The following is a 143,324-nucleotide window of genomic DNA, read 5'->3' on the forward strand; positions in this document are numbered from 1 at the left end:
AGGCAGCACCTTCCAGCTCCATTCTGGAGCCATCCTGGAGAAGATGAGGAGGAGGCAGTGATGTGAACAGCACATCACCATAGCCCAAGATGAGCTCTGAGGAGCTGCTGGGTCTGCTTCTGCCTCAGCCTCTGCCCCAGCTCTTGGTCCCTTGTGTGTCCCTGAGCTCTGGTAGCAGTTGTGGGAAAAGTGTCACACTGCTGTCCCTGCACTGCACGGAGAGGAGATGGCAGGGCTCAGCATGGCAGCTGGATGTCAGATGTCTGCTCACATCTTTGTCCTTCTCTGCCTCATGCAGTGTTAGCTGGGCTTTTCCATTACCCAGGTTATCCTGTGCACTCCGGGAAATGGAGTGCTGATTGCACTTCAGCAGCTAAACATTCAAGGCCTGAATTATTTATCTGCGAGCATGCAGAAACGAGCCAAATCCCCGAGTGATGTTGAACAGCTCTTGGAAGAAATGCAAAAGGGGATGCAAAGGCTGCACGGGTGGGCATGAGGAGCTGCATGGTCTGAGCCTCACATGTGCACATCACATCTGCTGGGACTCTTCCTGCCCAGTTTATGTACTGCAGGGTGTGGAGTGCTCAGGTGTGGGTTCTGATCCAGAGACTCTTCTGTGAAACTGCTCAAGAGCCACCTCTGTGCCTCAAACCAACCACTGTGACAGCAATTCCCAAAAAGCAAAGCAGAACGCCCAAACAAAGGTGTTAACGCAAATGCAGGGGATTTGGGGTGTCCCACAGCTTTCCTGCTTAACTCCCTCAAGTCTGGAGGGATTGTGCATCCTCTGCAATCACTAACTCAGCCGTGCCCAGCCGGACAGTGCCTGGCACGGTATCGAACCATGCAGATAGTGCCACGATAGCCGTGTTTGTGTCCCGGGTTCAATAATGTCCTGGCACCTGCTCCTGCACTTTCGCTTTATGCCAGCTCAGCCCTAGCAATAGCTGGAGGAAAGACCAAAATCCTGTCGCTGTTCTCTGCCGCCACAGCAGTGTTTTCCCCTCGCTCTGGAGCAGGGATGTATCCCAGAATTTCTCCATGAGCCTGCCGGGGGTGCAGCGAGGCTGAGATACCCTGGTCGAGGGTGGGCAGCCCGATCCTGGGGGCTGCGAGGCTGCAGGTGCACAGGGGCTCGGGAAATAGGGAGGGTTTGATGTTATAAACCCTAAACCCTTACCCCATCCCTATCCCTGCTCTCTCCTCACCCCATTCTTCTCCCTCCCCCATCCCTCTCCTCCTCCTCCTCCTCCTCCTCCTCTTCCTCCTCCTCCTCCTCTTCCCCTCGCTCCCTTCTTTTCCTCTCCTGTTCCCCAGCTCCCATCCCCGTCCCTCTCCCCGCATCCCTCCCGTCCCTCCCTCTCGCTCGCATCCTCTGCCTTTCCCCCGCTTTCGCTTCAGCCTCAGTTCCCCCCCATTGGCCCGAACAGCCGCGGCGTCCCCGGCGGATTGGAGGAGGTTCCCGTCCGTCAGAGCCGTGCCCGGAGCCCGGCCCCGTTCCGCGCCGGAGCGCCGAGCGGAGGCGGCGGAGCGCGGGCAGCGGCGGCCGCAGGTACCGGGCACCGGGCACCGCAGCGGGCACTGCAGCGGGCAGGGGATGCGGGGAGGGATGCGAGAGCGGGGAATGGCCGGGAGAGCCTCCCCAGGCTCGGCAGGACCCGGCGGGCGGTGCCCACGCGGAGCGGGGATGGATGGGCGCGGGGGATGCGGAGCTCACCGCGGGCTCAGCCCCGCTCTGCGGGGTTTTGGTGGCCACAGCGCGGGGTCCGTGCTGGGAACAGCCCGTGGACATCACGGGGGGACGCTCAGCGAAGTGGCCCAAGGCGCTGAGGTTTTCCGCTTTGCGATGGACTGCGAGGATGCTGCAAGGCTGCGTTGCTGCCTGAAACTGTGTTCGAACTGAATCACTGCGGTTTGGGGTTTCCCTTGCAGCGTGTCTTGCTGAGAAAAATTTAAATGATGCTGAGAAAAGATAGGAGGGAGGGAAAGGTAGTAAAGTGGCATGGCAGGATCCTTACAGCAAGAAAAAAATGTTACTGATAAAAATGTTAATGATAAATTAGTTTCTGCTTCACAGAAGCAGAACTGAAGTTAGTAGCAGGCAGGATGCTGGGTGGAATCGGAGAGCTTTAGTCACTTGCTCTGTATTACTTTTATGGCCCATTTGTTCAGATGATACAAATCAAAAGTTGCTGTAATAAAACCATGTTTTTCAGCTCTGCGAAGCTAAAAAGCACAAGTGGACCTTAATCACATGATTTTGTTGCATTAACATTTTATTACCATTTTATTGGCTGTTTGATTTTACCAGGCAACACACTACGAACTTAAAGTTATCCCTGCCTGGCACCTCTTTCTTTCTTTCTTTCTTTCTTTCTTTGCTCCTACTTTCTGTAGTGCCACTTGGTTGTAAAAATACACATTAAACTAGCATTTGAGGCAGAAACGAACACAAAGGAGAAAAGTGTGTCAGAGCGCTTGTGAACGTGGGAAGGGATGAAACTGCGGGGGGAGCGGGTTACTCAAATAATGAAAAGGAAAAAAAATGTAGCTATTTATATGTAAAGAGGTCTGTCTTGCAAACTGCCAGAGGTGATCGGAAACTGAAGCAGCAGCTCTGTGCGCTGGGCGGGCTGGGGGGGACAGATCAGAGCCACCTGCCCCGCCAGGATCCATCCGAGCCCTGCGGTGAGCGGTGAGCGTGGGCAGGTGTCGCAAGTGCCACCTGAAGCCCTGGGAAGTGGCAACTCCACTGATATTCCCTTAAATTCTCCTGCCCATGGGGCAAACCCGCTCGGTGGCAGTGGCAGAAACATGAATTGTGACCCTGGGATGAGAGATGAGACTGGGAAGCAGCGATTCCTGCGAGGGTTGGATATTCTTGGCCGGTGGAACCAGGAACTACCTGAGCAAGTACTCGCTCCAAGTCTTTACAGAGATTAGAGATTCGGAGGGGGAAGATGGGATCAGCCACGAACAAAAGAAATGCCCACCGGCTTAGGGAGATCAGCATCCAGCTGCTCGGTGCCTCATGACTGCAAACTCCTCCAGGCAGTTTTAATCTTTTTTTTTGTGCATGTCTTTGCAGCACGGAGCATGCTGGGGAGGATCCTGCCTTCCCATTTGGAACTTTACACCCTGCAGTAGCAGGGAATCATGGATCTGTTTAATCTGATCATTTTGCTCCGTCCACCCCAAAAAGCATCACTGAGCACTTGTTTTGCTTTTCTGTATTTTAATTGTGTGTACCATGCCCAGAACCCTGTCTTTGCAACCCGTATGCAGGATGCCAAACATTCTGCTTTACCATTTGGGTTTTTTGTCTTCCTCACATGGTTCCATGAGGTGCTGTCTGCAAGTTGATTATTCAGAGCCTGGGACATTTGTATCTTGCATAATCACGATGAATGGTGGAAAAGTTTTGCAAGACTCTGTACCCATGGAACACAGTTGGCAACTTTTTGCTGGTGGGTTAGTGAGATGCTGGGTATGATTTCAGGGAAAAGGTTCCCCCGTTGGATTTTGTGCTTAATGAGTTGAGGCTGCTGTGTTAAGGCACCATGTAAGAGTTATGAACCACACACAGGCTGAGTGTGAGCAGCTCTGAAATGCGTCGGCCTGGGTTTCTCTGGCTGCCCTGAAGGGTGCTGTGCTTCCCCAGCACAGTTAAAAACTGCATTGTCTTGGTCTGGTGAGGGGCTTATCCTTGTGCAGAGAAGCAGAATTTGGGAGCTATATCAGCCCAGAGCACGCCACAGGCAGGATCAGGGGCTTTGTCCCCAGGGCTGGTGGCAGCGTGGCTCTCCCTGCACCTGTCCCCAGCTACCCCAGCCCTCTAGCTCTGGGATCTCCTCTCCTGCAGCCACTCTCCTTTCCCTTTTCAAAACTGATTTATTGCTAGACCTCCCCACCACAGAATTAGTTTTGTTCCATCTTGGCCTTGAGTGACCTCGTGGCGTGCGAGCGCGGGCGCTGAGCGGCGGGGCTGGAGAACAAAGAGTTCTGCACGCACAGTCCGGGCAAAACGCTCCAGAGAGGTCAGAGACTTGGTCTGCTCCATGAATCCCAGACTAAAACATCCATCCCACTCCAGCAGATGGGATAAGTGATTGTAGACAAGCACTCAGAGAGGGGCACTAACTTCATTTTATGTCAGAGCTCTCTCCAGTACAGAGAGATGCATGTGAAGTGTTTAATATTAGCAGAGCAGTGTTGTTCTAACCTCAGATCTCTCTTCAGGTTCTACAGTGTTGCTGCTGACAAAAATCCTGTTATTCCACCTCTAGATTGTAAACGAGCAGTGGGCATATGTTAGCACTGGGAAATACTCTGTTTATTCTGGTTCATCTCCTTCAGCAAAGTGCTGAGCCTTTCCAGCAGCTTTTGAAATTCCTGGAGCAGTGAAGTCTCCTTTCTTCCCCTGTGCTATTTCACTGACATCTAACTGAATTTAATTGCTGTTGTTAATGGCATATTGCTGTATGACATCAATAATCTTCAGTCACTGGAACTCTCAGAGCTTGGCTTGGTTGCTTCAAGAAAAAAAAATGAAATGCTGAGAAGCTGTGTTTAACTGTGGTGGTTTGAAGGAGTTAGGGAGTCATTTTCATGTGGAGAAAGCAAGATCAACAACTTATTTCCCTAAAAAATACTTTGATTTTGTAATATTCTGGCTGAAAAAAATCCAAGAAAAAGTACTTTTTTTCATTTTTATAGCGTCATATTTTTCAGTTCAAGTCCTTTGGATATCCTCTGTGATAGGAGTTTATTTTTCTAGATGGGGTTAAGAGATAAAAAAATATATATTTAGATTCTAGAGTTTTGATAAATGGTAGCAACCCATGACACAGAAATAAAAAGTCCCCAAAATATCTGAAGGACTTGAGCTCTTTTTTTTCTCTCATAGCCTCTCCTTGAAAAACTGCATCAATCTTTTTAGCTTGCCATATTCCAAATAAATCAGATTTGAAATTTTAATTCAATATTCTTTTGCTTTAAAAGCCCCGTAGGAAACAGAATCTCAGCCAGTCAGAGCAGTGACAAGGCTGCTCTGCCTTGCCTGGGCTGGAAGGGTTTGCCCAGGGCAGATGCTGTGGAGCTTTATGTTAGCATAAGAATTCCCAGAAAAAAAGGATTTCCTCAAAGTGCTTTCAGAGCTACTTTATGCCCTCCTTGGATTGCTGGAGTGAATTCAGTTGCTGAGGATTTAGATTTTTGAGCCAGATGTGAGTCTTAGTTGTAGCAGAATCAGCCTTTTCTAGAGTCCCCATATAACCCTGAGCAAACTGGGGTCCCTTTAGGTTTGCATATTCTCCTCTTATTTGGCAGTAAACCTTGAAAAGAGTTTAATTCAGAGAAACTGAATTAAAAGGAGTGAAAAGTAGGTAACCAGGCTGTCATACACTGATTACCTGTCCCAAATATTCTTGTTTTTAAATAATTTAAATTTTGAAATGCTGCCTTTTTTCGAGAGACAATAAAAAGAGATTGCTTACTGCCATGAACCAGCCAATTTTTGTTCCCTTCAATTCCCTTTTGCTTTCTTTGAGCGATCTTGAGAGCCCTGCTTGCATGCCTGAACAAACACCACCCTGGCTGAGCAGCAATGGACCATCAGGACCATTATTTCTTAAGGAACACGGGTCAAACTCAGTCCTCAGTGACCCCCTTGAGCCAATGGCCAAGACAAGGTTATTCTGCTGTGTCCATTTCTCCTGGTGTGGGGACTGTGGGACGTGAGCAGGTGCTCACCAAGGAAAGCAGAAAAGTTCCTGAGCCAGAAATGGAAACCACACTACACTGCTGTGTGGAAGTGGGAATCCCTTGATTCCAGATCCAGGCAGTTTCCAGATTTCCAAGTAAATCCATCCTCCAGCAGCTGCTGTCCAAGGCTGTGATCCCTGGTGCATGAGAAAGGCGAGGGCACAAGGCAGAGTGTGTCTCCCCACTGCTCATGGACAGCAAACCCCTCCAAATCCAGCAGGTGCTTGGGGCTGACAGTGAGAATCACATCCCTGTTTATTCCTTTATCTCAGGAAGAAACACCAATTTGGCACCAGTTTTCTCCCTGGCAGTTGGAATGAGTTGCTGACCTGGCTGAGCAGTGTCAGATGAAGGATGTGCCAGCCTGCAGAGCCTGTGGTGCTTGCAGGGAGTGTGCACTCACCTCTGGACACCTCTGTCTCTTAGTGTGGATATTGATGTGTGTGTGTGTGGAATTGCTGTTTCATACTGAGCTGGGGTTCTCAGAGAGGCCTCTTAATGCTGAAGGATATGGCTTAGCATTTTTCCACTTTTCAAAGGCATCAGTGGAGTCTCACTCCTCTGATCAGGGAGGATTTTAATTCATTTATTTAGAGGTGTCCAGCCATGGGAGAAGCCAGCCACAGACAGCACGGCCAGGATGCACCTGCCCATTTACAACTCCTTGTGTTTTGTGGCCATGCTTGAGATTTTCAGTGCTTTCTGCATGAGGTGTTGCTGCACCCTCTGTTAGAACTTGCAGTACAAGGAGTTGACATTGGAATAAATCTGAGGTTTCTGAGGTTTCTAGGGGAAGTACCATGCCAGGTTGGCTTCTTCTGCCACTGTGCTGATCCTGTGCTCTGCCCCTGTTCCTCTTTGGGCCTGAGTTCCTGGTCTTCCTTCACCTCATAGTTGCTCTAATTTTTAGTTATGGTATTGGTCTGGGATTTTGAGTCAGAGAATGAAGAGGAGTCATCCATTTGAAAGTGTTAATCATTTCCTCTTGATGACACAAATAGGGATCTGCCCTCTTCAGAGAAATCCCCCAATATACCACAGCCTGTCAACATCTAGGATGTTGCATGAGCAAATGCAAATTATCTGCAAGCTGACATTCTGTTTATCTAAAAGTATGAAATAAAATGAAGAATGATGCCTGCTTAGCTCATCTTTAGGGGGTGGATGAAGAGTACTTGCTGTCAGGAAACTTAGAGGCTGCAGATGCCATGTCAGAAGTCTTACAGCCATGTGAGCCTGTGCCAGTGCTGGACCAAATTCCCTGTGCCACATCAGATTTGTGCTGAATGGGTTAATTTTGCACCATCTGGCTTTGTGCTAGATCAAATATTGTTTCTGTTGTAGCCAACGTGAGGCCAGAATAAACTCAGAGTAATATCCTCAGCTAATCCAACAGAAATATGATTATGTACCTATTCCTTCTCCAGATCATATCTGCAATAATGGGTGATTTAACAACATAAAACATTCCTTGTGGAGACAGGGGAGAAGACTGAGGGTGGAGCACTTCTGCTGGGAGTACAGGCTCTGACAGCTGGGAGAAAATATGGCTCTGAGGAGACTTTAGAGTCCCTTCCAGTGCCTAAAGGAAGCTGGACAAGGGATTTTTACAGGGGCGTGGAGTGATAAGACCAGTGGGAATAGCTCCAAACTGAAAGAAAGTAGTTTTAGGTTAGATATTTGGAAGGAATTCTTCCCTGTGAGGATGGTGAGGCCCTGGTACAGGTCACCCAGGGAAGCTGTGGCTGCCCCATCCCTGGAAGTGTCCAAGGCCATGTTGGACGAGGCTTGGAGCAGCCTGGAATAGTGGAAAGTGTCCCTACTCATGGGCAGGAGCTGAAGTCTCTGAGGTCACTTCACACCCAAACCATTCTGTGATTCTGTGCCTTGAAGGCTGTGGGTAACCTGAATGTGATGATCTCCTTGCAGTTGGCAACAGGGGCACAAAAGGAATGTCTAATTCAGAGTAGGTACTTAGCTTTAAATAAGTCATTATGGACAAAAAATTGCAGTCCTAGTGCAGAATGGCTTCCTAGGGAGTCACCTGAGACACAGAAATGGAGGTGATTTAACTTTGCATTTTGCACGCCGCAGTGACCTCCAAGGTGCTAATCTGAGGTTAACCAAAGCAGAACAGCTGGAGTTCTACTGCATTTTGAAGTATTGCACATTTCAAGCAGTGAGTTCATTTAAGTGCTGTCTGGGAGGCTCTGCTGCTCCCCTGCTTGGCAGGAATCTCAAGACTAATACCTAAGAGGATTAGGGAGCATCGCTGGATGTTAAACAAGATCCAGGCTAAGTGGTGTGCACCGGTGAGCCCGTGCTCCCAGGGCTGCTTGGGGAAGCTGTTACTTGCTGATGGAGAAAAAATGAGTGGGTTTGTGGAGAAATACCCTTCCCTCAGCTGAATTCTTGGTGTGTGTCTCTCATGCTCTCACCTGGCTCTGTATTTCCATTGCCCATCTCATGTTGTCCTGTGCTCACTGCAGTGCTGAGTGCTGCAGGGGATGCTGATGAACAGCAAGTTTCTTTTTCTGGGATGATTTTAGCTCTTCTAATGTGCTCCACTGAGCTCTGTGTTGTCTGGTTGGACATGAATGAGTTGTCATCCAGCCCTCCAACACGAGGCTGAGCTGGAGAACTTTTCTTAGAAAGCTCAAGCTAAAGTCTGTCCTTGGCTGGTAGAGCACAATGACTTTGTGGTGTGTGATTTTCCCCAGATTTTCCCCATCGTGCAGAGAAGAGAAGTTGGAAGGGAATTGTGTCTCAGAAATAAAGTGAAGTTCTAGGTAGTTTCATGATAACATTCGATCTGGTTTTCCTTTTTGTTTATACCTTCATATTGATCAAACCATAAAGATGAAAAAGTGTTAATTGCCTGTAAACCATGGTAGATGTCAACATTATTCAAATACATCTATTCTGAACACAGCATCCTTCAGTTGTGTAACACAGGATGTTGCATTTTTTTGCATTTTAGTTCTTCTATCTTTAGAAGCACCAGAGAATCACGTCTCACATTCTTTATTTGGGTTTTGCTCATTTTGTTTAATTTCTTACATCATAAAGGATTTGCCTGGGTCTGCATCTTCTCGGAAACAAAGAAGGGACAGCTGTAGGAACTAACTGGCAATCCTTGGGAAGAGCTGACCAGCAGCTCATGCAGTAAGAGGGTGCTGAATATAGAACATCCTTTAATGGATTGTAACAATCCAAATGATGGAAAATAACACCTTACAGAGCTAGGGGTTGGGAAAATGCTGGTGATGTGTCTGGAAACACCCAGCTCCATGGGCAGTGACAGAGATGGAGAGCACAGCGCTGTGCCAGTGTGGAAACCTTCCCAGCATTGGCCAAATGTGTGGGTAGGAAAAAAACATTAAAGCAAGATTGGCATTAGGGAGGGGGAGTTAGGAATTATAGCATAAAAGACCCTTTTGTTTGGTTAATCTGTGCTATGGCAAAAAGCAGTGTCCAGGTTAAATCTGCTCCATACGTTGGCACTGCAAGTTTTTAAAGATGGTCTGAGGCAGCTGCAGCTAATTGTATTTGCACAGATAAGCTGGAACAAGTAAATACACTCAGAAAATCTGGCTAGATTTATCTTCAAAGCATTTTCAAGCAGCTAATTGAAAATTATCCAAGCCACCTTCCTGATTTCCTGCATATTATTGCAATAATTTCCCGGTGAATGGAAAGCACTTGGAAAACATACAAAGGGTTTCTGAGTGCTAAGCTCTACTGTTTGGAATTTATGTAATTATAAATATGTCCTTGCTCATGTGATAATTCAAAGGCAGTTTCTGCTGCTCTCTTCCATTCTTCAGACTCCATTGGGGCTAATCATGTAAAAGCAGGTCTCTGACATGAGAGGTGGGTCAGGATATTCCTATTGCCCCCCATTCCTAGGAGCTTCCTCCCTCATCCTCTGTCTGTCCCTGCAGCACTGATGGTGAGCACAGCATTCTGTACACAACATTCAGCTGGCTGCTCTCTGGGTGTGTTTCTCATTCCTCAGACTTTTCCATGTGTGCAGGACCATGCTGTTCCCACAGGAATTGCCTACCAAAGGCTCCAGTCTGGTCCTGGGGGCAAGCCCACAATAGCAGCATCCTCTATACTGCTGATCCAAAGGGATGCTTTTTAAAAGTGGGCTAAAAATGTAAGGTTTACACTTGGTGTGAGCTGGCTGAAGTTCCTCAGCTGCCAGGAGAGCAGATCAGTGTTAATCAGAACAACTCACTCATCCCATTCTTGCTTTTCTCTCCCTTGCACTGAACCAGTGCCCTAAGGACAAGCTTTGTTCACAGGACTGGGAGGTGGATTTATCTCACTTCTGGGAGGCTTCCCCACTCCTAAAGCAGCCTGTGGATTACACTTGACCCATATGGTGTTTATCAGCCATGACAGAAGGAGTGCTGCTAATCCTCTGAAGCCAAACTCTCCAAGGAAAACTCAGTGTGTGCTACCAAGTGAAGTTAAATGGACAAACCCGGATGGATTTATCCCTTGCTGCAGTAATATGAGCTTGGTACTTGGATGTGGACTTTCCCAGGCTCTAAGTACTTGCTCAGTAAGTCCAGGCTCACTCACACATTGAGGAAAATATAAATAGAGGAGACCCAGAGGAAAATAAAGGAAATCCATCACAGCCACCAAGCATTGCCTGGGGCTACTCCTCTCCTGCTTGCAGTACACTTCCATTTTTAATACCTCACCCCTGTTCATTAGAAAATATCTCCATGTATGCAATAGAATTGCAAAAAATGCTAAATCTGCTCATAAACTGTGCTCAGCTCTGGAATGCAGAAGTTATGTATAGATGTTATTTGCCACAATAATACCATATAAAAGTCAAAAAACCATAATGTGAAAGGGAAGATTAACTATTATTGGGCATGTTTCAGCAAATGGGATTATTTTGCATGTCAGTTATGAGTTAATTTGCAACATTAATCTCATTGCAGTCCTTGGCAGAAATACAGAATGTTTTTAATTGGTCCTGTGACTTTTTAAATGATCACCTGATGAAAAGCTTGTAAGTTTTACTATTGATTTAATGCTAAATATTATGGGGGGGGAAGTCTTTACAAATTTCATCAGGAAATACAAATCATATGCTTTCATTGCCTTGCTACTTTTGCTGTGTTGACTCGATAATGTTGGCACTCTGGAACCAGCTGTACAGTGGGGAAAAAAAGTAGAAATCTTGCAGCAAAATGAGTAAATCTATGGCAGAGAGATAATAGCATTGGTACTGATTCAGTGTAAGCAAGAAATCACCCGCTGAGTCATTAAAAACTGAGATGAATGGGAGGCAATAAATGGATGGCTCGGAAGAATATGAATGATTAGGAAGTGCATGAAGTTGCTTGGGTTTTTTCCCCTGAAGATTATATTTTGTCCTCTAAAGTGGCATATGGCTCCTGTGGAGGCTGATACCCACAGTGAACGTGTCAAAGCCAGTTTATAAATACTTCAAGAGATGCCAACAGCTCGGGGGACAGCACAGAGCAGGTGTGGGCTCCCTGCCCATGGCACCTGGGCACGAGTCATTAGCCCAGGTCCTCTGGGATGTGTACAGGAGGGGGTGTTGGGGCTGAGAAGGCGTCTGGGTGGGGGGAAACATCTGCTGCCTGGAGGAAAGGCTGGCTGCTTCCTTGGAAGTGTTTCACCCTGTTTGCTGTTAACTCACACTAGCAGTGGCAGGAGTTGAAGGGGGATGATGTGGTCACCTGGGTCTGGTGGCCCAGACTGCTGCCACCAAGGAAAAAAAAAACCTTTGATGAAGAGCTGTAATCTCTTTCCTGACTCATGAAATAGCAAAATATCAATATAAATTCATGAGGTATCAAAGGAGAGAGCCCAGTGTTTAAAGGAGTTTCCTCCGGGGTGGAGCTGGGCCAGTTTGGGAGCTCACGACTCCTGCTTGCATATCAGGTAATAACAGAGATGTGCTTTTCCTGTCTGCTGAAATCAGTGAGAGCAAAATCAATCCCCGGCCAAGAAACCTTCTTTACAAGTGCAGTCGAGTGTAACATCAGACATGAGTCTGATACAAGTTTGATAGGAGGAGGGTGCAGCTGCAGTCCTGGCTGCTGTGCAAGGAGGCGTTTGATTTACATGAGTATGAACCAGTCCGCCCCTAAGAGCCTGATTCAGCGCCTAATAATCACTCCTGACTTTAACAGAGTGCTAAAGCAGGCTTATTTATTGCTTCCAATATTGCATCCAAAGATGAGAAACAGATTTAGAGCTGTAAGAGTCATAAGAACACTGGAGAGGCAAAGAAAAAGTGGAAAAAATAGATCCTTGCACCAAGGCATAATTTTTTTGTGCCAGCACATTACAACAGTCTTGTCTCTGCAGCAAAATTTCAACCCCTGCAGTCAGTTTTTGCATGTACATTTTACACATCAAAGGTACCTGGCTGTACTCAGCCAGCTAAGGTAGGAGTTACCTGGAGGAGTCCAGCTCGGAGCTGCAAAGCAGTGCCCTCCTGCCCACCAGGCTCACCTGTCCTGCACTGACAGCAAATCTCTGCTGGAATCTGGACCCTGAAGTAGGAAATAGTCCATGCACTCTGCTCCCCAGAGAGGGTAATTAAGATAAAATTATTTGCAAATTTGGACCTCATTTGTTTAACCCATTTTAAGGACCAGACGTGCTGTAGCATTACTGACACGAATGTTTAAGATTTGGTAGCACACACGGGCTGTCCTCTGCCCTTCTGGGGTGGGAGCATCATCTTGGTGCTGCTCTGACCATCACCTTCTGCCTAAAAAACCTGCTGGTGCAGAGAAGCACATCTATTTAGCAAATGTCAATCATGTTTGTACAAGACCACACAGATAAGTATTAAAGTCTTCACCAAAGACTGCAATATTCCCAGGTTACAGCCATCTGAACATAGTTAATTTTATCAGTGAAAAAAATGCCCTTTTTCCCTCTTCCATGCTGATGAGACTGTCATGTCAGTGGGAAAATTTTTGTGGGAACCTCTCCAACAGATATTGGCAAAATTATTGAGAAATAAAGGATGCTTTGAGGATGCTGTCTAATAATACAGTTCTTGCCTAGCATTTGTTACATATTTAAAACCAGCATTAAAGGGAGAACCTTATTATTTTCATCATTTATAGTTCAGCCAAGGCATTTAAGGAAAAATACTCTTGGTTGCTGGCACGGTCAGGTGCTGCAATGCACAGGAATGGGGTGAAAGAAGGCAGTCTGCATCAGTAATCAGGTTAGAGTCAGCTGCCTCTGCCCTCCAGCCTGCTCTGAAATGGCATGTAGTCTAATTAGTTATAGAAAGGATTTTACTGAATAGTTGTAAACAGATCTGAGGGCTTGGAATAAAATCAATCTGACTGTGGAAACTTTTCAGGATAATTATAAACTGTTATTGGCAGAGTGTGAAAGAGAGACCAAAGGACTTCTAGCAGTGGGAAACTTGTAGCTGTGTGGGCTGTTCTCTGCAGGGGGAAGAAGGGGGATGGAGGTTGTGGGGGTTTCACCAGGTCTTTATCAGAGGAGGGATAAGGGGCTTCAGTCAGTGGGGACACTGCCTTAGAGGTACTTTTCTTTTAAGGCTCTTGAATGTTTTGTTCTTTTCTGTAATGTTAGTGATGCCCTGACACCTGAGGTACCAACACATCCCATGGTGGAAGGCACATGACCAGGTGAACTGCACAGTGAAATGCTTATACTTATTAAAGAAAAAAAAAATACTTCAGGGGTTTGAGCATGTTTTTACATAAAGGCATATAAAAATTCTCTTTGCACAGATCAGAATGGTCTTGGCTCAGACTTTCACCGTCTCCCTGCTGAAGTAAGTGCTGAAAATTCCATCTCCTGGACAGGCTGGTCCTCGCTGCCCCACAAAGCCACCCTGGCCACCATCCCACCTCAGTCTGCCCCTGGACTCTGCATTCCCGTTCATGGCAATGCCCCAGAACTCCACCAGAGAAAATGGCTTTTGCTTCACTCAGCCCCTCGACTTCTCCTGCGCGTCCCCTCGTGCCGGCGAGGCCTGCCGGCCTTTCGGAGCAATGAGTGCCAGCGATGGCTGCGGCACGCCCCTGAGCAATGGCATCACATCCTCGGGGGCTCCCAGCCCCTCTGACTCCTGTGCCCGGCCCCTCTGCACGCCCACCCGTGCCGAGGAGGAGACGCCGTTCGAAGAAGGGATTAAATACGTGTCTGCTGAAGGGGAGGACCTGGCCTGCGGCTGGGGAGGCTTCACCCCCGGCTGCTTGCAGCTCTGCAACACATCCAAAGGGGTCTTGTTCTTCCTCTGCGTGGCCTCCTTCCTGCAGGGCATGACCGTGAACGGCTTCATCAACACCGTCATCACCTCCATCGAGCGCCGCTTCGACCTGCGCAGCTACCAGAGCGGGCTGATCGCCAGCTCCTACGACATCGCGGCCTGCGTCTGCCTCACCTTCGTCAGTTACTTCGGCGGCAATGGCCACAAGCCCCGCTGGCTGGGCTGGGGCGTGCTGCTCATGGGCTTGGGCTCCCTGCTCTTCGCCCTGCCCCACTTCACCACGGGCCAATACGAGGCGCGCTCGGCGGCCCAGGTGGGCGTCTGTGGTGGCAACCAGAGCCTGCCCTGCTCGCAGGCTGCCTCCAGCCTCTCTGGGTACAGGTTTGTCTTCATGCTGGGGCAGTTCCTGCACGGTGTGGGAGCCACGCCGCTCTACACGCTCGGCGTCACCTACCTGGATGAAAACGTCAAGACCAGCTACTCCCCTGTGTACATTGGTGAGTGGGGCTGTGGCGCTGCAGAGGCAGGCGTGATGTACAAAAGGCACACTACGTTTCAAAAGGCTAATGTCACATAATTAATTTTCAGTGTCTTCCCAAGCACTAAAAGCAGGGCTTATCAGTAGTAAAGTCATGCGACGCCCACAATAACGTACCAGGGCGTAGTCGCTGATTTCAGCCTCTTCTTTCCAATTAGGCTTTCCCTGTCGACAGGGCTGAAGGGGCAGCTCCAGCCTTTGAAAGCAGGGTGATGGGAGGGAGAGGTGATGCTCACTCTGCCTTGGCCAGCCCACACTGGGAGCACCTCTCCCCACACTGCTCAGCCTTTTGTTCCTGTTGAGGGGCGAGGTGGAAATCAAGGACGTGGCAGCTGTTGGGGAAGTTTTGATTATTTACCAGAAGGAAAACTGTAATCTCGGTTGGGTGTTTTTCCTCTCACAGGTCGTGCCTTGTAGGTGGGGAGTGCCTCCTGCTCCTGGCATGGGGCCAGCCCATGTGGCATTAGCATCAGTGGCAGACAGCCATGAGGCCATACCCACACCCGTGCAAGGGGGCATAGAACCACAGCATGATTTGGGAGCAAAAGGACCTTTAAAGGTCATCTAGTCCAATGAGAAGGGACACCTTCAACTCGATCAGGTAGCTCAGAGCCCCATCCAACCTGACCTTGAATGTTTCAAGGGATGGAACATCCACTGCCTATTTGAGCAGCCTGTGCCAGTGTTTTATCACCATCATTTATATCTAACCTAAATCTTTAGACTGTCATCCCTTCAGGCCTCAGCACAGCAGGGATGGTCTCTGGGCTGCTCACCTACTGCTGGTGCAAAGCACAGCCAAGAGAAGAGGCTCAGCTCACTCCTTTGTATCACTGGTCACTCAGCAGCTGCCAAACACAGTCCTGGTGGTGAAAGTGCCAAAAGAGTGATCTTTTAGCAATTTCAAAATGTATCAGTCTGCCCATGCTGTATCAGAAGGCTGTGAAGTGTGGGAAGGAGATCACAAGGAGATCATCAGCAAGTTGGTGATCTTTCCATGTGTCATGGTTTAAACAGCAAACTGAAATAAGTGCCAGTGCTGCTGTATTTAGTGTAGACATTTCATGATGTCAGTGGGGAGAGAACCCTACTGCTCGTTGCTGTGGCAGTGGGATCAGCTGCATCCCTGCTAAGTATGGTTATTTCTGAACAAATTTTACCTGCCCCGTACTATAAAACTTCCCAGGTTGGATGCAAAAGCTTCCCTGGAACAGAAGCATGAGAAAAAAAACCTGTTGGAACAATCTGGGTTTGTGTCTTGGTGGTTTAAGGGGAAGGGTATGAGGCAGCCAGAGGCTGAGCATCCTGCATCCAGGAGGGAATTAGGCTGGGGATCCCTGGCTGACACACTGCTGGTTGTCTAACACGACTTGTTTTCCCTTTCAGCTGTTTTCTACACTGCTGCAATCCTTGGGCCTGCAGCGGGTTATCTGGTAGGAGGAATGTTTCTAAATATTTATACTGAAATTGGCAGAGAGTAAGTCGTTAAAAAAAAATCTTGTTCCTTTCCCTTTCTGCTCTGTGTTTCCTTTGGGGTAGAAAAAAATGATAGCAATGATCTGGAGCAATGAGCTGGTGGCTGGGTGGAAGTGTGCCTGGGGTGTTGGGTGGTGTATCTGCAGGCAGGGAGGCTGGAAGGGTGGTTTGCATTAGTGCTGCTGCTGGAGGGAAATTGCTGACAAACCTGTCAGCTTAAATCCTTCCTCATGCTGCACTGCCTGTGCTAATGAGGCTGTGAGCAGCAGGTGAATTTTTTGAATGAGTTCCCTGATGAGGCAGTGCTCCCAGCAGTGCTGCTCACCCCCCAGTCATCCCACCAGGATTCTTAGTCCCTCTTTGCTTTGTAATATTTGTAATTTTTTCTTGTTTCCTTACAGCTCTTTGGTAGGTCATAGAATCACAGAATGGTTTGGGTTGGAAGGGACCTTAATGATCATCTACTTCCATAGTTCCATAGTTCCCATAGGCAGGGACACCATTTATTAGACCAGATGGATGGATTAAAGAGGGAAAATGGGTTTCCGGGGAAAGAAATGGGTTATTTCCACCAGTTTTCTTGCAAAGGGTGTTTTTGGGGTGGAACAAAGATCTTGGCAACCCTCAGAGCACAGATGAAAAGGAGCGAGGTGAATGTGCAAACCTGAGATGAAATGAGAATGAAATGGGTGTGATTTCCTGGGCTCATGGTGTGCTCTGGGGAGGCAGTGCTGCGCTGGGGCAGGAGGGATGGTGGACATGTCGAACCCATCAGATCACTCCGTTTCCTTCACTGTCACCCCCCTGGCCCCTGCCAGCCTCAGGGAGAGACACACAGAGCTGCCCCTCTCTGTCCCCAACCAGCCTCTCTCCTTTGTGTCCCTCTGGCTTCGCTTCTTGCAGGATCGACATCACCCCCGAGAACACGCTGTGGGTTGGGGCGTGGTGGATTGGATTCCTGGGGGCTGGAGCTGCCTCCCTGCTCATCTCCATCCCCATCCTGGGCTACCCCCAGCGCCTCCCAGGTACGGGCTCCTCCATCAGGAGCTGGGGCTGGGACTGTGCCGTGCTCCCGCTGGCCCTGGGGCTTCCATCCTTGTGCACGTGTGTAGCTGGGGGTGTGGGAGCAAAGCAAGAGCTTCCTGTGTTTACATTGTCATTCCTAAATGGATTTCGCCCCTTTGGGTTTCCATCTGTCTCTGTTACTGCTTCTCCCTTGCAGCTGTCAGTGGAGGGAGGATGTCGGGTTGTGTTTTCCCCCTGCAAATCCATGGCTTCAGTAGCATCCACATCCCATGTCTGACACCCTCCTCGTTCCCTTTGCCTCTCCTTTCCAGGATCCCAGCGCTACATCGTTATGAGGGTGTCAGAGGCTCATCAGCTAAAGGATGGCAGCCACCTAAAAGCATCGGATCCGGACTTTGGGAAAACAGTGAAAGACCTGCCTCGGTGAGAAAACCACCCCGTGCAGAAGTTAGGGAGCCCTCCACAGAGGGGAGAGAGCCATGAGCCCCAGCTGAGCTTCCTTTCAGCCCTGCCAGCTCAAAGGTTTTGCCCATCTTCGAGCAATGGCACTTCCTTGCAGAGGAGGTGTCCAAGTGCCTGGTCCTGTCAAGATCTGGGAGCTCTTGGCAGAGAGGCTGAACTAGAACTGGTGCTGGGGATCTCATGGGGGAGCAGGGGACAAGTGGCAGGTTCCATGTGGGTTTTCAGAAGCTTGTGTCCACCTGCAGTCCTGTGCCATACACTGAGTTTCCCTGAGAGTGCCTTGATGCCAAGCTTTAGGTGATGGGAGATGCCCAGGCATTGCCAGCTCCCTCCCCCTCCCCAGCAGCATTATTTCAGCCTGGCCTCACCTGGCCCAATTGCGTGTTTCCAACAGCTCCTCCTCCCCAGCCCCTCAGGGTTTTATTCCTTTCCTCTATTTTAACTTGTATTAGTTCCCTGTTTTGTCATTTTTAATGAGAAACGAGATGAAACAGGCCCTGTGATTCTCACAGCTCCATTCCAAACAAGATATATCACACTGTAACTTTCAGTTCCCTTTCTCTTTTATTCTTTGTTTCCTTTTTTTTCTTTTGCCTTCACATCTTCCAGCCACCTTTTATGTGATACTATTTCTTATCTCTTCAGCAAGGCAATGACACAGCAACTTGCTTAATCCTGAGCTGCTGCTCAGCTCTATAATGGGAACAAAGCAGGGGCCAAAATAAAACGTGATCTTTTGACCACAGATTTTTGTTAAGGATTTTTGCATTTTTTTTTCTTTTTTTTGGTGTTGAGTATTGAAGTGGGGGGCAGGGAGAGAGGTGCTGCTTTATTTATTGCTTTGGGTTAGCTGGCATGGAGGCCCTGGATGGTGCAGAGATAGCTGGGTATTGATTCCTTTTGGAGCTTGCAGTCAATAAGGAGATCTTCTTTTTTTTTTTTTTTTTTTTTTTTTTTTTTTCAGTTATTATTTCTCCCAGGACCATTTTTAGGGAGGAGGTTTTATCTATGTGTGATGGCTGCTCCCTCCAACATCTCTGGGGATGTTGCCAAACCCCAGGCTGCTGCCAACAATCACCTCTGAGCTTTAGTTGTGGTCTTTGTTGTGCTGGCAGAGGAGGATGGAAGCAGGTGCTCAGAACAGGAATTTGCAGCACCAGTCGAGCTGTGTTGTGTCAACACAACAACTCACACCCATCTGAAATTCTTGGAGACTTCATAGGAAGTTTACCAGGGGCTAAGACAGTTTTATGAAGAATATTACATTGAACAGATTTCAATGTTGTTATTAAATGGCATTCTTGACTGGGTGCCATTTTCCGAGGTCATGGCTTGTTCTCCTCACGGAAATTGAATTCAAAACCTGCATTTAAATAACGATAAGGCTGTGACTAAAACCAGCACAAACGGGGCAGCAGAGAGGGATGAAATTCGTTGGTTGATGCTTTTCTTGCTTGTCTGGAACAAAGTTCCCACTGTTTCTGCTGTCTTGACGGCAGGAACAGAGACAATCCTCCTCCAGGAGCATCTTTCACACCTCTTTCCTAAATAACAACTATGCAAAAGTGGAAACTTGTATCAGACAGTTCAGACCAGTTCAGACCTCAGTGTGGTTTGAAAGCAGGAACCCAACAGACTTTTGTGGTCCCTGGTTTTGATTAATAAAAGGGAAGTGCCTTCAAGGCTTTCTGCTCTGGAGCCTTGCATTAAAGAGGAGATCCCATCTGTGCAGGCAGCTCTTGGGGACACGTGGACCAGGCTGGAGGGTGAGGCCAGGGGACACTCACTGTTCCTTTTGTGTTAGTCAGGGATCGTGTGCCACACATTTTCTCACAGTACAGACAGTAACAGTCTCACAAAGATAAGCAGAAACACGATGAAATAAAACACTGTTCCATGCCATCAGGTCCTTTCTGAGTGAGGTTAATGAATTGCTGCATTCACAGTGCTGCCTGAGAGCAGGAGCTTACAGGAATGCAGCCCATGCAGCCTAATCCTCTGCCCTGGAGACACTTCTGTCTTAACTCTTGGGTTGAAAAGCCCTGATAAAACAGCATTTTCCTTTCTCTGCTTCCATATGATTGCTGTCATGGAGTAAGCCCTCCTGTCAGAGCAGAGGGACTCAAGGGGAGGGCATGTAGAGCTGTACCAAGAGGAGGCTTTGTCCCTGCAAGCTGCAGGGTGCAGTTTGTGGGGAGCACTCCCTGGCCTGGCAAGCCCTGATCTTCAGCACAAGGAGCTGTGGTCAATATTTCACTGAGCACTCCTGGATTAGGTGCAGGGTGGGACTTTGTTTCATATCATGGCTTTTCTGCAGCCTCCCCACGTGGCAAAGGGAGGTTGGTTTATGTTCCTGTGGGATGCACTCTGTTCCCTTGGTGCTGGTGACAGCGGATGTCATTTTGTGCTGGAAAAACTCCCATTCACATGCTGTAAAACTGTATAAATATCCATTTATTAGTTACTCATTAGCTTGTGTCTATACTCTGGTACAGTCTGGGAGGTGCTGGGCATGCCAGTGTTTCTCAGAGGAGCAGGATCTGATCATGCAGGTGGTCCCAACCTGCTCAGAGAACCATTATGTGAGAAAGAGTTCCTGTATGTGCCCATATCAGTAAAACCTTGAGGGTCAGCTTTTTTAGGTGGTAGGATTCTTCTCTCTGCAGTGCTGGGCCTCCTGAAATCCCTTTGGCTGCAAGAACTGAGCACTGCCAAGGCTATTCAACAGTTAGGTGATTTCTGGGTATGTTTAAAGTCCTACTGATGTAATAGAAAGGTTTGTATTGTCTTTGGTAAGGTTTTATGTGCCATAGCTCCTCACAATTACATTTTCTGTCTTCAGACAGATTAAATCAAGTGAGTAAATCCTTATTCTTAGTGCTGAAAGGAGTTCCTTTGCATTTTCCTACTTGCAAGTCCAGCCTGTAATTTTTGGGCAGAGGGCACAAAGTCACACTAGTGCCAGGGAACAGCTCTTCTCTGTTAAAAGGTGAAGACACTGTGCTTTTTCTGCCTCAGCCACAAGATCTACAAGCATTTTCTCACTAAAGTATTGGGCTTTATGCTTCTAAATTAAGCACAGTCAAAAAGATCTGGAAAATAAAATAGTACAGTTAAGTAATCCCAAGAGCTAGGCAGTGTAAAGCCCCCTGTAATCAAAGTGCAGGAATGTGTGGTATTTCTGTCTTTCAGCTTCTTTGTTCTTTCGATGTAATGAAATTCTCCCCTTCATGTGAGTAAAGTTGCATAAATCTGACTCTGAGCTTCAGCACGTCTCTCCCTTGTACCAAGGCAGTTTTCTCTGATCTCACATTTCCACCAGAGCAGGTGGTGACTGTGCCTTCCTGCTCAGTGAACATCCCGTGGCATCTCCCTCACAGGATTTGTGCCCATCCCAGAAATGGGATAACCCATGGCACTGGTCTGGGCTTGGCCAGGGGAAAGCCATGGGGCAGAATTTGAATCTCGTTACAAAACATCCCCTGCAAAGCAATGTCAGCCCTCTTAGTCCAATATCCGAGGTAGTGAGAGATAATTGAGACCATTCCCTGTGCCCGAGGGCTTTTCTGCATCTCGGGGATGGAATTGTTGCTGGATCTGCATATAAATGACACATGGAAATTTCTCAGGCATATCTTCAGCTTTCTCCTAAATCCCAGTGGATCGAAGTAAAATGGAGTTACTCAATTTATACATTAAGCTTCAAGTAAAACTGGGCTTAGATTGTGGCAGAAAGATTGCTTTCTGTTTTTCAGGTGTCTTGGAGGTGTTTCCTCCATATAGAAAGGCTTGCTTGGTATTTCCCCTGAGTTACAAAACATCCATGATTATCAGAGGTTGTTATTGTTCTGAGAGTGTTGGTGCACAAGTAACGTGTGTATGTGAGGATGTAGCACAAGTTTGCTCCTGGTTGAGTCAGGAGTCCCAAGATAATCTGACAACAGGCACTAATAAAACCTTGAAATGGTGGAGATTTGGTGAGGAGTAATGTCCTCTCAATATTTAAAAAGGGAAAGTACTCAGCCTGACCCTTAATGGTAGAAAATTACTGCTGAAATCATCCATGTAGAAGTCGTGGGTGCCCTTAGTGTGAGTTATATCACACTCATACACTCTTTGTGTCACTGGCTAGAAAAGCTCTTTCAAACCCCAATTAGCTCCCTTTTGGTGTTTTTCCTTTCAGAGGGTTGCAGGATGATGGGAAGCTGCCTCATCTTACAGGTGATCCTTTTGACTTAGAAGACCTGACATCAAAATGTGCCTGAAATCAGTGATTCAGCTCCAATATATTTGTCCTTCCCAGGTCAGTGCTGCTACTTCTGAAGAACCCCACCTTCATCTTCCTCTGCTTAGCAGGAGCAACTGAAGCGACCCTGATTGCTGGGATGTCCACGTTTGGACCCAAATTCCTGGAGTCTCAGTTTAGTTTAAGTGCCTCTGAAGCTGCCACCTTTTTTGGTAAGGAAACCATATTTTTGCAATGTTTTCCCATTTTGCCAACAAATAGAAGAGCTCTTTTAGCTCGTTTAGAATGGAGACAGATGCTTTGTTGTTTAATTTTGGACTGGTTATCCTCTTCAGCTGTTAGATAGGATCATTTCCTATCAGCACACCTACACCCAGTGCATTTCCAGAGCTGCATCTAATGACATCAGGAGGAAATGTGTCACTTCTGTAGCCATCTGTTACCCTCTAGAGGAAGGCCAAATAATTGTAATTCCTCCTAATGCATCACCAGGAAACACTGGCTAAACATTTCCTCTGAGGAGGGGTATCAGAGCTGGGGGGGATATTTTGTCAGCTTCCAGAAACTGGGAAAATCCTCATGTAAGAGCCATTACATAGACCAAGGAATGGTGTCCAACAAGCATCAGCACTCATGATGTGTTCCTCAAGGAGTCAGTTTTAAGATCTCTGGGTAGGAAAAGCTGCCTTACCGGGCTCCTGCCACATTACCTGAGCTGGTAGAGGGGACCACCCACAACAGCAACATCCACTGAACTCCCACCAAGAAGCCACGCAGGAAACAAGGGGTCATTTATATGCAAAATACACTGCAATTAATATATTCAAACATGCAAACGCCTTGCTGACATTTCTAAACTCACTTGTGGGTTTTTTCCTCTTCTTTTTCAGGTTATCTGGTCGTGCCAGCTGGAGGGGGAGGCACATTCCTGGGAGGATTCCTCGTGAATAAATTCAAACTGCGCTGTTCAGGAATCATCAAGTTGTGCTTGTTTTGCACAGTGTTCAGTCTGCTGGCCATATTTGTGTTTTTTATCCACTGCCCTAACATGCCCATGGCAGGAGTAACTCAGATGTACGATGGAAGGTAACAACCACCACCCTGTCTGTCTGTCTGTCCTGAGGGGCTCTGGTCAGAATAGAAGGATAACTCAAACACACAGTGCTGGTGGCAGTCATGTGTGGATGTGAAAGTTGGTGTCTGCTCAGTCCTACAGGCAGATATCGAGGGTGAGACACAGAAAATAGATAACCCAAGTTTTGCAGTGAGATGGAGTTTTTGGAAGAGACTCCCTAGTTAGGAAGGGAGGGAAGATCAGCAGCACAATCAGAGTGGGAGATACTTCACTCTTCAGCTGCCTTTACATCAGCCCCCATCTCTATCCAGTGGGATAAACTGGACCAAAAGTGGGAATCTCCTCTCTGAATGGAAGTGTCACCCTAAAAGCTGGTCTCTTAAACTCCCTTGGTGGCTGTGAGAGAGACAGCTCCAGGGCATGGTTAAAATTCGGTGGGATGAAAGCCTTCCCTAGCCTGGCTTTATGCTCCCTGGGGATCCATCACAGCTCCCACTGTCCTTTCCTCTCCCCTTGTCCTCCTGTAAAGTGCTGCTCACTGACTGCTCCTGTGTTCCCTCAGTGCTTTGCCAGGTGGGCACCTCAACCTGACAGGAGCCTGCAATGCCCAGTGTGGCTGTTTGCAGGAGACCTACAGCCCTGTCTGTGGCACAGATGACATCATGTACTACTCCCCCTGCCACGCTGGCTGCAAAAGGGTGTCTGAAAATCCCAGGAATGGCAAGAAGGTAGGTCTGAAAGCACTGTGGATAAACAGGGTGGTGGCACATCTCTGGAGTGATTTGGCTGGCTCTGCAAAAGGCTTGAGCTTTGCTGCAAATCAGTGTAAAATCAGCCAGGGCAGGGTGGATGCTCTCAGGTACCACGTGAGATGAAGGCAGAAGGTACCCTGAGGTCACCCTGCGTTGCTTCTCTCGTTGTATCCAATCATCTTTGCCTCATTCTGGGTCAAACTGTGCTGAAATCCATGGAAAATCACCCAGGCAGGCAGGGAGCTTGGTAAGCACCTGATTTCTGTCCTAGTGCTCATTTTGGGTCTTGAATGAACATGATGCACCTCCTTACCCTTCCAGCATGTTGCTCATGGAGTCAGGCAAGGCTTAGGAAGGGTAGAGATGATACTCAGCTGCCTGGCAGAGTTAATTTCCCTTGCTTGATTGACCTGTTTGGAAACAGAGGTGTGTCAAAAATGCAGCTTGATTTCCAATTTCTTCTGGGAGTCTAACCAGCTGCTTTCTGCCCTCCCTGAATGTCTTATTTTTAAAGCTTTGACAGTCACCACGCTCTCCTCAGCAGAGCCCCCACCAGCCTTTCTTTCCCAGGTCTACCATGAGTGTAGCTGTGTTGGCAAAACCCTCCTGTCTGGCTCTGGCAAAGCAGTGGCAGGGAAATGCACCTCCTCCTGTGATAAAAAGCCCTTGCTCCTGTGCTTCATGTTCGCGGTCATCCTCTTCACCTTCCTGAGCAGCATTCCTGCCCTGACTGCCACTCTGAGGTAAGCACAGGATGGCCTCATCCTCTGCCAGCACTGCAAGAAGCCTCAATATCCTCGTCTCTGCTTTATCCTGCTGGATCAAGCATGGGAAAGGTGTGATGGGAACCACTGAGTTAGTGGCAGCCTGGAGACATTGGGACTAGTTCCTGTCCCAGTCTAACTGGGCAAGGAAATTTCAGCATTGGAAGCTTTGTCCTCTGACATGGGATACACACATTTACAGCAGGGATGGAGGGTGACCCTAAATCTCCAGAGGGGATGGAGGTCCCAGCTGGGCTGGAGGTGTCCCAGGTGTGCTGGACTCAAGGACCTGGAGTTGTGAGGCAGGGAGGTGCAGCCTGGCAGCATTTTTAAACAAACCCCTTTTTTTACCCAGGTGTGTCTCCGACAGACAAAGGTCCTTTGCACTCGGGATCCAGTGGATTGTGGTACGAACCCTAGGTATGGAGCAGAGGGAATTTGCACACCACAATTGTCTGGTGGTTGTGGGAGGAGTGTGACAAGGTGTCAGTCAATGTTAAAACACACTGGGTTGGAAAAGAAGGGAGTAGGACACAGACTGCTGAAAGGAGGATGCCTTCTTTGATTTGCTGTCATCCAGGACAACCTAATTCCCTTTGCACGTGATTTGCAAACTGAACAGAGGGCTCTGTAACATGTCACAGGTGACAGAGGTTCAGTGTCCTGCCAATGTGCCCTTATTTTAAGAAAAAAGAGCAGACGTGTTGAAGCTCCTGTGAGTGTCTTTTGACTCTCAGATGTTGAAATTCAGCATATTTTTGATACCTGGTGGCTCTCAATGCTGCAGGATGAGTTCTCTTAATCATGATACCAGCAGAGCCTGGTGCTTTCCTGCAAGGGCTGGTGTGTAGGTGCTGCCCAAACTGAAGGTGCCCTCTCTTTGCCCACAGGAGGCATCCCTGGCCCCATTGCTTTTGGATCCATGATTGATAAATCCTGCCTGCTCTGGCAGGACCAGTGTGGCGAGCAGGGCTCCTGCTACATTTACCAGAACTCAGCCATGAGCCGATACACCCTCGTCGCTGGACTGGTCTACAAGGTGATGCTGCTGCTTAACTCCACTCCCTGATAAAGCAATCAGGTCTTTAGGACACAATGTTTTGCTCTGGGAAAGAATTTTACCAAATTGGGTTGCCCTGATCTGGCCCACCCCGAGATGAAATTAAATTTTCACACAAGAAATTTCTCAGGGAAGGCAAAAGCCCTGTTTGCTTCTCATCAGGTAATGGTGCTCCAGACACCATCATTCTGTTAAATTCCCATTATTTTCTAGGCTTACAGCTTCTATTGCACCATATGAAATACCTCCTTCCAACAGCAACCAAAGTGATTTTTGCTAGAAATGGAGTAAAATATCTAAGTGTAGTGTATTAGTGAGAGTGAGGGATGGCATTGTGGGCAGACTGTAAATAACCATTCCCCAGTCACTGCTAGAAAATAAGAGAGCTTAGAGCTGTGGGCTTTATTTATTAGCAGAAAACCATCATTTTAACTGCTCCCAAACAAGCACTTGCCCTAGATAGTAGTGTTTAGCAGCTGCTCTGATAAAGAGGTTTTCAAAAGCCTTCCAGCAAAAGGCTGAGGCAGTGTTGGCTCATGCAGCACTGTGCTCCAGGTGTTCGTGTGGGGCTGAACTTTTCCAAATTCCATTGCTCTGGGGCTGGCTAAATTCAGATTTTTAACCCCCTCTGGCTTTGTGTGCTGCTCTGCTTCCCAGGCTAGCCAACACCTCCTCCTCCCCAAAGCCTGGTGAGCAAAGCTCATTGCAGGGGTGGGGTGGGCCCCTGGTTTTGGGGGAGAGCAGACAGTAATGGGGTGTCTCCATGGCTGCAGGTGCTCGGGACGACCTTCTTCATAGTGGCCTGTTTACTCTACAAACCCCCACCTGCAGAGTCAGCCCCGGGCAGCTCGGATGCATCCGAAAATGGCACCAGTGACCTCCAGGAGCACAAGCCTTCGCTGCCAGCTGAAGAGGATATATAGTGCTGTCCACATGAAAGTGACTTTCTCAGCCTCAGAAATACCATGAGAGGACATTATGCAGTCTCCCAAGGGGTTTTTAAATCAGCAGTAATATTTTAAATTTTTATTCTTTTTTTAGTTGAAGATAAATAATTTAAGTAACCACTGGTGTGCTTTGCTATTTTCTTAACGGCAGAAGCACATTTGAAGTTGTGTGCTGGTGCCACGTGCAGTTATTTAATTTTATTTAAAGAAAGGGCTACTGTAGCTTTATTCTGTGTCTGTGACAAGCCAGGACCACATTCTCCACTTGTGGAAGTAATCACAGGTAACTCCAATGGAGCATGTGAGGTTTTAAACCACCAGAGGATCTGGGCCAAATGTATTGAATATCTCAATTGTAAAGCCAACTGTAGCAAAACTCCTGCTGGGACTTGCAAGCCTGGGAGGAGCACTGCTGTCCTGCAGTCTGCACTGCCAAGGGGTCAGCTGGCCCTTGAACTGCTGCATGCAGAGCAGACAGCCCTGGCAGTGTGCTCCTCCTTTCCATGACACACAGATCACTCTGCTCAGGAGCAGCTTCTCTCATCATGCGAGTTCCTGCTACTGGGAGAGGAGATTTGATTAGCAAATCCATCAGTACACTACGGGCAGAGTTGCCAAGCACTCACTGCCTCACTCATTGCAGGGTTTACACCGTGGTGACACTTCATTTTTTTTATTTGTGTTGTTTAAAAGTGATGCCTTTTGTAATGTACTGTGCAAAACTTGAACTTCTTGCTGTTTGCTGGGCGTGGGAAGATGTAAGATACAGATCTATGCAATGTATATCTTGAGTTGTTCTGTAAAGACAGTGGTTTGGGTAAACTGAAAGGTTGGAGTGGATTCACTTTGTCTCTAGACCAGTAGCCTTGGGGATGGGCCTGCCTTGTGGAAGGGGGGTGCTGGCTTGTAACTGGTCTGCTTGCAAGGAGTGGGGCAGCATTCCCAAAATGACCTTTGAATGTGCTCTCGCAATATCGACCAGCACCTTTCTGAGGGGCAGAAGTGGAGTTGGGGCATGTGTGAGTCTGGTTTCCCTGTCAGTGCAGACCAGGCCAGGTTGGTGCTTGGTGTGCCAGTGTTTGCACAGCCACATGATCCAGGTGCATCCCCAGGGGAGGCTGTGGCCAGCCCTGGAGTCCTGCATTGTGGGACCACGTTCACAAGGGATGGCACCAACATCACTGAGCTGCAGAACTGCTGCTTCCTTCTGCCAGCTCCGACTCAGAATTACTTTGCAGATGTTTTTGTGTATTTTGTGTATTTATGCTTTCACAGATGGACACAGGATGGGCATTTGGCTCCTTCATTAACAAAGGACTGACTCAGAGTGTTCCCGTTGCAGACAGGGATGGTGGTGCTGGGAGTGTGGTCGATATTCAGGTCAATGGAGAAAAGCAGCTTCTTCCATTCACAGATCCACAAATCCACTAAAGCCAAATGGTGACCTCCCTGCTTCCAAAGCCCTTGTTCCCATCCCCTGTTGAGTGCTGGGACAGGCTGTGCATCCCCTGCCCCATCCCTGGAAGTGCTCAGTGCCAGGTTGGGTGGGGTTTTGACCAACCTGGTTTAGCTGAAGATGTCTCTGCCCACAGCAGGGGATTGAAACAAAATGATCTTTAAGGTCCCTCCCAACCCAAACCTTTCTATGATTCTGTTTCTATGTCTAGGAGCTGCTGGAAAAACTAGAAGTGCTAAGGACAAGATGGTTAGTGGCTTTTGGCTGCTTGTGGGTGGGCAGCTGGGGCAGCTTTGATGGGGCACAGTGTGCAGGAGAGCCCTGTTGTTCTAGAGAGGCAGGATTAGACCCACTGATACAAGATTTCACCCCAACACTGCCCCAACACCTTCACCTGGGTTTGGAGCCACCTGCAAACACTAGCCTGTCTCCAGGCCTTGCCCTTCCCAGCTTAGACACCTTGGGTACAAGCAGGGATCTTAGATGGGGAAATGCATGAATGTATTTTGGAAGCATATTTTATGTATAATGTATTTATAAAAGGTAGAAGTTTTTATATATATATATATACACACACATATATATATATAGGTGTATGTATATATATATATATATGGATATATATATATGGATATTGCAATGCAATTTTAGTGTTTCTAAAATGAGCTTTATCCGAGTGTGTTGTTTCCAGAGCTAAACAAAAGCTCCTGGGATTCTGGGCGTTTATTATGTTGCTGTGGGACTGGTAATTCAAGGATTTTTGTAAGCAGCAATATGACATTCCTGTTCCATAAACAGGCTGTTTAGGTGTACAGGCAACTTAAAATATTTGGAAGTATGTTTCCCAGTCTGATGTGAAGTATTATATTGCTATAAAGGCATAGAAATATATCCACTCTTTCCCAGGTACTTGTGTGTGTGTTTTTCTTCAGTTGTCACCCTTTCCCAGCTGCAGTTCTTGGCAGGGGTGAATCCATGGTGCCATTTGCTGGGATCTCCAAGGAGGAAGGTTGGAACTCAGATTTGTGTTTCATTTGTAGTGTTAATAAAGCCCCTCATGGCTACAGGAGCTGCAGGCATCAGGTGACCCTGTATGTTGGTGTCTCCTGCTGATTTACCCTCTCCTCCTGAGACAGAGAGAGGATTGATGCTCTTGAGGGCAAAAAGAGATTTATGCTTGTTTGGGGAAGAAGAATCATTTCCCTTCTTCATCCACAGGCTGACCCTGTTAAAACCATGGAGTGTCTGCCAGCCCTGCTCTGGGTAAATAAAGGTCAGAAGTTCTGTGTTACCTGCTCTGGGTAAATAAAGGTCAGAAGTTCTGTGTCACCTGTGGTTTGCTCAGGGCCATTCATGCTGTTGGGGACTGCAAACAAACCATGGTTGGTGCTGCAGAGAGCAGTGAGGAAATGAAACAAATGAGCACCCAGAGGGAGGGCAGGCAGGAGGAACTGGATGTTATTTATTGTGGGCAACATCCCAGGCCGTTTTTCTCTGCTGAGGAGTTTGTTTGGAAGCTTCCTGGAGGTTTTAAAATGCCAGTAAATAAAAGCTGTGAGTGGCACACAGATGGTTCTGCAGAGCTTCCCACCCTTCTCCTGCTGCCACCATCTCTCCTACGCCTGGATGTGCAGAAGAGCCTCGATGCCTCCCTGTCCCAGCAGCTGCATCCTTTGGCATCCCCTGCCCCATCCCTGCAGCCCTCCCGTGCCAGAGACAGGAATGGGAGCAAACACCAACAATCCACTTTTCATACTCGGCTTCATATAACGCAGCAAGGAAGAAGAAACACCAACCAACCGAACAGAGCGTGATGGGTGTGATGTGATTTCAGCAAAAGGAAGAACCCCCTTTTTTTTTTCCCGAGGGTCAGCCCCTGCTCGTGGCCGTGGGTCAGGGTTTTGTGCAGGGACTGGGGAAGGTGCCACTAGATGGCAATGGAGCACGGTGCCGTGGCCAGCACCTCCGTGTGCCTGTGCTTTGTGCAAGGGACAGAAATACAATCTGTGCCCTGGATTGCAGCTTTGCAACAGCAAAACCACAAATCCGTCTTATGAGATCCAAATAAGGTCCAACAGTAAAATGTTAGTATCTGGTGATACATTACTCTAGGGAAAATACACGATTTGTAAGCAGAAAGCTGTGCAACAGGTGAGGGTTCAAACACAGCAGCTGTATTGTTTCTACAAAAGCTGGTAAATTCTATTTGAAGCATTCCCTTCCCAAGCAGGGATGGAGGGCTCTGAGCTGTCATTCAAAGGGCAGGTTTTATATTTTGATTTTCTTCAGATCTTATAACTGGGGTTGCTATTAGCCCGATCCTTTAACCTCACTCTGAGACAAGCCTGCCTATGTTCTCCTGAAGTTAAAATGTTTGGTTTGGAGCACAGGAATAATCCCAGGTGCTCTGGCCCAGGTGGAACTCCATGGTAAACCTTATTCTGAGCCCAGTGGCCTCTGGGTCAGCCTCATAATTAATAATTTATCTAACTTGATTTTAAATCAAACAGAAAAAAAGAGGAGTGGTACGTTAAGGGAAATGTGTGTGTTTTACCATCCAGGGCAATCTCAACCAGCAAATGTGAGGGAGGCCAGGAGGTGTGAGGGATGGCTTTGGCTCTGCCATGGGAGCAGAGCTGGGTTTCCATCACACAGTTACAGGGAATGTGAGGAAGCAGAATGTGCTGGCATTTTCTGTGGCCAAATAATTTTCTCTGGAACAGAATAAACGACAGTTTTCTTGTCTTCCCTCAAGTTTTCATATTGACCTACAAGCAGCAATTTTAGAAGAGAGAAATGAGACCATTCTGTTCCTTCTAATGAGGTACTGCATGTCTTCTCCAGCCAGAGACCAGCTGTCCAATTTCCTAGAGATGCACAGAAGAATGAATCTCACATTAAATTAGAATATTCTATGGTGTTACATCTCGCCCGCTTCATTACCAAGTAACACTCTGCCAGTTAAGAGCATCCTGAGAAACCTCCTAAAAGTGCATACAAAGGGGTGAACCCACCACAAATTCTCTCTTTCTAGTAAGGAGGAAGCAGAGCTGCTGTAAAATGAATATTGCAGTAGTTCAGTGAAACACTGATGCACAAGTAACTATAGAAACTGTAGCTCCAGACACGAGTGTTCAACATACTAATGTGCCCTGCTTCAAACTAATGTGAAAAATGTGATCTCTTACTATTCTGGCTTTCTGGTTTGAAAATACAAAATCTGTTCCAAGTGGAGCAATGGCCTGAAAGTTGATGAAATCACAGATGTAGCCTTGCACCTCAGCAGGGGAAGAATTGAAAATCCTGATCTACCCAAGCCTCTGTGGCATTGCAGATAAAATCTGCCCTGTAGTTCATGGAATCATGGAACCATGGAATGGTTTGGGTTGGAAGGGACCTCAAAGATCATCTCCTTCCACCCCTGCCATGGGCAGGACACCTTCCACTATCCCAGGGTGCTCCAAGCCCCATCCAACTTGGCCTTGGACACTGCCAGGGATGGGGCAGCCACAGCTTCTCTGGGCACCCTGTGCCAATTCCAACTGTACACTTATCACCTAAACAGTAGCAATGAAAGCATTTTTAATAGAAAAAGTAAAGTACTTGTTGTCACTGCATGCCTTCATTCCTAAGGAGGGATTGGCAGAGAATTTGTCTTGGGAGATGTGGACACTGAGTTTTGGCTTTTTCCTGTGTGGAAGAAAAAAATCAGTAAGGTTGAGCTTGGTGCACCAAGAAAAAAGGATGGATTTTTTTCTTTTTTAACATCGAGGGTTGTCCATCTACCTTATCAAAAACTTGCTGCTCCCTGTGCTTCTCCTGAGAGACAGCCCAAGCTGCCAAAGAACCCCAGTCAGGGGCTTTCTGAGGTGTGCTTCATCTTTCTTTAATAATATTTAAAACTTTACTTTCTTCTTTTTTTCAATTTCCTTTTTTAAATGTGATAATTCCCAATGTCCCACCAGCAATCTGGGAAGATGATTTGTGCAATCCTTTTAAGACTTCAGTCGGATCTGAGCTCTAAGAATATTCCCTCATTAAGACACTGCAGTGTCTTTCATTTTCTCTGTGATGGGAGCTGGGCCCTCAGCAGTGTGTTACCTGCATCTGCATGAATCAGATAGTTGATGAAGGCCAAATTTATCAGTGTTTTTCAGAGATCTCACACTTTGTAGGTCAGTGGGCTTATGAGTGTTCCTGGCACCTTATCTGCTTCTTGTCTTGCTCTAAATCTCCCGATGCTCTTCTCTCGGAGATAAGGCTCCTCTCATTTTTCCATAGCTCTGTTATTTTGCTATCCTGGACATCCCAGTAGCTCCACGTGGGGTGGTTCCTGGGAACGCCCAGTTGGGTTTTAGATTCTTTGTGAATCCTTGTGAGCGCTGGAGAACATCTGCTCCTCCCTGAGCCCCACTGGGACAACGCGCTCCAGGGATGGGGGCTGCCCGGAGCGGGCTGAGAGCTGCTAAACCTCTCCCTTCAGCCCCAGACATTTAAAAGAGAACTGGAAACCTTCCCACTCTGCAGTCTTGCCCGTCCCCAGGGTGGGCACAGGGGCTGTGGCACAGGCAGCTGCTCTCTGCTCCCGGGGAACGTCCCGCATCCCCCAGAGCATCCCACAGCCCTCCGGAACATCCCACATCCCCCCAGAGCATCCCGCATCCCCCCGGAGCATCCCGCATCCCCCGGGAACATCCCGTATCCCTCCCGAGCATCCCGCATCCCCCCAGAGCATCCCGCATCCCCCCGGAACATCCCATATCCCCCCGGAACATCCCGCATCCCCCCGGAACATCCCATATCCCCCCGGAACATCCCGCATCCCCCCGGAACATCCCATATCCCCCCGGAACATCCCGGAGCCAGATGGGCGCTGCTCCCCGGGAGCACACCCTGGAGAGCTGGGGAGGGGAGATGAACGAACTGCCTCTACTCATGTTCTGCTAATCTAATTAGGCAAAAGAACATCATTAATACTCCGTGTGTCTAATTGATTAACATTCCCGCTAAGCAAGGTTGCTCTCATTAGCGGAGTTTTTGGAGCCGCGAATGCCTCTTTGCCCGGAGTTGTAAATGTGTTGCGTTATCTCGAAGGCAACATCTCCTCTCTGCCTCTGTGAAGTACTTTGCATTTTCACAGGGCTATTAGTGATGAGGGGAAAGGGAAGAGATGGGGGAAAACCCCCGAGTATAGAACAGCAGAGGGTTTTACACAATGAAGGTTTGTTATTTTTTTGTGCCTCGTTAACAGTGAGAGGCAGAAAGATTCTTATTTTTTTCAGTCTCATAACAATAATATCTTTTTTTCCTATCCCAAAACATGACAACAAGATTTTACATTCTACATAGGAAAAAAAAAAAATTAACTGGGGCTTCAGGGAGCTGAAAACCTGAAACTGTACAGCTCGTTTCCATCAGAACGAATCAGACCTCTAAATTTTCATTTTGCAGGTCTTGTTTCTCTTTTTTTCCCCCTTTCTTTCTTCCCTTCAGTTTCATAAATATCTGTATATTTGTTTTTGCTTATACCAGGAATTTTCAGGTCCTAAAAGGATAAATGTGAGATGATTTATGTCTCTTGCCAACACACACTGACCAGAAGAATTTCCCAGGCTCCAGCAGCTGATCTGGGTGTAGGAACAGAATTAAATTTAGACCATCACAGTATTCCTTTTGTAAGAAACCGAATACAAATTCTGGTCGTATTCTCCCTTTTACCTGTCCTACAAGAAGGATAAAAGAAGTTATAAAAATATTAAGAGCTCCAGATTTTCTTAGGGAACTTACCAAGAGGCTGGGGTTTTTTCAGACATTTTTGCCCTGTTTCCCAGGGTTTTTCCTCAGTTTTACTTACCTGGCCCACTTTTCCCCAGCGGCAGAAATCAGTCCACAAGTTACACATGGTCCACCTGAGCCCATCCAGGGCAAATAAAAGCTCAGGGTTAGGCCAGGGCTACAAAATCTCCCTAAATGTGGACCAGCCTCTGCATTCCCTGGCCCTGTTTGGTCTCATTCCCCAGAGTGGTGACAAATCCCCTGTGAATCTGGGTCACACCAGGACAGTGACAAAGGAGCAGCACAGGCTGTGTGTGCTGTGGCTTCTGCTCAAGGACAGCCGCTCTCCAGCTGGGAAAAATGGGTTTATTCTTCAGGAATGCACAATTAAAAAAAAAAATAAAATAAAAAAAGCAAAGCAAATTAATGCAACCAATTGAGATTCATGCTCACTTCCTATAGAGTCATTGTGGAGTTTTTTTTCTGTTTGTTTCAGGGGATAAAAAGGCACTTCCGAGAAACAAATAATTGTATTTACAGAATTATTTTTGTGTTCGTGGGCTCCTGGGGGGAAGCAGTGGGAATGAACTGGGCACGTTGTGATCTGACTCACAGATAAACTGCTCAATGGACCCACTTCCCAGACTGCTGCTGCTAATTTAGGTTGGCATTTGTTCATTATTTTCCTTTCATGTTGCTCGTCTCCTCTCCAACGCCTGCCTGGCATCGCCCACACTTCTCATTTCAGCAGGACAAAGCATCCAAAGGCTCAAGATGTTATGGGAAGATCCCATCACAAATGCTGCCCTGTGCCAGGAGGCAGCTGCAGATTTTTAAGGTTTATTCTTGTATTTTTCTGGCTTCTCATTTTCAAAGTGACACAGCTCAGGGAAACAGTTTTCCTACCTGGATCAGGAGTCCTTTAATGCAGGAGGAGAGGGGACAGAGGGGCAGCAGCTTTGGGAGGTGAATTATTAACTCTCCTCCTCCAAACAGCTGCCCTGGGGGTCTCTCCCACCCACCTCTGCTCCTGTACCTCTCCATAGCCACCATGCAAGGAAGTGATCCCACATTTAATAAAATAAACTCTTTTTACTCTGCAGCTCAGGAAAAAGCACCCATCCTATACCTGCAGTGCAATTCTTTTAAAATACATATTTTTGCATGTTTTCAGCCTAAAATAGGGTTTCTGTGGATTTGGGGGATTTTACCCACATCTATGCCAGATTAGGTTTTGAAAGAAATAACATTTTAGCTTATTCCACCCAGGATCACAGCAAATCCTCTACCTCTTGAGAGCTTTAGTTACCAGATTTCATAGAATTCTTATACAAATCCTGTCAGTAGATTAAAGGCAGATCTGAGCATTTTATATCCTCCAGGGCTGCCAGGCCAGGGCCCCTGGGTTCCCTTCTGGCCCAAAATGGGGACAACTCCCCCCAGGCACACTGCAAAGGCTAAAAGCTCTCACCCTCCTCTCCTCAAAATCCCTGAATAAAAGAAGCCAGAGAGGAGTTTTTCATCATCCCCTGGAGTGTCTCAACATCAGGAATAATTGCTGTGACACTCTGATTTTCTGTCTGCTCTATTAAGCCTCCAACCTTGGGGACCGCGGTCCCCACGAGGATGTGACCTCCCAAAGGTTTCCTGCGACATCTTCCAGCCCTTCTGGGGATGCCTCAGCTACCATGGGGAGTTCCAGAGCAGCACATGACGTGTGCTCAGGCGCCCGAATCCTTCCTCAAATGTCAGCCTCCTTCGGAAGTTTCACACTGCAAAAATTCACCTCGCTTCCCCTCTGGCATTAGGTTACATTGTGGATTGCAAGAGCCGTGAGCAGGAATATGCAGACATGGGGCTAGAGGAAGAAAGAAACACTTTAAATGAAAGATCAGGTCATGAATTAAAGATAAAGGAAATGTGATTACTGCAGAAACCAACTGAGAGCAGGCAAAAGCTGAGGTGGATTAAGGAGGAGGCGCTCACTGAGCGTTGCCACATTTGCTTCTGTAATATTCTGTTAATAGAGGTAGAACCAAAAACAATATGTAGTCTGAAAAGAGCAACATTTAACCTCCCCCGTGCCAAGTGCTTTGATTTAGGCTTCTCTTGATGTGCCAGATGTAATTAAAACTCCTAAACAGCTGCAGGAATAGTGGAAATCCATCCTTTCCTACCTGCAGCCTGTTGAAGGGTGTCATTGGCAGCAGGTGGTTAAGGAGGCACCAGGGAGAGATCATTCCTGGTAACCTTTTGTCTGACAAGTGTAATGTTAGGGGCTTCCCTTCCCTCTCTCTGCTCCACAGCATTCCCCACCTCACTGCCTGGAGCTTTTCCCCTTCTCTCACACACACAGGCAAGAAGTGAAACTGTGCAGCCGTGGGGAAATTCACCCTGTGCAGCCTCCTGACAATACACAGAGCCCAGAGCTGCATCCTCCTGCTGCCCTGCTGCCTAATTAGGTATTACATACCTGGCTAATGACATTAAACCGACCCAGACTGGAAAGTAACTTGGAAAAGACAAAAAAAAAAAAGGTTAAATTTTGACTCAATATAACATGAAGACCATGGCAGATTAGCTTAAAATTCTGTACCTGGCCTGGTGCTGCTAAACCTTGACTGGTTCAGTTTTGAGATCATGCAAACTTTGCTGTAAACCACTTAATTTTAGGAGCTTTACGTCTGAGTTAAAACCCAAGGAAGGGTGGGTCTTACATCTTCCTGCTCAGCACCTGAGCAATCCAGGTGACTTCAACCCCTGCAGGGTCTTGATGCTCAGCCCCACCTCTGGCCTGCTCCTGAAATTTCTGCACAAATCTTCGCAGAACTAAGAAGTTTTACTTGACATTTTAGAAAATCACTCAAAGGAGACAGACACAAATCATACTTCCCAGCCAGCAGTACATGTTTGGAAAATAGGCTTCATTTCACTAACTCAGGTTTTTTAAGAACTATCCCTGCTGGAGAAGATGGCAGATAGTAAAAACACATGGTGCAACCAAGAGCTGAGAGAGAAATGTTCTTATCTCATACTTATTCATTTATACCCTTAAGTTCTTATTTATCCCACCAGCTGCTTTTCTCCTAATTAATCCCCCTCGGAGGGTAAACCTTCCTCCCATTGCCTTCCCCACACATGGGCTCTTCAGAGATGCCCTGAACTCTCAGCTGCAATTAGACTGTGGTCCACAAAGGCTAAATAAACAAAGAATCACGTATTTGGGGGGGATCCTGTAGCTGCAGGGAACAGAGGAGACTCCTCAAATCCCATGTGTTTTCTCCTCCTGCTTGGGCCAGCATCTTGCCAGGTCTCAATGGCATTTGTCTCACTGCCATCACACCTGGCCCTGAAAAGGTTTTCTGTGTGCTCTCAGCTGCTAATTTGGGTAATAGCATCACTGTAATTAGAAGGGGAAAAAAGCCACGGAAAGAGAAGAAGTCCTGGGGTGTGTGGGGAAAACAATGAGGTTTGTTTGAGATTCCTCATTGCTTTCTTGATCTGATCAGTGATTGCAGTAAATACACACACACATACATAAATTCGCACAGTCTAGCTTTTTCCACAGCTTGCTCTCCACAGACAGGATGTAAAAACCATCATCATTTGATACTATAAAACTACTTGACATTCTTCATCGTGAATATCAGGATTGTTTTCTTGCCACTGCAAATCCCTGCGGATGCGTTATGCCTGGTTATCTCAACTCAACACATTTCACAGAGGGACACGTTATAAGAGTGGCAAGATTGACAAAAATAAAAATTCACTTGAATGTAGAAGGCAAATCTATTTCTTGTTTGGCAGGCTCTGGCAACTGGTGCTTAAACAGCTCCTCATGCATTTCGGATGCACTCACAGCACTCGGGCAGAGAAATTGCTGCCTCCCAGTCTGGAGGAGAGACAGGCACTTTGCACCACCCTTCTGATCGTGGATCATCAGAGCTAAAGCTGCACAAAAGCTGCTGCTTAAGTGCATTTCAGCCTAGGGAGATCAGAGCTGCCTTTGTAACACATTCGAAGTGTATCGTGTTGAAGTGAATTGGTTGAAGCATCATCCCTACCCGGCCAGAGCAGAAGGAGGGGTGGTGGAGTTCCTGCTGCCTCAATTAAGCAAAGCAAATGGACTTTGCACCACTTCTGGGTGCAAATTCCTACCACTAGGAACGTGGGCTGGGAGAGCTAAAACCCATGGCAGGACTCAAAATATTTCAAAGTACCTTGTCCAGCACTTCATTCTGGTGGAGACTCGCCTTCAGCAGAAAATAAATATCTAACAAGAGCTGGATAAGAAGAAAGAGCTGGGGGGACAGGCTGAATGCTTCCAGGGAGGATGGTGGGATTTGGGGTTTTGTATTCTCCCTGGACAGCTCACCAGTCAACTCATCTCCTGAGCTGGCCACGGTGCCCAGAGATGTGGGAGCAAAGATTGGGGTCCCAAATCCCAGCCTGACGTGGCTGGGAGCCAGCTGTGGGTGCAGGAGTGGCAGCTACAGATACTCACCAGCTGTTGTCCAGATGTGTGGAAAATGGGCAGGAGACCTGGCTGGGTCCCCTGGGTCTGGTGAGCAAGAATCCCAACACTGAGTGAATCGCAGGAACACAGTGTGCCTCATTAGAAGAGCTCCTCATAAGTTATTCATTGTTATTTAGACTCAATACCAGACAGCAAAATTTAATCAGCCAGTATTGTGAAATAGCAGTGAGGGAAAACTGGCGAGCAGCTCCACATTTCCAGAGGCATTATGAAATGGTCCCTGTGGCTTTAGCTACTCATTTTGCCGTGTCTGTTAGCAGTCCTGCTCTTCCTGTGTTATTCCTGCTAAGCACAGGCTGTTGGTGTCACTCCTCTCCACAGCTGGGAAGGGCCTTTGCTCACCTGCTGTGACAAGTCTTGATGAGTGAGACCTTGGGCTTGGTGGCACACGGGCAGGAGAAGAGTAACAGAGAGTTTTTGAAGGATGTTCTGACTACACTGTGATCACACTCAAAGCCAGCTCACCTGGTCCTTGAGCATTTAAATAGAGAATGACTTTCATAGTGACCTGCCCCAAAAACACTATTACATGGATTATAATGCAAGAATATTACCAGTCTTCCCTCCTTTTGATCATGCCAGTTCAAACCAGCAGCAGAACTTGACTGCCATGATGAAGATTTAGCTTTCCCCCTTTTCCATCCTTTTCTATTCTGGCTTCAAGTCTGCAAACCTGTTCTCGAGGCTTCATTCACTTGACAATAACATTTTGAGATCCCCATTCACAGCTCAGATTTTTTCCTTGTCCTGGGTGAACCAGAGAGTCCTTTAATTGAAATGGTTATTAATTACCATCTTGAAAAGAGATGCTAAATTTCCCAGTTGTGACTTGATGGCCAATTTGGTTTGTGAGAAGAGCAGAAAGGGCTCTTCTCTCAGGAGTTTGAAAGGCAACCTTTTAATTAAAGCTATAGGCACCAAAGAGGATTACCCTGTCTGCAGTGCCAGCTCTGAAGGGTGAGCACAGCAGATGAATGGGCAGGGGGATCAGCACGAGATCACTGCTAAGCTGGGGCTCAGAGGGAGGGAGACACCCAAGCTGCCCCCCAAAGAAATGCTTGGCAGCCACACCTTGCCTGCTGCAATGCTTACTTGAAAAAAATAGCAAAAATTGTAGAATAAACTCAGGTTTTCCCTGGAGCTCACAGGGGTTGCAATAGGTTTGGGAAATATTGCCTTGTGTTCAGCACAAGTGAGGCCCTCAGAACCGTGTTTGAGTTTCCCATGCTGTTCATAACAATGGACAACTTTACTCATACTGCCAGGGCTCAAGAAGGAGAGGGAAAATATTCCAGTAATTGCTATCATTGGCTTGTGGCTATTTACAGCACCTTGAGGGGCAGCATGCCCTGACAGAGAGCTTTGTGATCCTTTATCTGAGTCCTCTCTTCAGTTAAAATTGGAGATATTCCATTCTCATTGCCCTGATGTCCTTGGCAGGCAGAAAGCCATATGCTTTTTCAGTACCTGTTGGTAACAGAATTTTCAAGTACCCCAGAAGCCTGATACTTTTGTGTGCCTTTTTAAAACGGAGGGACACATTAATTAATTAATTCCAGGACCCAGGAGAAGCTCCTTTCTTCCCAGCTACGCAGTCTCAGGGCTGGTTCCCAGCATCCATGTCAAACCACACTGCATCTCTGTGAGGGAAGGAAAAGGAGGGTAACAAATCCCCCCGAGGCTGATGCATTATTGCCTCTCCTACCCTCACTAATGCCATAATCTGATGGAATTAGGAGAGATGGTCCAAAAGCCAGGAGAGTGGAACAATTCCCTCCAAAGCCATAGGTACCCATGGACCGCTCCCACACATCTCTGTCTTTGCTGGGCATCTCATGTGGGAAGGAGGCAGCAGTTACCCCAGCAGATGTGGAGGAGCAGAGCCATATGTTTGAGTGGTTTATGGCTCCCAGGGGGGCTGCTGCAATCACTGTCCTGTGGACAGCAGCCCTTACTGGGAAAGGTAATGCAGAGGCTGAGGCAGAGCGAGGTGAAACAGGAGATGGTGTCACAGATGTGGGCAAGGGGTGTTTGAGGGCTCTGGAGTGCCTGCAAGAGGTGACAGGGTTTTCTCACCGGCTTGGCCCATCTTCCCTTCTCCTATCAGCACTTGGAGGGGCTCCATCCTGCAGCTTCATCTGCTTGGCTTCCTTCAGCACTGCTTGTTCACAGCCAGCCTTCTGCTCTGCTTGTTGCTAATGAAGTAATCCAGCGTCTCTGCCAGCCACCTGGTGCCTTTGTTAAACGGGGAGGGAGCGGCAAACTGCTCTCAGCTCATCTCTAAAATGACAACTTTCCTCATGTGTAGAGTCATAAATATGTAGGAAATTCAGCGACCACATCAAATGCCTAATCCTAGCTTAAACCTGACTCAAAGAAAGGCACGTCTGCTCAGAAATTGCCTGTCCTGGACTTTGACTGTTGTGCAGTGCCTTTACTGTGTTCCCACCTGAGCTGTCTCTAAATGAATAAATTAATACCTATTAGTGCAAATTGGGTAGGGAGCCCTGTACCAAATGGAGGATCTTGTGAATATTTAATCAAATGGGAGAACAATGGAAAGTCCCAAGGCATGCACAGTTTCAAGCAGGACGTGATGGAAAGCAGGTGTGACAGGCTCTGCTGGTGGCTGGATTTGGCTTGGCACAGGGATTCCACGATGGGCCATGTGCAATGCAATGGTCTTGTGGGGAAATAAGTGATGGAGAACAGAGCTGAATCACTTCATCCATCAGGATTCAGAGGAAATTTTATGTACTACTAGGCTCATGCATGCTCGTGTTGATTTCCCACATATCTTGTGTTATTCATGGCTTGAAGATATAATTATTTAGCTGAGGAAATGACTCTGGATGGATCCTGATCTTTCTCCCAACCTACAGATAATGGTGTTCCTCCATTGTCTCCATCTCAGTGAGACCTGAATGTGAACAGTGCATTTTGCATGCTGGAACAACATAAACTTATGGAGCTTGTCACAGGTCACATAATGATGGAACTGGGAAATTATAAAGTTACTGGATAAACTCTTAAAAGATTATCCCAAGCCACGACAGCACTGACTGTGTTTTGTGATTCATTGACTTTGAGGGAAAATATTTTGCCTAAAAACCTGCAGGACCTCTTGAACCAGAAGGGCTTTCATTAAAACACAAAGCAGTTCCAGCATTGTCAGACCTTTCCTTTTTCTTCTTTCAGAATCTTCTTCAGAGTCTAAGACGGTATTTGTGGGTCTAGCTGGAATTTTGGAATTTATAAATAAAGATGAAGAAACCAAAAGGAAATGAGTAATTAACTGTATTATACACCCAGGCTAGCCCTTTGTACCAGAAGTGTAAGGAAAGTGGGTGAGTATGGATTAATCAGACTTGATCTCCTGGTTTTCAAAGAAATAGAAATTTGCCATACCATGAATTTTCCACTCTTTTTTTTTTCTTAGTTTTTATTTTCATTTGCCTGTAATAGAGTTTTAAATACTGATTCCAAATGTAATATGCTTCCAAAGCAGCATTAGTGCTGAGTCTAAACCAAACATTATCTGATTAAATCTTGACCCAGTTGAGTTTGTCTACTTTCTAAATACATATTTACCATATGTTACCTCATATGCTGCTTTTGTTTTTTGCTGAATCTTGGGTCCAAATGCTGTAATAATCATATGTTCCTTTTAGTCGTGAGTCAAATAAAGTTCCAAATTTGCAACCATGATTGCAAGTCTGAAAATTAACGAGCATCAGCATCCATGGAATCAACACCCTGGTCAATCCTGATGCTGTCGTTTTTTTCCAGCTGCAGAATCAGTGGCCAAAGCCCCAGTGGAGGTGGATTTTTCCCTGTGCTGAGGCTGCCCAACCACACAGAACATTGCAGCCTCCTCAGGACCCCTTTAATGCTGCAAAATCCTGTCTTGGTTAAATTTATCCGATTTTCAAATGGGAGTCCGTGGCTCCACGCTGTCCTTGCTGCCTCAGGGAGGAGGTGATGCCTGCCTGCCCTGGGAATCTCCCCTGTGAGGTTTCTTCTCTTTCAGCCATAGGACAAAGCTGAGCAGCTCTGGGGGCTGGAGTCACCCAGCACTCTCCAGCTGGGCAGCCTCTACAGCACAAGTCTTTTAGCAGCTGCTGAGCCTCCAGCCCCAGGTCACACATGGACTGTCAAATAACCCACACAGAAATGTGTCAGATTGGGGTGAGGGCTTTGGCTGGACCTGGCTGCTCCCTGGCTCCTCTTCTCCAACATCCTGCAAGGAAAATTTGGTTTGTCTGCTGGGGACGGCTGTGTTCTCCCACCTCTGCTTCAGCACAGGTTATAACCCCCTGCACACTCCCATGAAGATTCTCTTTTTTGTCCAAATTTCCAGAGCAATCATGAGGACGCTGTATGGATTCCATTTCTAGTCTGCTGCTTAAGAATATCTTGTTTTTTGGGCTGGGCACAAGGCTTACTAAGCTGCATATTCACACAGGGTATTCAGACTTCTTCATTAACTTGAATCAAATTTGACAGTGCCTACAAAACCTCGGAGTATCTAGAAAATCTAAATCTTTTTTTAACGTGTTTAAGTATTTGCACTGTTGAAATGAAAGTGAACATAAATGCTGGTTTAATATTTATCCCTGTTTGTTCGTGGATTTTATTTTCAGGGCTCTGTGACAGTAACATAAATGTAAGTTATTGCTGATACATATTCACTCTTTCATTCCTTTCTCCCAAATCTCTTTATACTTCTGCTACTTATTCTTGCTTGAGCTCTCCCTTTTTTTACCTGTTTCCTAGCAAATTATAGTCAGAGGTGAAGCATTTTCTAGTTCAAGCCAATTTCTAGAATTATTCAAGCATTTAATTTAAGGAAAAGCATACAATTACAGCAAAGTACTTTAGAAAATTTTAATCCTTAACTAAGAAGCTGCCTTGGAGTTTCTGGGACTCACATCTCCTCATCACAGGCTGAACTGGGAGCCCACAACAAAACCCATGAGCCAACATTCTCCAGCTTCAGCCCTGTGGTTGTGCTGTAGCAGACTCAACATTGATTTTGGCTGCTGCAAAGCTGGTCCCATTAAACACACCTACGAGAAAGCCTCCCAAGGGAGTGGGTTTCTGTCTGAATAGCAGAAGTTGCTGTGTTTAATTTAAACATTTAACATTGAACATCCTCTCACTCCACGCTCAGAATTGATTATAAACCTCGGGATTTATGTCTTCCTTCTGTGAAGGAAAATCCTCAGTGGGCAGAAGTGGGGAAGGGAACTCAAGGGGAACTCAAGGCTGCTGCTCCTCTTGTAGGCTCAAATCCACACGTGCTGGACAAATGCCATTATGTAAAATATTTACACATATCCTGCATCCCATCCATAGTGATCTGCCTTGTTGCACTGCAGGTGCTCAGCCTGGCTCGAGGAGTGCAGCTCTGAGCAGGTTTCCTGCAGGTTTATTGCAACCTGCACCTCTTACCCTCTATCTTAATTTATTCCAAAACAAAAGCATTTCTCTGGGTATCATCAAACAAATTTAATTTCATTCATCTGTGCCAGGTTAGAAATTACTCCCATGAATGGAGTTTGCTGTTGGAGTAATGGAAAAACCACTTAGTGTCATTTAAGCCATTTGGGACCAAACCTCACTGTCATGACACCCTGGAGGACAAATCCATGGGCTGCAGGAACCAGGGAGTTTCAAGGCAGGTTTGTTTGAGATGTTTGCTCAGTGCCAAAGCCAAGCATGAGGATTTGCTGCTATTTTATAGGTTGGCAAAAAGATCCACATAAACACAAGCTGTAATAATTAGTTTGAGACAGTAAGACACAAGTGCACTGAGTTAGAGGGAGGGAATGAATTTTGGCCCTGTGGCTTCTCCACTCCCTTTCATTTAGATGGTGGCATATAATTATGGAATCATTAAGGCTGATAAAGACCTCCAGGATTGTCAAGACCAATCTTAACAGAAATATGAAAACACATTGGAGGTGGTATCTGAACCCATCTTGTTATTTAGCTCCCAGTCAGCTGGTACGTGGCAAAAATCAGAAACTCCCGAATTCTGGCATAGGCCTGAGCAGCCAGGAAGGCAGGATCAGGCTCAGATGTGGAGCTCTGCCACTGATTCCAGATTCTGAGCAGAACAGGAGCTCACTGAGGCTGTGTCTCCATCCCCTCTCCACAGACTGGCAACATTCAAATCTAATTTGCCTTGTAATGATTTTCATCCCATGTTTTTTCAGAAACAACAGCGAAACGTGTGATTTCATGAAGAGAAAATCAAAGATGCTCACAGGGTGCTCCTGTTATTATCGGCACATTTTGGGCTCTGTCTGTGTGATCAAATAAAGCAATTAGAATGATGATGATTATTGTTGTTACTTGCAGCTCCTCTCCTGCCCATGATCAATGCCAGTGTTCCTGCTCAGCCCAGGCCAGCCCATCCCTGGGACAGCAGGACAAGGTGCTGCAGCAGGTCTGGATCTGCTCCTGCCTCCTCCTCCTCATGAAACACAGCACAGGAGAGACCCAGCAGATTGCTGTGCTTTGATTCTGCATTGCTGTGCTTTGATTTTAGCAGAGAATGGGGAACAGGAGTGCTGTATGCACCAGACACTGGAGGGAAGCCAGTTTTCATTTTGGGGAGAATGCCCTACTGATCCAGATGGAGGTGGCTAAAGCAAGGGCACTTCTGCTCGTGGGGATAACTTCACAAACCAGGACCATGACTACAGATCCCCCTGCACGTCCTGGACAGTGAATCTCCGTGAACTTGGGGTAACATTTATTTGTTTCCATCTTTATCATCTCCCTGGAGCCATCAGGACCATTCCCTGTGGCTCTCTGGTGTGTGAGCAGTTGAAGCCCCCTGTGTGAGGATACCCTGGCTAGAAGGGTCACCTCCACCAGCAGCTGCTGTTTGCCGTGGAGCTGAGCAGAGCAGCTCCCTACCCGGCAGGAGAGGAAGAAAAGGATTGTCTCCATGAAATAACTGTCTCCTGGAGGAGTTATAATAGTAGGCTATCACCTGGTGAGGCTGGTGGGAAGGTGGGCAGAGCCCTGTCAGTGAAGAGTGATTCACTGGATAACTGTTTTACTGGAGAACTCGCAGCACTAATCACAACTTCTCAGTTGCTACTGGCTGAGAAGAGTTAAATGTAGAGTAAAAATAGCTTCATGTCTTCTGAATCCTCCATGAGCATGGCACTTATGAGGAAGTCTGCAATTAGGCAGAATGAGAATCTATAGAGAAATGGATTCAACTTACCTCCTCTACTCTTAGCACCTGAAGAAGAAATTCAGCCTGTCAGGAACTGAACATGAGACTATTGCATCTCTCCTGGATTAGGAGCATCACCTTCTCCCACATCCTCTGTGATTAGGTTCAAAAGTCAAACAGGATCAGGAGTCATTCCTCACGGAAAAGAACCCACTTGGGCTGCCTGTCTCCAGCTCTCTTCTCCCTTTCCCTGAGGCTGGAGCCAGCCAAAGGGCTGTGAGCTGCCCTGGCTGCAGCAGAGAGATGTGCTGGATGCCCTGGGTCAGTTCCCGTCCTGGGCTGCAGGAGGGAAGGGACAGATGTGACAAGACCCTGCAGTTGGGCTTGCTGTGGGTTGGTAGGTTGGTGAGGGTGAGATTGTCACATTTTCTGTCTCCATTTGCTGTCAAAATCTGCTCTAAACTGATTTTGCTTAAATTTGCAAAATTGCTTCTTCACATCATCCCTTTTACATCTTGAAGCAAGTGTGCATTTGATCAAAATCTTTCTTTTTATGCTTCGAGCTCAGCCTGTGACATGTCACGCAGCTAATTCAATACCTACACATGCCCTTTTATTCCAATAAAGGATGAACAGATAAAGTGATCTCCTCATATTGCAACATAAGATGGATTTTATTTCTTGCAAGTTTGCCCTTTTTCAAGCATATCTCAGATCTCTTTATATGGCAGACTATCAATTTCTCCTCCTAGCTGGCATATTAAGCTCATAATAAAATGTGTTTGCATACTTATCTAGGGAAGCAGAGTCTCACAGAGGACAGGGGTATATTTCTGAGCTCCTTGGAGGGGCTTCTGGGAAGTGAAGATCTCCTTTAAGGTACAGATACAATAGGTGGGAACTACACATCCTCCTAATTCATCCAAAGCTTAGTCCTCACAAAGACGAATTTAGGATTTGTTGCTTGCTCAGCTCGTTTTACAGTGGTCTCAGAGGCTCATCAGTGCTGTTAATTTGTTATTCTCCCAGTAATGATCCACTGAGGTGGATCCACTCTCTTTCTCCAGGGAGACTCAAATGAGACACCCCTCAAGACAAGCTTGTTTGAGGACAACAGGTGAAGAACCCCCAAAAGTCTTTAAAAATAACTCCTGATATTTATAGTCAAAAACCCACTTTTTTTTTAATATGTTCCATATTGTTTTAGGCTCCAAACACTGGAACAGCATTCCCAAGCATTGGCCTTGCTGTGCAAATTAAGCTGTAGAGGGGACAGAAAGTGTTGCCTGGGGACTTCTGCCCTCTCAAAGTATTACTTATGCAAACAAAATCTGGACAGATCCTGCCACCCTGACTTCAGCTTGACTTTTGGCTTTTAATTCTTGAATTTCATAGCTCTGTTTCTCCTTGTGCCTCCCTGACAGATGAATATTTCTCCTTGCACTGAGGTCAACCTGCCTGTCTTGCCAGCATAGCTCCAGGTAAGAGAAGGGCTCTGAGTGTCTCTCTGAACCTCACACAGTATTGGAGCCAAGCTGACCCGTGGCTGCAAAATTTGCTGAAGGATCAGAGCAAATTCTGGAGAATCAAGTCATTTAAACAAATAATTTTGCTATTTGAACTCTGCCCAGCTGCCTGCCAGTTCATCTCACAGCTGCTTTTGTGGAATTTTCTGTCATTGTTACTTCTCTTTGCCACCTGGTGAAATATGACTTCCTTTGATGACATGATCATTAATGAGGAAGAAGGAGTCCATCAAATTTTTCTAACCTATTTCACATCCTTGTCACCAGTGTGGCTTTGCTGATGTTTAGCAATTTCTTGTATGAATGCACCCTTCTACCCAAATCACTCTCCAGACTTTCTTCCTCAGGCATTCAGACCTGGGCTCAGGGCTGGGTAGGGAACTTTTTCTGTTTTGCTGTAAAATCATGTACTGCACTAAAAGTGAACTTGTTTTGGTGTCAACATCTGTACACAGGGGCTTTGTAAACAAAAGAGAAAATGTAGCCTGAGCTTAGGAAAAGAGAAGGCTGTGGAGTGACCTAATTGTGGCCTTCCAGTACCTTGGGGATCCACAAGGAAAATGAAGAGAGGCTGTACAAGAGCATGGAGTGAATGAATAAGAGTGAATGGCTTCAAACTGACAGAGAGCATGTAGAGATTCGCATTAGGAAAAAAAATTCTTCCCTGTGAGGGTGGTGAGGCCCTGGCACAGGGTGCCCAGAGAAGCTGAGGCTGTTCCTGGATCCCTGGAAGTGTCCAAGGCCAGGCTGGACAGGGCTTGGAGCAGCCTGAGACAGTGGAAGGTGTCCCTGCCCATGGCAGGGGTGGGAACACAACCTTTAAGGTCCCTTCCAACCCAAACCATTCTATGATTCTGATACAACAGAGTTACCAATTCTAGCAAAGACACCACAGCATCACCCCTTTGCTTTGGCATTAGGCTTTGGAAGGATATTCACAGGTTAGACAAGACAAGAAGCAGAAGCAGGGAAGTCTCTAGAAGCAAAAATGAAAAGATGCTGCATGCAAGAGCAGGAAAAAACCCAACTTATTTTTTAACAATGAAACAGTTGGAAATATTTTCCCTTGGAGTCAGAACAGTTCGTCTGTGATTTATGAGAATGTTTAGAAAGATACCTATTGTCCAGAGAGTTCCCCTTCTCAGTAAACATCTTTCCACTAAATCAACCAAAGATTTATTTCCCACAAGCTGGGATTTCTTTTTTTTTCCCCACGTTTCTTCAGTACCTGCAGCTCCCCAAACACCCTGTATGAGACTTATGGAAAAAAAGATGTCAGGCACTGAATGCAGCCCCAATTATCACTGAAAAGCACTGAATGAGCTCCCTCTCTAACATAGGATGAGAGAAATGAACTTCCATAACCATTTTCTTTGGTAGATTTTTTTTTTTGTCTCCTGCTCCCTTTGGTTGTTTTCTTACAGTCTAATTTAGAGCATTCCCAGGGCTGCTCTGCATTATAAAGCCTCTGGAGTTGGGTCTTTTACCTGATTATGGAGCCTTTTCCCTTGGGTTGGGTGCAACAACCTCTGAGCCATGATAGAAGGGAAAGAAAATCCCTCTCCAGGGACTCTCTCACTCTAACAGGGTTAATTCTGTTTTTGTCATCTCTGGTCCAAGATGCTTGAACTGAGAATTTGTGTGGGTAAATCTGGCCAAGGGGAGGAAGGAAACCAGCACGGCCTGAGGTGTGAGGTGTGGCTGGGAGGTGTCAGGGTGGGCACAGGGCTGGGAGCTGGTGCCCTGCAGATCTGGGGTCAGCAGGACTGCTCCTGCCTCGGAAACAAAGGACCCCAGGCAAGCCCACAAAGTGAGCCCGACAGTTTCCTGGCCACAGGAGTGTGAATAAACCCTTCCTCCAAGTCTCACATTCACCATCAGAGCAGCAGTGACACCAGAGAGGAAACAGCAGGATGGAAACTGGGATTCTCCAGGCTGAGGTCAGGCTGTGCCCAGGCGGCTGCAGGGCAGGGATGGAGCTCAGCAGCCTCTGCAGCCTCCGTTATTCCTCCTTGTGGTGGTCAGGAGAGACCTTGTCATACCCTCAGAGACTGCAGAAATGTGTCAGCACCCTCTCCTCACACAGGGATAAGGATGCCAGAATGGGTTTGGGAGCAGCCCAGGCTCAGGAGCAGCCCAGGCTCAGGGTGTCAGTGCTTGAAAAAATAGGAGGATGTGGGCTCTTAAAAGGAAGAATAGCAGGAACGAGCCACATTACAGAAAACCAATAATAAACATTTGCACAGGTCACAGCATGCTTTGGAAGAAATGAAGTGCCAAGTTTTTGAGTTTGAAATGTCACAGAGCGACTCAAAGGCAGTGTAGAGAGTCCCAGGAAAGTTTCCACTGGGAACCTCTCTGGTGCTGACCCTGCATCCCTCAGTGCTGGTCTCCCTGGAAAAGGAAAGGGACTTTCTGGGTGCAAGGGACCAGGGTGAAGGGTGTCTGAACACATCCTGTTCTTTGGTGACATACAGCCAAGGAAAAAGCTTTTCCAGCCCATGGCATTTCCAGCATTTAATAAAAAAGCTCCCACCAGGAAAGAGCACAAAGCATGCCCAGTGCTTTGTGTGTTTCCTGAAATCCACGGCATTTAATCAGGATCTGTGAGTACTTCTAAAACATGGGAAGGTCACTGGGGAAAGACAGTAAAGAGAATTTGGCTGCCAGGGATTTTTGCTGCACTGCTTTTTCCTTTGCATTTTACAATTGCCAGGCCCACCAAAATCTTGGAAAACAGCATCAATTCTTTGGAGGAGGGCTGATAAAATAAGGTTAATCTGTGAATTGAGTCCTGAGACTTCCTGAAAGGTGCTGGTGTGGTGTGTGAGGAGCAGGGACGGCGCTGGGCTGGAGCTGGAGTGTTCCCGGCAGCCAGGGCTGTGCTCCGAGCTGGCTCCACTGCGTGGAGCTGTTGGAAGCACGGCTGGAACAGCCACTGCCAGGGCTGCAAAAGCAGATTAAACCCCTGGGGAGAAGAGCAACAGCCCATCTGCAGGTGCTGTGCTTGGGGCTCCCAGCCACAGCAAGTGCAAAGTTTCCATTTAGACTCCTCTGTCAATTTTTTGTATTTGTTCTTGGAATAAACCTCAGGATTTCCAAAGACAAACCCTGAGTGCAGCATGACTGTCTGTGTGGTGAGCACTTGTACTGCATGTATGAAGACAAAATGCACTTATTGCCATGAGGAATCAGATTTGGGCTTGTTGCAGTACCAGCCCAAGGGATCCCAAACCCTTTTATCTCTAAGCTAAAGCAGTTGATATCTCCTGTGGGTGTCCAGTTAATGCATCAGTCTCTGACGTTTGAGACAAATACTACAGGGTCTGTCAGCCAGTACATTCATTATTTTAGAAGGAATTTTGTCTGAGTAAAGAACTGAATTTGACCATACAACACATAGAATACAGGATCTGTAAAAGGTGCCTTGACACCTTATTTCCCAGTTCTTCTTTCCAAAAACTGATCCTTCTTCGGTGTGATTCTCTTACCAGTAGCATCATACACATCATAGCATGTTCTGGGTTTTGGGCTGCCTTTTTCTTTTTTAAAGCTGCCTAAGAACAAACATGCTGGGGTGTGTGATCATTGCTCTGCTCTGGGCACGTCTGTCCACTTTGCCAACTCACACACCAACTCACTCACACTGCAGAGCCTCAGCAGGTGAATCTGCTATGAAAACCAGAGTCAATAAATGTCCTGTGTATCAACTGGTTTGATTTAAAATACTCGTCTGAAATCAGTCCAGCCAAAGGCAGTAAATACTGTTTATTGCTCAGCCAAGCCAACACTTTATTTTGCAATAAGTTGAGTGTAGGAGTGTCTGTAAGTAATGATCCAGTCAATATTGCCACCAACAATGCTGATCGATGTCCCTTTTTCCATCACCCTTTCTCCCTCACTTCCTCACTTTTCAGGCACAGCATGCCCCAACAAAATCCCTGTACACTCCAGGATTTTACCTTCCCAACCCATCTTAGACATTCCTGACTTTTAGGGGAGATGCTGTCTATAGTGAGCCCGGTGGGAAGTGATTTTAAAGGCTTCAATAAATCCAGCATCCCCTGCCTCATGAACCTGCTCTAGCAGGGCTTTGGGGCTGGGTGCTCCATGGGAAAAAGGTTGATGCTGTCTCTTAGCACCTCTTGCAGAGCTTTCCCTCTGCTGCCTCCTGTGCCATTTGGAAAAATCCTGCCCGGTGAAATCAGGCAGGAAAAAGATTAACACAAAAAATTCCTAGTGACTGGAATCACCTGGAAAAAGAAAAAAATAAAAAATACTTAAGTCTACATAAAAGGGGGTGAGGCACAGTGGGACCCTCAGCTCGAAGTCCAGGCAGTTTAAATAGATGAGGTTTTTGGATGACATTTTCCAGCAAGATTTTAAGTAAATGCCTTGCTGTAACATTTGAGATGAGGCGTTTCTTGGTTTCCATGATTCTTTTCCTTTTTTAAGCCGCAGACACACACACACAAAATATATTAAAACGAGCCCAGATTAGCTAAAAGGTCGGCTGGTTCCGAAACAAACAGTGGGGATTTATGGTGGAGGCTTTGGAGCACCAGAAGGAAGCGGTTCATCCCCGCCTCTGCTTTGGATGGAAGGGAAATGTGGATTAAAACCTCGCTGGGAGCAGAAGTGAAGGTGAGAAGAGATGCTTTCGTCATTCGTTTTGTAGAAAGGGAATTCACAAATCCCCCAGGGCATGCGCTGGCAGCGGGGAGAGAAAAGAGGTGCTACACAGAGAGGAAAAGGGGTGGGTGTGGAATGGGAAAGGGATGGATATCTTGGATGTCTTCCTCTGGCAGGCTCAGCCTGTGCCTGCTTGGACACCAGGACTGGCAGGTCTCAGGCTGGACCAGCTCTGTAAAAGCGAGGTGAGGACAGAAGGGAGAACCTGCCTGGGCAAAAGCTTTCCAGAAAAGGGGAAAGGTTGATCCCTGCACGGGGAATGCAAGGCTGCATGCCAGGAGACAAGATCTGTGCCCATCACCCTGTCTGTGAGAAACCAAGCTGTCTGCTCCTGAGAATCCTTCATGTGTGGTTGAGGCAGATTTGGCAAGGAATTAATAGAATTTATTAAATTAATTAGCTCATAGAAATGCACTGCTGAGGCCTTTCCTGATGGGAGTACTCAGCCCATTTTTGGGGTGGCCCCTACCAACTTCTGGGACAGTACCTTCCCCAGGCATTGTTAGGAAAGGAGAGATTTGGCCAGCACAAACTGCACCAGCCTGTTGAAGGGTTGATTGTAGATCAACAGCCAAATTATTTCCAGGTACCTGCTATTTCAGTTTGCAATTGGAATTATTTTTAAACTATATCTCTTGATATTCCCTGCCAGTACTTGGCATGGAGGGAAAGTGGAAGAGGCAGCACATGGAGCCCTCAGGAAGAGCTGGGGCAATTCTCTTTGTTGTCAGCCATGCCTGAGCAACATCTGTGGGCAGAGACATGAGGCAGCAAAACCCAAACCAGAGCATTTCTGCAGACAGCTATTGATATAAACGTGCACATCCACACTGCAAAATTAGACCAGCAGATGGGTATCTTGTTTGTGGGAATAGCAACTGCTTTTCACAAGGCCAAAATGAAGTTACAGCACCAGAAGGGACAATAACTCTTCATTACAGATAAAGATCCCAACAGAACTCACTCACTGCATCTGTGGGAGAGCTGCTTTAGTCCATAATTGTGGATTTGTGCTTAAATCACGGGGCTCTGAGCTCCCCCCAGCTTGGGGGTTGAGGGCTGGGGACAGGGGGTAGCCAGGAGAAGGTTTGCATTCCAGCTGCAGCTCTCCTTCAGACATCAGTACACCTCACCAACTTCCTTCATGTTCCATTTTCCTTTTCCAGGATAAATTCTCTGGATCCATTCCAAACCTTGTCCAAGGGCCAGGAGCAATGGGGGAGACCAGCTGGGAACAGCAACTCTGACAAACTCCTCTCAACTAATAGAAATCTCATAATAGAAGAGCTGAAATGGAAGAAAAACTGGTGTTAAGAGATTAGTCATTCTTTAAACTAGAGTGGGATGAGTGCTGGAAAATATTTCTCTCCAAATTGGTATGAATAACATGACTAAATAAATCTGATTTTGGTTAGTCTTCCATGGTGTTCTTATTGGATGGATGTAAGAGGAGCAAAACTGGGGGGAATATTGACTCTTGGTAGATGGCTGGGGAAAGTTTGCTGCTTGTAATCAGGAGATGATTTGATTGACTGAAGAATTAGACATCTTTCATCAGCTAGGTAAGCAGTCTGGGTGAACACAGAGCCCACTGGCTATTGGAAACAAGGTACTCAGCTTCTGCTAATGAACAGGAAAAATGATGGCTGTCTTTGAGGAAACCTGAGTGGGATTTTCCTCCATCTCCTCTCTTCATTTTTAAAGATTTTTGTCTCAAAGTGGACAAGCAGCTCACCAGAGCTTTACAGGGTGGCTGAAAGGGTAAGCCCATCACAGACCACTCATTCTTGGGGAACCTTTCCCTGTGGAAGATCCATCACCTTCAGCATCACCGTGACACCTCCAAAGCCCCTGTCCCTGTAACAGGAAAGCTCATAGAGGAGCCCACATCCCCAAATATGAAGATATTAAGGGAAAAGACACGGATAGGGACCAAAGCAAAGCAGCTGTGCCATGGCACTGAGAGTGCCCCAAGCAGGTCAGGGCACAGGTAGGTATTTTTTGGTGCGTTTCTCCTTCATTTACATGCATTTATCCTAGCAGCAGCAAGAGCTGAGTGGATATTTGGGAATCAGCAGTACCTGCAGATGTACAGGAGTGTTAGAGCACCCCTGGTACCTCTCCTCACCCAGTGGGGGATGAAGGAGGGGGCTCAGACCCACAAGCAGCGCCTAACCAGCTCTCAGCTTCCAGCCGTGCCTCTATGTCTGACTTAGTGAGGGATGGAGATGTGGGGGAGTCTCAGCCCAGCCCGGGACCTGCTCCCTCTCTCTTCCTCCACGGGCCGCACTTTGGGGACCGAGCTGGGGCTGCAGAACCCCTCTCGGCCGGGGCAGGGGTGCTCTGCAGTGACCGGCGGGGAGGGTCTGTGTGCCGGTGTGTGTGTGTGTGTGTGTGCGACTGTCCCGGTGTGTGTGTGTGTCCCAGTGTGTATCCGTGTCCTGGAGCGTGTATCCACGTCCCGGTATGTGTGTCCCGGTGTGTCCCTGTCCCGGTGTATGTATCCGTGTCCTGGTGTGTGTGTATGCGTTTCCCGGAGTGTGTGTGTCCCGGTGTGTATCCACATCCCTGTGTGTGTATCCGTGTCCTGGTGTGTGCGTCCCGGTGTGTGTGCATGCGTTTCCCGGTGTGTGTGTCCCTGTCCCTGTCTGTGTGTCCTGGTGTGTGTCCCTGTCCCGGTGTGTGTGTCTCGGTGTATCCATGTCCCGGTGTGTGTGTCTCGGTGTGTCCCTATCCCGGTGTGCGTGTCCGTGTCCCGGTGTGTGTCCCTGTCCCGGTGTGCGTGTCCCTGTCCCGGTGTGCGTGTCCCTGTCCCGGTGTGCGTGTCCCTGTCCCGGTGTGTGTGTATCTCTGTCCCGGTGTGTGTCCCTATCCCGGTGTGTGTGTATCTCTGTCCCGGTGTGGGTGTCCCTGTCCCGGTGTGTATATCCCTATCCCGGTGTGTGTGTATCTCTGTCCCGGTGTGGGTGTCCCTGTCCCGGTGTGTATATCCCTATCCCGGTGTGTGTGTATCTCTGTCCCGGTGTGTGTGCCGTGTGCGGGGCGGCTCCCTCAGCCGGGGCACACCGGTGTGTGCGGGGGGAGCCGCCGGGAGGAGGGAGCGGTGCCGCTCGCACGGAGCGGGGGGCGCGTCTCGCAGCCGCACACGCGCGGCAGCCCCGGGACCGCCGGCTCCTCCCGCCGCATTAAAACGAGCCAAGTTCCCCGCCGGGGGCAGCGGCGGCTCCGGGCGGCTCCGGGCGGCGCTGCCCGGCGCCGGGGATGCACCCGAACGCCACGGCCCCGGCCGTGCCGCTGCACCCGCACCCCAGCGCCTATGCCAACGCGTCCAACCGCTCCGACCTGCTCCCCAAAGTGCCCGACGAGGAGGACCTGGACGTCAACACCGACATCTACTCCAAAGTGATGGTGACCGTCATCTACTTGGCTCTTTTCTTGGTGGGCACCGTGGGCAACTCCATCACGGCGTACACGCTGGTGCGGAAGAAGTCGCTGCAGAACCTGCAGAGCACCGTGCACTACCACCTGGCCAGCCTCGCCTTCTCCGACCTCCTCATCTTCCTCCTCTGCATGCCCATCGAGCTCTACAACTTCATCTGGGTCCATCACCCCTGGGCTTTCGGGGGAGCCGTTTGCAAGGGCTACTACTTCCTCCGGGACGCCTGCACCTATGCCACGGCGCTCAACATCGCCAGCCTCAGCGTGGAGCGCTACATGGCCATCTGCCACCCCTTCAAAGCCAAGAGCATCATGTCCCGCAGCCGCACCAAGAAGTTCATCAGCTGCATCTGGATCGCCTCCTTCCTGCTCGCCATCCCCATGATCTTCACCATGGGGCAGATCTACGTCAAGGACCAGGATCCCGACTCCCTCATCTGCACCGCCATCGTGGACACCTCCACGCTGAAGACGGTCATCCAGGTGAGGGATGCTCGGCAGCCGCCTCCTCCCCCGGCTGGCCAAACTTTGCGGAGCCGGGCGGGGCAGGAGGGGGAGGCTGGAGCAGGGACAGGGTCAGGAATGGGGCTGTTCCTCCCGGGCAGCCCTGACGGGACCCAGGGTGCGCTCAGGAGGGATTTGTGAGGGTCTCGGCTCCGCTTGCTGCGCCCCTCCCCGCACCCGCTCCTGCCCCGCCACGCTGAGCAGAGACCGACCTTGCACCGGGGTAAATCCTGCCCCAGCCCGTGCAACCCTCCCCGGAGCTCTTTCCCGTGCCCAGAGCTTCCCTTGTCCCGGTCCGGAGTTCCTGGTGCCGCACAGCCCGGGACAGCCGGCCCCGCTCCGCAGTGTCGCGCCGGGGACTCTCGGGTCCCCTCCAAAGGTGGCAGATCATGGCCAGAATCCCCAAATCTCCACCTTTCCTCTGCATTTTCTGCATCTCCTTCCCTTCTGCTGGAAATCGGCCAGCAAGTTCAGGGGAAATAAAACCATCTTTCCCCCTCTCCCAGTTCCTTGTGTTGATCCAGAGCCCTTTCCTTTAGTATAGTGACAGCTCCTAATTTCAGAAAGTTTTGGACATAGAGTGTAGCATAGGCTTCTAAAAAGGAGCTGCATCGTGGAAGGCAGAGGCTGCTATTTTTGCTGTTTTGAGGAAATCCGTAGCTGATTTTAGCAGCCCCTCCTGACTTCAGCACGGCTTTGCTGCTCTCCACACGGTGCTAAATCCAACACGCCCATGCGTGGAAAGGATTTCAGCATCAACACTTGCCGTGCTCCAGCGCTCTGGCGGGTAGAGGCATTTGTTTACTGGAGCATTGAGCTTGAAAAATGTAAGAGACACGGAAGGAGGGACAGAAGAGAGCGAGACACCAATCTCCATGGCCCCTTGGCTGCCAGGCTTGCATGTGATAGCTGCTCAATTTTTTATTTGGAACATGAATTTCAGGTGGGGTTAATCAGCGGGCAGTTGGAATTTAAAGCTGCATGTGTACTGAAGTCGTTGGGATGTTCCCACACTTGAAGGGAGGGAATTTAAATGGAAATGAATCAGAACCATTGCTTCTCACTGAAAGCAGGTGTGCATATGAGCATTTAGATTTAAGATCAGAGTCGGTAAATGTTTAGACATAACTCTCTCGGTTTCCCCTCTGAGCTGTTCCAGTGAACCAAAATCAAGCCCTGATAGAAGCCCTGGTTTCCCTCTGCATTTTGTCATGATCCCTAACTTTCATCTGAGGTGGTGAGGGCTGCATTTCTCCTGTAGACGCCTGGAAGGTTTTGTCAGCAGCAGCCCAGTGTACTTAACCCAAATTCTCTGCTCTCTGAGGAGACGTGAGCCATCTGATTTGAGAACAATGGGACTGAAATGCATTATTTCCACTCATCTTCCTTCCAGGATTAAACTGATACTCATTGTTACCATGGTAGGGCTAAAACCAGAGGATTATTTCCTACCCATATCTTTGGAAATTACACTTTAAACAATTCTCAGTGTACCTTACAGTCTTGAAATTATTCAGGCTATACCTTATCCCATTAGCCAAGTCAGGAGTAGGGAGACATGAATGTATTATGTGTATGCCAAGTTCACCTGTGGGCTTTTCCTCATATATATATATTTAATGAACTAGTGGATTAATTTAAAAGTTAAAAGAAAGAGGCAGCACTTAGGAGAGAATGAAGAACCAAACCCCAAACTGTGTCAAGCTGTTCCTTCTCGGGGGATCCGGCTGCAAAAGTGGCTTTGCCAAGACAGGAAGGTTGTGTCGTGGTTTTACTCCATTCCTCTGAGCACAGGGAAGCATCACACAACGCGAGGCATGGCCCTGGGCTGGGGAGGGCTCTGGAGTGAATAAGCGCAGCAGCTGCAAGTCAGGTTTGAAGTGCGTTAATGGAAACCATTGCACAGCGTGTGAGCCGGCGCTCTCACGGCGTAAGCTGTGCAGAGGTTTAAAAAAAGACAAATGATGGAAGATCCGGGAGAGAAAGGGCAGTGCTGATGTGCAGTGTGACGTGCAGAGGTCTTGCTGGGTGGCAATCTGGAGCCCTGGTCTTTTGTGGTGGGTTCAAGCTGCTTTAGAGCATCTCTGCATCTCTTTGCATTCATTTTCTGTCTTTAAATTAAGGAGAGCAAGGATGCACTTGCTCGAGCTGGCAAATCACTTGTAATAAATCACTCAACATATTTCACTCCTATTCCTGTTTGGCAAACTGTCTAAAGCAAACTGGCAAATTTTTTTTTTTTTTTTTTTTGGAAACCATTAGTTCTCCAAGTGGTTTTATTTGTTGACTGATTGAAAGAAGTTCAAGTTCTGTCCCAGAACAGGGCATTGTAGCCATTTATACCCTCAGAGACCAGTGTGAGCTATGGTTTTGCTGGGATCATCACAGAAGAATGATCCTCTCTGAACTGAACAAGCTTCCTGGAAAAAGTATTTCACGGAATCACAGCATATTCTGAGTCGTAAGGGCCTATTTGATTGTAGTAATTTAACAACTCTGATGTTGAAAAAGTTCCTCTGTATTTTCTTTGAGTATTCAAATTTTAATGGACATTCCTAAGTGAAATTAGACTGAATGTGAACAACCAGGATTCCTTGTAACAATAATAAAAAAGTAATCATTCAAACAATACCCAGGAAATTTGGTTCTTGCACGTATTAACTTGCACCACTTAAACTCCACAACAACTGTAAGAGGTAATTACTGATATTCTAGCAATTACAAGTTGTTCAGGGCAGCACATAATCAGGAAGAGCAGGAGGTGAGATGTTCTGCAGGGTGACACTGTGTGTCCCCACAAGCCAGGCACATCTCACCTCTTGCCATCCAGGCATAAGTGCTGTGTGGCCTCTGATATGGAATTCTTAGAACTCTTTCCAGCTTTGCTCATCACTGTCCTTGGAGCTGCTTCACTCAGCCTGTGGATCTGGTTTATTACATATTCTCCATTGCCAAGTTTTCATGTTCTTCTGCTGGTCAGGGACGTCTGCTTTGGATCTTGGCATCCACATGGGATCTGGTACCAGCACTAAGTCCATTATAGCCATATTATTTAGGTGTAGTAAACACTTCAGCTGGCAGACATCCTCTGAAAAGCAATGTTGCCGGTTTTAGGTTCTTTTTCCACATAAACGCCTCTTAAAGCCATACAAGTAAATTCATGTTTTCATGGCACTTCAGCTGGAGGAGGTTTTAAAGCTCCTCGTTGTGGCAGCAATGGATAGGAGAGTTCTGGGGCAGGGTGAGAGGTTTTCCCTGTTCACTTGTGAGTCTGTGCCTGTGGGGTTGGCTCTGGAATCAGCTTCCTCAAAAAGGATCCCTCTGAGTGTCCTGATCTACCACGTGCAGCCCTGTGTGCCATTAACATTGCACAGACTCAGCCCTGATTTTCAAAAAGCTCTGAATTTTACTGGCCAGATGCAAATTGATTTTCCTGCTTATTTCTTTCGTACCTCCATACCTGTTTTCTGAAGAGGTTCACAGCAGAACCTGGGGAAAGAGGGGAAGCTGAAGGAAATACCTAAAATCCTGGTGCACCATCAGTCTCTGCACACAGAGTGTGAAATCCCAGGATTTCATCTGAGCCTGGACTGGCACATGTGCAAGGTGTGGGCAGCCCATGGCAGCCCAAAAGTCACAGGGGAAGATGTTTTCTCAGTGGTGTGGCACAGCCTGTGCCTGGATGGCTCTGCTGCAAAATGTCCCCCAAGTTACAGCAAGTGCCTGGGTAGAGTGTCTGACACATGCTAATGTTTTATTTGCACGGACAGCTGGTGTGATCCCATTTATTAAAACACATGGCAGCAGGCCCTGCTCCTCCAGAAACTGCCACAGCTCCAGCAGCTCCGAGTTGCTCATTTGTTAGGGCAGCACTTGGGGAACTCCTCTGGACCTCCTCAGCCTTTTGAAAGATTCCTGTTCTGCTCTGGATCTGCTCTGCCTCAGCCCACCCTGCGTGGCTGCAGCTCACCCATCCCTCCAGAGCCCTTGTTTATTATGTTTTATGAAGCCTGCTCACAGTTTGGATGATTTGTAGAGTAAATAACTCTGCACATGAAACAACTGTTTGCCCAAGTTGCTCCTCAGCTTTTTTTCTGCCTACATTTCTGCATGCAATGCCTTTGAAGAGACCTGCCAAAGAGCTCAGGTGTGAAAGGGATGGAAAGGAGGGACCAGGAGCCTTGACATCCATTACAGTGCTCTCTACACACTCTTCCAAAGTCATCTATTCAATTTCCGTTAGTTTGAGAGACTCACAGAGTTATTAATTCCACGTAGGATGCTGCAAACCCTCCTTTACACTTTCTCTGGTGGGGACAACCTTGGCAGGCTGGTGGGATGTGCTCACTGCTCTGGTGCTGTGGAAGGCAGTGCCCTGCCCACCATCAGATCTGTGATTCCAAGTAAATAAACATGACAAGTATTTCTCCATATTTCATGAAAATAGCAAGCTATAAAACCAAGTGGCTGAATTCTCTCCAGGTTTGCTGGCAAATCCTATCCAGGATTAGTCAATGGTTCAGGAATCCTGTGTTTATACTGGTATTGACTAGAGGAATTGAAGTTGATTTCTCTTCCTTAAGTCACAGCCAAACTCCTACTGAGGCTTTTAATAACCATGCTGTTCTAAATCACTCACTACACCAGAGAAGTCCTGGGTGCCACTCACCCTTCTGATGGCACCACAAATGGCACCTTTGTGGCAGGACTGTGTCCCATCAGGTCACAGTGCTGCCACACCCTCAGGTAGAGAAGAAATCGAAGGCATTGATGTGTAAATGTGTCTGGATCCATCCCCACAGTGGTGCAGAGGGACCCCCGCCCCAGCCCATCTGTTGTGGTGGGAGCATCCCTAAAAAGCTGTCTTTTTTCATGGACTATTCAGGGAACCAGGGCTTTAACTCAGCATATGCACGACAGCCCAGCCTGCCTAATCCCAGCCCGTTTACACTCTGCTCTGTCTCGCAGCTAGATCTAATTTAAATAAGCTCTTGTGTTCATTGCTTTACATAACCACTTGGCCTGCTGTGTTTTGCCAGTTCTTACATAATTTCTTCTCGTTTCCCCCCCCCCAATTGATTTTAATTCACTTGATTTATTTTTCCCTCCCCCCTCCCAAGATGTCAGCTGGAGAGATAATAAAAAAATGAGGAAATGTGGCCGATCGATTTAGCTCTTAGGTTTTCCTCTTACCAGCAGTTTGTGAAGGCAGAAGAGATGAAGGTAATCTCATAGTTGCTTTTCCAGAGAAAAAAAAAATCCTTCATCTGCCTTTAATCTTTCAGATCATTTAAAACAGCTATTTAATTGTCATCTCCCTGCTTCCCCCCTCCTTTCCCTTAAAGACTTTCACTCTCGTCTCTGTGCAGCATCTGCTGGAGACTCACAGATGGCACTTTGGGCTTCCTGACGTTTAGAAACGCTTCTGTGTCCTGCCCGAGGCAGGCAGGATGGGCAGCATCCCCCTGTGGGACACTGGGGTGCCTGGGTGGGGGACAGAGGGGAATTTGGGCTTCCACGGTGTCCCCATTTGCTTTTTCCCTGCTGTGAGTTGCCCCTTGCTGAGGGCCATGGGACAGTGACACACAAGAGGTGACCAGAGGGGCTGGGAAATGTGGTGGAGTCCTGGGCTGGCAGGGTGGGAAGTCTGAGCCTTAAATGCCAAACCCATCAGTCCCAGTGCTGACACCCCTCCTTTCCCTTGCATGAAGCAGATAAATCTGGGATTTTACATCCCCAGTCTGTCTGGTTGTGCTTTGCCCTCCAGGACAGCCACTCTCACTGTGTGAAGCTGGAGATGCTTCCAATGCTCAGCTCACTCATCGTGCTCCAGTAACATCTCCTCCATGTTTTGCTTCCCATGGATACCATTTCTCCTATCCAATTGCAAAGTCTCTTAGGTGTGGGATTAAAAAAAACCCAAACATATAATGATGATAAATCAGTTGAGCTGATGAGTTATTCGGGGGAAAAAAGTGCTCGGGTTTAGAAAAGGTGGTGATGATGGAGTACTAACCCTGACTGGGGAGCAAATTTCTGAGCTGACAGTTCATTCCCAGTATTTTTCTGCATTCCCTTGTTTTCTGTGTATGGGAGGAAAATATTAGTGAGACAGATTTGTATCCCGTTATTCAGGTGCCTTTTCTGTGGAGGTCCATCCTCCTCCTCCCTCCCTGGGGTACCAGAAACTGATCTTCACCCCTGCTCCTGCAGGTCAGAGGATGCTGTGGCACAGGGCTGTGCTGTGTGACTTTTATCCTTGGCCTTTGGAGAGGATGCACCTGCTGGGCTGGAGGAGCTGCTCACCTGCAGGTGGTTTCAGCATGTGAGATTTGCTCCTCATCTCCTGTGGTTTTTCACTTCAGTAATTCTCAGTGCAGAGTGCACTGCTGGGCACGGCTCCATGAGGGCTTTTCCTCTCCCAGGGAAAGAAAGATAGAATGGACAAGGCCTTTGTAGCTGAACCTTTTCCTTTGAGGAAAAGTTCAGTGAGGTTTCTTTGAAGCTTTTGTGTTCTCATGGGCTAGGGGCAATTGTCAGCTGAAGACAGGAATCAAAGAGATGAGATTTTCCTAGTAGAAATGGGAAAAAAAAACAACAAAGAAAACATGCAAACTTTCACAAAGCCTAGTATTTGAAAGAGGAGAAAAAACATCTATTTTAAGCAGAATGCTCATGAAAAAGCTGGGAGTACTTCTGAACTGAAGAGCCATGAACAGAGCAGAAAGCATTTTCAGAATCACTGACTCAGGGAGGCCCGGGAGGGGCAGCTGTGCCAGGGGCTGTGCCCTGGGTTGGGTGGCACTCATGGCTGTGCTGTCACCTGCAGGGGAGCAGCCCCTTGCTGCCATGGCTCATCCATGGATGTCCCTGCTGCCTTCTCCTCCTGGGCAGCCCAGCCCCTCCTGCCTGGCTCAGCCTGAGGTGCTCCCTGCTGCCTTGCTCTGCTCTCAGGGCTTTGTGAGGTGTCAGGCAGCCAGACGAGGAGCAATCTCACCCCTTCACCATCCCATTTTCTTCCTCCTTTAACCTTGAATTAAGGGGGTATCCCCTTACAGCTTCACCCAGACCTGGGAGCAGGGACCTGCTGCAGATCTGCCACGAGCACTTGGATGCAGGATGACATCTGGCTCAGCAGACCCTACTTTTGATCAGGACTTCAAGGAGTTAATTAATACGGTCATTGCAATGCCACGTCCTATTAATTTTAACTTAATCAAGAACAAATGATGTCTGCACTGTTGAACCAAGCAAATATGATCTTAATATGTGGCAGGACTTTCGTAGCACCTTGTTCCCTTGGAGAATTTGTTTAATAAGTCCATAACTATTTGAGTATGTTCAATAAGAAATTAACCCACTTTCCCCTCCTATTCAATGATTTTTTCAAAGCCATCTTATAAAAATGCAGCTCACACAGCTGCTGGGAAAGTTTAACTCATTACTCGCATCACTATTGATTCCTCCTGCAAAGACCTTACATTTTATCCCCATGGAGATAATTTATACATTTTAATATACTCATTTAATTCAAAAAAAGAAACTCAATCCTTTGATTTTCTCATGTTTCATTTTTTATTGCTGTCAGTCGTGGACTTGTGACACTGTCATACTTGTTCCTAAAATCCGAGTGTGTCAAGTTTGATAAAGTACTGTTAGGCAGAAGAAGGATAGGTTTGGACTAATAAAGAGATTATTTGACCTCAAAGTACAATGATGGGGAGCTGTGTATGCCCCAAACACTTAATAGACTTCACTTACTAACCCAAGGAGCAAACTCTGCTTCAGGCTTGTCTCCCTCACAGCTTGCAGGTGTTTCCTGGCCGATGCAGGATGGAAAATCCCTTCAAAGGGAAGCAAGAAAAGGCAGGAATTTGATTAGTAAGTATCTCGGAGTGCAGCAGTCCAGAGGATCCGGGCACTTGGCCAGCCTGGCACTCTGAACACAGCCTGGAGATCAAACCATGCCAGGAAACAAAGCCTGTAATACCTGAGGCTGCATGAGAGGAGCTGCAGCAGAGAGAAACACGGAGGAAAAGCAGCAATAAATTAGCCAAGAAGTTCACTTCTCCTTCGGGATAAGTCATTTTTTTCTCCCTTCAAAGTCTAATTGAATTTTCTTTGCCCCCATCCCCAGCAGCCCAAAGGGAGGCTCCAGCACAGCCTCCTGCCTGCTCAGCCTTTATGGAGAAAATCCATAAGCAGAGTGTGGGGATGGGCAGAGGCAAGCAAAAGTGTCCATAATACCTCCAGCACTCATAGAGCTTGGGCTGAAACCATTAACTTCACAAAACAGGTCAATTTTCCCCAAAAAAACAGTTTCTCAGGGCACCAATGATGGAACTTTCCAGCATTTTTCCCTTCAGCAAGTCATGCAGATGAACAGAGCTGTGCAGTCCAGTGTTAGCAGCTCTCACACTTGGGGCTGCAGTCAACAGGGGGACAGTGTTTGACTTAAATATGGCCTTTAATTTATTTATAACTGCATATCCACCACTCAGTATCATATTTAATGCAAATAACATTCAAGTGAAATCCCCACTGAGAGGCACATTATGAAGATTAACAGCCTGGCTTTTCTATTACCCTGGTTTATACACTGTGGATTTGTGCCCTGTGCTTTGTAGGCAAGTGCTGGCAATATTTGAATCCAGAAATCTATATCTAAGCCTTCTGTTTTGCAAAAAAAACAGTGTCCAAGAGCCTGCTTGTGATTCCACAGGCAAAGAAAAGGGCTGGAGGCATGAAAACCTCTGGGAAATGCTGACATCCAGGTAGGTGAGAACCTAGAAGGATTATTTTTGCTGGTCATGCAATAGGGCATTGGAGAGGGGTTTATTTCTTTTAATCACATAACCCACTTTTCTTTTAAACAGGCTGTCAGGAAAATTAGTCTCGCCAAGTTTGAGATGATACTGAACATATTCTCATGCCCTGAAATTATCTGGAGCTGGTTTATTCCTTTGGATCTTCGTGTGGTGAATGTGTCAGGTGTTATGCCATGGGCCCAGCACCTCATTATGGAATTTGCTAGTAGGTTTGAGTGGGTTTGTGTCTGTTTTGGGTCCTTCTCTGTTCCTCCCTCTGTTCACCTTTCATGGAGAGGAAACATGGCCAACACCACACTATAAAACGTGGCCAAAGCTGTTTGTTGCCCCACCAGAGTGATGCCACTTGTTCCCTGTGCCATCCCACAGATACTGGCTCTGCCACTGCTGCTTGCTGGGAGCTTGTCCCTTGTGGCAAAGGGGAAGGGAAACCTCTGCCCTCCTTTTTCCAAGAGGGAGTCAAACAATGATGAAACTCCCAGGGGCAGCTGTTGCTGGAGGGCAGCGTTGGAGTATCAGGAGCTTTAACAGGAGAGAGGTCAGTGCAATGGCAGCATGGCCAGAAACTCTGCCTGATCTGATGGCTTTCCAAGAGCATCCTGGAGCCAAGGAAATACCATTTATTCTTTAGTATCTAGCAAGAAAGGGAGTTTGTTTGAAGACAGAGCACTAGCAGCTGCAATAGCCATTTCTGAGTCAAAGGAAACAGCAGAAGCCTATTAGACCTTGTGTCACTGCTGAATACTCTGCTTGGGAGCAGTAAAAAGCTCAGGGAATTTCCAGCTGAGCTCCATTATGGGTGCATTTTCCCTCAGTTCATCACAAGCCAAAGAATGGGGGTGTCACCAGCAGTGTGTCCCAGGGCAGTGCTTCCAATGAGAACAAAACCACAATTACCCAAAGAAAAAGGCTTTTCCAAGAGGCCAGGGCAGAGAGGGGATAATAACAGCAAAACAGAGAGGCTGTGGCTCCCAGCACCCACTGGCCAAGCTCAGCTCCAGCCACAAACCCTCCCAGATCCCATCAGGTCACACTGGTGCTTCCTCTGTTGTTTTTTTCCAACAAGGTTTCAGCTTGGTGCAATCCCTTGCCAAGCTGCTCTTCCAATTCCCCCTCTGGAGGGTGGCTCCCACTGCATGAGGGGCAGGCTGGCAGCTCAAGGAGATGTTTGGAAGGAAGAGGAGTGTTTCAGGATAAAAACAGGGATGGGGCTTTAGGATAGAGCTGTGCCTGAGGGAGCTGCTCTGCTTTTTAATAAGAAGGGACAGGCCTCTTGCTCAGCAGTGATATTAATGTTAGGGGTCCTGCAGGAAAAGAGAAGGAAGATGAAGCATGGCAGGAGCCATTTATTTTTGAGAATGAGATGCCAGCTGCATTATTGCCTTGCAGTTCTGTCTCTTCCCAGCAAATGAGTCTCCCACCCTGTCCCTCCCTGGCCAGCCTGAGCTCCTCTAAAAGGGGCTAGAGACGTGATCTGCAGGGAATGGCTTTATCAGAGGGAGATGAGGCAGAAGGTCTTTCCCTTTTATGATTGCTTTTATCTCCCCTCTTCCCCCTGTTATCAATGGAAAGACTGTTACAAATGTAGTGAACAGCCAGAAATAAAGCTTGCTGGTGTCTTCATTACTTTAAAAAGAGTGGTTTTGGGAAAGGGAAAATAGCTGGTCATGCCCCAGAGGTTTTCTCATATCATGTAGTGCTGGGCTAAACTTCATCCCTTAAATGTTGCCCAGGCAAAAGTAGTTTCTAAGAGCCCTCAGGAGCTGCCCCCCTCATTGCAAGGTTATGTCTCTGTGCTCTTGCATAAACCACGTTCAAATAATGTTTTTGTTTTCTACTCTAAAGGTTGGTGTATTTTCCCCCATGAAATAATGGAAAATTTTGTTAAACTCATCAACTATTTAGGGAAAAATGCAATTTACTCAGTTTCAATTAAAAGAAAACACTCAGAGCAATAAAAAACCCACTGGCAGCCTGTAAGAAGTAGAAGCAGAGAGGCAAGGGCAGAAACAGGGCAAGAAATGACAGTTTTATAAACCTCCTGCTGGGTAGGGATAGAAGAGGTCTTTGTGCCTGCAAAACAAAACTGTTTTTTCTGTAAAGCAACTATTGACTGGAGCTCTACAACTGCAGCTGGAGCTGTGCACAGCAGCCACACGCCTGCAAACAGACTGACTTCCTCCCCACTGAATTCAGCAGAGACAGGCAATGCTTTCCCTTGCTCTAGATCAGAGCTGTGCTCTCAAATTCAAGCAAAAACCCTAAAACATTCCAGGTGTTTTTTCAGGGGATGGAGTTAGTTCAGGTGATTTGCAAGACTTCCTTTATTCCCCCAGTTTCACAGGGCTGCAGCAGGGTGGCTGTGCCAGCTGCCTTTTGCTGGGGCTGTGTCTGTCAGGGTGCAGTGCCTGATCTTCCCTGTGGATTTGCAGTAACACCTTTCCTGAGCAGCCTCCTGGAAGCAGAGAGGAGCTGGCTTTAAAGGCCACGTGTATTGATCAGGCTGCAGAGATTATCTTCACTTGTGACATGTGGCTACTGTGGAGACAAGATTGAAGCACAGCTGGAAATCTTCTGGGCATTAATTCCATTCCAGCATTGGGCTTCTTTTGTCTTTGGGAGGCTGGTCCACACCTCAGTTCCTTACACTTTTGAGGGTCAGCCTCTTCTCCCAGGCAATGAGTGATAGGATGAGGTGAAACAGCCACAAATTGCACCAGGGGAGGGTCACCTTGGAGGTTAGGAAAAATTTCCACACTGAGTGGCTGAGCAAAGACGATTCTATGAAAACCTTAATAGTTAGCACATTTCCCTCTATTTCTGTCCTACAAATTTCACACATTTCCAAGCACACTTGGAAAACCTGCTCGTGCTCCATGGAGCCATCACCTCGACAGAGCCACTCCTCCTCTCCAGATCCAGCATCCTCAGGAGCAGTGCTGCTCTCCTGCCAGGAGCCACCCTCTGGCTGGGGCCTCTCAGGTGGAGAAGGAGTCTTTCTGCCTGGCTGCCTTCACTTATAAACAGACAGCAGTCCCAAACTGGGGGTTGGTGTTGAGGAGGGGCAAAGCTGCTTTCCTTCCTCAGAGCTGGGTGATCCCAATGCTTGGGAATCACACAGGAATGGCTTTGGCAATCCAAGACCTCTTCATGGTGAATCATTGAGTCACTGGATGGTTTTAGTTGGAAAGGACCTAAAGACCATCTCATTCCAACCCCTTGCTGTGGACAGGGACAACTTCCACTCGACCAAGTTGTTCCAAACCCTGTCCAACCTGGCCTTGGATATTGCAGTGCCCAGCAGCCCAAGAGGCTGATGAGGAGAAAATCCCTCAATTCTTTCTGATAATAAACCTGATGAAAATTATTACCAGCAAACATCAAGAAAGAAGCCTTGAAAAATTACTTTCCAGGCTGTGGCAGTGGCTGTTTTGACAGAGTTTTGATGCCTTCATTCAATATTCCATTGAAACTTTGCTGGAGATAAGTGGTCTCATAGAAAACAGGGCTTTTGTGTCTGGTCACAAAGAATGATTTGCAAAGACTGCTGAGGGAAGTAGAGTACTTATCCAGGGAGACAAGAATTTCAGCTGAAAATAATCATGGCTTTTTCATTTATAATTCTAGCTACAACTTGTCAGAAATCTGCCTCAATCCAAGCTGATTGGGCTGGAAATGGGGCAAACCAGTGATAAAATGTGGACTGGTCACCCCTAAGAAAGCAGATTGTTCCAGGACTTAATCACAAAATGCTTCCAGCTTCTTCTTCTGCTCACAACGTGGTGTGCACCAAAACCTGGGATGGTTTTAGGAGCACATGGCTAAGGCAGTAATGTAGATGTGGAGCTGCTGCCCTGCCAGCCTCTCACAGCTGTTGGGTGAAGTTTTTTGTTTCAGTTGTTTTAAGATGAACAAGACAAACTTGCCTGGAACACCAGCACCAAGCCCAGCAAAAAATGGACTGATTAAATAAACAGAGATTTCCCTGTTATTAGTGCTGTTTAGATAACTTTGAAATGCTTATTTTTCAAAGTAAATGAATTACATAACCCTTTTCCCTATTTTTGGCTCAAGAAGGAGTCAGTGAATTTTCTGTTTCAGAGCAGAACATTTGTGCTTTTCACCATGATTCAGGGAACAGTTTTTAGTCTGAGGCTGGTGTATGGATGATTCACAGTGACACATTTGGTGTTGGCAGCAGGCCCCGCCTCGAAAGCCTCGATGCACCTTGTGCTCGGGGCTGTGCCTCTCCAAAATTTGGGCTCGAAGCTGCAGAGTCTGGGGGAACCAGGCTGATCCCTGGATCACACCAGAGTGCAAGCTGGCATCAGAACTGGTCTGTGACAGCCTTTCTTGTCAGAGAAATATACTTATGAAAAGTTTCATGAGTTATTTTATTTCAAATTTTCCTTTTCTTATACTCTACTTTTCATCATGATTTATATTTTCTCCTCCATTTTTGATACTTTCTGGGTATCTTTTGGTTTGGAGCTCTGGGGCTTTTTTTCTTCTTCTTTTTTTTTTTTTTTTTTTTAAAGCAAAGCAGGCAGGGTTGGAGTGTGGGCTAGGTCTGTTTCCCAGAAGTCTGTCCTTGCTGCATTGGAAGGAAAATCATTTCCCACCCTAGCTGTCCCTGGCTTCCATCACTGAAAGTGAGAAGAGATGGAATGGTGCAAAAAGTGTTGTGGAAACTGTGCTGTTTAACTCTTCCTTTAGTGTGTGATCCATCAAAGTAATTACATGCAGCCCAGGAACCTCAGACTGCTGCAACAATGGCATTCTCCTGTAGCTTTTCTATTTCCATCTAATTAAATTGTTATTGTTTCATTCACGTTAGTTTGCATTTTAAATAAGGAGACAGAGACAGAGGGGCTGATTGGTAACTTATTCTCTGTGTGAGTAAAGATTAGCACTAATCACCCTGTCATACTTGTGTTTTCCTCTTCCTTATGCATCTCACACATCAAATTGCAATAGAAGGGGAGAAAGAAGCTGTGGGTTGATGACACTGATTTATTTCCTCTGTTGGGGTCAGGAGGGGAAGGTGACATGCCCTTGCCCACTGCCTGGGTAGTCACTGCCTGCATGAGTTGCATTTGGAGGAGTGAAAGGATGTTCATACCAAAACAAAGCTCTGCTTTGGAATTTAATGGGCTTCCATCTCCTCTTGCCTTTAACTTTTGCTGTGTTTTATCACCTGCCTCTTCATTGTGTCAAGAGAGGGCAGGGAGGAGAGCAAGGCTGGGCATGTGTGGAACCATCCCTATAGGAAACATAACTTGAAATCATCTCCATTAAAACGTGGTGTGGCTCAGCAGCACCTCAGATTTGCTCCAAAAGCATCCAGAATGCAGCAGGAACCATCCCCAGCACCCTGAGGAGGCTCAGCAGCTCAGGCTCCACCAGCCCTCCCCACTCCCTGGCCACAAAGCCCTTCATCCTCCCCAGGGGGATGATGCTGGTGGAGGTTTGGGCACATGAGTTGGGAGCAGAGGTTTGATACCCAGCCCAGCTGGGGATGGATGGGGGATGGAGCTGGAATCTGACCATTTGAAACCTCCCCTGCTCCAAGGGTTTCTGCAGCCCTGGAACATGTGTGCTTTTGGAGGGTATTTTTAGCAAACTTCAGTTTACTGAGGGCCACAGAGAAGTAGAGCATCAGCATCTGGAGGAGCTGTCATTCCACGTCCAGTCTTGCAGGACTAACACATTGACTTATTTATGAGAGCAGTCAGCTCCCCTCTCCCTGTGTGTAACAATCTACTTTACCTCTCCCAGCTCAGAGAAATAATTTTATTGTCAACCATTCTGTACCTTAAATAAAACCTTAAAACAAGTTAAGCAAGCTTTGAGGGAAATGGAAATGTTCCCAGATTTTATTTTATTTTTTCATTCTTTCTAAAATAACCCACTCTTTCACTGTCTAAACCAGCGAGCAGTAATCACTGCTCTGGCCAAAAGGAGAGGGAGGAAATTACTTATTTTACAAGACAACACCCAAATACTTTGTGCCCAGTCGGAGAAGCTTAATCTGTTAGCTGGAAAATGCCCGTGTCAAGAATGACTAATCTGAGACCAAATGATACCTGGAAAATGAAGATATGCAATGCTCCCTGCAGAGAAAGATCCATCAAAATGAAAGGACAGGCTGTTTCCTCCTCCTTTGTTTCAGTCCAGATGAACTTTCTTCATTTCTACACTTTTTTTTTTTTTTTCCTGGATGAGGATGGGAAAGGCAAAATACTCTGACGGCAGTGGTAGCTCACAGCTGGAAAACAAAGTTGCCTCGGTGCCACAACCTGTGCACCCAAATGCTGAGCCCCACAAAAGCACTGATGCTTTGGGAGAAATCTCGACCTTCTCTGCCATGGCAGGAACCCAGAGAAATGTTCTGTGAGCAGGGTCCAGGTGAGCTCAGAGCAGGTGGGTGATCCCCAAGGGCTCCCAATGCTCCTGGGCTGGAGTCACAATTTCTCCTTCCTCCTCCCTTTCCTGTGCAGATGTTCCTTCTGCACGTGGGACAGTGAAGGGACTTGTGGTTTCATTGTGAAATAATTTGTTTTCAAAGGAGAAAAAGGAGCTCGGGTCAAACCAAGAAGAATTACTTAAGAAAGTTATCAGGGATGAGTTAAAGCAATTAATTTGGGGCTGACCTACAGCACTTTGTGTGCAAATTAAGCTTCTAGTTCAAGCTGAGGTGGATCACTTTGCTTCATTTTGATCTTATAACCCATATTTTTTTTCTTTTTTAGCTTAGGACAATTCGGAAATAAAGCAGAAGTTCAGCATATTTTCTTATCTAATATTTTGAAATGAAATGTGTTAGTGTTTCCAGGGGGAAAAAAAAGTGTTTATTTGAAAACACTGAAATAGTTTGACATTTTCCCCTTTTTTGTCAGTACTGTATATTGAATTATGACAAGTAGCTTTTGGTTTCCTTCCAAAAATTAATTTTGCATCAAATTCACCACTATCTTAAGAAGATTATTTGTCTCTAACTGCTGCATTCCTAAGCCAGGGCTGTGTCCTGTGTCCCCAGGTTTGGGCTCCCATCTTTCTGCCTCAGCCTGTGTGGGGTGACTGGTTGAGCTGCTGGAGCTTGAGCCAGGGAGCTCCAGAAGTACCAGCACAGGCTTTTCTCCACAATTTAGAGACTTCATTCTGCAGGAGGGGTCCAAAAAACACACTGCACAAGCTGTTAGAGCAGCTCTAAGTTATAGCAGATATTCAAAGCTCATAACACAGGTACAGGAGGCCTCTAGGGCCACAAGATTTGCTTTCACTTCTTCATTTTATTAGTTTTAGTCAAGGCAATTAGAACTACTTCAGCTATTAGAAGCCTCTTACAGGACAGAAACATTTTTCAGTTGTTTTTATAATTTGTGTTCTCACATCTCCTCAGTCTTTGTACTTTTCATTACCTTACAACAGCATGTCACAACTCCTTAAATGCACAAAGATCTTAAATTCTCCAAACAGATCTTCCTGGTAGTATTTTTGTACAGCTTTCACTGTGTCACTGTGATGAGTCAAAGCACATCTGATTTGGCTTTATCACTCCCTGAGCCACGTTCCACTTCTTTTAAGCATTTTAATTAATGCATAATAATTAAGTAAACTGATAGTTGTCCCCTAGAAGTTAGGCATCTTCTTGGCATTCTCTTTTGATTCATTTTGTTTGAAGTATCTCTCTTCAGTGTGTCTTTTATTTAAAATTTATTTTGCTTTTGCTCCTTCACTGCTAAAGAGCAAATGTTTTTCCTTGCATATGTCAGGGACAGACCAGAGAGGTCCTGGGGGAAGAGTCTTTAATAAGGTTTCTAATTTGTTCTAAATATATTAATCCAAATAGCACCGAAGTGGCTGGTGCCTCTCCTTCTTTATGTTTGGTTTGTGCTTTTTGTTTTGGTTCTCAGGTTGTGAGACTGGCTGTATCATTAAAGATCAGACCAATCTCTTTTTTCATCTATATGATCTCTGCTTTACCAAAGGCTGTGCAGCAAAGCAGAATTTCTGAATGCCTATGCAGCAGCAGAGAGGTCCTCACCTGTGAAGTTTTGACACATTTGAATTAGGTATGAACTCCACCTTTAGAAGTAAAGTTGGTCCATGCATGTATTCATACAAACGACCATTTTTCATGCAAAAAATGGCTTTATAATTACACTGAAATGGGATTATTGCAGAGCCAACAGCTCTGTCTTCTTGCAACAAGTGCAGCTGCAGAGTCCTGCATGTAGCTGGATGCCCACAGGTTAGGAGGGAGCTGCACTGCTCAGCTCCCTTGGGTAACCTGTGAACCTGAAAAAGTGCTCAAAGTTGCCATAGACTTCTCACTGTAGCATTTTTTCCAGATTAGGCAGTGCCAGGAAATAGAAGGTAAAATGAATGAGAGCTGTAAGTAATAGAGCAGGAAGCAGCAGTGTGTGTTAACCATCCCCACGGGTAAACATCTGCAGCAGTGGTGAGGTGATGCTCAGCAATTCCCCTGGGCTGCCTGAGACCTGGCTTTGGTCACTGTCCTTGTCTCCACCACTCACCTGTTGTTATAAACAGCAGCTCAGCAGGGAGTTGAGTTTTGGGAATGTTTAATTCCTATCTTAAACAAAATCCAGCGATGCCTCTCTGAGCTGGTAAATCAATACAGCCTGGATGGAGGGAATGACTCACATGGTGAGGCCCTGGAACAGGGTGCCCAGAAAAGCTGTGGGTGCCCCGTTCCTGGAAGTGTCCAAGGCCAGCTTGGATGGAGCTTGGAGTAACCTGGGCCAGTGGAAGGTGTCCCTGCCCGTGGCAGGAGGTAGAATGAGATGAGCTTTAAGATCCCTTCCAACCCAAACCATTCTGGGATTCTGTGATTCCCTCCAGATCTACCTGCAGTGCTTTACCTTTCCCAGCATTTAACTGCAGTATATGTGAAGGAGGCAGCATTTGTGTTCTTGCTAACATCTAGTTTTGAAGCCAATTAAGAGACAGGAGACAATTAGAAGGAGAAGGTGCCATGACTCTCCTTTCTTTGCCTTTGCTGAGCACCGCTTGCCCGAGACTTTGTGAGTCATTGCTGCACAAGAGAGCTCCGAGTTCAGTGTGAAACCAGCACTTTTGTTCTTGCACACTATTATTTAATATCCCTCCTCCTCCTTCAGCACTTCCAGTGCCAGTGGGATAATTGAGAACATGGATGTTTTAATTTCCATGACTCGGTTTCTGAGCTGGCAGCACACGGCAGCAGAGGGGTCACTTCTCCAAGGTACTGCAAATTCCTTTAAACAACCATGACAAGGCCCAGTTCTCTCTGCACTGGTGGGTGTAAAGGCAAGATTTTGTCCTGAAATCCAAATTTTGCTTCATTCATTTACAATATTCATGCACTCAGTCTGCCAGCCTGGCATTTCAGCTCCCCTGTGGATGTTTTTATTGCCTTTAGTCAAGGCAATATTGCACAGGAGTTAGATTGAGGCATGGAAAGTCAGACTCTCCAGGGTCACTTGAAGGCTTCATTTATAAATAAACCTTGCTAGAAAACAGAGAGAGTCACTGTGGAAATGCTTGGGAAGAAGAGGTTTAGGCCAGACCTGGTAATTTTCTGCTTCCGTCAATTTACCTGAAAAACAGGAACAATAAAAACTTTCTCGTACCCAGAAGGGGATGAATGATTTTGCTTAATGAATCACTTAATATCTTTGTCCATAAAATGATGCATAAATCCATCATACTTCCACCATTTCAGCACTGTGCATGCTATTCTCTCTCCATGAAAATTCATTGCTGAACTTGAATGTTGAGTGCTAATGAGAATTCTCTGCACTTAAAGGGCTGAAATTAAAATACCGCAATTACCAAAGTATCTTCCATTAGATGGAATTATTTATGAGAACTTGTCACTTAAAAGATTCTCAGATTTTACTGAATCAAAAATCAAGACGTTTCAGGCCATTGTCATGTCTTTTTTTCTACCAGAGTGACACAGGATCATCTCTTCTACATTGCCATGAATTATTTGGGAGAACAAAGTCCAGATTTTCTTATGAGTCTTCTCTAACCGTTGTGGAGTTTCTGCAAAAAAATTCAGAGCTGAATCACTTCATTTCACCAGTTTTGATGCTCATCCTTCTCATGTCTGGTCCTTCATGGAAAGTGAATCTGGAAAGGTTTTGTTGTCCTGGATTAAATTTAGTCCTAGGCACTGACCAGAGGGAACACTGCCCCACCAAATAATTACATTTTTCAGGTTTTTTGGTAGAAACAGACCTGGAATTGGCATCCCTGATCCTCTATGGTCCATCTCACATTTTCAAAGCTTGGAGTTTCTAAGGCTACACTTAAATGCCAACTGAGTAGGGCTTTACTACAAGCAATTCCTTTTCAAATGGAAGAGGTAAATAATATCAGAAGTGAGCCTGTCATCCAGTGTGAACTTTTATCTTGTAGGCAGAGAAAATACCCTTTATTAAAATAATGAACTGAAATGAAAAGCAAGCAGACAACGTAAAGATCTGGGCGAGTTCCTGGGAAAGCAGATCCTTCTTTGATCTCAGGTGGGAGCAGACACCTGGGCTATGTCGCAGAAAATCAATCTCAGTGTAACTGTGATGCAAAGATGCCCACACAAGAAGCCGAGGGCTCTCCTGGAAGCAGCAGAAGGTACATTTGATGTACATATTTATTGTCCCCGGGGTGGGGGTGAGCTGGGGGGCATCTAACATACCATAAAAGCAGTGTCATATTCCATCTTGTGTTAGTTAAAGCACTGGCAGTGGCTCATCTCAGAAGTAGATGTTTATGCTTAAAATAAATTCTTTGGTTTAAGGGCAGAAAGAGTCACAGTGTTTCTCAATTTTTTTATTAGCCTTTTGCATATAGAAATTATTTTAAGAAATGGGTAGTGTTAGTGTTTCTTCTCTGTCCCTGCCTTATTGTTGAAAGAAGGAAAAAGACTGGAGAAACTAATTATATTTGAAGTGTATCTGATATTAAAAAAAAAAATTGAAGAAGTCATCAGTCACTGAAAGGAGAAGAATGTTTCATTTTGAAGCCAATTTGCCCTTTATTGTGACTGATGTGTGCAGGTGTTTGCCTACTCTGTGCCTCAGAGTTGGGCTCTGAGACTCTGAGCCCTCTGCTCAACATATGAGCTGATCCTGTCCCTCCTCCCATCCCACACTGACCCACGTTCTCACAATATCCTGGAAAAAAAATGGAGCATCTTTAGAACACCTGGAGACAGAAATCGGCCACCAGAGAGACCCACACCAACAAGGGCAGGGGCTGGAGCATCCCAGCTCTTCTGCTTCTCCCCTGGGTTTCTGCTCAGGGGAAGGGGAAGGGGAAGGGAGTTTGGCACATCAGTCCTGAGAGCTGCCAGTCCCCAGCACAGCTTTCTCCTCTGTCACTGAAATGGTGTCAAAGCCTGAATGCAGAAGAGCAGCAGGAGGACACCTTGCTGTCACTGCCAGAGGGGACAGGGATCCTCCCATGGCCTTTGCACCACTCATTAGTGGTTTGTCATCAATCTCCTCTGGTTCTGTTCAGAGCCAGGATTATTGGAAAGGTGATCGTGACAGTTTCTCGTGTTTGGACTTGGATGTTTATTTTATCTTATCAAAATTTACAGAAAGTGTGACAGTACCTCCAGCTGCTTGCTAGAAGTGGGAAAAATGGCTCTAAGCTGAGCCTGTTTCAAGGCCTTTTAAAGCTAAACAGAGCAATAGAAGTTTAACACCTATATTATTTATACTTTTGACCCAATAATAGATTCCCATGACCCTTAGAGTGATTTTTGACTGACCAACCAAAGGTCACTGCCTGAGTTCTGTGAAGAAGAAGGAAGAAAAGAAGATGAACAAGAAGAAAAGACACCACACAAAATTCTCCATCTTGTCCCCTAACTACCACTATACTGTAAAAACCTCAAATTTAAAACCCATCACCCAGTGAAAACACACACATCTAACCCACTACACATCTGTGATTTCTAACTTATTATTCATATTTACAAGTCTTCTCCAAGGTTTCAGGTCCAGTGCAGTGTTTTCAAGGGATTCTGTGCCACGAAGCACAGAAAGCACAAAAACTTCAGATTCTTGAGATCCACCAGGCCTGGAGCCTTCACCTGGGACAGCTGTGGCCACCATGCTCAGGGCTGGCACGCTGTCACCCTGGGCAGGGAAGGGTCAGCGAGCTCACAGGGTCACAGCCAGGCAGCACCAAAAATGCTCTTTTTGAGAGCTTTTTTTTTCAATCTATTATTGGGCATTCTTTGAGCAGGCATCTCCCCCGTGCCAAGCTGGGCTTTGTCCTCGCTGTGGCCATGCTCAGGGCGAGCAGAACTGCTGTGTTGTGTGGCTGTGGAAGCCAAAAGGCTGTGCCTGCCCAAGAGCAGAGCCCGGGCACAGCCCTGCCTGCAGCTGCCTCTGCTTTGTCCCCCATGGCACATGCCAAAAACACTTTGTCCCCCATGGCACATGCCAAAAACATTTTGTCCCCCATGGCACATGCCAAAACCACGGCGCTGCTGGGCAGCAGCCCTGCCTCGCAGCAGCTTTATGCCGGGAGATGGAAGGGAAGGGTTCAAAGGGATGATGTCGCTGTCAAATTTTGCTCGGCAGCATCAAACAGAAGCGTGGTGTGCTGGCTCGCTGTTAGAGAGCAGAGCCAGATGCTCCCAGTGCCTCAGATAAAATGTGCTTCATTTCATTCCTTCAGCTTGCTCTGGTTTTTAGTAGTGAATTGAAAGTATAAAAAAAATTAAAGACTGAATATACTCGATTCTTGGCTATGAATATTTATGGAAGTATTGGACTTGCAAATCAAAGGTAATTTAAATGTCAAAACTGGTGTAAAGTCTCTCCTTTGGAGGATAAGTCAGAAAATTAAACTTGATTACAAGCCATAACATTTGGAAATTAGCATCTTAGGGCATCAGTGATAAACACTTCTGTACAACCCCTTTTAAAAGAATATATTTTTAAAAGATGGGAATTAATTTTAATAAAAAAATGGTCCCTTAATTAACAGTGAGGTAATTAACAGGGAAATCCTGGTTGCATTCACGACACTGTGATGACTTCATCTTTCTAAATCACTTCCTCTTTTGCCAGGAATCTGCCTCCACAACTGTTTGGACAGGAATGGTTCCTACCTGAGACAGGCTTGTGTCTGGGCAGCCTGCCTTAGGGATAAAAGCAGCAATTTTTGCACCAAAACTTTTGTGTTTCAAAAAGGAAATTATTTCAGTTAATGCATTGCAAAGGCTGGTGTAAATAAGTGCCAGCAACAGCAGCTGCAACATCTCTGTGAGCAGAGGGGCTGTGACCAACAGCCACGCTCAGAGCCTTGGACAGCCCTAGGAGTTACTGGGTGCCTGCAGAGCTTCAGCTCCTGATTCCTGCAGTGCACAAGTCAGGACACTGGAAGCTTATACCTGCTCCAGGTCAACATTCTCAGCCATTCCTCCATGGAGCTCTGTGCTTTTGAGAAAGGTAAAGCTGAAAAACAACCCTCCTGTTAAGAGCCTGTGAATTGTGCTGCAGGACTTTGAGCTGCCATGGGGAAATGGTTAGAGATTCTTCTAAACCTGCAAACAGAATCTTGATTTGAGGAAGAGCAATTTATAACGTTGCTCCACACAGAATCCAAGGAATTATTTAACTCAGCACCTCAGGCTTTCCTTATCCATCAGATTTTTAGTCAACCTCAAATGCTGGCTGCAGCCAGGTGGGTACCCCTACCTTTGGGGTAAGGTCCAGAGAAATTCATAACAGCAAAGAAGCCATTTCACAAGCAAAACATCTTTCTCATGACAGTCATTAGCTGGCTGGATTATGCTTTAGAGCAAAGCAGGTCACATAAAGTCTCTACTCAGTAATGACTCCTCAGCAGAAACAAATCTGACATTTGGCCTATTAGCCTCATTTGCAGTCTGGTCGACAGCATTTGGTCTCACATGTTCATTTTGTACTTTAATTTGGAAAAAAGAAAATCAATTTTGAGAAATGGGAAAGCATTCAGGGCTTGCCTGTGCTGTGCTTTGCAGGAGAGAGCCGTGACCTTGTGGATCTGTCCTGCCTTGGGTCCATTTTCTGACAGACCGTGTGGATTTGGGGTTATGGGGCCTTGCAGCTGCCCAGGCAGGCTTTGGACCCACAGATCATTAGGACCTGACCTGTTTTCAATGCAGTGGCTTTTTAATTGGCCAACAGAGACGTTGTCACCAGGGAGAGGTGGCTCATATCTGCTTTCCTCCCTGCCTGTGCTAGATTTGGGATTTCTCTCTCTGCAAGTCACTTGAACCAACTTGTCCTTCCATCCTGTCCCCACTCTTTGAGTATTTCCCTGCTGATTTATCTTCATATGAGGGGGCAGGCAGCAGCCTGAAACCAGGAGATCCTCTGAGCTCCTTGGAGATGCCAGGTCTCTCTGCACCTCTTGTTTGTCTTGTCTGCCTGGCAAAATGGCTTTTCTCCAAACACCTGCCCCCCACACACACACCTCCTGAGGATGACACCTGTAATTCTACTGTAAGAGCAGCAGAGTGCATAGTATTACTGTAAAAATATTAAATAGGCCCTTTCAAGTAGTCTGAAAGCCAGTGCATGAATAATCACCCTGGTGTCTCCTCAGGAGCTCATGGCTTTCCATCAATAATGTTCCCAGCCCCCAGGTGATGTCTCCACAGCAGCCCTGAGTGCCCATTGCAGCACAGGTGGATCCATGTGGAGGGTGGTATTGGCTGTGGGTGGAGATGTCCAGGATGACTTGTGTCCACTGGGGACCCTCTCAGAGCAGCTGTTTCCCCTGAAAACCCCACAACTGCAGTGCCAAGATAATCAAATATCCAGTTCCCAGCTGGTTCAACACTTGTGTCCATCTTGCAGAAAGAACAACCTGTCCCAAAGCTTCAGGCATGGCAATTGCTCACTCAAATGGAAATGCATTATTTCATCCAGTTCTTAAGCCTTCTTTGGAAAAAAAAGAGCTCTGAATGTCTCTGGCTATGAAGCTTCTATTTCCATCCCTTTACACATTTATCCAAGCCATTTGTATTTCATCCTTGCAACACAGAAGAAAAAAAGAAAAAAAAAGTGATAGACACATTGACTGATAGTGAATGGGCTTTTTTTCCACCCTCTGGATTTATTCCTTTTCCTCCTCCAGCTCTTCACATCCTCAATTCTCCAGCTCTCTTTTTCTGTAAATATCCTTAACAATGAATGGACTCAGGAAATGTACTCAGGAACACACAGTTCTGTGGAGAAACCAACAGCCACACTCAGATCACATAGGCTGGGCTAAGAAAGCACCTAAAAATGATAGTGATTATTAAAGGCCCTTCCCAGAGTGAGAGGCAGCTCAGGATGGAGGCTGATTCATCTCCTGAGGATGCTGGGGATGCTGGGGCCAGGAGCAGGACCAAGCAGCAGCCACCAAATTCAGCAGGAGCCCTGGGGAGCCAGAGGGACACAGTTTCCCTCTGACCTCCCTGCCTTGGCCCAGGAATGCTCTCTGGATTTCCCCACCGTGTGCACAAATTTTCTGCTGCTCTGTTTTTTCCATAACAGCCACGGCAAGTACCCTGCAGGAAAAGGAGCTCATTTCAGCAGCTCCCAAAGTCAGCAGGAACAGACCTGGAAAACAATATAATGGCAAGTCTGTTGATTTAAGTGGCATGACCAGAGCAGAAGTACCAACACACTCCTGGGAGCATCAGAGGACCAAGTTGCTCCCATTTCACATTATATTCCTATTTTTTCCCTCACTGGCATTCATCATAAAAACTGAGGGATGCAATGTAATTAATGGGTGATGCAGAGCTAATGTGTGATAAAGACAAATCTGGTTTTGTGTTCAGTTTATGTCTTGCCTACAGCAAGAGTGAAAAAAAAAAAAAAATATTTGGCCATTATAAAGGAGATGCTCCATGAAATACAAATGTGCTTTTTGACTTCCAAAACAGAAAAAGTGCAGGGAAGTGACTGAAATTTTATCAGGTTAAGTAAGATCACAAAGAACCTGAGGCCTCCATGAATAGTGCCTTGATGATAAATCAGTAAGAGCAGTCTATAAACAAAATGTGCTTCGTGATTTGCCTTGGTCACACCTCTCAAGTGCAACAAAGAGAGATAATTTTAGTCTTCCCCAAGACACTGCCTAGTCAATACTTTTCCTTGGTAGCTGATCCAGTCACCCTGATGCTGGGATGTTTGGAGGGAATCAGGAGAGATGAGCACAGCCAGCACCCTTGACCTCGCCTGTGCTTGCCAGGCAGAACCTGTTGGAGGAGAGCTGGAGGTGTCTCCAGCCCACTCCAGAGCCTGCTGAGGAGAGGGGCACACAGGGAAGGGCTGCCACAGGAACAGGGATGTCAAGAGGATCCTGCAGCATTTCCTGAGAGAAAGCTCAAACCTCACTCTGCTAAATGTCCCCAAGTCTCTGTGTCAACCAGGAGAGGTGCTGGTGGCTGCCCGAGCTGTGGAGCACTGCTTTAGGCTGCAATAAAAAACCACCACTGCTTTAGGCTGCAATTAATTTGTGTAAACTGGGAAAAAATTAAAAAAAAGGGAAAGAAAAAAAAACAAACAAAGGGAAACAAAACCAACCAAAAGACATAAAAATCCACACTGCCACAGCTTAATAAAGCTTAGGGAGGAACTGTAGCATTTTCTTTGTAAATTGAGGTATGTTCCAAACTTCAGCTTTAAAGTTCAGGCCCCCAGAGAGATTGTTAGATTTTAATTGCTACCTTAATCAACATTTATTAGTGCTAACCAAAGCTCCTCATGGATTTAAAATTCAACCCAATTGTCAACTACTAATTACTTTAAGCAGACAAGCTGTTATTTTACCAGCTGTATTAATGAGACTTTTCAGCATATGTGAAATATTACAAAAAGCTTCAGAAAAATTGATCCTGAAATGTAATTCAACAGATTTTTTTTTTTTTGGCTTGACATTACTTGTCTCTCAGACACTATAGCATCTCTTACCCTCCTCTACCTCCACCTCACCTGGCAGAAATGCAAAACCAGAATTGAGTCTGATGTATTTTTTCAATAGGAGAAGGATTTTTTTCTTTCAATTTGTTTGGGTTTTTTTTTAACCTAACTTTGCTTTGAATTGTTCTGAATTGGGTTTAACGTATTTTTCAACAGGAGAATGATTTGTTCTTTCCATTTGCTTGGGTTTTTGTTTAAATTAACTTTCCTTTGAATCCTCCTGCAGTGTGTGCCTCATGCATTAGGCTGAAGGATGCAGTCCTTAGCTGGTTTATAACAAAGTCTTTATCTTAAATCTTCAGCATCATCCTGGGGAATGGAGCTGATTTATTAATTACCCCGTGCTCTAATGAGTTTCTGCTCTCCTGTCAGCCAGCTGTTGGTTGCATCCTCATTTTTGCCCCCAAAGGGCAGGACAGAGGGGCCATGCAGCTTTGTCCCTGTCCCCAGAGAGGGACCTGGCTGCCAGCTGGGTGGCAGAAGGGAGCCCAGCTCCTGACTGCTCCTCACTCCTGCACATTCCAAGTGCAGAACTGGAGTCTGGCAGGCACCAAACAGACCCACACTTCTCTCTGGCATCATCCACCTACCAGCAGAGTGTGGGAAGGACGAAAGAAAGCACCATTTGATTCAGCTGCTTGCTGCTCTCCACAGTCTTGCTGTTCACAATCTTTCTTGTTATGCTCCCGTGCTTGTGTCTTTGGCTTTGTTTCCCTGCTAAAGCAGACTGTTTAGTTAGAATCCTGAAACAGCCACTGCCAGTGACTTCATACCCATGTGGGCAAAAAACATCCATTTTGATTGTGAGGGATGAAATGACTCAGTATTGCCAGAACAAGAAAAGTTGGGGGATGATTGACTGTCACCAGGGTTTGAATATTTCTCTTGATGTTGTCTGTGAGTAAATATCCAAGCATAACCATCTCATTCATGACATCAGCCATCCCAAGCATGAACCAAAGAAGAATGGAGTAACAGGCACAGGTTAGGGAAGCAAGGATCTGGATGCTGGCTCACAAAATCAGCTGCTGTGAGTTATTTACGTGGTGATAGTGCCCTCAGGCACACGTGTGCTGTCCTTAAGGCTGGGGTGGCTGCCCCTCCTGCAGCGTCCCAGGCTGCAAAGCCACACAGGAGTGTCAGATGTGCTGAGCACTTGCAGTTGTGGCCAAGAACAGAGGAAAGAGGCTGATTACCTGGGGTGTGACAAGGACATCATCAGCCATGCTCAGCAGAGAGCATCAGCCTGCTCCATAGGAAGCACCATGGAGACATTTTCCCTGGATGAATGTCCAGCACATGAGCCCCCACAGCTTGTGCAACCCAGTGGGAAAGAAGAACCAGAAGAAGATAGGCAGAAAATAACTGCAAAATCTGGATTAGGATTACTCAGCTGTCAGGAGCATTAGGCACTGTATGAACATTTATTCAATTATTTAGAGGGCTGACAAGCAGCAGAGCTGGAGAAACCCAAATATCTTGTGAAAGGCAATGGGCAATATCCCTTTGGCAAAAACAAGCAGGAACCAACATACCAGCAGATAGTGAGAACTGAAATCCAACTGCACTGGTAAATTATTTAAAGTGTATTTCCAATCTGTCATTTGAAGTTGAAGTATTATTTCCTCTTGAGTAGAACATAGCTGCTGGGGAGGGTGAGGGGGAGACAGTAACAGAGACCTGTGTGTTCAGAGGGAAAAGCAGGAACATTATTCACTGAGTTTTTGTTCAACCAAAAATATTGCCCTAAATAGTGCAATGGATCTGAGGAGCAAGGCTAAGGGCAGCAAACTGACAGCATATGAATTGACTTTATTCCTGTTTGCAAGCAAAATTGGGTAAATTGAATTAATTTACCTTGTAGCTCACTGTACCAGTCACAGGAAACGAAGAAGGAAGGAGCTGGAGACTCGATGATCCTTGTGGGTCCCTTCCAGCCCAGAATATTCTGTGATTCTGTGATTTCCTGAAGGAGGAAGTGGGGAGGATTTGAAGCTTTTGGGTTAAATGATGATGTGATGGAGGATCATCACTGCTGCTCTGTCACTTCTGTCCTCCCCTACGAGGTACAGGAAGGCAGCAGCTGTCCCATGCCAAAAGCCTTCCTTTTTAAATTCCACAGAGCCTTCTTAAATCAGTGCAAGAGGCCCTAAATTAACTGAAATATGATGTGCAAGGCCCCAGATTCATCATCTTCATCAAGCTCAATTCTCCTGAGAACTTGAGTTATTTGGGTTTTGGATTTTTTTTCCTTTGGCATTGGGCTATTTTGATTACTCTTCCATTTTTCTAAATAAACATTTTTCCTTCAGTTTTATTAAGAGGAAAAGCTGAGTATCCATGATATACAAGGCATTTCCAGTGCACAGTGATAAACCTTAGAACCTTTCAATTTGTCTATTCTCCAGTCCATTATTTCCAGGATTTCCTGAATTTCACAGTTTTTCTTTCTCTTTGGAAGGTGGATTCAGCAGAGCCATTCAGGTTTGAGTTTGGTGGGCAAAGACCAGAAGGAATTTTTCTCTTAAGAACACTTATAATGGAGTAGGTTCTCTGGCATTTAGGGAGGTAATGAAAAGCTCTGAGGTCCCCAGGGAGTTCAATATTTAGGTGTTACCCTAGTGTACAATTAGGAATAATAAGATCTATATGAAACACTTGTGGATGAATCACATCTTTTGTGGTTATTTACAATAAATAAATCTGAAAATAGTTCAGGTAGCCATGCATAGAAATGAGGTTAAATTATCCTTGAGGTATCCAGTCTTGCTCAGGAGTGCCACCATTATTCAGTGCTCTGACATCTTTCCCAGCCCATCATGAGCAAGAGACCCATTTAAGTTGTTCTGCGTCAGATGTTATTTTTTATGTACAAATGTTTTCTCCAAGGAGGAAAGTTTATGAATGGGAATGTTTTTGCCATAGATATGATGGATGTTTTTTGTCAGTATGCAATTTATTTCCATCTGTTCTGTATCTGATTAACTCCTGCAGAGTATGTGATTAACTCAACTTCTCAACATCATTAGCTGCTCTGCATTCCCATTATAGTTCATCAGTGTGGGACCACACACAGGCTTGAAAATGGTACACGTTGGTTATTCTTAAAGCCTTAATCCACACTGCCTGGTTATTCTCTGTGATGGCCACAGATTTACAGAGAGAAGCCAGGAAAACATCACTGCTGTGGAGCAGACACAAAATGCTAATGAAAACAGAGTTTAAGCAGATCCTCTTTGTGATCTCAATGCTAGACCTAAATTAAGCCCTTTGGAAGAGTTCATGGCTGGTGTTATCCAGCTGGAGACAGCTCTGGAGGCATCCAGCCAGCACAGAGAGAGGAGAGGACCATGCCCTGTGCATGGCCACGTCCTCCTGCTGTCACCAGGCTGTGGGAACCTGCACCTTGTAGATCTCCGAGCACAGCACAGGCTGCAGTCAGTGCACGCTGCCACCCCAAGCCTCGTAGTAACACGGATTTTCTTCTGATATAAATATCTACCAATACCAAAATACTCCTCCACAGCATCGAGCAGCCAGAGCTCAAGAACAAGTCTTTTGCATTATCCTCTGAGTTGTCTTTGGAGGGGTTTTCCCTCAATGAGTAAAGCAAGTAAGTGGATGTGTCAGGAGCAGATGCTCACATGTCCCTGCCACACAATTAATTGAGCTCCAGCCTCACTGGCACTAAGTGGCTGCAGGGCAGCAGCAGCATGGGCACAGGAACCAGCCCAGTGACTCCATCAGCTCCATCTGATAATTTCTCTTCAGACTTACCTGTTCTCTTTCTTCAGCTCAGCAACGGTACCCGCAGTCCCCTGTTCCCAAACCACATCCAAAGCAGAGATAAAGCTGGGGCTCCTGCAGAGTCTGAAATGCAGAGTTGTGGCCAGTTCCAGCTCCTGTGGCTGATGCCAGCTGAGGGCAACAAAACCTGCTGAGTTATTTAATCAGTAATGGATTGGACAGCATGAGCCCGTGTTCCAGGCTTTTCTTTGGGATTTTTTCCCCCCTGGATGAAAAACTCTCATGCTCACACTCACATCACTGCCCCAGCTTCTGAGGTCTAGCTGCTGTGACTGCCACCCCCGTGTCCCCAGGCAGCTGTGTCCTGGCTTCAGGCTTTGCCTCTGTAACTCAGAGCTGATCATACATTTTGACATCAATACCTGTGACTGGGAGCAACATTTTACATCATCCTAACCTTCCTTTGAAGTGTCTGGGCTTGATATTCAGTGCTTTTGAAAAGGTCTCCGTGAGGCAGAGGGAAGGTGCTCCTCAGTGTCTCTGAGCTCCTGCAGCTCCAGAGGGTGAACAGGGGAGCTCTTTGGAATGAGATCAGAGCTATTCCCACAGCCACACTCTGTGGGATAATGTGTATGGAATCTGTACTCACCTCTAGCTGGGTAGAAGAGGTACAGAGTATACTCAGAGATAACAACCAGAGGCTTTTGTGGCCAATTCTCAGGGTGTTTCAAAGAGAAAAATAATAGCTGGGTTTTGGTATCTTGTCTTTGATATTCACTAAGCTAATGATGGGATATTATATCCTGGATCTACACAGGTATTTGCATGCTGTCCCTCTTCAGGAGGAAAGGGGAGGGTTATTTCACACTGCTGAGCTCTGGGTTTGTGTCACTGGTGCTGTGAGGTGACCCTGCAGGGATGCAGAATTCCACCACACCCACCAGAAGTGTCTGCACAGGGCACAGAGTGCCACCCACCCACGTCAGCAGGCAGCCTGTGTCCGAGGGTGACAGCCGTGTCACCCCTGCCACGCTGTCAAGGCTGCTGGAGAGAGCAGCCACCCGAAATGAAGTGTGACAGCAAACCTGCCCGAGCTAAAACTGGCAGCATGTAAAGGTCGAGCTCCTGCTCAAATGCACTGGTGGAGCTCCAGATACACACACAGGCTTTGGCTCTTGGCCAAATATTCCTATTTACTCAGGATTTGTGCTCCCATACCAGGATGCCTTTACCCAAGGCAAGGACCAGAGCCAATACCTTGCAGTACTGGTCCCCTCAAAAAAATCCAGAAGAGATATATTCCTTTACTAGGCTGTAGTTGTCCAGCTTCCACGTTTTTCCCTGTGCCAGTTACTGGCTCCAAAAGCAGGGGATATTTTCTTCTGTCACTCACAAACACTAACCTCTCCTGCCCTGTTGAAGCTAAGGAATGGCATTTACCTGACAATCGTGAGATACTTGGCATGGAAAGCTGGAGAGCTATGTAAAAGTGGGGTTAATTAGATGGTAATTTATTTACTGCGGGGGGGGGGGAAACCTGTGGATTTTTTTTTATCAGACACATCCTGTGAACATCAAACACGAGTGCCATTGCCAAATGCTCCCTTTGGCATCCCAACGTGATGTACCTTCCCCTTCCCTGCTTTGTCTTGCACAGATTGCTGTATCCTGGAATGCAGTACTGTGCTTATTAACAGCTGAAATTATCCACTGGCTGGTTAAAAAAATGCTAATTCTGGCTACTGAGTGAGATAACCAGTAATTTTGTAAAGTACATTTAGTCAAATAAGATTTTTTGGCAGCCAAATGTTGTTGTAGCAGAATGTGCTTCCCTGATTGACATATGCTAACAATACTGCCTCCACAGTCAGGGGGAGGATAATTTACTTTCCATTTCCATTGGAAATGAGGTGAACCAGAATGTGGTAGATTGTTAAAATGTAGCTCTGTGGTTTAATAGATTTGCTCAAAACAACAAATCAAACAAAGCACTGTATTCTCAGTCCTCTCCCTGTCACTTCCAGGAAACCACAAGGACACATCTCCTCCTGAGTCAATTTTCAGCTGCTTTGGGGTTTCTCACCCATTTCCCCAGGTACATCCCCAGGACCCTCTGCACTGAGAATCCTTCCCAGCAGAAAACAGGGAAGCTGCAGCCACCTCACAGCACTCCCCAGGTGTGCACAGGGAAACCAGCTATGACAAAAGCTTAGAGGGTACAGATGAGGTTTTACCAGCTCATCGTCATCCACACTCCTCTCCATTTTAATTGTCCTTCCCATAGCCCTGAAAAAAAGGGAGAAAAATCACTCTGGGCATCCCAGCTCACTGCTGAAAGGGGCCATGTCCCTGGAGAAGCTGTGCTGACAGAGACCAAGGATCTGCTGTCACCTCATTTATCAGGCTACAAGGGAACATCTCTCATCTCTGACACAAAGTCCCCGTCATAACTCAGGGTTAAAATTATCCCTTAATCTCAGCTGGCCCCCATGTCCACTCCAGAGACCTTGCTGCTGCTGGCAGAGCATCCCAGCTGCTGCTCCGTGGGATGCACCACTGTGCTGCTGCTGTGACCAGCATTTCATGCTCCATCGGCTTTGGGGGATTTTTATTTACTTATCTGGAAAAAAGGCATGAGGGAAAACACAAGACCCGTATTCAAAATCCTTTTATGTTCTCAGTATTGGAACATTTTCTATTTTCTCATCAAAACTCTTTCAATTAAAATGTTGTGATTAGTTCTGATTCTTGGCTGGTTTTACCATAAATACTTACACTGTTGAATTTGCCACTGTATCTCCAGAAGAGCTTTTAGCCTAATGTTTTTACTTGTAACCACTGAAGTTCTCCAAGACCTCACTCATTTTTTCTGTGCCTCTCCAAAATCGTGTCTGATGGACCATGGGAATAATCAGCTGCAGGTGCTCAGGTGATGGAGTTTTGCTGGGAGCAAATGTGATCCATAAACAAGTGTAATACTCATTAATTTTACCCTCCTTGCCTTCAGATATATCTACAAAAAAAGTCTTGGCTTGTAGTGGGAATCCAAACCCCATCTTTTTCCAAAGGGACCTTTGAATGTGTGTTCCTCCAACAGTCACCTTGGAGCACAAAAGAATAAATCTTCGCAAAGCCTCTGATTTGCAGGACTTTGTTGAAGCCCTCTGGGGAGTCCCTGTGTGCAGTTCTGTGCTCATCTTCTCCATCACAGCTGATGGCTGCTTTCAGTGGTAACCCAGGGAAACCACGCAGTCAAATAATTTGAGGGACGACTTGGAAAAAGTGAATCACGTCAGGAGGAAGCTCAGCAGAGCCAGGGGAGCAGTTCTCCCTGCAAAAGATTTAGGAAGAGTCACAAACCTGAGCACTGGGTTCTGCTTCTGTGTTCCTTGGTTTTGCTGTCCCTTCCCTCATGTCTTTCTCACACTCTTGTTTGGAAAGAAGAAGCAAACTCACACAAAGTTGAATTCTCTGCCTCACACAAAGTCTTGTTTTTGTTGAGCTAACCGTGAGGCTGATAGCTGCATCATTTTCCCTTCTAGAAGTCTGATTTAATTCCCACAAATTTCCATTTATCTTCTCATGGCTTTGTGAGGCCCCATCCTCAGCTTTGCTCCCTCTGCTGTGTCCTGCAAACCCCTGCATAATTGCAATGATTCCTATTTCATAATAAAATCACCTTTGGCAGTAGATAGCCAAGAGAAAGGTGGGATGAACATTATCACTAGAGAGCCAGGAAGGCTCAGAGCTGGGGCAGGGCTCCCGATGATGGAGCTGGGGAGGTCATTGTCACCACCCTGGGGACAGTGAAGGTGTCTGAGGACTGTGTGAGTCACAGAGGTGTCTCTGCCACATCCTGGCATCCACTGAGTGATCAGATACCTCAGCCATGCCTGTGGGGGCTCAGGGTCTCAGTAGAGCTTTGTGCTGGGAGCTCACCCTCAGGTGACACCAGTGTTGTCATTGTCTTGCTCAGCACAGGACAGGAGTGACTCGGGTCTCTGGCTGGCACTGCTCAGGCAGTGCTGGGAGGGAAGGTTGTTGTTCTGTATGAGACAAAACACGATTTGGTGCTGAGGACTAATCCCATCCCACAGATGTCCCAGCCTGGTGCTTGAGCAGCTTTTAGGATTGCACTGATCCCAGCAGTGACAGCAGCATGGAACTGGGTTAGTGGTTCATTCTGTCCTGCCACTGGCAAACATTGCAATATTGGATTTTTTTCTTCTTTTTTTTTTCTTATGAGGATTTAGCACACAGTCACGGGGTTTGTGGTGCTGTGTTTGTGTGGGTTTTTTAGCCTAGAGAGCAGCCAGGGCTAAGCTTTTCCATGCACAGCTGTGGGCACTGAGCTCATTCTGCCCATTGTGGTTCTGGGCTCTGGTGGGTTCACTGTGGTGCAAACACGTCAGTTTTGAAGGAGAGGAGAATGGAGAATCAAACTGAGCCGTGCTTGGTGAGAGCAGAGATGAGGCCAGACCCCTGAGCTTGTGCACCTAAACAACCCTGAGCACAGGATTATTGCAGATCCAGCATCACACAGACTGTGCTTTCCATGGTGAGCCAACAAATCCGAGACTTTCAGGTCAGAAATGAGCCTGCACACTCTCTAAACCCTGGGGCCAGAGGAGTCTGTAAGATCTGTAAAGCTCCAAAGGCTCCCATGGGTGTTCACTGACAGCTGTAGACACTTTAGCCCACTGATGTTAGGAGACACTGTAAAAAATCCCACTAAACACCTCTACAGGCCTTCCTGCTCCTGAACTTTCAAATATGTAGTCCTGGCATCCCAGACCAGCACCTCTTGAGCAAGTGGGAAATTTTCCTCTGACTTTGGAGAGTTGATGGAGGCACCACCTCCAGCAGTGTGCAAAGTCACCTGAAAATGAAGTGTTGCTGCACTGATGTGCACAGTGTGCTGGGTTCGACAGAAAAACAGGGAATATAAAGGGTTTGCTTAGGAAAATTGGCTTTTCTAGCCCTTCTGTACTTCAGGACTTTGTGTTTGCAAATGATTCATAATTCTTTCAACAAATTAAAACATTCTGCTACTGGGGAAAATATTGATTTGTAAATGTTTTAATTTTTTTTTTTTTTTTTGTTATATGAGAGTTTTCCTACAAATCAAGGCAGGAAAAAAAATCTTTGAATATAGCCTTTGATAGAAGGTACACAATATTCCCACTTTTACCATAACAGTTCCTAAAAGGGAAAGTCAATGGTATTCTAGCCAATTTCTCAAGCTCTTTAAAAGACTTCACAATGCAATTTTGGAATGAATCAAGGCTTTTAAGAAAGCTCGGAAAAGACTTTTAGAGTTCTGCAAAATTATATCAAGCAAGTCTAATTTACAGCTAGGGCAAAATTTTAGAATGAAAACCAATAAATCCTGAATCTCAGGTGACAGAGTGAAACACTTCCAGAGTTAAGTGCTGCATTTTGCTGATGTGCAGACGTGGTTCAGTGGTGGGGAAGGACATTCTGCAGCTAAAGCGACAGAAATTGGAGTGAGGAGCTACAGGGTTCAGTTCTTAGTCTGACCTGGGAAATCTGAGCAATCATTTCACCCCTGTTCGCCACTGCAAAGGATAAATAGTTGTTCTTTACTGCTTAATGATCTGTCTTAGCCTGTGGAGGCCACTCCAAAAGATAGCTCTTCTTTATATTCAGGAGGCTGTGAGATCTTTTAGAAGCGTAGAAAACTGCTTTATAGTTAACAAAAGAGGCCATTAGCAGCTTGTAATGGTGGGGTGTATCTAGGAATTCTCTCATCCAGCAGAGGAGCTCTGTTATTATTACAGCATAAACGGGAGAGGATGTTCTCACCATGTGGGCGAGAGACAAAACCCGCGGTACTTCTGCTTAACACCTTGAGCTCCGGAGCACAAAACTGTACAGGGACTTGATCCATCCAAAGCAAACCTGGGCAGCAGCAACAGAGCCTGTCTTCACCAAAAGAAGACTTTCTGCTTCAGATTGATGGACAGAGAAAACAAAGTGCTTCTGATGTGCCTCTGCTCCCATGTGCTTATTTCCTTTTGCTCATTTTCCTTATTTCCCTGCTGCTCATTTCTTTTACGTGTGCCCTGCATCGTCTTGGGGGTGTGGTTGGGTGATTCCCACTCAGCCCCAGCATTCCTGAATCCCCCAGAGCACAGAGCCCACCAATCTGCACCGGGTACAGGGTGTACAGAGATCCTTGTCCCCCGTGGTGATGGGGACATCTCCATCCCAGCAGATGGAGCACCTGTCTCCAGGTGAGGTTTTGCAATCTGCAGAGGGACCTGGAGTGTGCTTGGAGTGCAGGGTTGATCTTTGTCCTACCTCACTGAGGTGGAGGATAAGTCACTGTATGGGGAAGAAACCAGCCTGCCTTGGAGCCCTCCTGCTGAGCAAATTCCCTCTTGAGTTTTCTAGTTTCATCTTTTTGTCATTTTATCACTTCTAACACAATTGCTTTCACAGCGATTTGCAGCACGGTTTAGTTCTTGTCAATATTTTGAAATTCTAAATGCTTAAAGGGCTTTTTTGATTTGTTCCACACTCACCTGAGTGACGTGCTGAGCCTCCTCCTGTGCCATCCAGCAGAGAGGATGAGCTCTTGGGCTTAGCAGAGCAGCTGCCCATCCCACCATGGCAGCCTTGCAGATGTGCAGGCAAACCCCACACGTGCCTGCTTCCCTGGGCTGCCCTTTGCCAAGCTCAGTTCCACTGAGGTTTCTAAGCAGCAGCTTTTCTGCATTTGACATGAACTGTGACTCCTGCTTGATTCAATCACTGCTTAATTTGATCCTCCATTTAATTTTATCAAAATTGTAGTAATCAAATAATTTGTACTAAAAACATTATGATTTCCACTTGTTTATTCTGATCAATTTTAATCCTTTAAGGCACAAGGTTTATTTAATTTAGTTATGAGTAACAAAACGCTGTCATTAAATCTACAAGGAAAGGACAGAAGACAAAAATGGTAGTTAAAAAGATCCCAAGGAGTGCTCATAATGCAGAAAAAAGACAATAACACAGTGTTATTTAGAAGTCACGCTATGCATGATGAAAGCTAAGCAGCATCCTGCTGGTTGGGAGATGAAAAGATCAATGGCACGTTTCAGTCGAGACATTTCTGGCAATGAACTGCACTGAAAAGGGGGAAAGAATGTAATTACATATGAATGATTTTGCCTTTTTTGGGTGTTGACCGACATGAATGAACCTGCGTCAGCAGTGTTTGAGTTCTGCCTCTGTACAATAAACCTTCAAAACCAGCTGAGTAAGAGCAGGGAAAGATTTCCACTGCAGGCTGCTTTGAGAAATAAAACCCAACCTCCTGCTCTGCTCATCCCATCCCTGACTGTGCCCCGTGTCTCCCCTGCAGGTCAACACCTTCATCTCCTTCGTGTTCCCCATGGTCGTCATTTCCGTGCTCAACACCATCATCGCCAACCAGCTGCTGGTGATGTTCAAGCAGGCGGCCCAGGAGAACCAGGTGTGCACCATTGGTGGCCAGCAGACCATGCTCAGCATGTCCATGGAGCCCAGCAGGGTGCAAGCCCTGAAGCACGGCGTGAGGGTCCTGCGTGAGTATTCCCTCCCCTCGGTGTGCAGCCAGCCACGGGTGTCTAAAGAAATAGAACTTGAAGAGTAGCAGGTGGAAATTGGAAAGCACTCTCACCCCAAAACAGCCCCTCCTTTTGTCTTTGCTTGTTGGTTTGCAAAGTTAACGAGCAGATCTGCTCATTGTGGAAAAGCAAAACCAGCCCAGCATTTTAATGATTTAGTCGACAGCAATTTAAGCCTTGCTTGTATTGTTTCATTACTTCCCTTTTTCTGCGGAGCTTTGGTGCAGACAGAGCTTAAATAAAAGATCCTGCATTCAGGAATTGAGCTGTACTGCAAAACAGTGGATGTCTTGATTAAATAAGCTGAGGAAAAGACCAAAGAGTCTCGTAGCTTAACCTTAGGAGGATAAAGCAAAAGCTGTTCAAAGGTAGTACCCAAAGTAGCTAACAAAGTGTGCCCAGAGTGGTTTTAAACGTTGGATGGGGAGGATTTGTTAGCAGAACGCTTTCTGACTTTCTGGTGTTTTTAGAAGGGCTTGAGTTGGCAGACACCTTAAAGTTCACCTGGTCCCAAACCCTTCCCATGGGCAGGGACACCTTCCACTGTCCCAGCTTGCTCCAAACCCTGTCCAACCCGGCCTTGGACACTTCCAGGGGTGGAGCATCTTGGTATTTGAAGTGCTTTGGCCCAGACTTCGTTTCCAACAAGAGAAATCCCTAGGGAGGGCACCAGGAGCCTCCATGACAATTTCCCAGCTGTTTTTCACAAGGAATGCATCCCATGCAGCACCCCTTGCCCATGCCATAGGTGAGCACTGTGTGCATCCCAGCTTCCTACTGGGAAACACCTGCTGAGAAAGGAAAGAAAAACAGAGGGGACATTAAATTCTCCACAGTTATCTTGCTGGACTGTGTTTGTTTACTGTCTCTGTCCCCCAGTGAACTGTTATCCATGGGTGGGTGAGGAGGGAGCCTTGCTTCCCCTGCAAGGACTTGGGTCCTTGCTATCCTTTTCTGTTTTTTAACACTTCTGCCTGCTGCCATGAAGTGAGAAGCTGCCTTTTCTCACTCGTGCTATACCACCTCACACCTCTCTGCCTCCTTTTAATATTGTATCCTCTTTGATCATCAAGAAGAGAGAGCTCTTCATGAATAATAGCAGAGAAACCTAAATTTACACCTGGCATTCCTCAGCACTGGAGGAAGTGCATCCCTCGCCCACAGGTCCACATCTCCTCTGAGGCACTGAAAAACAACCCTTCACTTTCTGAACAATAAGCATAATTTTCTTTTTCATCTTATTCTGCTTCCTCTTTTTTTTTCTCCAGGCAAATTTTTGCGTTTGCTGTGCACTGCAAAAGCTGAGAATAGTCGGCGAAAGTGAGGGTTTCAGTCCGAGAGGGTTCAAAAATGGGTCAGATGTGGCACCACAGGGCCCCTGTGCAGCGATGCCCAGGTATTCCAGGCATCTCCTCAGGGCCACCCCAGCAGCAGGACTGAGCTCCCCTCCCTGCTGGGAAGGCAATGAGAGGGCAGCTGTTTGTTCCATTTCTGTGCTGAGGAAGATTCAGCAAATAAAAAAATCCTCCCTCACTTTTGTCTGTGATTCACTCCACCATGCAGAAATGCTCTCTTTATCTAGCAAATGGGAGTGAAATCCTGCTGCATTTCAGTTTTTCAGATGCACTTGATTACTGGAGGTGCTTGATTCACACTCACATTTGTCACCTGTTCCTCATGAGTTATATGTTAATAACTCAGGCCTCTGAGCTGTCTGAAAAGTAGCAAAAAATACACAGGGATGCACATGATTTATCCCAGCATCCATGACAGCCAAAATCATGAACAGAGTCTGGGCTCATTTGAGGAAGAGGGTGGGAAAAGAAAAATGACACTTGTCCCTCCTTATAAAACTGTTGGCAGAGTATCAGAGCTTCATGGAGGTAAAAGTATTTTCCATTTCCAAAAGTAAATTTTGGCCTGAACTACAGAGGAGGCTGATTTGGGTTTAAGGGCAAAATTTTTCATAACTTGTAAAAGTAATGCTTAGAAAACAAATTTTTGTAGTTCATGGTGTGCAGAGCTGTTGGACAAGATCAGAGCAGCAAAAAAACCCTTCCTTTTTCCAAATGTACTGAGATTAAGTATTTGTTTATATTAAAAGAAGAGCTAAAAGTGGCCAGGCTAACAGCCTCATTCAAAACGTCCACAACAGTTTTCCTCCTTTTTGGTAGCATTTGTGTATTTTCTTGGCTCTGTCTGGCTTTGGTCATGTACAAAATAATGAGGGTGATCAGAATTAAGGAATGTGTCAGGCCTGTTGCCTGGGAGCTGCCTCATTAAGTCAGTAGGGATGAGATTCCTGATTGTAATTCCCTCTCTTCTGTCAGAGTTCACCAGGTGTGAGGATTTAAATTCAGAGGGCTCCAGGCACTTGCATCTTCCCAGCTTTTTTTCTGAGAATAACAGGGCAAGCAGTTCTGTTGTTAAAAATACCTTCCAGCAAGAGATGTCACACCTTCCTTCATCCTTCCAATTCCTTCCACTAAGCCACCTCCAATTGGTGTTGCTGTTTCTTGGCTGTGTTGGAGCCTTGGAATGCTGAGTCTCCCAAAGCTGTGTGATGCAGCACAGAACATTCTCTGTGTGAACATTCTCTGACTGCACAGCCTGATATCCCAATCACTTGATAAAATTCTAAGTAATGCTTAAATATTTACATGCAAACACGCACCAGAGCAATCATAGAATCATGGGATGGTTTGGGGCCCTTAAAACTCATCTCATTCCATCCCCTGCCATGGGCAGGGACACCTTCCACTGTCCCAGGCTGCTCCAAGCCCTGTCCAAGCTGGCCTTGGACACTTCCAGGGATCCAGGGGCAGCCTCAGCTTCTCTGAGCACCTGTGCCAGGGCCTCCCCACCCTCACAGGGAACAATTTCTTCTTAATGTACAGTCTAACCCTTTTTTTCAATTTAAAGCCATTTCCCTTGTCCTGTAACTCCAAGCTCTTGTCCCAAGTCCCTCTCCAGCATTCTTGGAGCTCCTTGAGGCACTGGAAGGCTGCAACAAATTCTTGGAGCCTCCTCTTCTCCAATTGGGCTTCTCTTAGCCCAATTCCCTCCGCTGCTCAAAAGTCAGGGTGTATTTGATCTTGGCTCAGGAGGAAAGCTCTGTTCTGCCAAAATATCTTCTGGAAAAGGGGCCAGTTTTGTGACATGGACTGATACCCCACCAATTCACCTGCCTGCAGCCCCTTCTCCTGCAAGCAGCCTCAGCAGCTCCTGGCTGCCTGGCAGATCAGCTCCACGGGGATGGAAGGAAGGCAGGAGTTGTTGAATGGCACAGCTGAGCTCTGATAACGATGTTGAGACAAACTGAGGCACATCGAGGGGAGGTTTGCAAGGGAACGTTGGCTAAGCCTATTAAAATCAGGTCCAGGTAGCATTTGCTCTGATACTGAAGCTGCTTAGTGAAAGCAATTATTAAGCACTTAGAGGTTTAGCCAATTAAAACAATATCCTTCGGTCTCCCACAGCTGGCTGGCTGATGCCTCAGTAAAATGTTTTTTAGTAGATGAAGTCAAGTCAACGTCTGTGAATTTTTAAATTATTATTTTAGGGCCTCTGCATTTTGTCAAGTAATACAAGACAAAGGCCAAGAATTAATGATGTATCCATGTATTTCATTAATTTGTGCATTAATAATTCCCCTTCTCAACAAATACTTTGAAGAATCCCTTCATTTCTCTTCACCAATGCTCCAAGTCTGAGTTACTCATTTCAGGAGGAGAATATTGCCATGAGATTTAGTATAACCAGCCTACAGACAGGAATAGCTTATACTTGGCAACCACAATACACAGAAGAGCACTAGTCTAAAACTCCTTAAACAGTTGTATTTTATAATTCCTATATTCTAAGGAAAGCAGATTTATTTGTTCATGAATCATTTCTTTTCAAGAAAGGAACAAAACGCATGGCAGTTTGTATCTCTAATAAAAAGTCTGAGCAACTCCAAGTGGAGTTCAGCAAAACCCCTGTGGCATTAAGCTTGAGTGGAAGCTGATTTTAACAGCTGAAATGTCACACTGAAATTTGGGAGGATAAATTACCTATTTAACAGTTGTATATATTTCCCAGAGATGTTTGTAGTTGTAGGTTTACTTTGCAGCCTGCCAAGTGAGATAAAACAAGCAGCATCAGAGCACTCTATAAACACCCTCCAAGGAGCAAAAACCAGGGGTGGCTGCACCTCTTGGGGCAGGGAGTCTCTTTTTTCCCCTCTCCCAAGATGTGTCCCTTTGCTGGCACCACAGCCCAGCCTGGCACAGCATTCCTGCAGGAATTGCAGGTTCTCGTGGCTGCATCTCTGCAGAAAGCTCCAGGATTTGCCATGCCCTGAGAGCAGATTTTCCAGGTGTTAAGCCGTGACAATGTGAGTGTTTAAAAAGTTAACTGGTGTGATTCTAAACATGAAGTCTGGCCAGGGCTTTAGTCAGTGTAGAAGCATGCAGTGAATACAGCTCCAGGGTCCCTTTGATGGGCAGAAACCGTTCTGGGAGGAGCAAAAGATATGTGAAACTCAAAACTGGAGGGGAAAGAAGAAAGAGCTGCAGAGGAAGCCAGTTCAGTTTACCTCTGATCTCACCAAATAGAAGCAGACTTGAACTTGGTGAGGATGAGATCCCTTCTCCACCTTTCAAAGGGGAAATTCTCTTCCTTTCTTCTTCCTTCTCCTCCAAACATCCAGACATCCCCAGGGGAAATGGCACGAGTGAAGTTTAAATGGAATCAAGCAGCCTCTTCTCTAATTTCCAAAAGAATAATTAGCTTAGAAGGAAACTTGGGAAGAGACCCCAGTCTGCACTGGGACAGCAGTGATGTGCTGCTTGCTAGTGCCTGTTCTTGGGCCAGCTTTAATCTGTATTTTCTGTCTTGCTCCTTATGGATGAAACTGCTGCCAGGGAATGATTTAACCACTGGCATGAGCTGGGGCAAGAATTCACATCTATTTTCCAATCTGTCATCTGAAGCCATTAAAAATCAGGACTGGAGAGTATAGTCTGTGTGAAATATGTTGATTTTGAATGCCAAAAGGTTTTTTTATTCACTGTGCTGTCTCACTTTCACTAATAAAGAAGAACTTAGGGATTTTCATTAATACATTCAAGAGCATTAGGGGATTGTATCCAGCAAATGCTGTGTATTTTCAGCTGTGTCTAAAGGAGCTGAGGACTCCCCAAGCTCATTGTTACTCCTGGTTTCTTCTTTGCTCTCCTGAGTACTCCTGGCTCATGCTGGTGGTCCCCAATCCCTGCTGATTATTATTGACTTTTATGGAAATCCTTTATTCCACAGCTTTATGACCCAAATACCAGGAGAAGTGGTTTTGATTTTACTGGGCTCATACCTACCCTGGCAGCTCCTGCAATCCCTACTTTGGGGCCAGCTGATATAAATATTGCCAACAGCCTGTCAGGTAGAACATCATGTTAATATAAACAGCACCTCGAGGTTTAACAAGGCTGTGCCAGCTGTGCCTGCACTTGGCCCAGCTTTCACCACCTCTCATATCAAACAGCATTTTGTGAGAGGTTCTCCTGTAATGGCACCGACTGAATTAGTATATAAAACCAGGGAGCTTGGGATGTACAAGGATTGTTTCTCCAGAAATCAGCATTACCCTGACACGAGCCCCATAACCTTTTGTACACCTCAAATAGTACCAGCTGGTGGGTGTGCACCCCTTGGGCAGCTTTGGGGATGAGTCTGAAGCACAGAAAAGGCTGAGAGCTGTTGTTCAGGGAGGTTAATACCTCCCCAAACAGCTCCTGCCTTTGCTCAGAAATTCTACCGTGCTGTTCCACATCTGTATGTGGCTCAGCTCCCCTTCAAATGCAGAGAAAAAGAAATAAATTGTCTGAAATAGTCTGGACAAAACTATCAAGGGAAGATGGATCTGAGGCTCTCTGGGGGCCTCACAGCAGAGTGGTTATAAGAAGGAGCAGCCTCCCTTTTCTGCCTGTCCTGCAGAGACAGGAGGACAGCACAGAGGGATGCCCTCGCCAAGGGCCACCCCAGACCGCAGGGCTGTGACTCAGCAGTCCCATGGGGGCTGGAGGAGATGAAGTGAGGAGGAGAACAGCAGCCCAGTGAGTGCTTTGTGCCACAGCAGCTCCCCAGTGAGTCAGTGCTGGTGGCTCCTCAGCCATGGCTGTCCCAGGCTTTGAGCCACCCCCAGCCTCACATGGCCCCACCAGGGGCTGGGGGCTGGAAACCCCTCCTGAGCATCACTCCTGGGCTCAGCCAAACCAGCCAAACTTCTGCACAAACCCCATGCCCATGCTAACCCAGAGATGGCCCTGGAGCAGGGCAGTTCCCCGGCCTCAGCCCGGGATACACACAAGGCAAAATAAAATACCCGGTGTGATCTAAGAGAATTTAACTTCCAGGATTGCTCCCACATCCAGTTTAGTCTGAGAATCGACACTGGCACAGTTTAAATCTCCTGCACAATGAAAAATATGTCAGTCAGAATTGATGTTGCTCTCTGCAGGACTTCCTGAAGGAAAAACAAACCAGGGCTCGTCCTCTGCCACTCCTCCTTCCTCTCCCCTTTTCCTTGGTATGCAGCTGAAACAGGCAGAGAAAAGAGCCATTATAAGACAAAATGGAAAGACACAGGATGTAATAATTCAGGGTTTAATACACATTTAAATTGGGAGTTTGATTTAGAAGGGAAATGAGGGCATACATTGTTGGAAGGATCATTCTCTGCCACCCCTGGCACGCTGGGGTCATCTTGCTGGGCTCCCACATCCACATCCCAGCCTTGAGGTTTGGCACCTCATTTGCTCGAATATAGGAAATATCAGAAGCTCATGGAGCAGCTCTGCTCCTGTTAGAACCTTATTGAATTAATTAGAAGTGAGGGATGTGTCTGGTTTATTTTTAGTTCAAAAAATAAAGGCAGGAAATCTCCAACCTCACAAACACCATCCTGGACGGTCACCCCCCCACACACTGAGTCAAAGCCTTCCCCTGCAGTGCTCAGCTCCAGCAGGCTGATCTGCTTCTTCTTACTCCACCAAAGGAACCCATGTGTCAAGCTTTTGGTGATTAAGAACATCCTAGGAGCTCATAACAACAATAAAAAATCATTTTGGCAGACAGTTTACCCAGGATTTGTTTTAAACTCAACCGTTTTGACAGGCAGGTGCTCAGGGAAGAACAAAACAGCAGGGAAAGGAACAAGGTACCTGGGAGAAAAGGATATTTTCATTCAGTATTAAGTAAAAGTTAACACAGTCTCATGTTTTGTATTCCTCCCAGGGAAGAAGACCCAAGAGGGCAGGATTGCCTCCCTAATTCTGCTTGATCCCTTGTATGATAAAATGAAAACATAAGGATTAAGGGTGACAAATTCAGGTCGGGATCTCCTAATCTGTGCAGCACAGAACTGCACAGTGTGTCACCCAGCTGGGACTTCCAAATCAGACCATAAGTGTCTCCAGTGCACTTCACTGTTTTAGAGTTTTAATTGCGTAGTGATTGCATGTGATATTACAGAATTATCACAGATTACTTAATTGCTGATGTTAAGCAGATACTTCTTTCAATGTGTGTTTTTGTTACTATAGATCCATATTATTTGGCACAGCATTGCCTGAGCAGCAGAGGCAGAGATCATTTACCAGGAGAAAACCACTTTCATTTAACGTGTTGGTAAATTTAACAAGCAGATGTGTGAGATTCTTATAATTGGCTGTCGAAAGAATCCGGATCCTGCCGTTCCTAAAGAGCTGCACACAGGGGTGAGCAGCTGAGGAGTGCCAGTGCGTGGAGCTTTCTGCAAAAATCATGATGTGCCTGAGTGAATCTGTGTTTGGAGCCATTTGGGAAGCTGCTTTTGCAGCCTGAAAATGCAGCTAATCATGTGCAGGCGCTGGGAGAGCAGATGGGCTGGAGCTGTGATGTTGGCTCGTTCCTGTTGGCCTGGGGCTGACGGATGGAGGAGGAGAGGATGGAGAGTGCTGCCTCTCCTGCAGCCCCTGGGAGGGGTCTCCTGGAGAATCACAGGGACACTGCTCCATCCAGGCCAAACCAAAGGCCCATCAGACAGAGAAATGAATTTCTGGAGGTGGCCAAAAGCTCAGAAATGCGAAGGAGCAAGGCAGGCATCCATGCTCCCACCGAGCTTCCCAGGGGATGTCCCCTCCTCTCCTGTGCCATGTGTCCTGCAGGGGCTCTCCTGTCAAAGTCCCATCAAAGCTCCTCAGAGAAGGATCAGACCCAGGTCAAATTCATTCATTTGATGGCATCTGAAGGGCTGCAGGCTGTCTGGTGATGAATTACAGCTATGATCACTGTGGCCAGCGAGCAGCCAAAAAACAGTTTGAAAAAATGAATTCGCTTGGACAAGAGAATAAAAACAGTCCCTCTAGCCTTCTTTCCAAAGCGTGTCCCTTCAGTTGCTTAAATCTTTATTGGATAAATGGCTTTTGCAGCATTCCTGGAAGATGCTGTCATGCATGATGGAATAGAACCTTCTCTGTTGTTAGCTGGGTGTTTAATGAGAGAGGGAGCTCATGGAGTTGGAGTGGGGTGTGAGTATGGGGCTGGACACCAGAGATTATTTAATTTCTGCTCTCCTGTGCCTCTTGGCTAAACATCAGTGATGGGGAGATGCAGCCACAGCCAGACTGGTTCCTCCTGGACTGCATTACCCAAAGGAAACACATCTTCTGCACATCTTCTGCACATCTTCTCCTTGAGCTACAACATGGTCCCTGTGGGATGACAGTGCCTGGATTTGGGACATATCCACATAAATATTTCCAATCCCAAGGCAAATAAAACCCCAGCCATTGGCTCCACGTGCCAAATCCACATTGCACTTGTGGTACCTCTCATTGGAGCAGAGCTTTGCTGCTTCCCAGCCCCTTACAGGTCACATAAAGGACAAGAGTAGTGCGTCCCTTGTTGTCTGTAGAGCAAATTTGGGACCAAAAATTAACTTAGTTATTTTATTTAGCCTTTATTTTCTTCTTGCCTTTTATTGTGTTATGTTTTAACTGAGATTTCTTGATTTCCTGCTAAGATTCTGCCAGAAACCTGCTATTCCATACAGAAGTTGAAATGCATACTACAAAAGGAAACGATTCTTTCTCTTGATTGCCTGATAGATCTACTTTTTAATCCAGACTGACAAATGCACTCTATCAACAGTACTTTTATGCCTCAGAGTTGTTGCATTTTATTTTCTGTTGTTTGACATCCCTCAGAATGGAAAGGAAAAAAGCAATAACGTCTTTCTCTGCTTACCCTTTAATTGATCATTTTTATTATGGCAAAGCCCAGACCCAAACGTGTTGTAATATCAGGTATGGCACAAATGTAGAACAAAAGGACAAGCCCTGCCACTGGAAAGAGCAGTTTAATGATGCCCAGCACCGTGGGGACTGTGGCCAGTGGCACAAACTAATGGGATTAGAGTGGCCCTGGCTCCCTGTCTACCTGGATGAAAAGCATCACCATCTGTCTCTGTGAATACTTAGAATGAGATACCCGGTGCCACAAGGGCGTGACACACAAATACAGACAGAGTTTCCTTTAAGCCAGTGTCTGAACTAGGCATTGCCAGACCTTCATCTGCACCTTCTGTAGCTCCTAAAGCCCCTGCCCCAGTGCTTAGTGCTGTTCTCTATTACTTCTGTTTTGCTTGTTTGTACAGATATTTGCAGGCTGGTTGTCCCTCAGGGTTATTAATTCTTTGCACTACAGCAATACAAGAACAAGTGGGGCTGCAGGAAAACAGTTTCAGCAATTAAAGCCAAGCAGACAGGTCCCCTTCTGACCCTGATGGAGAATTGCTCACAGAGTCAAGGATTTTTTTCCTGCCTTGCAGGTGCTGTGGTGATTGCCTTCGTGGTCTGCTGGCTCCCTTACCACATTCGGCGTCTCATGTTCTGCTACGTCCCCTCCAGCCACTGGACAGAGTGAGTCACAGCTGGGACACAGCTGGGGAACACAGCTGGGGGACACTGTGGGGGACACAGCATGGGGACACAATGTGGGGGACACAGTGTGGAGACACAGCTGGGGACACAGCTGGGGACACAATGTGGGGGACACAGCTGGGGGACACAGCATTGTCCCCCCATGCCAGCCCAGGCTGGGAGCTCAGGGCACCCACAGATATGGAGATGGAGGCAGGGATCTGGGAACAAAGATGTTCTCCAACCCAGGGGTGAAAGTCTCAAACACCTAATTGCTGGGTTTGGTTGGTTTTTTGTTTGATTCTTTGTTTGGTTTTGGGGTTGTTTTGTTTTGTTTTTTGTTTATGTATTTGTTTTGGTTTTGGTTTGTTTTTTTTGTTGTTGTTGGGGTTTGGGTTTGGTTTTTTTTTTTTGATGTCTCAATGCTTGCCAGACAAATTAAGAGTCTTTGTTTTACCTAAATCCCCCAGACACTTGGTAGCAAGCATTACCTTGAACCAAAACTCATCATCAGCCCCTCCTCCTCCTCACCCCCGCTGGCAGCAGTGATGGGGCTTCAATCTGGCACCCCCTGATGAAATGACATTTATACGGGGGGGTTGGTACATCCAGAGTGGATTTCAGCCTCTGTGTCAGAGATATTGATCCCCAGCCCTAAGATGCAGCAGCTCCTGTCAGCACACAATTTAACTCCACGAGGCCACACTTCCTCTCTGACAGGGGAGATGACACAGGTAGGGCAATAACTGTGCTCCTTACTGAGTCTGGGCCAGGCTATTTACTGTTTTCTTCAGGGAGTGGGTCAAAATAAATACCAGCAGTTGCTGCTGATTAGGAAGTGCCCAGATTGTCAGAGAGTTCTGAGATAATTGCATGATCATACATGCACTGCTCACAGATGTACAGAGCCACCCCAGCAGCTCCCTGCTCCTTTCTGAGGCAGCAGGCCAGCAAAGCAGCCACCAAACTAATAATTATTTTTAAAAATGTCATTAAGAGCTAATGCTGTCTGGGGACACACACTGAGGAAGCCTGAGATGCCAAGGGATGCACTCTTGTGTCTCCTGCCATGGTGCTACATCCTGTTCTCCCTGAGACCAGGACTGTTTCTTTCAAGGGAAAGGAAAAAAAAATCTGCAATATCAAAAAGCAGAACAACAATAAAAACCTAAAATCCCATCAGCCCCAAACACAAAATATAAGGAATTAGGATATAGCAGTCTACTGAATGGAACTATGGATCCAGCCATAGTAAAATCCAAAATCCATCTTCAGGCATGAAAACAGAGCTCTAGGCACACACTAGGACAAACTCCTGTTTCTCCTTTGCTTTTCTATATGAAAAGCACTTAAAGCACTGTTCAATTATCTGCATTTGCTTTGAGCAAGAGGGGTAGAGAAGTTTTTCTGCAGTTAGTGGGAATTTATGCATCATGGCTGCTTCACATAATATTTTTTTCTTCTTTTTAAAACCATGAGTGATTTTAGGAAAACACTGAATTTACAGAGTGATAGTGAACTATCAGTCTGGTGGCTAACCAAGAGTTAGCAGCAGCTTGGCATGTTCATTTATAAACACATGTGCCTTGGCCCTGAAGAAGAGAAATTTTTCTAACATTAATTCTTCACAACAACACAGAGAAACTCTTACAAGAAGAGCTGGATGGGCCATGCAGTCCCTGGCAGTGCTGAGGGGGTGTGGAGGGATGGTCAATGTGGTCCAGCACTCTCTATTTATCTTTTGCTAGACACTCAGATTCAGACTAGAAAAAAGGTCTGCAATTTTCACCAAGAAAAATGATTCTGAGGAACGTCTTCCTGAAAATGAGACCCGTGGTGTTTATAAATGCTTTACCAGCTCGGGGCTGTTGTTCTCAGTTGGCCAAAGAAAGATATTTCCAGAAGTATAAAAAATAATAAAACATTTTCAACCAGTTCCAGTTCAAAGCATTCAGTTGTGGTGGTTAGGATGTGTTTCAGAAGGATGCTATCACCAGTTTGCCCCCAGAACAGGAAATGCTGTCCCACATTATGGACAAATCCCAACCCAGGGACCCATTGAATGAGCTGATGCTGCTCTCACTGCCAGAGGGAGGAGAGAGCTGCATCTGTTACTGGAGTTTGGCTCTTCTGCAACCTCTGTAGATCAGAACTGCAGCCAAAAAGTCAAGCTAATGTGTATGTATGACACAGAAGCAAATTTCCATCTGGCTTCTCAGTTTCCAGAATGCCTATTTCCAAAGTGAAAAATGAATGCACGAGGTAAATATCTTGTCTGGCTCTGGGGCTAAATAATCTCTAACTGCTGGTGAGTGGGGCAATATCTTCACAGAGGCACCTGATCCATGTTTGGCCAGTTGTAGCTGTGGATGGGCGGTGGTGGCTCAGGCACCACTGCTAAGCTAACCTAGAAAGGTTGGCTGTAAAGCAACTCAAGTTTTTCTCACCCTTGTGACTTTGAGTTCTTCACATTCAGATTTCTGTCTTTCATCTGTTCTTCCAGTTTCCTTTACAACTTCTACCACTACTTCTACATGCTGACAAACGTCCTCTTCTACGTCAGCTCAGCAATCAACCCCATCCTCTACAACCTGGTGTCGGCAAACTTCCGCCAGATCTTCCTCTCCACGCTCACCATCCTGTGCCTGCCATGGAGGAAGAAGAAGAAACGACTGGCCTTCACCAGGAAATCCAACAGCATCTCCAGCAACCACACATTCTCCAGCCAGGTCACAAGGGAAACCACGTACTGAAGCCAAAGGTGGAGGAGGAATGCAATTCATCGTGGAGTCAAAACTTGAGAGAGGCCTCTGTGACTTTCATGCATGGTCTCCAAATTCACGTAACACAAATGTGTTTAGCAAAGTCATTTTTGTTGGAAAAAATAGGCTTTGTTCTGCCAGTAACTTTGAGGTTATTTTCGAGCATTGGCCTTGCCTCTTGTGAGTAATGTCTACATGTATTGTAACTTCAGTCTGGCATAAATCCAGGTGTGGTGTTAACTGGGAAGCCAAAATGTGTTCAACTTAGGCAAAACTGTTCTGCATTTCATCCTTTTCTCAGTGCAGAGATGCCGTGTTCACATCCAAGGGTTTGAGATCCTGGTGGCACCGAGCAGAGAGCTTGATGAGGAGAAAGAAGCTTTGAACAGAAAGGGATGTTCTTGGAGAATGGATATGCTCATCTGTGGCATGTTCAATGAACGAGGAGTGAAAACTCAGGGAGCCAGGTGGTTATTTTAGAAATAAATCTCCACTGGGAGTAATATGACCGAGGTGCTCAAGAGAGCCACTCTGGCTCCTTGAAATTAAATAAGAACAGATGATGCCTTACCTAGGCTGGGGTGGCTGTGGCCTGGGGAGTGGGGTCACCTTTGTCTTTAGGGCATCCACAGTGCCTGGCTTTGGTACCACTGCACCCATGACAGCAGAGTCTCTGGCAAAGTCAGGAATGCAGAGGCTGTGCCCAGATGGAGCGCTGAAAATGAACAGAGATGGAAAATCTTCCTTCTGCCATACAGCCAAATCCTATTTTTTACCAGGGAGAACAGTTTGCTGGCCTGCATTAAGAGATGAGAAAACTCTGAGCTCGTGAGGGCTCCAGGCTGCTGAGATAAGAGCAATCTGCCCCAATTCTGTGAGACCTTCAGATTTTTCCATTCTTATTCCAGTTTTACTTGTTTCCTCGCCATTTCCACAAGGCTGACATCTCAGTATATAGCAGTTGTAGGCAGCAGGTCGTCCTGTTCTACCTTTTCTTTTATTACTTGTTGCTACCAGAACTGTTGGCACATTTATCTGCACCCCTAATATTCAGAGAGTTCAAATGCAGAGCATAAGAAAGTCTAAACTGGGGAGTCTTTGCTCTAAACCCACTTTCTTTTAACAAGGAACAGAAGAGGAGCAGAAACAAGACCTGAAAATTCTCTTTGAAATTTCCCAGGTAGCATGAGCTTTTCTCCCATATGGTTCTACCTCCAACGGCCCCTTATAAGATAAAGGAAATTTTTCCAGAGTCTTTAGTACTGAAATAACAGGGCTCTGGGACAAGCTAAAGGGCTTTTTCCCAGATGGTGACCTGCACAAACCTGGAACTGACCAATCACCCTGTGCAGCCTTTGATGCTGGTGACCTGGTGTCTCCTTTCACACCACATGTCATCAGGAGAGCAGGATTTGTCTCTGAAAGGTGACAAAGTAGAAGAGTTGGCTCAGTTTGGCTTTCTGGGCTTTGCCCATCCCGTGTCACCCTTCAGCTAATGAGCCCCCGTGGTCCCTGTGTGAAGCCACAGTGCTGGAGGTGTGGATTGGCCCAAGTGAGGGTCACACAGTGATGGACACCAGTGACTGAACCACTGGAGACAGCTGCTACAGATGTTGCATCACAGAATCACAGAACAGGTCAAGTTGGAAGGGGCTCACAAGAATCATCAAGTCCAACCCCCTGGACTTGTGGTTTAGGTCCTGTTGGGCTCAGCACACAGAGGAAATAACATTTGAGGGCATTTGCTGTGAGTTGTTGGTGATGAGTGACTACTTTTGGGGCATTTATAACATTTATAACCTGTAGCCAGCTGGTCACCAAGGCAGCCCATCAGCCATGACCTCCAGCCACACCTGCCAGGCATGGGAGGTGATTTTAATGCCTGGTACAGAACCCCTGCATAAGAAAGGGCTCAAAATAAAAGTCAGTGGGGCTTTTGTTTCTTCTGATTCAGCCAAACTGCAAGCTCTGTTCTGTCATGCCTTCTTGTGATCTCTTGCCCCGGTTGTACCAAGCAGAGGGCAGAGATTCTATTTGACCAAGCATTTTTGTTGCTCGTGGACTGTTGACTCCTCTTTGACAAAGAAATCAGGTAGTGGCACACAAATATATAAATTGAAACAAAAAGACAAAAGGGAGACTGATCTCTTCAGAAGGAAATCTGTGAGAAACCAGCAAGTATTTTCTGAGTATGGTGTGTGTGGAATGGCTTGGGCAGGTTGGAAGAAGAAGAGCTGTTCATCCTGCCTAGTGGGAAAATCCAGGTACCATGAACAGGAGAGGGGAAAGATCTGCCTTGAGAGGAAGAGGAGTCTTGATGTCACACATTTAACATTGGCCTTCCAGGCAAGACACTTCAAAAGTTTCTGGATGACCCAAATTTTTTTACTTCACCTCTAAGTAGCAGCTGGGAGGAGCTTTCTGAAACCTCCCAGGGAAGCTGTAACTGCATTGCTTTGACTTTCATTACGATTTAACACCCTGCATGTCTCATTTGCTTTTGAAATATTAAACATTATTACTACACTTGTTCAACACCAACCTACTGAAATGTGCTTGATTATCTTAGAAAACACAGAACAAAAATTGTTGTTTCACATAAGATGCTTGGTTTAGATTTTCACTACTGAGATACACTGGCAGTTTACAGAATATTTGATCACAGCTCAGAGAAACTGGCAGGTTTATTTTTGGTTTGACACGACAGTGGGAAAAAGCTGGAATAAAAGTGAACTTATCATAAACCCTTTCCACAGTGTTTGTTGGGTCACTCGAGTGCTGAAGAGCTGGGGGAATTTGAGGGATTTATCCAAGTGGTTTGCTGACTTCTACAGCTCTGTTCTTCAGTTTAACAGGAAAGCAGACCTGGGTCCATGGCCTTAATCTGAGATTGCAGCTCAAAGCTACCTCTTCCCCTGGCTGAATCTGACAACCTCGAGCTGAGCAGTGTAAGTTACAGCTGCTTCCATCCTCTCTTCCCTCCTCACACGATTTTGTTATATTCAGCTTAGAGATGTGGTTCCCTTGAGCTCAAAGGAGTGAGGATAGCAAACCCCCATGGTTTCCAGAGAATCACTAGAGAGTTTGGGTTGGAAGGGATCTTAAAGACCATCCAGTTCCACAGCCCTGCCACAGCCAGGGACACCTTTCCCTAGAGCAGGTTGCTCCAAGCCCTGTAGAGAAGAAGAAGGTACAAATTGCCCCATATGTTCCAGAGAAACGGTTCTTTACATGCCTTTTAACAATGATTGAACTGCTAACCCAACAAGGTTTTGAGATTTAATCTGCTGTGAATGGCTTTTGCCATTAGACAGAACAAAAACTCCCACTCGTTGTGTCCCTGCCTTGGCTGCACTCTTCACTGAGGCAGAGGTGAGTGTGGGGGCCTCTGCTCATCTATGCAAATTGCCTGTGTTTGGAACTGTTTGTTTTAACTAAAAAAAAAAGAATAAAATCTGTGGAATCCTCAGATGTAAAGTGCTGCCAGATTGATTCTGAGAAATTCCATTCTGAAGAGAGTCTATCAAGTGACCTCTTCAAACGTTATTTTGAGGTTTTGTTTCTCTTCACAGTGCCCTTGCCAGAGCCAGCTTTTTGGCAGAGTGTGAAATCAGGTTTATGAAGTCATTTTGCTATTCAGAAATTTCCCCCAGACAGGACCAGCTCATCAGTGCTGGAATGCTCTGCCGAGCTTGTCTTTTTCTGTAAGGTGCATGAGACCTCACTTCAGCGAGTTTTCAGGAGAAAACTCACTGGAAGATCAGCGAGGAGGGTTAGCAGGGCACGACCATAGCAGGACCTTTGCATTTCCAGCATCCAGCATTCAGTGAAACAAGCCCTGAGTGTGCTGCTGCTGCAGACAGCTCGTGCTGCAGGTTTGGACCCATCACCTGTGCAGCTGCATTGCTCCTGCCCCTGGGCAGGGACAGCAAACATCCACAGGGCATGGGAGCCCTTCCCTGTGCCAAGCTGTGCCAGCCCAGTGTCCTCCTGGCTGTGCTGTTTGGTGACTCTTTAACCAAAGCTGTGTCTGCTAGAGCTCTGTCTGGTTCTTCACATCACAGCTCGACCACTCTTCCTGTCCTCAGTCTGGATTTGCTTTGTACGAAAGCAGAAATTGCTGATCCAAAATTTCATGATGCTGTGTCCTGGCTTTGTGATCCAGAGTCCTTCCTCAGCTGTGCCACCTGATAGTCCTGCACATATTGTATTTATGGCAAATGTTTTTTAAAGTGCACCTTTTTTGTTTTTTTAATTTTATTCTGAGATACAAAATGTTGATGTGCTTTATTTTCTGTGGCCTGTTGCTCAATGGGGAAAAAAATGAATGTTAAAAGTGTGTCAGTGTCTACTTTGTAATATTTTCTGTGACAAAGGGAAAGAAGAGGGTGTGGAATCCTTCTGTGTGGCAATGGGAAACACTCAGTGTAACATGCTATTATTGATACTGTATTTACTGATCAAAGTGTAATGAGATGGTTAATTCCTGATATAGCCTTTGTACTGTATGGTATTTTATTTTGTCATTTATTGATCCTAAGAAATAAATATCCAAATTTAAGGCTTGGGCTGCTTTTGCTTGAAGTGGCAGGTGTGCTTTTATCACACAGCACAGGCACCCTGGCTGGGGTCTAAACTGGTGAAATTCCATTGCTTTGAACTGGGATTTGCAGCTCCTCTGCAGAAGGGCCCTGAGTGCTGCTGTTCCTGCACTCTGCAGCACAAACAGCACCCAAACATTACCTGCTGCTGCTGACTTCAGGTCAGCAAACAAACAGGGGACTAGTCAGGTTTGAAGGACACTCCCATCGGTGATGTTTGCCCTGAAAAATCCTTCCTGAGATCTGTTAAATGCATCACATCTGTGCTGTTGGGCAGAGCCATGGGCAGCACCCAGCTCATCCAGGGCTTGGAGCCTGGAGTGTGGGAATGAGAGCTGAGCTCCCAGACTGAGCAGCTCCGAGTGCTGAGATCCCAGTGCCACTGCAGGGCTCGGAGCTGCTGCCTTCCTGTCTGCCCTGCTTGCTTTTGCCTGCTCAGGGCAAATGTTACAGATGTTGTATTTACAGATGTTGTATCTTGGTCGTTATTCTGCAGCAGCTTTGCCCAGAAAACTGAGCAGGTTGGGGCTTTATTACACTGGGAGCTGTAGGGACACAGCAAAGGAGTCAGTTCTCACCCCAGAAAATGATGACAAAGGAACAGGTTTATTGTGTCTCAACAGTGAGATTTCCCCTCCTATCGTCCCACCTTTAGTGTGATCCTCTTTCTCCCTGGCATTTATTTTGCTAACACAAATGTAATTTTGTGGGGACAGAATGCTTGGGTATTACCCATTATATTAAAGTGTCCTTACAATAAATGAGCAAAAATCAGTCACCTCCATCCTCCCTGCAGCTCCTGGTTAATGTTATGTTGTGCAATAGCTGAGCTGAGCCATAAAATCTTCATTGTTTTTAACCATTCAACCCTTTTGTTTTGATTTCTGATAGAAGGAAAGGTTGTTTGGAAAGCAGCAAGAGAATAAAATTTAAATATTTGGAATCATTCATGCCTGGAAAATCCATCTTCTAAAACCTGGCTTCAATGCACTTCCTTTCCAAAGGCTTTTTGGTGCTGCTTCCAGACGAGAAGAGCAGGAGCCTCTACGGTCCCTACACCATCAAGCATAAAAAGATCAAAATAATTTATTTTATGGATCCTTTTATTTGGTATTCAGCCCTGCTCTGCTCACAGGTGTATTTTCAGTCCACAGCTCATGTCTTGAGCAGTGGAAATCCACAGCACGTGGCACATCCTTGTTTCCTGGCTGCAGGAGATTTCTGTGCAGGGCACGGTGCTCCCAGTGGAGCCTCCATGGCTCATGCAGAAATCCAGCCCATGTTCAAGCTGGAGTGAAAAATGTTGCTGTCTGCTCGTGACTTGTCTAGCCCAGGGCTGACTCCTTGAAAAAAGCCAAATTCTGGGAAGCAGAGCTTCCCCTTCCTCCCAAGCCACCCTCCCACCCGGTGTCACGCAATCGCGCGCCGTGCCACGCCCCACAAATGTGAAGGAAAACAAAAGATGTGGAGAGGCAAATAATTCCTTTTTTTCTTTAGAAAGGCAAAAGGACTGTGCCTCGAGCCATGAGGGATGCTTTCAGCTTGGCCCTTATTTCTCATTTCAATTATAAAAGTAATTTCCATAGTTCACAAGGGGAAAATTTCAGGCACCTTTCGGAAAAAATGTTATGTTTTAGTAAATGGCTTCATAAAACTTAATAAACATCCATGCAGAAGTTAATTTATTTAAAATATCTTTAAATCTTGCTCTGCCTTATTGAATTTGTTTGAACTGTAGATCAGGCTGGAGTATATTCATGAGGGCATTTAAGCATTAAGGCAGCACATCACAGTTATTATTCCAGGCCTCCTGTGGGCTGGGAAGCACAAAGCAGGACCTGAAGTGATTTTGGGCACTCAAGTGCAAAACCCCTCCAGAAGCACAGGCACAGGCATGGCCCAAGTGCTGCAGGGTGGCCAAACCAAGCTGCTGGGGTTGTTTTCTGGGAACAGAAACATGCCAGGGGAGGCCAGAGCAGGCAGCCCAGCATCCATGGGCTGCCAGCCCCATCCTGGGCTCGCTCAGCCAAATGCCAGTGGGAAAGGATCACAGAGCCATGGAATCACAGGATGGTTTGGGTCGCAAGGAACCTAAAAGCCCATCTCATTCCACCCCTGCCATGGGCAGGGACACCTTCCACTGTCCCAGGCTGCTCCAAGCCCCATCCAACCTGGCCTTGGACACTGCCAGGGATGAGGAAGCCACAGCTTCTCTGGACACCCTGTGCCAGGGCCTCAGCACCCTCAAGGAATTTCTAACATCTAATCTAAATAGAGAAGCAGCAAATTTAGTTAAACCCCATACCACTGGTGGTACAAGCCAACCAAGCCAGCCAGGACTTTGAAGAAAGAGGAAGAGAAAGCCCAAAAATGTGTAGTGAGTGTATAAGTGCATGTGTGGGTGCTGCAGCCATGCCTGGGATGATGTTTTGCCCAGGGTTGTTCAGCCTGGAGAAAAGAAAGCTCCAGGGAGACCTTAGAACCCTTTTCAATACCCAAAGAGGCTTCAAGAGAGCTGGAGAAGGAGTTTTCCAAGAATGGGGAGTGACAGAACAAGGGGAATTGGCTTTAGGCCAAAGGAGAGTAGATTTAGATCTTGCCAGCACCCCAAAATTTCGCAAACATAATGGAGATGTAGTAGCCATTGTTACCAAGATTTAACAGCATTAGCACACTTCCAACAACAACCCAGCACACTCCATCCCTTTGTCTCTGCAATGGAGTTCTGGTTTTAGGGATGGATTTCAGGCACAGGAACTTCTGGGATTCACCCAAGGGCCACAATGAAATCTTGTAGACCAGAGCCTCAAACCCCAGTGTTCCCCACAGTGAACTCTGCTTCATCTTTCCCTTCACCCAGCACCAGCAGGTAGCTCAGGAGCTATATTAAGCCTCCATTCCAAGACACATATTAGCAAAACATGCCAACATTCAGCCATGAAAAAGCAGCTTCTCTCTGGCTGTCAGCAGCAGCAACAACCTTGTCACAGCACTTGGCAGCTCTCAGAGTGTTCTTGACGGCGCTGTTATCCTTGGTGTCTGCTCCGTGCAGGTTGCAGGAGAAGGTGAAGCACTGTGTGCTGAATTTAAAAAATCCCCAAACAGCAACAAACTCCATTAAATGGGAATGACCTCAGCAGTGCCACGGGGAGCTGTAACGAAATCTGTGACACCTGACATTTGCCATGTTTTAGTTCTTCTGCCCAACTGAAAAGCAGCGACGACTGCCAACAGCATTATTAGTACAGCTCCCACACAGAGCATGAATCCTTACAAAGTTTCGCATTACTGCAATAAATCATTTTTTGTCTTCCTTCAGACTGGCAATTGGAATAAGATTAATTTCTCTTTACCATCAACACAAGCATGAAATACCATTTTTCGTGACCACTCCAGGAAAACGCCTCATGTCACGGCTGGTGTTTTCTGACTCACAACTTGAGACTTAATTCCTCTCCTTCCTCTGGGCTTGAGCCAGACCAGGGCAAGCAAATGGTGCAGGGATTTTAAAGGTGGTCACCAGTGATACCACAGCAAGGCAGCCACAATGGTTAATCCTCTTGCACAAAGAAGTGAACACCCTTCAGGAGGCTGATCTAGGATGTAAACACAAGCCTACAGGTTTTTGAGATGAAAGAAAATACAAATTTCTGGAGCATTTCTGAGCCTTGATGAATGCCCACCTGCACAACTGGTATAAACTTGTTTGCATCTGCAAAGAAACCCAGTTTGTGTTTGTAAGTGACCCAATCTAGCTCTGTGTTGTTTCTCTTTTCTGAGGCTTTTTTTTTTAAAATGTAATTTAGCAGGGAAAATGATGCTGTTTGTTCTGTTCACTACTCTAGCCTTAAATGCCAGAGGTGCTGATCAGATTAAAACAGAAATCAGAGTTCATAGATTGTGTCTGGAAGGAATAAAGACTCTGGTGCTGATTTTTATTGAATACAGGACAATATCTCTTGCTTATTGTATATATTACAATGGCAAGGGGGGAGAGCTGTTATCACAGCATGGCTCAGTGCTTTCTAATATCTTGTTCATCATTTGGAGCTCACTGGCATTCACTTGCAGATTTCACTTTGTATCTTAAAAAGTTTTCATGGAATTTTGGAGACGGGGATAAATACATTCTGCCATGCTGCCAGTCTCACTCCATGGATACACCACCACAATCAGCTCCTCATGACTAAATCACAGAATGGTTTGGGTTGGAAGGGACTTTAAAAGTCATTTCATCTCAATCCCCTGCCATGGGCAGGGACACCTTCCACTAAATCAGTTTGCTCCAAGCTCCATCCAACGTGGCTGTGAAGAGCATCATCAAGAGCCTTGAAGAGCAAAGTCTTTGTCTTAGAATGGCTGACTGGTAAAAATTCCTCTCCCCTTGCCCTAGGGTGATATGATCTCTGGGAGATCAGCCACGTTGTCATCACCTGATCCCTGGGAAAGATTCTTCTGGGAGAACATTTCATCAACAAGCTTAACAAAGAGCCAGTGTGTGAGTGGCAGCTTTATACTTGTGGTGAACAGGAAAGCCAAAGCAATGCATAGATGAACATTAAAATAAAAACTGGGGAGGGCTATTTCTGCACCACTCCTCAGGAAATGCAAAATTAATGAATCTCTGTAGAGGGAGGTAGAGGCAGAAAATGTTTCTGCAGAGAGCAGATCTACTTTGGTTTCCCCCAGCCCAAAACTCTGACTTTTCAAAGCTCAGCTTTGAGGGAGATTGTGCCATATCAGTTTAGGGTATAGGATAAAAAGTACAAAGGATTTTAAATGTCTTCAGAAAGTATGGGCAGCATCAGTGCAGTGGCAATTCTATTTGCTCTCTGTATTTCTCTTTACACCACGTCATCAAAAGCATTCACAGACTTTTCCCAGGGAGAATACAGTTGTGTCAGTAACATCAGAAAGCAACAACAACAACAACAACAACAAAAAATCACTGGAAAATGGGAAAGGAAAAAAAAAGAGAGAATATATTCTGCTCCTGTCTGATTTTTGCATCTTCACAGATCAGTCAAAAGCTTTTCTCTTCAACCAAAATCTCACTTCCACTTGTTCACAACAATTCATTCCCCTGTGCTATTCATTTTCCTGGGAGATCAGCTCCAGGGCTCGGGATCTGCCTGTGCTTCATATCCATCTCTCCAGAAGGCACCATAGGGTTTGTCTCCATCAGGAGGAAAAGCCTGTTTTCTGTAAGAAAGGGCCATGAGTCACAGCATGACTTTGATGAAACCAATAGGCATCTTTAGAGGTTGGCACCAGTGTGCTGGAAAATTAGGACCAAAATGAAATCATGAATCAGAGGATGTGATGGGAAAGGTATTTTGTTAAGAGTGAAAATTTTTAAAACTGAAGGTAAGGCATGTTTATTTGATATTGAGCCGATTTCCTGTGATGCACAAATCAAGTTTCTCAGGAAGGTTTTTAACTGTGCACAGAGAAATACAGAATAGTATTGTGATAAAAATGAGGGGAAACAGGGCTGGTCAGGTGATCACCCACTGCAGTGGGATGGAGCAAGGGCACAGGTACAACCCTGTCAGCCTGCTCAGTAAATCATCCTCTCACCAAGCATCAGAGTAAGGCAGAGAAGCAAAGAGTTAACTTTGCTCACATCTCCTAGCAATGCCTGTTCCCACAATCACTCTCTCTTTTTGGCCAGAGTTCTGTATTTTTTAGCTGTTCTCAACTCTCTTGTAGAGCAATTATTCCTAAGTGCAACTGAGGACATTTTCCCTTCTGCTCAGATGAAATTTACTTCAATTCACTTTGGTAGTAGCTCCTCAGAGCACCTAAGAAAATCTCCTGGTTTTAGAATCTTCCTTGTAGCTACCCAACAATGGGAAAGCTGCAAAAACACTTGGGAAGTCCTGGGGAAAAAGAGGATCAGAGCTGCAGAGCCTGAGGAATGGGACACTCACCTGGCTTGCAGGTGAAAGAGGGAGGTGGGATAGCCAGGAGAGAGATAAACACCCAAATCTGGGGAAGTTTTCAGGATTTCCTGAGGCCAGTTCAGCTCCAGAGCATGTTAATCTGCATCTTCACCAGTACCCACCTTCATATTTTCAATCAGAGATGTTTTCAAAGTCATTCCTACTCTCCAAATACTAAATTTGGAGAACATGTTCAGTCACGAACCCTCAAAACGAGGGTGTGTTTGGTTTGATTGATTTCATCTCCAGTGCAAATATTCACATCTTTCCAACCAGCTCCTTTTATTTAGGATAAACAAGTAGAAGTTTCACTTGAGCAGCTGTGGTTCCACCTCATGAATGCTTAAATTGAGGATAATTTGTGTTTCTGTTCATATCAAAGTATCTACTCTATAAAATAGCTTGGGTCAACTCTACATTTTTACTGTGTATGAGCAGAAATATTTCTGGCTTATTGGTGTTGTGGACAGCTTTGTTCCTTGCTCTGTTTTATTTAGTAAGTCTGTAACTTTAATAAGATTTTAATGCTGAGACAAACACAAATTTCAAATAAATTCGTTCACTGATCAAGGCACAAAAGAGAAAATATTTTAATAAATTGAATATTGCCTTCTATCTACTGTTCTCCCACAAACAGTGACTTGCAGTCTAAAATACAATTCAACTCTAGCCATAAATATTCATAGCTAAGAGTCTTTATTTTCTTTTAGACTCTTCTGTGCTGCTGGAAACTCTAATGTTTCAAAAGTCAAACACTGAGACCTCATCATAACCAGATGTACCCAGAAAAACCATGATGCAGAAAAACTGATTTCATTTCAAATAAATCATGAGCTGTGGTGGAAACAATGCTGTATTCTGATGCACAACATTTCCATAGGTACAGAGAACCCAAATCCAAGACAGGCAAAACTGGGATTGCACACCCAGGAATGGGATATGAGACACTGCAGCCCCATCATGGGGATTGTGCAGCCACATTTGGATCTCACTGAAGGAAAACTCTCCAGTAGGAAGAGACCAGCTCCTTTTTAAGCATCACTTTGAAAAGGCCAGTTCTAGTTCTGGGAACCATTCCTGCAGCACTTCAGGAAGTCACCAGGTGCATGAACATTTCCTTCCTCCCACATTCTCCCCTCTCTGCTCCTCTTGCCTGGGATCACGGTTCCTTTTAAGCCACACCAGGAGCTTGCAGTTGACATCCCCAGGGAGCAGGTGGAGACCAGGACTCCTTTGGCCAAGGCTCCCACCCTTAGATGCAGAGCCAGAGGCATTTTGGGCTCAGTGCTCATGCACACAACAGCACAGGCAGGGGAGACAAAGGAAGGGTGTCTCATAAACCCCGTGACAAATGGGAAGACAATGGAAATTCAATTACTCTGCACAATGATGTTACCAAAAAGGATGAAGAACTTGAGTAGATAATTGTTTATCCTTTGTTTTCATTGTTGATTCAAAACTAATACAATTACTTGTGCAGGTGATGTCTCAGTTCTGATTCACAGGGGGGAGACAGCACTTCTTGTGCCTTATGAGCCATTAATTCAACATGACAGGCTTGACCTGAGGACACCAATAATGTTGTCATCTCAGTTGTCTGGTGGCACAAAGCTGAACTGGTCCGTTCTGTCTCAAAGGCTCAGGGAATTCTGTGAGTTTGGTGGAAGTGGAAATCTCTTGGGTGACAACTGTGTACAAGGGGAGCTCTGTCCTTTTCCCCCCCATAACTCATAGCCATGGTCTTCTTACACTTTGGTTTCACCCCTCAAGTGTTTCCTACATTTTAGCTCCAGTGAGGGAAGGGATGTGGGCAGGGAAGTCACCTGGGTGACTTTTCAGGGTGGGTTTTGGAATACGGGTAGACAGCACAGCTGTGTCTGGGCTGTTCACTGCTCTGTCTCCTGCTGTCAGCAGAACAGAACTGCTTCCTTTCTCCCCCTGTTCTCCCTGTCACTCTGTGGCAAAATCCTCACTCGTGCTTTCCAGTTGCTCCTTCCCATAGGAGGAGGCTGGGCTTGTGCCAGGGACCCTCCTCTCTGAGCAGTCCCAGTTTAAATCTCCAAACCCTCCCTCTGTGCCCAGGCTGCAGCCCAGGCACAGCCACCTGTGGCACCAGAGGCCACTGTTGTGGCACCTGGGGCTTTCTGAAGAGGGACAGATCACCCCAACCCTGTGCAGGGCTGCCAGGCTGTTGGTAAAGCACCTGCACATCCCAGGAACAACATCAGCCCAAAGGCTGGGGAATGGATCACAGCAGAGTCCCAACAGCACCCAAAGGAAATGATTCCCAAACAAAGATCAGACACAAAAGATCAGCTAGGAACCAGAGCTGTGGGATGCCTCTTCTCACAGCCTCCTCCACTCCTGTTGACAGAAATAAACCTGCTCAGCTGTCACTTTGGAGCTGGAGATGGGCCATGGGGAGCCAGGACATGTGGGGGTGGGTGAGGGGGAAGGATTTTTTTTCTCTGTGAAAACATCCAGTTTCATCACTGACAAGTCTGACAGGTGGAAACTAATTAAAAAAAAAAAATCCTACTCACAAGTGCCTGGCTTCTCTGGAGAAGTTCCTCAGCTTTGCCCACTCCTCTGTAGTAACTGCTGGGTGCTGACACAGGGCAAGCCTTGTCCTTGGTGAAAGAGGGGCTGGGCTGAGGTCTTTGACAGATAAGGGGTAATGTGTTCCCAGGCCCTTGTTTGCACATTTTGTGGGCTCACAAAAATGAACCACCCTGCTTGGAACAATGCTGCAGCAATGTTGACTGCAGCCTTTTGCTCCAATTTTCCCATGAGATTCTGACAAAGTGTCTCGGGAAGGCATCAGCTACTTCAGTGTGATGCTTGGCAAAGCAAGGAGAAGGATTAGCCCATCTTCAACATTCCGTTTTCTATGACATACTCAAAAGGATCTAAATAAAAGTATCTGTAAGGCAGGTCCTGCCAATTCATCATCACTCGGGCTTGACACAAGAGCAGAAAATGAGTTCTTCCCTTCCTAGGGTAAAGTTTGAATTTAAACACATATATTCCTGGCAATCTGCATCAGAGATGCTGAACACCTCATAACAGGAAAAGCAGGATGGCAAAACAATGTTATTATTCAACTACATTTGCAAAATTCCCATGCAAAATAAATGTGCATTAGATGACTGCTGCAGCATCTCTGAATTGCAGACACTTCAATGTTTTAAAATTCCCTCATGAGCTTTGCTCTGCCAGCTACTAAGCAAGTTTCCCCCTGTACCCTGAAGAAAGTAAGTGTGGAGAGCTGCCAACACTTTGTAGGCTAAAGCTTTTCCCGAGAAAAGCTTTTCCAGAAAATCAACTTGCTTTTTTTGTCACTTCAGAAAAGCCCCTGGAGATCTGAACCCTGCAGGCCCAGACAGAAGCAGTCTGGGTTTAACGTTCCAAGAACAAATCAGACACCAAGAGCATCAGCTCCTCCTCAGCTCTGCAGGTTTGGGAAACGTCACCTCCCTGGTTGTGCTGCATTCCCAAGGCAGGCTGTGCATTGAAACCCAACAATATCCACACCTTTTCATGGGATTCTTCTCCCAAACAGGGTAAAACTTCAGAATGAACATCTGGATAACCTCAGCAAACATGGTCAAGTGGCCACAGCAGTGCAAAGGGTTTGGGTTTTTCAGTAATTATCATGATGGACTTTAATGTCAGGAGAAATCGAGTCACTGTTTTAATTTTTCCTAACTTCAGGACAGGTAGGACAACAGCATTTTGTGACGGCAGCAACGACACTGTGAGTTGTGAGTTGCTTTTTCTTAAATTAGAGTACTAAATTTAAAGTATTAAATTAGCTGTGGGGATCCTACTGAGAGCAACCACAGCAAGCAGCCCCTGGCTTTCCCTGGCACAGATCCCCCCTCAGTGGTGCAGTTTCAGCCTTTCTCTCCCTCCAGTGTTCTTGTCACAAGCTCTTTTCCTGTAGTGTTTGTTCACCTCTCAGGATGCTGCCCACTCATGTGAATCCATTACAGATCTCATGCTTTGGAGCCTTTTAAAACATTTCCCCTTCCATGAGTGCCACTTCTCTTCGAGGAGCCTTCTCTTCACCGTGGCCTGGTGAGCAAAGTCAACATCCAGCATCAGCCAGAGGTGCCCAGCTGCAGACCCCAGCTCACTGCAGGGCAAGGACCATTAACACAGCCTGCCTTCATCACCAGGCATTACATGAGGGCATTTGGGGCTGCTTGGCAAATCACACAGCAAGGCCCCATAACCCCAGCTTACCCATTCCTGCCCTAAAAAAACTCGGTGGGGTGATGACTGACAGAAGGTCTGATTTGCCAGTGTCTCTTACCCTGCACTCACAAATTTTCCTCCCAACGCCTTCCTCACAGGACTTCTCGAGAGCCAGGCTGATTTTATTGAATGTGACAAGAGATAACAGTGCCTTATAATAATTGTGCTTTTTCCATCGTGGAGACTGTGTAATGCAGCAACCTCCAGCTCACTGATGGGCAAAGGGACACCTGCCTCAGCCACAGGCTGTGGTGTGGGCAGGAGAGTCTGCCTGCCCTCATTCCATCCCACAGAAACAGGATGACCCAGGGGGCTGGAGCTGATGTCCAAAGCATCTCATGACTCACTTAGTTCCCTCATGGGCAGCAAAGAAGAAACTGGAATGGGAGCACAAACACACTGGAGTGCACCTCCCTTCTGAGGGACATCCAGCTAAGAGAGGGAATTAATAAAATAGTTTGCCCTACCTTGTTATTCTAATTATTCCTAGAGACAGGCAGTGATGTACTGGGTGATTCCAACAAGGGAATCTTCTTCCACGGGCAAGAAAAATCTTACCTTCAGTTGTGAGACTCAAGGAATTGATGGCTGAAATTCTCCAAAGCCAAAGGGAAGACTTCTGCCTACATCTCACAAGGGCATCACCACCAAGTGCTAAAAGCACAGGAGATGCAGCAGGCTGGACCCTGGAGGTCTTGAGAGCACAGGAACGGGACCCACGTGTTCGAGGTGTGCTGTCTCATGTGCTGCACAGCAGCTCCCAGCAGTGGCTCTGATTCAGGCTGCATGCACAGAAAAAACTGGCTGCACATCTTCTAGCAGAAAATCAGGACGTTTGGTGAAGATTAGAGCCAGAGCAGGAAGCAAAATTGGTCGAATTCTGCTTTTTGCATTAAACCACCAGTATAAAAATATCAATACCCCAAAGGAATGCTCACATATTTAATTTCTTCCTTTCATCCCTATCGTTCTCCAGTGAGTTTCAGTTTGCTTCACCTATATTTTTTTTTTCTCCAACAATAATGAAATTTATGCAATTTTCACTAGCCCTAAGTTTCCTGCACATGCTAAGTAACACTCTTGGAAATTGATACACAGGGAGTGTGTGGCTGTCACTTGAATGCAAGAATTAATTAAGCTGCCTACAGCCATCCCTCAGGTGTAGTCCTTGGCTGAGAGCAGCCAAAATGAGACAGTGGAAGGATTGCATCTGGAAAAGGGAACATGGATAGAACTCCTACAACCTCCAGCACCACAAAGCTCCAAAAAGAACATGCAGCATTTCCATGCACACATACTGGAACATGCCCCACATGTAGAGGCACAGGCATGATTTTTGTGAGATCATGGGAAGGATTACTGAAAATAAAAAACTCTCCATGGATTCTTGCAAAGGCACATGGCAGATTGTTCTGTCTGATTTGTTGCCCAACCCCAGAATTTTGGTCTCTTTGCTTTTCCCACTTTCCCATTCTTTGCTTGACATGGTGGAATTTCACCTTGATCTCAGGAAGGACTGAGAGCTTTGATGCTTTTCCCTCATAGCAGCTCTCTGCACCAGCCTGACAACAACGAGGCAGAGCCCAAGAGATGCAAAAAGTTTCTGATTTTAGAAAGGTATCAGACTTTCAGCTGATTCTCAGTGCACTGATGCAGCAAAACTTTTTATGATGCTGCATGTGAAGGACATTGTGTGAAATTATTGTACTACATTTAATTAGCTCTCTGTCTCCTTTTCAGGTCTGCTACACATATACTTCCTTTCTTCCTGTTCAATTAGTCTACACTGCTCTCTTTCAACTTGTGCTTTCATTTAGCAGTGTAGCTGATTCTGTAGCTGGTTGTTTCCTTAGGAAAGTGTTTACTTAGGCAATTTGTACAGGGGAAAAAAAGCCTTTCTGTGCAACAATATGCATTTCTAGTGGCAGTCACAAACACAGACTCTTCTTCCTTCACCCTGTAAACCCCAAATAGATGAAATTCCCCCTGACTGCACTATACAGTTCAGATCTGTGCCATTCCTGCCTCCTTGGCAGCATTTTAAAATCTGGAGGAGACAATGTCCACAGCCTTATATCGAAGTCCTACATCTGTCCACCCTTGGATAGAGAATATGTTTTGATTCATTTGCAACTCAGTCCCGTATGCAGCAGAGCTGTGTTAATCCAGCTGTTTGGACACTGTTTCCTAGTTTGGATTAGCAGAAATTCCTGTTGCTGTGTTGGAATGATAATATTCTCAATACTTGTTTTTTAGTGCTGTTTTTCACTAAACAGGAACATACCTTGGCAGAAGGCACCTTCTGCCACAGAAACAGACACAAATATAAGCATTAACATAAACATAGCACATCCACAAAGTGATGCAGAAACTATTGGCAGCAGAAGAATCAGAGGAGCTGCAATCCAAAGAGCATCACTCAGGAGGGGCTGGGAGGAGCAGGAAGGTGGCTGATGAGATGCTGTGTGCTATTCAATCAAGGACAATCACACACTAATTTTTACCATCCTGGTCAAATACTGGTTAGCAAAGCATATCCCAGTGGGTTTTCTTATAGCCCTTAAAGCAGCCCAACCTGCAACCACCACTACTGGATGATGGTAACATTGGAAATAGTAATATATTGTCTCATAAACTGATGGCAAGGAAATCTATGCAGATTTGTTTTTCGTCCACAGTGCAGCAGAGATCTGGTCCTTTCCAAGCTCTCAGCCATTGAAAAAATAATTTGATGGCACTTTGCCTATTCCTCTCTTCTCTGAGTTTTGCTAGGTTATTCTTGAGATGTAGATTCAACAGCCAAAGCAACTCTCTGAGAGCTCAGGTATAAAGCCAGGCTTCCAAAGTTGGAATTTATACACAGGGGAACAAGTATTTACAGTTACTCTTGCCAGAATCTGTGCACAAACCCTGAGTGTATTTGTTGGTGAGGAAGAGAAGTGAATCAAGGTAGCAGTACATGAAATTGCATTAACTCTCTCTCTTCTTTGCCAACAAAAATTAAAGCTTGGGGCCAAAGGTCTATTCTTCACCTGATTTTATTATCTGGCCTGGATTTAATTGTGAGCATCCATTATCAGCTCTGTTCATTCTCTTCATCAGGCTCCAGACACTCACACACAAAACCCTCCCCTGCTATTCCAGCTGTCTCCAAACCACAGAGGCATCAGCTCCCAGGGCAGCATCAGTGGATCCTGGGATGCCAGAGGGCAGCTTAAATGAAGGTGGACAAAAACATCCAGCCAGTTAAAAACCTACCACATTAGAGTCACATAAATAAATGTTGATGTGGCTGGAAGGAGAACGTGTCCTAACACCAGGGTTTAGAAAAACATGAGGGAAGGATCTGTTACTGAAAAGCCAGCCTGGGGAAATGATCACCGTTTCTGTTTACCCAGTTTTGTCTGTAGGTCTATTTTTTTCATTGCTTATTTATCACTCAGCTCCATTATGTACTTCCTTCCCCATCCCTGGAAGTGTCCAAGGCCAGGTTGGACGGGGCTTGGAGCAACCTGGGATTGTGGAAGGTGTCCCTGCCCATGGCAGATGAATTTTAAGGTCCCTTCTAACCCAAACCATTCTATGATTCTCTGAGTAGCCCTGCTGCCTACACACAACCCAATTGTTCTGGGCTTTTTTCTCTCTATTCCCTCACAACTCTAGACTGGGACCAAATGATAGTGAAAATGTGATTTTATAATGTGAAATTTCATAATGAGCCCCATTTCACATACCCTTCCAAGCATATGAATTCAGAAGTGGCAGCCTCAAAACAGCACCACTGCCACAAGTTTGTACTGAAAACTGAGGCCAAGCACTCAAAGACTCTTTATTTATGATTTCCATCAACTGTTAGTAAGCACAGCCTAAACTCCACATCCAGACTGTAAGGAAAGCATTTGGAATACATAAATACCCCTGGTCAGTGGCACTGCCTGTGGTACAAATGTGCCTGTAAAAGACCAGCTTGTAAATCTGGGCCAGAGCCAGCTGAATTCAAAGGATGATTTCCTATCATCTCTGATAGGCTTTGGGATCAGGCCCAGCTTGCCTTAAATCAGGCATCTGGCACTTAAATAAACTAAAAGGTTTCTTAGTTTGTGGTTTTCAGTCAGGCTAGCAGCAATATGTTGTGCAAAGAGAAAACTCTCATGTAATATTCCTTCCTGGCTCTAACTTTGTCCCAAGATGACAAATTGTTTCCAAATAGATTCACATGCTATAATTCCATTATGGATGCTCTGTGCATGTTTCATGACGGGTCTTTCTACTCCTATAAATCCCTTCCGGAAGCATATTTTCTATTAAGTATATTGATTTATATGTGTCAGAAGCCATATGCTTAAAGGAAAGGGACAAACTAAGTTCACTTTTTTTTTTTTTTTTTTTTTTTAAGGAAAAATAAGCAGGAAATAACAGAGAATAATCGTAGTATGTGAGGGCAATTATCTGCTGAAAGAAGAGACAAAACCTGCTCCAAAACAAGATCAGGTAGATGGGGACAGATCACCCCAGCATAAAATTAGCCCTTGTTTTTTCTACAGAAATGTCCTGTCAGAGATTTGTCTGTTCAGTTGAAATCTGGTTTCTGCTCAAGCCTGAGAGAACTCATCAAGTATTTGCATGACCTGATGGGCACAGATGGAGTTTTCATCTTGGCCATGCAAGAGAAAGTTGTCAGCTGTGCCACAATGTCTTGGCTCTTGGCTGACTGGATAATCAGAGACTCCCAAGTGTTGGAGGGTTCTTGTCAAACCCTCCTGACACTGCCCTTCCATCATGCTCTGACAGCCTCTGGAGTTGGTTATTTCAGTTCTACAATTGCACCTTCAAGCATCCCTCAGCTGCTGCTGCTTCATGAGGAGCCAAAGGGGACAATTTGGTACAGGAAGGACCAAGCCCTTTACTGCCACAGGACTCTCAGCTTGGTCTGTGCATCACTGACCTGCACTTCCCCTTTCTCATGCCTAGAAATAAATTGTATGCATGAAACCCTTGGCACTCAATTCCTAGAGGATCTCTTTCGGCCAAGAATTTTCTGCAAGGAATCCCATTTGTTAAATTCTCTGAATCCTAATTAGAAAAAGCAGTCCCTAACATTTCTCTTTTTTTCACTTTTATCTTTGGCTTTCACAGCCTCTTCATTACCAATGGCCCAAATAGTTTCTGTCATGTCTTGCTGATAATCTAACTGTGATAAAACCTCTCTTAGTGTTATTAATCTCTCACGTGGAACCACGGGAGCTTGCCAAAGTCTGTTTCAAGAGCCTTTAAAATCAATTCTCCCATTGCAGATTGTTGGACTCAATGACCTTAGAGGTATTTTCCAACCTTAATGATTTTACGACCTGATCTTATAAATCAGGCTTTAAATATGAGAGCAAATGTCAAGATTACATTCATCTGCACAGGGATTTACTGCAAATTATATTTATTTACCTTAGGTCTGTGACTGCCAATTACTATTATACCAAAGGCACCTGTAGCTACTTCAGCTTTTATTATATTGTTTAAACAACATGGACACAAAGCAAAAATTGATTTCTGAACACACTGAAAAGCTCTTCCTTCAGCTCAGGAATACCCCTGAAAGGATGCAGGCTGGCCCAGGCTGTGTTAGGGCTGCCCTTTGCAGTTTCCCTCCTCCCCCAGGTTTGCCTCTCCCAGGTTTGCAGTGACATCCCCAGCAGGAGCTGCTGAAGCCTTGAGCTCTCTGCCAATCTTTTGTTGCTTCTGATGAGAATTGGATGCCCTGGGCAGTTCCTGGAGAGGGTGGAGGGCAGGGAAGCAATTAGCAATCCACCCACTGCAGGGATGGAATCATTTGCTCCCAGCAGCTGTGGGGGCAGCTGGAAGGAGAGTTTTCTTGGATTAGGATGCCTCTTACTGCTCTCTTTTGGAAGAAGGACTGGAGGGAAAAGACGAATTGGGATATAGCTGTGATTTCAATGTTTTTTAGTTGCTCCAGCCTCTCTTTTCAACAATGGCAGGATGTGAGATACACAGCAAGGGCAGAAACGTGGGAAATTATATTAATGGGAGAAGAGCTCAAGCCAAAGCATCCTTTGGAAGAAATAAAATCTCTCTGAGTTGTCGTACCTTTTCTCAGCATCTTTCTTTGTCTGACCTTATGGCTAATGGCCAGGTCTCCTGGCTCTCTTTCTCCTTCCCAGCTCCTGGGGAAGGTGATTTACTCCAGCAGTAGGCAATTTTCTGGGATTTGGATTGGTTCTGCTCAGGGCAGAACTGGAGTCTGCCTCTGAGGTGGAAGCAGTACTGGTGCCTTTGAGAGCAGAGAAATGCATCCAAGCCATGGACGTGTGATATTTCTGTCCTGTCACATCCCATTAATGAGAAAAGTTGGCAAAATCTTGATGTTATAGTAGAAGTTTTTTCTGCCAAGTTTTGTTTAGTTTACTGTAGCACCTCTAGACAGCAGCAAAGCCAATGCCCCTCTGGGCTTGATGTTGCTCTTGGATACCCCTTGCCTACTTTTGGTTTCCACTCTGGCCAAATTCCAGAGATTTGGGAGCATCAGATCAAAATTTCATTTTCGGTTCATCACTGTGACAGGTGGGTGAGTTTACTCTTTTCATGGGTTGAAGATAAGCAATATTTTTTTTCTCAAGTATCAGCATAACTTTTATTGAGTCTTTACAAGCAAAATTCTATTGTTTAGTCAGAGTTATTGTTGCTAGAAAATGAATGGTTGTCAGGGCTGCTGGGGACTGGAACTTTCCCTGGATTTGAATTGAATGATAAATCTAAATTAACTCTGCTATAGAAATGAAGGCAGCAGCTGTCATAAATCTGTGTCTTTGTGGAAAGAAAAGTGGAGCTTCCTGCTGATGTGCAGGTGGTAGCTCTGGGTCTCAGTGCATGGTTTGCCAAAGGGAGTCAGTTACACCAAGGTCCAACGAATCAAACAACTGTAACTGCATTGGGAGAGACTAAAAAATCTCTATTATAATAAAAAAAAAAAAAACAACCAGCCCAATTATTTCTACCTTGCTGTTTCCTCTGGCTCAGAGTATGGCCTTATTCTTAGGAGAAATAGCAGGGTCAAAGATGAGCCTTGGAGCATGATTGGAACCATTTCCAACACTTTGTGCATCACTTTGCACTGGTTTGTCTCTCAGCAGATGCAGGGCAGGTGTGGGAATTAGGTGTGTAATGGTGCCACAGCAGAAATGACTTGCAGTGACCTGCAAGAGAGGGAGCAGAAAATTGCCAAAACCTGGGAATATCTTACAGGTCCAGAGTCATGCAAAACCTGTCTCAGACAGAGATAAGGCTGTGCCCTGCTGGGTAACACAGACTGCAATTCTAAATTCACTGGGACACGTGAGGCTAGAAGACAGAAGCAAAGGCAAAATACTCAAACTTTCCAGACAGAGTTGCCTCTCCACCTAAACTTTAGCCCTGGAGAAAAAGGGATTGGGAATTAGGGGATTGGAAGAGCTATTGACAGAGCTGGGATCTAGATGAGCCATGCCACGTGTCAGTGGTTTTTTACCACAACTACAACATTAAAACTTCATCATCCTCTCCTGCCTGCAAAGTGAGTTTGTCATTTCCTTTGCTTAGAAAGGGGGAAAAAAAGACAGAAAGATGGAAATGCTGTTCTGTTCTTGTAGCCCATCTCCTAAAACATCACATCAGATGTGATAGCTGTGAGTGAAAGTGGGTCACTCAGCTACAGCAAGTGACTTTAATTAAACTTCTTGGCAGGATCCAGGAAGGCGCTGTGTTCACACCTCTAATTTAATCTTTTTTGGGTGGTTGCCTATGGCCACAGGATCTCCCCTTGTCCCTATCCTCTGCTGGCATTCCCAGTGCCCTGTGCTCCCTCTGACCCTGTCAGCCCATTTTCATACAGAAGATGTAGGAGAAAAGCTGATTGAGCTGAGGGGGCTGGAGTGGCGTTTCTGGGATGCCCTCTGACAGCCTTTCATCCCTCACTGTGCTCCTCAGGCATGGAGAAGAGAGGCCAGGGGGGCACTGAAACCAGCAGCCACCACTGCCCTGTACATTGGGGTGGGAGATTTGGGTGCATGAGAGTTTTGGCCCCAACTCTCTGGAAAATTTGGCAAGATGATGCATCCTGCTCTGAAGCCCTGAGCTGTGCCTCCTCCATCACGCTGGATTAGATTAAGGCAGCAGCAGGACAGTGCATTACACAGCATCCTGGGGTATTAACCTGAATTTGTACTCAGCCTATGTGCATCATATGATAATGGCTCCCTGTCAGCAGAGCTTGTTGGGAAAAGGAAGACTATTAATACAGACATAATGAAAACAGAGAGAGTGGGAATAATTACATTTCCTAGTTCTTGTTAGAGGCCTAGTGTGACTCAGGGAGTGGCGTGCACAGCCTGGACATGACAAGAAAGGAAGGAAGGAACAATTAAGGGAATCCAGAAGTGAGGGAGGAAAGAAATATTGCCACAGAAATTAAGAGACAGACAGCTCTTCTTTTTTTTCTTCTTTCCTGAAACAATATACCATCCAATAAATAACTACTCATGGAGATCTCTTTGGAAACAGGTTAATTTAGAGTTTCTGCTCCTGATAACAGAGAAACGTTTGTTTGGTTTATAGGAAGAATAAGGTGTTTCTTGGGAAAGGTCTAAAGTTCCAGGCACCTTATTTCTGTCTTCCAGGCTTCTCATCAGAGGAATCAAACTTGATTTAGCACTGATTACTGTCCATGAGTCACCTGTAATTCAGCCACCACTGATTTAGAGAGGTATCAAGCATAAATGGACGTGGAGTAGAAGCCAATGCACAACTGAGATTTTTCTATCAAAGACAATAACTTACAATACAGAGAGCAGGGCACAGCTGATTTAAAAATGATCACACTCTTGGAGAAGTACTGAAAAACTTGTCAAAATCTATCTTCTGCAGATTTATTTTTAGCAGGTATGTATTATATATTCAGAAGTCCCTGGAGGAATAGATTAAATAGAACAGGTTTTTAGGATGCCACCTGACAAGTGAGTCTTGTAGTCAAGATTTTAGACTGGGAGTGAGAAGAATATGCTTTAGTTCCTGCTTTCCAAGACCTGTAACATCATATTTATTATTCTGATGTCTCCAAAATAATAAATAAAAAAAGAAGAATCTTAGTATTGTTGCCCAGCCAGAGGGTACTACAGTGATAAATGCATTTGTGCCTCCAAGCACCCAAGCAGTGCCATGGCTGCAGCCTGATTAGAACCAAGACAGATTCTCCATGCCCACCACTCACCTCTGGGTCACCAAGTCAGTCCAGACCCTCTAAATGGAAGTGACAGCCACAGGATAAATTGCAGGGCTCTGGGAGAAATGGATCTGTCATGTGCCTCTGACCCTGTCACCTGCCCTCTGCCCACAAATCCATTTATTCCACCCTTCCCCATCTTTGTAAGCTCCAGTCTGCCAGGATTTGACAGCTGAATCCTGGCTTTGATGAGAAATCTTCAGGAACTTCTTTGGGATATCTGCTAGATGAGCACTATTCTAATTCACCAGTGCTCAGGTATCTGGGCACAGGGTGGGAAGTGTCTCCCATTTTCTCTTTAAATTATTGCTTTGTGTTTGTTGATTCCCCACCCCTGGAAATATTCAAAACCAGGCTGGATGAGACTTGAAGCAACCTGGTCTAGAGCAAAATATCCCTGCTCATGGCAGGAGGATGGAATGAGATGAGATTTAAAGTCCCTTCCAACCCAAACCAGTCTGTGATTCTGTGATTTAAAGAATATTCAAACAAAAACCCTGCAGTCACCAGCAACCAATTTCATTTCCCCTGTCAGGGAATAAGTTACCACACATTACCAATAAATAGAGGGAGAATGTAATAATTCTGGAGAGAAATGTTGTTCCAAAGGAACTCAAGTGGACTCGAATGGAATAATACAGCACAAAAAAAATCCCTGTGTCTTCCCTCATCACCAGCTACTTGTAGCAAGCACAGCATCAGCCACACTACCCCAAGGCAGTCCTGTCAGGATCAATGACATCTTTAATTAATCCAGCCAAGACAAAAACAAAGGAAAGAAATCTCTGCGTTCGATATTTTCCTTGCACTTTGTACACGTCACAAAGATGAACTCTGGGGAAGGCAGTGTAATTAAAGCATTTTGGTACCCAGACATCCATCAGCACTCCCTGCACTTCCAGCTGCCTTGCAGGCTGGATAGGGAACAGTTGTCTGTACCACAGAGGGATCTGAGACTTTTAACTTCTGGTCTTTTAAAAGCCTGATTAGTCACAGAGGTTTTATTGGTGCTTTTGTAGGGGCTGACCTTCAAATTTCTGGTGTCACACGCTCCTTATGAGATATTTTCTTGTGTTCATTCAGTACCTGCCCTCTGTTTCATTTTCTGTGAGAAATCTAAGAAAATATATTAATCTTTCAGTCTCCAGACCACAGCTTTTATTTTAAATTACCTCCTTGGCTTTGTACAGGGAAGGTTTGAGAGTGAAACAGCCCAGGGCCACAATTTAATTTGGGTGAATCACACACCTAAGAAGACCTGAAAAACCAGAATATTGGCAACACCACCAGCCCAGAGACAGCCCTGCAGATCATTGCATGGTCTAAGGTAGACCAGACTGTTATTAAGCATGATCTCAGCACAGCTAATGTTTTAGAAACTAGAAGTTTATTAGGCTCAATATTGACATTCCAATCTCCAGCAGCTGATAGAACAAGCACAAATTCATCTTCTGGCTGACTGGGCATCCCTCTGCTCCCCTCATGCTGACAGACTCAGCTGAAGCACGTTTGCAGTTTTCTTGGCAGATAAGTCAAGGATTTTTGCCATCTGAGCTATCTCAGGCCAAATTAATTCAGTGCCTGGTCTGTGCACACCCAGCTCAGGGCACGGGACACACCCCAGGGAGCACACAGGGCAAATAAAGCAGGACATCCCAGAGTCAGGTGAGCCTGTGACACTGCCAGGAGGGAGGTGTGGCTCTAGTCCTGTCCAGCTGTGGCACTGAGGACGTGCAGATGTGTTTGTGTGTGTTGGAATCCAATCCAAACAGCCTCCTCAGAGCACTTCATTGAAGCTGATGGGATGTGAGGAAATACTGTCCACTGTGTACACCTGAAAGATAAAGGTAAGACTAATGGAAAGCATTTTCTCTATTGATTCAGCCTCCCCAGATGCCTTTCCTATTACTCAAGGGAGTTATTTTTATACTATATTTGGATTTGTTGATGATTTCTAAGGATTTTCTGCTTGAGCACGAAGGCTAGGGATGGAGTCAGTGCTCCTGTACCGTGGAGTTCAGGAATGCTGCCATCGAGACCTTTCAGACAGCTCAGATGGCTCCAGGTAACACATCAGCTCCCTGGAGTACACAGAAATTCTGACTCTGAGGAGCTGAAGGAGCTTCTCTGCTTTTAAACATGACCATGTTTTAACACAAGTAGTGCCCTGTGCTTGTTATAAAGCACAGTTTAACAATCTGTACCACAAAAAACCTCTTGCTTCTTCTTGTTTTCATCTTGCACAGGGTCAGTGGATGAAGCAGGGCTCTCTCAGACTCGCTGGGTTTCTGTGACTCCTCAAGAGCAGGCAGGACAGCAGATCTCTCTGGAGGGAGCACACACAGGAGTCCAGACAAGGATTTTCTCACCGAGGGAATTGCCTGCTGTGCTTCTGCAGTGTTCACTGGAAATTTGTGTCTATTCCTCATAAATTCATACCAAAGAAGATCCAAGGCAGACATCAACCACTTCTCATCCTAATGGAAAAAAACTCTAAAAAGCTGTGAATATCAGCTGATCACACAAGTGAAAAGGGCAGCAATTCAATTAGCCAAGCCATTAATTATTAACACAGTATTTGTTTCTTCACTTTCCTGAGGAAACACATAAAACTCTAACATAAAAATCAAAATGGATGATAAAAGCAATCCCTAAGTGTGCATTTATCAACTTTCACTTTCAAATTTGCATAGAGCTGCCACCTGTAAGAAAAAAAAGTCCTGTTTAAATCTCCTTTCAATCAAACCCACACAGTGAGCAGAGGGATCCCCATCCTGCTGAATGTGGGTGTCTGGCAGCAACTTCAGCTGGTTCTGCTTCCCAACACCTGCTGGTGATTCCAGCAGCTTCATCTGCAGGAATTTTGGCTGACTGCTTGACTGGGATTTTACAACTTGTCATCCCTGTGAGATGGGCATGGTCCAACCTGCCACCCCCATCTGTCAGAGACTCCAAGGCTTGGCTGTCCATTCCTCTGCTTCTCGTGGCACAGATTTGTGTAATTTGGTCAATTTGCACCTTTCCTGCATTTCCTGTGTATGTCCTACTCTGGCAGTCACTGCACATCTCTGGCTGAGAGGCAGGACCTGCTGGAAACAGGCAGAGGGTAGAATGACTCTTCCTAAAGAGTTATTGCAGTAATTTTGTGAATAGACAAGAGGGGGAAACAGGTTCTGCAATCTCACTTGAGTTTCACAGAACCACAGAATGGTTTGGGTTGGAAGGGACCATAAAGCTCACCCAGTGCCACCCCTGCCATGGCAGGAACACCTTCCACTGTCCCAGGCTGCTCCAAGCCCTGTCCAGCCTGGCCTTGGACACTGCCAGGGATCAGCTTCTCTGGGCACCCTGTGCCAGGGCATCACCATCCTCACAGGGAAGAATTTTTTCCTAATATTTAATCTAAACCTTCTCTCTCCCAGTTTAAAGCCATTCACCCTTGTCCTGTCACTATTTTATAGTTTAAGGTTTAAACTTAAGGCTGACCCATTTCTTGAATTCCAGCCCAGGGTTTTCCCCTGAAACCAGCTTTCTGAGCTGTGGCTGTGATGGGATAACTTAAAAATTACCCCTTTTTTATCAGCATCACCATTTTGATCCCATTCTGTTACCTCTCCTCAGGTGGGACAACATCCAGCCCTGCAGTTCATCTCAAACTCCATGGGATGAGCAAGTCACTAATCAAGCTGAGAGCAGCCAGAACCTGGCCTTTAGCAGGGCTGGAATGCAAAGGGGAGAGCAGAGGGTCCCCAGGGAGTTTAAAGTGTCTGCCAAACACACACCAAAGCTCCAGTTAAGTGGGCTGTGGGAAGTTTAATCGGGAGGCATTACCCCAGACTGAATTCATTTGTTGGTGTGTAATGTTAATGAACTGCTGCTCTGGCTGAAAACAGAGCCTGAGTGTGCATTATTTGGAGTGCATGCATTAGCCACCACTAGTGCCTTAATTAGTTTTTCAGAGACTGTGTCTGAATGGAAAGGTTATGGAATAATAAATGATAATGGCCTCTTATTTTATTTGCTGCTCTTTCCTAATTTATGGGACATTAAAAGAATGGTAAAGAGAAATAACTTTTTTTCATCAGTTATCCATGTTGTGGGTAAAAATGAAGCATGTACGTATTTCACAAATTATGTGAAGCTCTCAGATGCAGAGAAGTTCAGCTTTGATGGAATTCCCTTTTCAAAGGACAATCTGCCTGCCTAAAACCAGACATTTTTCATAAAGCCTTTGGAATCTGCCAGCCTCCTGTAATCCACTTGACTGATGCTCCAGCTCTCTTTAAAGAGCAGATCTGCATGCAAGCTACATGCCAGGACAAAGGAAACAGTGCAATTCCAAGAACTGAAAGCCATCAAGGCTTTCTGGCAAGGCACTGAAGTTCATGAAAAGACATGGACCTGGAGAAACAGGGCAGGATTTCATGAGGAAAAGGGGCTGATTGATGGCAACACAAAACAGGGGCCAGGATGGTAGACAAGGACAATGTCAGATTTCCTGGAGAGAAGGAGAACAGCTCTTGAAAGATGGCTTTTCATTTCTTAACAAAGATCTTTGCATTTTGTCAAAGCAGATTATGGAGCACAAAGCTCCATAAAGCAAATTATGTTCACAAAAGCAGAGACAAACAAGGATCCACCTGGAACAGGAGATCCAAACTCTCACCCAGAGCAATCTCCTGACAAAGGACACAAAGCCTCACCTCTTCCCTGTCCCTTAAGGGGGAACCTCATCATGTCCTTTTTATCCCCAGGCCAAGGAGAGATCCCCCTGATCCTGATCCTGATCCTGATCCTGATCCTGATCCTGATCCTGGTCCTGATCCTGATCCTGATCCTGATCCCAGGGCAGCAGTGGCCATTTCTCTTTGCACAAACCTCTCTTCAGATCCTTGACATTCTCATGCTGGAAATATGTGGAATCCAGGCCCATTCCCTCTGGAATGCCACAGCTGGTCTGTTCTCATAATTTCCTTAACTCTCAAATATAACCTCTTTTACCTTCACTCCCTTTGCTGTCACTTCTTTATTATTGATGAAACAAACAGGGGGGTTTTTTACTTTTTTTTTACAATAAAATTGTTCATTTCTGTGTTCCACATAATTGTGCCTCAATTTAATTGTGCAAGGCTTGATTTTGCCTCAGAGGGAACAATTTGCACACACAGACTCCGTCCCTCAGGTATTTTCCTTTTCCTTATTGAGTAGAATGAAATGTAAACACTCCAGTCCTGCATGGTTCTGCATTTCATTGTGTCTCATTTCCATACTTCGAGTTTCTTAGCAAGTCACTCTCCATGATTTATAGCAAAAGGAAAATAAGAGACCAATCTATTGGCTCTGTCATTGAAAACCTGACACATTAGAATGTCAAGAGAATTGCCCTTAATCAAACAATTACTGAAATTGCAGTGTATTTAATTATTGGTAAATTTAATAGATACTCTTAGCACAGAGCAGTCAAAACCCATTCAGAAATTATTTTCCTTTGGAAAGCTGCTTTCTTGTGTCAGGATAATATTTGCTACGTTCTAACTTCTCACCCTGGATTAGTAGAGTTTTTAATGTAGACAGGATTACTGTGTTTTTTGCTAACTTTACATATTCAAAAGATTCCATGATGATACAAGCAATATTTTCTTCTCAGTCTGGAGTATAAATTAAACACTGAGGGAGATTAAAATCATCTAAGGCTGTTCTGAAGATCACAAAGGGACAATGAGGGTGACATAGATGCTTTTCCATTTCGGCAAGAACTTTAATTTTGCAGAATTTTAAAACAAAAGCTGACAAATCTTTACACAAACCGTTTTTTTCTGCTCCTTGAAAAGTTTCAAAAAAACAGCTTTTTCCACCAAAATTGTTTCTGACCAGCCTCGGCTCACAGTCCTATCACAAACATCTTTAAAGAAGAGAGGGGATGCACAGTATTGGCCTCGAGAGGAAAAGCCACCTGCAGCTGTCAGCAGGACGCAGAGCAGCCCGAGAAGTCCTGGCTATCAAGAGCTTCAAGATGAATCACAGGCACTTGGAACTGCAGAGAGGGAGAGTGAAGCTATCACATCTGAGCACGAAGAGCCCTGCTGCAGGCTTACAGCCTTGCTCTCATGGTTAGCAAAGAATCCTTTTAATCAGCTCGAGGGAGGTGTCCTTATCACTCCAGACTCCTGAGCCTTCCACTCCTAATTCATGACTTTAATAGAGGAGGGGAGAGGAAAGGTTGGAAAAGAGATTTAATGAAAACTCCTTCTTAAATGCGAGTGATTCATAGATAATACTTCATGGAGATTTTTTTCCACTTCAAGCCATCACACAAATGCCAGTGAGAAGGATCAGATGCCTTCTCCCAGAGTGTAAGGACTGAGAGACACAGATTTAGAGCTCATTCATACCCAGCTACAGAACCTCCTGTGCTGCACTTTTTCATCTTCTTTCACCACACAGTAGGGAATTACTGGCAGAGGAGTTGTGGAGCTGCCCAAAGCCCTCTTTGAGGGAGATCAGGGTGGGCAATCTCTGCCATCTCTGACACATGATGCACACTTGGCTTTGGCTTAATGTCCCAGAGGAACAAAATTCAGCACCTAAAAGTTGAGGTCAGACACTGCAATAGAGTAAATAAAATCCTGTTATCTTCAGATTGATCCTGGGTATCCTCCTAGTCATGTATAAGTCAGACAAAACCAAGTCAACAGCAAGGTAAAGGGGTGATATTTCATGTCTGTGATGCACCTGGAAGTAAAACAAGAGGATTTTATTCCATTCTAGCTTTAAGATCAACAGGGTTGTAATGTGTTACTGTGACTATAAAGTAGCCCTTGGTCAGTCCTTTTGTATTATTTCGTGTAATAACTGGTGGTGCCCAAAGGACATGGAGCATTTCATTCCTCAGGATCCTGTCTCTTAGTCCCTTCAGCAATATTTCTTTCCCAGAAAACAAATTTCATTTTCTAAAATCTGACCACTGTGCCTTTTTGGTGTGCTATGCTGAGAGGGAAGGAAACATCTGGAAATTAATTTAACAAACTTAAGAAGTAAGGCTGGTTTTTGGGGCTGCATGTTCTCACTGGAACACCTCCAATTCCTTACTCAAAGCTCTTTTGGTCTCCTCAGGGGAAGCATTATAGCAGTACTGATGTCCTGATGGATTAGACAATTTCTTAATAATTAATGACAGTTTCTCTGTGCAGCTTAGTCAGCATCCCACTAAACACCACAAAACAAATGAGGTAACAACAAAATAGTTAACCAGGAGGGAAAACAGGGCAAGAGCTCTGAGTCTTCTTTAATTTTGCCATGCACCTTTCAAATCCAATGTGGGCAGACTGCAAAGCTGTGTCAGAGCTGTGTCACACGGTGGCTCTCAGCCCCTTGCACCTTTTGCTGTGTGACCACTGGAGCAGAAGCTTGGCCAGTCCCTCCTGGTACTCAGTGGATGGGGGATTTCCAGTGGGGAGAACTGACTGTTTAACCTCTTGAAAAATTTCTCAGATTCTCTTGTATCACAGGATAGGTCACCATCTCATGAATGAGTAAATACAATTACTGATTAGACATGTATCATAATTTGTGTGTAGTGTTTTGGCAAAAACCAATGCCACCAACTTTCTGAAAGCATTGAAATGTTGGAAGTTTGGAGGGAGAGGGAAGGGAAGGGAAGGGAAGGGAAGGGAAGGGAAGGGAAGGGAAGGGAAGGGAAGGGAAGGGAAGGGAAGGGAAGGGAAGGGAAGGGAAGGGAAGGGAAGGGAAGGGAAGGGAAGGGAAGGGAAGGGAAGGGAAGGGAAGGGAAGGGAAGGGAAGGGAAGGGAAGGGAAGGGAAGGGAAGGGAAGGGAAGGGAAGGAGCTGCTGCATTTCCACTGCAGGAAGGTCCCGTTTGTGGCTGTAAACACTTTTTTTTTTACACACGTGAGCACTGCAGAACTCAGTGCAGGCTGGGAAAACCCTGTGGAAATCTGGGACAAGTTGCAGTGGTCAAGTAAATTATATATTGGGTCAATGCCTCCAATTACTCCTGATTTAGCTGGTTAAAAGGTAATCTGGGTAGGACTGTGTGACCTGATAATTTTCAGAGTCAAAATATAATTAGGCCTAATTAGGAAAAGACACCAGCTGGTAGGAATGATTTGAAGACAGGTATCAGTGAAAACCCTTCTGAGTTAGAAGAGTGTAGTTTGTGTCAGGCAGAGCTTTAGTCCCTCTGCACCCTGGCTCTGTGCTCTGTGCCTTGTGTTCATCTCTGCACTGCACTGAGATTTCACACCCCAGTTCACCCAGAGCTCACCTTCCAAGGCTTGCCAGTTCTCCTGTAGCAAAGTAAACTCACAGGCTCTGGAGGCTGTCCTTAGCATGTTGCTGTTGTGGAGACAAATCCTGGTTCCTAGGAGCCAAATCGGGACAGCACTGAGCTAACCAGCACTGCCCCAACCTCTGCACTTTGCTTTTTGAGCTTCCCGTGCACTGTCTGGGGGGAGCTGCCAGTGCATTGATGGCTCCTGGGCTCTGCTCTCTGGATCAGGAGATTTGGGGGCACGAAGGGGTTAATTCACATCATTCAACAGCCTCCCTGTTGGCTGACCCAGGAGCTGGGAGAGGTTGGTGGTATCACTCTGCCCAGCCATCCCAATCCTGAGCAACACCAGTCCTGGGAAAAGGTTTGAAACCAGGGCTGTGGATTCCAGCTGGAGAGACATTCCCGGGCTGGAGAGTCCTGTGCCTGATCCTGGAGAGCAGGGAGAAAAGAAGGTTGGAACAAGATGAACTTTAAAGTCTGTTCCAACCCAAACCATTCTAGGATTCTATGAAGAGCATTAACAAACCCAAACCCTTGCCAGGCTACCTTCTGCCAAGAGGTTTGTCAGACACTAATTCCTTCAGGAACTTTTCCTATCAAATTAAATTAAATTAAATTAACCAAAAACTGATCATTTGGAACACAAACTCAGAGTTTGTTCACACAAGGATTTGTGTGGAAATGGAGTTGAAAGCTGAAATATCTCTGACCCACTGACAGTTAGCTTTTCTTTCCATTGATCAGGACACCTGAGGCTCTCCAGCCCAGCAGGGCAGCTGGGGCTCACTGTAACACCTGGCTTTATCCACCCTTTTTCCTTCAGTAGTCACAGATTATAAGTACTTGGGACAGAGTCTATTTCTGTAAGATACATCTCTACAAATGGCTGACACAAAAGGATTCTTATGGGATTTGTCTTATGGGATTTGTGGCTAGTAGTAGTATGGCCTTCAAAAGAAGAAATACACCTGGACATTGAACAAAGATTTATGTGACAGGATAAGGCAAAAGATCATTTCGAGTGTAGCTTGGGCAAAAAACAGATTTAGTACCTCTGACTTTTTTAAGTTAATAAACACTTTATTTGCCTTTATTCCCCTTTAAAAAATAAAGTCCCTTAAGATTTTCAAAAGTTTCTCTTTTGCTGATTGTTTGAGAGTTGCCTGTTATTGCCTCAGGTCAGCAGTAATCAGAATAGAGCATTCTGCAAACGAGCTCAGGAAACTTTCCCCAGGACACCTCAATCCATCCTCTGGACCAGTGTTTTCAGCCTCCCTGTCTGTGGCTCTGCATTAACAAGATTTATGTGGTTTTCCCTTGGCTGGGACAAGGGAGCCTCCCCTGCTCATCCATCACTGCTTTTCTCTGAGTACCAGCAGCAGCAGCAGTGGGTATCCTGTGCTGTAGGAAATAATGCACTTTCTAGTCCTTCATGGTGTTAATTCACCAGATAAACTCAATGAAATCCCATAAGGACTGAAGTGTAGTCAGCAGCAGTCCAGAGAAAGAGCTGTGCTATGGAAAAGGGCATTTCTTGTGTGAACTCATGGCTGCACTTTGTAGATAAGATAAATATTGCTTATTTAGCTGTCACCAGTAATGAACGTTTTCTTTTCTGCAGACCAATATTAGTAAGCATCACTGCAGCAACTCTGGTTTATGGGGCTTTTCTTTTTCCTGTTTTTGGTTTTTTGTTTTTTTTTTTTTTTTTTTTTTGTTACTGATATTTTTTGGGGGTTTTTTTGGGTTTTTTTTTGGGGGAGGGGGGCGTTTTGTGTGTGTGGTTTGAGGTTTTTCCTGGCTTGTTTGTTTGGGGGTTTTGTGTGATTTTGTTTACTCTTTGTAAGCTTGCTTGTTTGGGCTTTTCTTGTTGTTGTTTGTGGCTTTTTGTTTGTTTGGGGTTTTGTTGTGGTTTTGTTCGGTTGATTTGTTTGTTTTAGTGGGGTTTTTGTAAGTTTGTTGTTGGCTAAGTTTGTTTATTGGTCTGGAGTTTTATTTCCAGAAAAACCTAACAGATTGGGCAGGTAGAAGAAATATTGGCAGAAGCCAATATTGAATGGAGATTAGGACAAAGGGAAAACCCATCCTGGGGAGGACACTCCCGCTCCTGTTTTCATTGACAGCAATTTTGAGCACAAAAAGAACAGATTTGCTAACTACCCCTGCTGGTGTTCAGTTGGCAGAAACTGGATTTAGCCCAGCCCTAGAAAAAGCAAGATAAATGTATAAAAACTTATCTAAAAACCTAATGAGATCTTTACAGCATTAATTGAGGGAGAAACTGAACTGCTCTGGTTTCAGAAGAGCTGCTCTTCACACACAGCCCTGGCAGCAACCTGTGCTGTTGGAACAGTCACAGATGTCTTTTTTAAGCTTTTGGAGGAATCCCTTGTGCTTTGTAACATAACAGTTACACCTTAAGTGAACCTCTGAAATCTCTGCCAGAACCACAGGACCTCATTCTCTGTTCAGTTTTTCTGGTAGAATTCCGCACAGTTTACACTGATACATGAGAATAAATAAACCCAGGCTGTGCACTGACATTCTCCAAAAGGCTCATTAAGGTAATTGTGCCTTGATTCCAGTCTCACCTCCAGGGCCAGCAGAGCTGGTTTGTACACCCAAAGCCAACACTGAGAAAAGTCCTATGGAAAAGCAGGGTATAAGTGAGCAGCAGCACTTCCAGCACTCCCACACTTCCCTGAGTTCCCCAGGGATCTGCAGGAACTGTAATGTATGTAATGTAAAGGACTCAGTGGGACCCGAATTTCCTCTGAAAATGTTTCTCACAGGAAGCCAAATTACATTTCTTCATTCAACCACACCGGTTAAATTTGCATTTGCAGAATGAGTATTAATTTCTTCATGATTTTTTGCTCCTCAAAGAGAGATTTCTTGTGGTTTGGGCCATTTCCACCACATGTGCAGATTTCCCACTCAGAACTGTGGCTGCTTAGTTAGAACAACCTTGTGCACTGAGGTCAGTGCACATCTAATGGAGAAAAAACACAGATATCAAACATCCACATTTAAATATTACTCTGAAATTCGAGATTGTGCCAGAAATTTTAATGTAAATAAACAAAGGTGACCTATTTTAGTGCATCAGCTCCTCCCTGATATAGAAGGTTCTTCCAAGATTCCGTTTTTGCTCCAGGTCAGAGTTTAATCCTCGTTACACATGTGTGACTATGGATCTACTGAAGACATTTCAGTAGCTCTCACATTGATCCAAATAAGAAAATTTGAATTGTACTGACTTTGCCCAATGTGCCACAGTGGATTTGTGACAGAGATGAAATAAAATCCATGAGCTCTGATGTACTCCCTGCTGTTCTCTTCCTTACACAACACTTTGTTACATAAAACTTTTTCAGGGAAAAAAAAATAAAAAATGAGAGGGAATGGAAAAAAATAGCATCTTTTTGGTTGTAAGCCAGTTTTCTGTATCAACATGGCAGTAGCGTGTGAAGAGAAGCAAGATTTCCTTATAGCACCATGTGACAAAGCTAATCAAAATAAACATCCAAAAAATAAAGAAATTAAGGGTGAGGTAGCAGACTGTGGGGAGAGCAGATGGTTATTTAAAATAACAGCAAATTTTCCATGCTGACTGCAACTATAGCTCTTGTCACAAAACATTGTTGTTAATGGCGAAAGAGAAGGCAGGAACATCATCAGAGGATTTTGTGGGGCTAGGGAAACAAAAGGATGAAAAATATATGGGGAAGAGGGAATTTTCCACTCTCTCTTGAAAATCTGCTCGAAATATCAGTGGCACTAAAGCAGAGACAGGAGAAACAGCAAGGAAGCAGGTGGAAGGAAGATCACATTGATTAAACTTATCACAAACAATAAGAGTTCTCTCACAAGCCCAAGGATCAGACACTGTGCTAAAGGAGAAACTTTTGTTTTCTCAGGAACGTAAAACCACAAAATTCATTGTTTGCAGTAGTTTGAAGCACAGAAAAGAGGATCCAGACCCTGAGAAAGGAGTTGGGAAACCAGGATTGACCTCAGCCCACTGCTGAAGTCGTGGTTCAGGACCAGCCACTCATTCCCAGGCTCGAGCACAAATCCACAACTGAGTTCCAAGCCATGGCTTTGGCCAATCCTGACATTTTACAGGCTCTTCTTTTAAGGGCAGTGCATGCACGAGGATGTGCCTTTTTACAAATTCAGCTTTAAATGTTCTGCTGGAAGCCCAGGTGAAAACAGGGAGATGCAGCTTCCACGGTGGAGAGGGCACTGCCAGCCAAGCGCTCAGACTCAGCGCAGAGGGGACCTGGGAGCCTCTGCCTGCAGTGCTGCTCTGCCCTCTTTGTACTCTCAATCCCCTTTCAAGGCTGAATAAAAGAACTAAAAATCAGAAATTGCAGACAAATTGCTGCCTCTCTACAGTCAAAGTTTCCAGAAGTGAGCTGTCAGCACACTGGGAGAATGGCGAGCAGCCGGCTCCGCTCGGCGCTGTTAAAGTGTTTTCAGCACTCCAGACACTCCAGGATCTTGGCACAGTGAGCAATAAATGCAGAAGCAGCATCTTTTCTGTCTCCTGCAGAGAAGGGGAAGTAGAGGGACATAGTCTAAAGCCCCAGAAGCTGGGATGACTGTGACACAGAGGATGCAGCTGCAGCTTTTGCCAAGGATGACAGGATTCCATGGATCTCACAGCTCACACCACGGGCAGTTGGGTTGGTTGTGGTGGTACCACCCTGAGCTGGCCTCTGTCAGTACTCTCAAATTTGGGAGACCCACCCTCCCTTATCATCTGCATTTTCCTACCCTTCCAGCTTGTTCTGCCTGTCTAATAGAAATGTTTGTTTTCCATGACTGCGAGGCAGCTTTTCTAGGAGCTATTTCACTCCTTCAGCAAAAAAAAAAATTGGTTCCTGGTTTTTCCAATGAATGGCAGCTTCAGATCTGTTGCATCGGCTTCTTCTCAGGCAGATACACCTCACTTCTTGTTTTACACAACTTTCTACTTAAAAATACCTTCAGCAGCTCTCTAAGCAACAGAAAGGACAAAGGCAAATGCTTGTCTGCCCAGGAAAACATAAATGTTCATCTGTCCATCCTGATGAACTACTGCAGCTGAACAGCAAAGGAAATTACAGCATTTTTCTAATTCTCTTCCTTCTAAGGGATCATCCTTGCAAAAATCGACTGTGTGGATGCTCACAGTATTTAAAATCATCGTCTGCTCAAAGGTGTTTTCTGAAGAGCAAGAAAAATTTGCTGAGAGTCTCAACTCCTGGTGAGCAGACTTCAGTGAAGATCCTTCTGCAGCATTATCCAGATTAATTGTAACTCTAATTTTCCTCAGAAAAATTTCACACATCTTTGCACTGGCTTTCCACACCCTTTTATTTAAACTCTGATATTATGCAACCATTTTATATCACCCCTCATCAGCACAGTATCTGAACACTTCCCACATACAAACTGGGTGAGAATATAAACTTCAGTTAATTCTTTGCCTTTCTTGCACTTTGGGCTAAAACCTCAGCTTTCATGGCAGCTTTATATTTCAATTTTAAATGTTAATAATTTCTTCTTAAGGTATT

The 143,324-nt window shown here is 45.9% G+C and overlaps 2 protein-coding genes across 2 annotated transcripts; both read left to right on the top strand.

Moving 5' to 3' along the window:
• Positions 1 to 1,492: 1,492 nt before the first annotated feature.
• On the top strand, positions 1,493 to 28,746 carry SLCO4A1 (solute carrier organic anion transporter family member 4A1). Its single transcript, XM_014873781.2, has 12 exons — positions 1,493 to 1,555; positions 13,554 to 14,532; positions 15,960 to 16,050; positions 16,953 to 17,074; positions 17,387 to 17,498; positions 21,841 to 21,995; positions 22,674 to 22,869; positions 23,421 to 23,586; positions 24,181 to 24,353; positions 24,730 to 24,794; positions 25,265 to 25,413; positions 26,208 to 28,746. Exons 2-12 carry the CDS (start codon positions 13,707 to 13,709, stop codon positions 26,355 to 26,357), a joined length of 2,205 nt encoding a protein of 734 aa, XP_014729267.2. The 5' UTR covers positions 1,493 to 1,555; positions 13,554 to 13,706; the 3' UTR covers positions 26,358 to 28,746.
• A 26,037-nt stretch (positions 28,747 to 54,783) lies between these two features.
• NTSR1 (neurotensin receptor 1) lies at positions 54,784 to 109,959 on the top strand. The gene is made up of 4 exons (XM_014873931.2): positions 54,784 to 55,486; positions 92,452 to 92,653; positions 102,546 to 102,636; positions 105,140 to 109,959. The coding sequence occupies exons 1-4, from the start codon at positions 54,827 to 54,829 to the stop codon at positions 105,387 to 105,389; spliced, it is 1,203 nt and encodes a 400-aa protein (XP_014729417.1). The 5' UTR covers positions 54,784 to 54,826; the 3' UTR covers positions 105,390 to 109,959.
• The last annotated feature ends 33,365 nt before the right edge of the window (positions 109,960 to 143,324 follow it).

Source organism: Sturnus vulgaris, chromosome 17 (genome assembly GCF_052056855.1).
Source record: "Sturnus vulgaris isolate bStuVul1 chromosome 17, bStuVul1.hap1, whole genome shotgun sequence".
In the NCBI taxonomy this organism is placed as follows: Eukaryota; Metazoa; Chordata; class Aves; order Passeriformes; family Sturnidae; genus Sturnus; species Sturnus vulgaris.

Bases quoted from the DNA above. Each gene is read 5' to 3' on its own strand.
- SLCO4A1 (XM_014873781.2), top strand. From the start codon at position 13,707: ATGGCAATGCCCCAGAACTCCACCAGAGAAAATGGCTTTTGCTTCACT. The intron at 17,075-17,386 runs GTACGGGCTCCT...TCTCCTTTCCAG, and splicing joins CTACCCCCAGCGCCTCCCAG to GATCCCAGCGCTACATCGTT. The intron at 22,870-23,420 runs GTAACAACCACC...GTGTTCCCTCAG, and splicing joins ACTCAGATGTACGATGGAAG to TGCTTTGCCAGGTGGGCACC.
- NTSR1 (XM_014873931.2), top strand. From the start codon at position 54,827: ATGCACCCGAACGCCACGGCCCCGGCCGTGCCGCTGCACCCGCACCCC. The intron at 55,487-92,451 runs GTGAGGGATGCT...TCTCCCCTGCAG, and splicing joins CGCTGAAGACGGTCATCCAG to GTCAACACCTTCATCTCCTT. The intron at 102,637-105,139 runs GTGAGTCACAGC...CTGTTCTTCCAG, and splicing joins CCCTCCAGCCACTGGACAGA to TTTCCTTTACAACTTCTACC.